A 144179-nucleotide genomic window follows, 5' to 3' on the forward strand; every position below is an offset into this window, starting at 1 on the left:
AGAAACGACGAGCCACATCACTCTCATCTCTCCAAGACATCTCATTAGGGATGAGATGTGTGACCACTCACTGAGATGAATGACATATTTCTACTTAAGCCCGAAAGCCAATTTAGCTTCAGAGCTGCCTATAGCATGAACCGCAGACACAAAGGAGGTTTTCTTTTTTCTCGGCCATGCCGAGCAGGCAGCACACTCTGCTTGTGAAAAATGTGCAGAAGGAGGTGGCGTGACTGTAAGTACACCGACTCTATAGTAGAAGCAGTAAATAATTTAAGGCCTTTACCACAGTGTTGACATTTCCACTAATGGAAGCAGAAAGTCATCCCACCCAGCCGAAGCGACTCACCACTGACGGACTCCCATTGAAAACGCATACAAACACCGACACACTCCCACACTCACTATAAATAGGCCAATCGCAGTTCCTGCCTGTTCCCTCAACCCCAGCTTGCCACGCTGGAGAAATGACAGGCTGTTAGAAAAATCACAGGCTGTTGTACCAATAACGGGACTGAGCCACTTGTGACATGCTGTGTCATTCATTTCATGTCATTTCCCATCATTAGTGAGGTTTCTGTACGGCAGAGAATCGCTGAGTCATTACGTGAACGGGGAAATGTCCGTGAAAATCACAGGAAATGCTCAGTTTGCCTGAGCTGACTGGTTAAATAGGTGACGAGAAGATCATGGGAAGTTATGAGTGAGGCATGTGCTGAATGTGGAATTACCTTGCAGTAGATTAAAAAATATTGGAAGTTATTTACATTTATTTAGGGGGGAATATTTGCTGAAAGCTTTCAGAGAAAAAAATAAATGCATGATATGACATGCTCCCAAGGTGGAACTTTTCCAAAATGCTCCAGGGAAAACACAATAATCTATATATATATTTATAGAGAGAGAGAGAGAGAGAGAGATTTTCTGGAACTTTAAGTGCTGGGAACTATTAGTTTTTTTCCTCCATCCAGAAACCTCCAGATATTGTATTTAGAATTATCAGTGCTCCGATATGGATTTGAAGCATCATGTTACAGCAGTTGGTAAATTAATATTTAACTTTTTTCATTCATTTTCTTCCGCTTATCCGTTTCCGGGTCGCGGGGGTGACAGTCTGAGTACTGTCACCCAGATCACAATGCACCGATTAAGAACCTTCCTGCAGGTGGTGAGCCCACGGGAAGGTGACTATTTAACTTATATAGAACTTTTTCACTGATTGAGCCGTTCCAAAGCGCTTTACATCATTACTCATTTTCTCACACACATTGACACACCTGGTGTGACACTGAGAAATGTCATGGCAATGCACCTAATCCATCCATTAGGAGTTCAGTGTCTTGCTCAAAGACACTTCAACATGTGGATAGAGGGGAATCGAACCTGCAACCTTCCGACTGGGAGACAACCGCTCTAGCAAACGAGCCCCAGCCTCCCTGAAGCACCTTTTCTTGACTAAATAAAGGTTATAGGAACCTGACATTTTCCGCCCACTTGCCGCCTCAGCTGCTGGCATGTGGTGACATTGAGAAATGCCACGGCGAGCCGCGACAACGTTTGAGCCTTTTGACACGAGATGCAAGCTCACGCCGCCGCTGTGCGTGTCAGTGTTTTTCATAGCGGCTCAAGCACTGACAATGCAGGAACATGACAGCCCATACGTTGGCTGCTCTCAACTCTCAAGTCTGAGAAGCGTTTGCATGGAGAACGCCGATGAATTCCTTCCCAGCAGGAGAGATGATGTCGGTGTGTTTGTGACACGAGGTCTCTGAACGCCGAGCGGATCCGGGCCGAGCAAAGAGAAATGGGTTTGTGTTCAAGCCGTCCATCACGGCGGAGAGACAAGACGGAGCTGTGGTGACAAACCGTCAGGGTGTTTGTTTGGGGTCAGCAGAGGCGAGAGGCTCATCTGACAGTGTAATGTGACCACTCAGCTCCACTGACACTGATTTATACCCAAGCTTGATCAGTCTATTGTGAAAATGTATGCGGATTCATCATTTCAATGCTGTTTTGATTTATTCGTATTTTAAAAGAATTTATCATGTAAAACAGGTCAGCAGCGAGCTCACGTTGGACAATAAATTATTTTCACTACTGACACGCCTTGTTAATTTCAGACGATTTCAAAAGGTACAGTCAGAAGTTTGATTTACTTTCATGTGATTACATTAAAATGAACTGCTGCTTCCATGCTTCAGTCTTTACAAGTCAAAATAATTAGTTGAATAATGTGTTTTCTTAATATTTATACTGTATAGCAAAACCAACCACAAAGGATCCTGACAAACTTGTGATATTCCATAACCTTGTGTAGCACTAATCACTACTATAATTAAAAATTTTTTACATTTTACCTAACCCTAACCCAAATTAATTCAAATCAATAATGAGTACAAGTACGAGTACTAACCTTTAGCTGCTTGCCGGTACAAGTACTGACAAGATTACTGCCATAAAGTCAAAATCATACTCCATACATAAACGATACGCAAAGGCTGTAGTATAATACTGCAGTAGTAGCATGAGTTGACTTCAATGAGCCTGCAGCAGACCATGTATAAATCAATATGTATAATTCCAAGACAAAATTAGAAGTTTTCCATTTTATTTACAATATTTAAATTTAGAGGCAAACAGATCAAAAACTACATTCACATGTAGTTCCATCTATGGTACAAGACATAGTAACACAATACTTTAGTCGTATTTGCATAAAAAACAATATTAAAAGCTTAATGTGAGGTCGTGCACAGTGTGTGTGTTCATCATATGCTGAAAGGAAGTATTAATGCAACCCATCAAAGTTCTACATTCAAACAGACATTAATTACTGTTTCAGGTTCATTCGTGGATCAAATTTGATATTTCAATGTTTCATCTCTTTTTTTTACTAAATTAGTCATCAGAGCCTGACTCAAATAACGACTTGAAGCAAGTAAAAATGATCGATATTTTAATTTAAACAGCAGATCATAAACCTCCATCCAGACAAATAGCGATGCCTCTCAGTTCCTGTTTACCCGTCCCACTGGTCAAGACTGGAAATTACAACACTGATAGCTGTGGGCCTCCCTGGACTGAAGATGGGAGGGAGATTGGACTGACAACAACAATAACGCTGAGCACTCCATCTTCCCCCACACTCTCATCCATCTCTCTGCGCTGCTTCCATGTAAAGGTTACACATCTGTCTGTCTCAGTGGAGCTGCAGCTGTCGTTCCAGACCATCAGCTGAGGTCTTTGTCACTGAGGTGAAAAATAACCTTTATAAGCAACTAACAGCACAAAAAAAAGTCATCTGCTGCTAGTGAAGACGACTCAACATGCTTTATTATGCCCACGACAATCTTTTTCACAACAAATGATACAAAAATGGCTTGAAAATCTCTGTAATTAAACAATTATAGAAATGATGCATCTTCCAAACAGGAAATGAAAACATAGCAACAACATGATAACTTTGTTTTCAATACCCACTGTTATTTTTAGTTTTGGTTTGCAAAACAAGTTTAAATTTTTCAAAAAAGTATCAAACCCCTTGGGATATGGGATGAAAAATGAACTCGTCAGGGGTAAGAAGGACATTTAGTCACTTTAGTCTACAGTATGATGACACATAGACATCTCTTCTAATCAGCCATAACTTTATGACCACATGCTTAATGTGTAGATCTCCCATCTGCAGCCAAAACACTGCCTCATTAAAAAGGCATAGACTTCAGAAAAAGTAGCATCTGACACTAAGATATCAACAGTATTCGCTCTCAGTTTTACAAGTGGAAAAATGAAGGCCCCGCGGGATCTCATGCATCGATGAGACTTGGCCGGCCCTGACCCTGTCACTGGTTTTAGTTCCTTGGACGTCATTTGATGGACACTGTCCTCTGCAGACAAGGGAAAGCCCACGACAGCCCACAGTTTGATATTCTGACGCACTCACTGAAATACTTCTGCCTGCCAATTTTCTTTGCATCCAACAACATATTTCAACATGGATAATGTGGTTTAATTAGGTTCTTTGACCCCAAAAAAATGTCTCTCCATACAATCTCCAGCTCATCAGACTTAATTGAGGCCTCATTTACATAACATTTTTAAGTGGAAATGCAAAACTTTCTTTGCGTTTTGGGTGTCAATTTACATGACAATGATGTCCAGAGCCGCTGAAATGTAGATGACTAGATGGACAATAACAACCTCAAACGAATGTCCATGTACTCGCCATTGTTAATGCTTATTGTTGTCTGTACACGTATGTATGGTTTTATTACAAAAACAAACAGCATCACCCACTAGTGGCCGAACATGAAAACGACATTGTTTTTAAAATGTTGCGTAAATGCAAAACTTTTCCCCTAAGAAAACACAAAAAAACGATGGTTTTTCACTTGAATCGTGTAAACAGGATCTAAAATCTGCCGCTGTGACGTTTTCTTGTCGTGTCAAGCACAAACAAACTATTCAAGGCTCCAACTGAGGAATAACCAGCTCTCTCTTACAACAGCGCCCCCAAAAGAGCAGCTGTTGTAATTGCGTGACATTCTCCATGCAGTTTGATCCGGTCTGAAAAGTGAACGTGAACGCCACCCGAACCAAATGAAGGGGTGAAAATTATCGCCCCCGAATTGTGAACCAAGTTCTGTACTATCCGAATGTGAATGGCCCCTTAGTCACACCCTCACCCTCCGGGTTGGAGTGATTTTTTTTTAAATAAAGGAAAAAATTGCAATCAGTCCTGCAGTCAGGGGTGCCAGCTGTATTTCTTCTTAACGGCAGTTGAAGAGCATGTTAAGGCATGCCTCGCCAGTTCCTCAAAATGTGCTTTCTGATGCAATTTGCAGGAGGTCCGGTAGCCTTGGCGATAACAGACAATAGGCTCAGCACTGAGGCAATAGAACTGAGGAGAGATGTTCATGTTTAATCCATCGATAGCTTAGTTTTAGGGGAAGTGACTTAATTTCTTATTACCGCATGTGGTCGGCTCCCCTCGATGGGGAACTTGACAGTTGCTTGGAGACACAAACATTCCCAGCTACACTTAAGCAGCTCTGTAGTTCAAACATGAAAGTGCACTCTTTTGGAAAGGGGAAGGAGGCATTTTGACTCCCCGTCTCTCACTGGGCACACAGCAGGTCACAGACGTTCGCTGAGAGAGTGGCTGCCTGTCTCATCAAAGCAGCAGGCACCCGCAATCTGAACTCCTGCTGTTTGGGAAAAGAGGACATGAATATTTCAGCCGGGGTAAGTCGTGAAGGCAACACCTGAACCAGGAAGTATCTTTATTAATGACGGTGAAATCCAGCTACGAAGAAATGACAACAAAAAAAATACTGCATGTTGATTTTTAGGTTTCAAACTGTCACCGTCCTCCAGTGATAGTCAATGATTACAGTTACTGGTTAGTAAAAATATATTAAAAGGATAAATAGCATTATGATTCACTGCAAATTTAGGATTTATGCAAGGTCAGAATAAACTTTAACTCTTAACACCCATGAAACTGAGGTGACAGCCTTACAAGATTGAATTCAATGAGCTGAAATAACTTATATTATTATTCTTATATTAGCTGATTTGAGTGTTTTTTTTCCTCATCTGGATGAGATTAAGATCCCATTTTCATGACATTTACATGTTTTCAAATCAAAAACAGAAAACTTTTGTTGTGTTTTTTGTGTCCATTTACACAACAACGGTGGGCGGAGCCACTGAAAACACCACCGCTTCAAAACAGCATCAGTAGTTTCAATAATGCTCTGTCTCCGTGCAGACGACAGAAACGCTTCTACTGCTACTGCGCACCACAACAGCTGTAAATAGTTCTTCTGCTCATGCGCAAGCAGATGGACAATAACAAAAATGTTTCCCTCCAGAGTGTCATAACTGTCAGGATATATTCTCCTGGGATTTGGTAGTTTCATAGTTGACAGTCTCCCGTAATAGAAATCCAACTTTGTTGTCTGTCTGTATGAATGTCTGTGTGGTCACATTGTTAATGTTTTTAATGTTTATAACGTATCGTTCTCTTCGATCTGGTATGTTGTTTCCTTACAAAAACAAACAACAGCACCCACTAGTGGCCAGAAATGAAAATTGCATAGTTTTCAGCATTTCCATGTAAACGGACGTCATTTTCAAAAAGCTGGTGTGTAAAGGCAAGACTTTTCTGAAACAAAAACTATATCTTTTCAAACATTACGCAACCGGGTCTGAATGTAGTTGTACAGTATGTGGACAATGAAGAGAAATGAGTTCGAAAGAAAAACATCCCTCATTCATGGCGATGCTGTACAATTACAAGTATAATCGAGCCTGAGGCAAAGAGGACTCGTTCCTCAGGGGTATTATGTCTTTCAATGTCAATGTATGTGACTGTATGTCCTGTCATTTATTCCATATTTGTTAAACTCAACCATCTTCACAACACCTTGAACTGGTCAACTTGGGGTTAATGTCCATGTTACCTCATCTGTTTTCATTTTTGTCTTCCATGTGACCAGAAACTACATTTCATAGACTTTAATACATCTGTTCACAGTAATTGCTTCTTACTATGACATTGATGCCAACTATAACCTTGCTATTCCGAGAAGCTATTCAACCTCCAGGAAGCAATTACAGCAGGTTTTAGAGGTGCAGTCTTCCATTCTGGTTGTGGTTTCATACGACCTCTTCACAAAAAAATCCATTTACACACAATCTCTCAATTTGATCAATCCACCATGAGCCGTTTTTTTTTTTTAAACATGCAAAGGTATTTTAAATTATTTTTCACAGAGGTTAATGTTGGATGTCTACTATCATGGAAACCTACTATCAACATAAAAACACAGCACTTTATCCAATAGTAAAGCGTTCACAATAATGGGTTACAGGGTTGCCAGATCTGAAAGACTGTTTCCAGCCAAAACGCAAGATAAAACTCATGCAACGCAATAAAAACATGCCTAAATCACAAATTCTCAACATATTTGTGATAAAAATACTAAAATTAGCTCTATCAGACATTTCTCTTTTGCACACATTTTAAGACCATTAACCAGAAATGAATTAGCCACATACAGAACAACACATTAATGAAAAAAGGCTTAAATATTTTACGTGTTCCTTTCCTTGTCCTGCACTGAGGAGAGTTGAGCATTAAAACTCAGCTTGGTCGACCGAGTGATAATTTCAATCAACCTGCCCAACTCTATTTTTTTTCTTCTTCTTCTTCTTCCAGCCCAACATCTTCAAAACAATCCCAGTTCGGTGGAAACACATCCAGTCTGGAAACACAAGTTGCAGTCTGCAGAAATAAGACTTTATGAAATCACCTTTCAGTCACCGCAATATAATTTTACTGCAGCAAATATAAAAAATTAATCCATATTTTGACCCCCCAAAAAAATGTTTCAGAGACCTGTGATCGCAGAAATAGGACTTGGAATATGACAAAAACACAAGTCATTTAAATTGTGAATCGCTAGATATAGTTTGTATAGTTTTATATCATACAGTATCACGTTAAACTCATTAGATTGATCAGGGTAAAGTCTTTGTAACATGATTTAATTTTCAATCATATCAGTGATTTTGGGGCTACAATTGAATTGCAACTTCACCCATACATGTCATTTATTCATCCCATTCTTTCCATCCACAAGTCTGTCCGTGATATTTAGAAAACCAAACGCCAAAATGAGAGAATCAGCAAAAGAGCCTTGGAAGAGACTAAAGTGGACCAAAAGACAGCCTTTGTTGGGCCTTGAGGCTGATGGGCATATCTCGTGTTTCACTGTGAAATTCTCCACGCGGTGCATCTCTCAGAGCCGATATTGAGACGACACTTCTAATCCTCCGCAGGCAAATCAATAAATAAATGGGTCCCTGTGGAGCAGCTGTGAACTCGCCACCCTTTTCAAAGTCACCCAGACTCATTTTCCACTGTGAAATCGCACAATCGCAGCGCACGATCATACAGCATTTCCAATTCCTGTGGACATGAAACTCTTCAAGTCTCAGTGAAAAGTGAGTGTGAGAGCCAAAGCGAGGCCCGTGGCATGACTCTTCACCCTACTACAGGATAAAGTCACACTTTACCAAACGGCGCACGCTCGCTTATCTGACACCGTAACAAAGCCCCCGGAGGGGAGCCGTGTGTGCACCGTCCCGAGGCAGCGTGTGATTATATTATCAACCAGCTATTCAACAGCCATTATTTTATTGTCATACAGAATGAGAGGACACAAGATGTTGGGACACAGGAGGGAGGTAATGCTATCTAGAGATCCTGGGGGAGGATCTCACTGACGACTGTAATGAGGGTTGTTCACCTCCACCTTCAGGCGCTGTCACAATGCACGTTGAAACCTACAGACCAGCATCTTCTAAAAGGCCTGGTGGATACACAAAAGCAATAGAAAAACCTCCTTATCAAGAGCATCTGAAGATGGATTTATTCACCCTGCCACAGTTTGCTAAACCACTGAAATACCCTGCTGTTATTTCATTTTGGGTGAAGTCTTAATATGCCTACATTAAGCAACCAATGTGATCACTAGACTTGCAAATTGGAACCATGTGAAATGAATATAATAATATGCAATGGAGTTTCTTTGTGGTTTAAAAGTTTGATAATGAATTTTGAAAAATTAAAGTAAAAAAAAAAAAAGTTTAGTCAGATTTTGGAAAAAATTGTTTCGTCTCAAATAACAATTTAAGCTCTATTCTAAAGAATATATGACCTTAACTTTTTACAAGTTGTATTTTAGTTTAATCTCTATATAATATAGCCTGAAATAATATGCCACGGACTTATCGATGCCAGTCGGGTTTCCCACTTGCCTCAGTCCATTTAGTTTGGCAATACAAGTTTGCACCACAAGGTGGCGTATTGAGTCGCACAAAGAAGCAGAGGTAGGAAAACTTGCCCTTTCGATGGCTGAAACTCGTGGCCACTACACAGTGATCTGAACCGTTCTAACTAATAATGGCTCCCGAGGTGGAACAACAGTCGGTGGGAAACAAAGGAAAGACGCCACTTTTCTGACATGCTGCTACTGCGCGTTTGGACCGCGGCTGGAGTGAATAGTTCTTCTGCACATGTGCATGACAATAACAATAATGTTTGCCGGTCATGACTCCCAGTCCATATTCTCCTGTGACTTGGTAGTTTGATAGTTGACACTAGTCACCGTGATAACGATCCAACTCAGTTGTCTGTCCATCCAGTTGTCATTATAGCGTAGTCTTCTTTGCATGCATGTGTGTGTGTGGTTTCATTACAAAAACAAATCACCAACAAACATTGCCAAATTGTGACCCGGCAAGGTAACTGCATCATTTTCAGTTTTTCCGTGTAAACGGACATTGTTTTCAAAATGTTGCCATGGAAGTCAGTCTCATAATAGTTGAAATTATGAGAAAAGTCCCACCATTGAACACATGGTTAGTATTTTAAGTCGTACTTTGGAAAATAAAGGCCTAATAATCATGATTTCTACACAGAATAAATGGATTTTTCCTTCCCACATACAGTCGTTGTGATCCAATGTTCCATAACTCACCACCAACTAAAGACCAGCCTTCAAAAAGCTATTGATTTTAGTCTAAAGGGACTACTCTGAGTCTCACTGACTCTTCAGTATAAACTGCATGCTCTCACGGTGAGATGCCTCTCAACAAGATGGAAATAGGAGTCATTAGTATAATGGGGTGAAGGTAGTGAACTTACGGCCAGAAGTGACTGCAGTGCAGCCGGGGGATGGATTTACTGTTCTGATTGGGCCTAAACTAATTCAGCTTCACTACTTGGAACAGGAGAGTTGACACACTCGCACCTCAGCATTTTACAGTTGGGGGGGGGGACTAAAGGACAGGGTGTTGTGGTGTAATATAGAAGCATTCAGCTATTATAGTCACAAGACAGATAACTGATTACACTCTACGAGTGTTTGAAAAAGAGTTCACGGTGGGAGCGTGACGAAAAGATTTATTGCCTCGCAAGAGTATGAAAGACAAGGCGGTGAGTTAATCGGCGCAAAATGAGGTGACCTTTAATATTGTGTCGAATCTGCCCCCAAATTCCCCAGAGTCATTCTGATTGTTTTTGTCATGTTTTTGCAGCAGGGTAGCGGAGAGGCCGCCGCCTTCAGGAGAATGAGTTTGATAGTCGATAAAAGAAGCAAGAAGATGAGATCTCGTCCTCGCAGATAAGATCTGCTAAAGCTAAAGGAGGCAATTTGTCAGCGAGTGCAGCAGCATTTATTCATGTTTTGTCTGGTTCCACTGTGTCCTCTAATAAACCGGATTCTGTTTCTCATGAATAATAAGTTATACACTCTGCAAGGACAATTTAGTAAATCTTTGTTTGCTAAGAACTTCTAAAATACAAATCTCTTGAGGTTCAAATTAGTCCCTCCATCCATCCATCTTCTATACCTTTACACCATATCCATCCATATGTTAGGTATTAGTGAAGGTTTTCTTATAACCATATATATTATCCTACTTCCGTGGAGAGGTCAATTTATTTAGTTTGTTATATATATATATATATATATAAAGTAATATTTTAATAATAATAGTAAATTAATCTCTATATCCCCTTGTTTGTTTTCTTGAGGGATTATCTCAGCATTTATTTATTATTTTTGTAGGATTCGTTAAAGCCCGCCTCTCCGCCTATAAATAGGCGGTGTCTAAAGCGTTCGGGGCTGCCCTCTATCGATGAATCCCGTACTGACAGGCAGCCCGGCGGTTTCTCTACTTCGACCTCTCCCATTCGTACCCGCAGTCAGGCGGCTTCCTTCTCCGGCGTTTCCGCCTTCGTTGTATGTTTGGTGTTAGCACAGATCCTTTTTCCCTGGTGGGATCGGTGGTCCTGTTTTCGTTTTTTGTTTGTCCTGCAACAGTAGGTTGGGTTTTTTGTTTGTTAGATTGGGTGTTGGTACCGGCTCCGACGGCCCTGTACAGGGTTGGCCCGGTACCGCACCTGTTTGTTTGTTTGTGCCAGCCCACCAGGTACTTGTTCTTTTGGATATTTTTTGTAGTTTAGGACACGGGGTGGTTTTGGGTTTTGGCGGGGTCTAGTTTGTACATAACCCGCTTGTTTTTCAGGTTCAACGTTTTTTTTAATTAAAAACCCACGAGTGAATTAAAAGAAAATTAAATAAAAATTGTAAAAATCCAACTGTCTCCCAGTGTCCTTCCAGATATGTTCCGTCCCTCCTCGGGGTGTAACACCATACATTCATCCGCAAAGGCAGAGTACAACTCTAAAGTGGGTTGGTGGTCTATCAAACAACTAACATAGAGAGAGACAGATTACATACAGTCACCAATAAGCTTCAAATGCATGGATTTATTTTTTTTACTTTTGAAGGAGTAATTGGACAAAACCATGTGTGGGGAGATGACGCAAAGTCCTCAAGGTGGCTCCAGTTGGGTATCAGACTCACCCCATAAAGTTTGTGCAGCATGAAAAAACAGCCAACATCCAAAAATGTCATCAGGTTAATGAGAAATTCACTTCTGAGTATTTTGTGAAATGTCACACCGCAGAGGTCAGACCGAAGCCAAGTACAGAGTGCGAGGTCGTGATCTCATTTGCACTGATATAAATGGGAAGTTTAGGATCAAACAGTCTGTGAGTGCGTGTGCGTTTCTGCCTTTACCTCAGTTTGTGAGGACCGAAGCCTGAGAGCACACTCCACTGTGAAGTACCTCGTCGGGACCAAAATCCTGAGCCACAGATTCTTTTGCATGTTGATTTAATGTGCAAATATGGTTTCCAGAGCTAAATATACAGTTGGTAGTAAGGTTACTCAGGGTTGGCAGTCAGGTTGACGATTAGTCATTTGATTTCTACAGTGTACGAGAAGAGGTTTATTTACTTATCTATTATAAAAACTGAGAATGGTTGTACAGAGACACAATCCTTACCTCTACCTATTCATATCCATGTATTTTTGGGCATTTTTGTAGAAAATAAAACTTTCACAAACGAGGAGGATATTCTTACCATGCCTCGAAGCTACAAGTAAACATTTGAGGGGGGGTGGGGGGTTTCGGCCATCGTGTGCATTTGCCGTTGCAGCGTTTTTTGTCGTCTGCATGGAGTCGGAGCCTGAACCATTTTGAAAAGTAACGTTTTCCCCCATTTACATCGAGACGGAGTCGCCGTGCTGCGTTTGCAGTGAGTCTGAGCACTGTTGTCATGTAAACGGATTACCAAAACTCTACAAAAATTTTCCATTTTCACTTGAAAATGTCATGTGAACAGGGCCTGAGATGTTCAAGCACACAAAACACGTATGAAAAAACTGCGACACGAGGTAGAATGAGGTGTGAATAAAACAGTCATATCCAGGCACCCATTTCCCTAACCACTTAAAGTTATTAACCCAATCCTCACATTTCTGTAACTCTCACTTGGAGGGGCTCTCCTACCGTCTCTTAAAAGCCTTGAGGCGGCATTCTGAATGTGCTCAGTTTGCAGACTATTCCAGTAGCCTAGCAGAGTAAAAATAATACAGGCATGAACTACTTTCTTCAGATCTGTAACTGCATGAAACCAGTGTGACTTTACCAGCATCTAATTTGTTCCTGTATCCAGCCAGCGTGTCTCATCTGTAAGGACTTGATAACAGGCTGTTCCCGATAATGTTAGACATACAGAATCTATTATATGGAGATGTGGTGGTGCAAGTTGCTGCAAGACCCAAAGCTTACTTTTGATAAGTCACATCGCTTGACACACAATTTAGAATATTGAACACAAAAAAAGGGTGTCAGGATGGTCACAAATCAGAGAGCAACCAACAGTCCCTAGCCTCAAACCCTCTGAGCCTGTTTAGGTTCATTTGAATAATTTTACTGTCCAAACGCACTTCAGGAAACTAGAACGTCCACAATCGGGCGGTTCAGTCAATGCTCAGCAGACTGTGGCTTTATTAGGAAGCATCCCGCTGTGATTTCATTTAGCTGTGACTGCGCTTGATCACATTAGCGATTAAGAAAAAGTGAGCACCCTCAGTTAACTTTCCCTAGAGAGACAAGATAAGACAAAATAAACTTTATTGATCCCTCAGGGTGGGACGTAACGGATGAAGACGTCAGTTCTTGGAGAAAAAAAAGATGTGAAGATTGTGAGGAATGCGAATGAAAAGTCAGGCGAGGATATGAAGACACAATAAAATCGTTAATGTAGTAAAGATCGTCCGGATGTTTAATAACGATCAGGGGATATTTGAGGTGAATGGTATGATGTCATGTTGCACAGCACTCAGTGTGGGTTCATGTGAGGAGAGAGAGAGAGAGAGAGAGAGAGAGAGAGAGAGAGAGAGAGAGAGAGAGAGAGAGAGAGAGACTCGGACTGAAACTCTACACTTGCAGGATTTTCCTTCTCCCCGCAGGATAGCGAGCCAGGCTTTTCTGACACTCGTCAACAGGAACCATCATTTAGCCCTGAGGCCACCTTGTCTTCATTCACGCTGCCTGCCATGGGAGCAAGGTTTTACAGTGAGTTACAGAAATATGTGTAGTGTCCACAGGTCCTAAGCAGGTTGTTTTTCCAAGACGGGCCACCAAAGGATGCTAAATGAGCTGAATAGTATATCGTCTGTCTTCTGAAATAGGTGGTGCGATCGTATTTTTAGATTTAGATGTCACAGCTACAGGGAATCGAGAGTCATTGATTCACTGAACATTCATGTCCAACTCCATATATATATATATATATAGAGAGAGAGAGAGAGAGAGAGAGAGAGAGAGAGAGAGAGAGAGAGAGAGAGAGAGAGAGAGAGAGAGAGAGAGAGAGAGAGAGAGAAGCAGGTTCCACAGTAATGAAGGCTACATGTTAAATGTTGGGCCAGAGGACACAGACATGTGTTTATTGTTAGGATAGTGGCAAAAACAACATTACCATATGCATATGTCAGTAATACTGTAGTAAAACTGTAATGAAAAAGTGCTGCATTAGAATGTTTTGCCCTGAATGTCTTCATCTGTTGCTGGAATCTGAACTGCGTCTGTCTGAGTGGAGGAGCTTCATACCCAAAGGAGAAAAAAGAAACAGACCGTTCAGTTTTTCACTTCGGCAATATATGCTGACAGATGCATCGAGGCATGAAATAACATGCAGTGGCCCAGAAAACAAGTATAAAAGACCTAATGTCTGCATCTAAGTTGTGATTCATAATATATGATTCATATTGACATATAGTGTGAGTCGCAACTGCCTCAGCAAACAGTGGAAATGAGGAGAAAAAACTGAGAATTAAATATTTGATCAGACTGTATACATGAACACAAGAAAGCTTTGCCGTTTAATTTAAACATGTAAGATTCACTATGGAGACGCTTCCATCAGTGATTGAAGACTGTTTGATATCCTCCTGGGACCTCACAGAAACATATTTTTTGGGAGTTTTCTTTGTCTTGGGGGTTCACGATATCAGTTTGACATGTAATACAGGATATATGCTTTTACAATCCAACAGAAAGAAAAGGAGAGCTCATCAACATGCCGACTCCAGAAGACAACAGTCAATGGGCCGGTCATTTTATGGTCGATATAACTTGACAACCCTACACAAAATGTAATTTCAACATTCCCACCCACTTCTGATTAACATATACTGGACTGTGTAATCCAGAGGAATCAAACTGTAGCAACCTGTTTCAGGTCCCGGTTCAAGTGAAAACGCGTCGTTTTAAAATTTTGTTTCAGAAAACCTTTTGCATTTACACAGCAACGTTTTGAAAATGAGGTTTCTTTCCTAGAAAACAGCAGAGACGCTGTAAAAAGATGTAGATTTCATGTTGGGCCTCTAATTGGTTCTTTTTTGTAATGAAATCACACACAGACATTACCAATAGTGAGTACTCGGACATTCGTTTGGACATACGACGAGTTAAATTGCTGTTCCGGGTGACTCTCAATGAAAACACTACCAAGTCCCAGGAGAATTTGGACTGGGAGGTTATTATTCTTATTTTTGTTGTTATTGTCCGTCTACTCGCACAGGTGCATTAAAACTACTCAGGACCACCGTGGTGTACATGTGCAGTGGCAGCGTTTCCTCCGTCTACACAGAGACGAAGCCCCGGCGTTTCTATAAAGTTTGCTTTTTCCCCCGTTGACACAGTTTTTGAAAAGTTCCACCTTGACAGCCGTTTTCAAAAGGTTGTGTTTTCAGTGGTTCCAAGCAGCGTTGTCATGTAAACGGACGCCCAGAACACAATGGAAGTTCTGCATTTTCACTTGAAAACGTTGTCTTTGCATACGAAACAGTTCCTTGATTTCAATAAATATTGGCTTCTTTTACGAAGCAACTTTGACATTTTGCATTTTTGATCTTCTGCAGACGCTGCAAACTGCCCGTTTTAAGGCCATGCCTAAAAGATTTTCTTTAAGATCCAGATTCAACAAATCCTGAAGTCTTAAGAAAAGAACTTGCTCCTTTGGACATTATTTCTGGCATCTTGATTTATTGGATTAACTCCAGTGCCTTATCAGCATTTCAGCATTTGGCTGCGTGGGTTTTTGTGTAGTGTAAGCTTTTTTAACAAAGCCAAACAAAGGTTTAGAAACACTTCTGCTCTCGGATATTGTTCATTCCTTTCATTCTTCTCAGTCACAGAACACAGAGAGTGTTGCATAAAGTCTTCCTTGAGCAGAATAAGTGTGAACATATTTGGTAACGGCTCTTTTCAGAACCAAATCAAGAAAATGGTTCAGGGGATGATTCACAAAGTGCTGCAATGACCAGATTTGAATCCAGGAAATTTTTGCCCATATTCCATATTCCATATTCCTTACTTTTCCTAAAGCAGTAGTTCTCCGAGAATCCACATCCATGCATGTAGTTAAAAGCGAAACGTCCTAATTTCTGTCACGTTATAAGATACTCACAACAATAAGTCTTCTTGTGGTAGTAATCGGTCATTTCCATCACATCTGGCGATTCATCCAGTAATAACAATGCGTCTATAAGGCCTCGTTTACACGACAACGGTGGTCAGAGCCACTCAAAACACAACTTTTTGAGAACGTTTCCTAAGGTGGAACAACGCTCTGACTCCGACTCCATGTACACAACGGAAACGCTGCTGCTGCGGATGCACACCCTGGCTGTGGTGCATAGTTCTTCTGCACGTGCTCAGTAGATGGACAATAATAACAACAACGTTTGCCTCCAGAGTGTCGTGACTCTCAGTCCAGATTCTTCTGGGACTTGGTAGTTTTATAATTGACGGTCACCGTAATAACGATCCAACCCGGTCGTCTGTCTATACTAATGTCTGAGTACTCCCAAAGTGTTAATGTTTATTACGTATTGCTCTCTACAAATATTTGTGTGTAACAACAGCATCCACTAGTGACCCAACATGTGAACTACATCGTTTTAAGCGTTTCTGCTGTTTTCAAGTCAACATTTCTGATTGAAAACGTAAAAACGATTCCTTATTACTTGAAATGTTGCCACGTAAACAGAATCTTATTTGAAAAACGCCTTGTTGTTTTTATTGTTTGTTTATTAGTGACATTTCCAGGATGTACCCTGCCTTCCTCCAGGTATGGGGATGAACTGACTCTTGAAAATGGCTGCACCTTGCAACATTTCCACAGCACTAACTCCCTTATGGATTATTGACTGAACCCTTAACCCGAGTTACATTTTACTTTACTTTACTGCTGTATAGACCTGAACTGCAATGGGGGGGGGGGGGGGGGTGAAAGCAGCCTGAAATTGATGTTTTAATATCTGGTCTATATAGAAATTTCCGGTCAAAGAAAAACATACGGGATGTAAATCTTATAACTTCACTCACTAAAAGAGATAAACCAATTTGCCCCTGAAACTTTTCCCAACGATTATAATGCTTCTCATATCTCGCGCCACCTGATTCACCCCTCAAACTAAACATCAAAAGTGACTCCACCTGCGAGTTTCATTCTATTACCAGCTGGTTCAAGCAGATTCAATACTTAGAGGTAAGGGGCGACTTTAATTAAAACCATACATCAGTAGAACGGTGCACACGTCTGAACCGGGTTTAAACATCAAGAAAACAATTAAGCTGTACTGTAGTGATGCTGTGGTGCAAAGTCGCCTCAACAGTGATCTGTGGCTGCTGCCTGCCTGACGGCGGTGAGACGCCGCCGCCGCCGCGTGATGCACCAGCAGCCTCCATGTTCACTTTCTCCTCACGTCCTGCTGATCAGGCTCTCCTTTGAAGACGGCAGATGCGGAGGGGACAGGCTGACAGATGTTCACACACCACTTCTTCAACCTCACACGCCAGCCCACCTCAGTGTATGTGTGTGTGTGTGTGTGTGTGTGTGCGTGTGTGTGTGTGTGTGTGTGTGTGTGTGTGTGTGTGTGTGTGTGTGTGTGTGTGTGTGTGTGTGTGTGTGTGTGTGTGTGTGTCTGTGTGTGTGTGTGTGCGCTTCAGCTTAGTGGAGATATATGTGTGTTTGTATTCGATAGCAGGTGTTTTTTTTTCCCTGCATCAGTGAGCATTCATCCTGTGTGCAGAGAGACTGTGGTGTTTCATCTGAAAATCAAGTTACGTGTAACAGTGAAAAAAAAAAAACATTATTGAGGAGCATGAACAGATTTTGTATATCATCCATTGTATGGTCATTCAAAATGTTTTTTCTGATTAATTCAACAGCGTTTGATGAATTGTGGGTATTAATGTTTGATAAATTAACTGTATTGTAATTAAATCTCAATGGACAATAGCATCATCAAATCTAAATACAACAGCCTCGTTCTGTTGAGGAAGGACTCACTTTGACTATTAAATAAGTCATCGCTCAGCTTCAAAGACCAATAGCAAATCTTTAAACTGTCAAGAAAACAATTCGGAATTTTAGAAGTCTTACGATTCACTTAAACGCACACTACTCAAGAAAGAAAGAGTTTTTAAAAGATTTATGAACATTTTCTGATCATTAGAAGATTTTGCCTCACATTTTGTACACTACTGACTTTTGAATTGTCTTACGGGCGTGAAAACTACAAATCATTCTATGCTGTTTAATCCTAAAGGCCTATGTTTATTAATTAGGCACGTGAGGACGACCAATAGCTCGTTATTTTTAATAATATTTAAAATTGTATTAATACTGCTGATCATTTTAGAAGCAATCATCCCATTTACATCCTGATTTAGAGTTGTGGAGTCAAGCCCAGCTGACAGTGGGCAAAGCGAGATTACAATACAGTACACAGAAAAGAAAATACACCAACACAAGGTTATTCAGGAAAGGATTTTTAGCACTAATCACCTATTTTCTCCTATGTGTTAAAATACTTACACAAAATGACCAAAAATTTAGATTGGAGTTACGTGTCTCAGAATCAGTCAGAAATCTAAAACGTTATATAGATTTACATCACAAAAACATTGATCAAATCGACATGCTTTCTTCCTGAACTTTTCTCTAAAGCCCACACTATAAATTAGGTAATGAGGATTTGAAAAACTACAGAATGTGTTGCTGTGTTGGCAAGGAACTGTTTCATTTGACTCTTCATGTCCATGAAGCAGACACGTCTCCGTGCAGCTCCTGCACCTCCGGAGACAGTGCGACTTGACAGGATTTATTTTTGGTCGATTCTATATCAGAAAGGATGAATAGAAAATAGAAATCCATCTGGCTTTTATTATCAGGCGGTGACCTTTGCAGGTGAGTTATTCCCTGGCTTTCATGCAATTGTTACATCCAGGTCCATTCCTATAGAGGAGACGGCGTCACAGAAAAAGTATTATATAGAGTGCGAGACAGATGGGGAGAGGCAGTGACATTTCACATTTCTTGTTGAATTTTTTTGTGCTGCCACCCGTCGAAGAACCGACTACTGACTTTCAGTCCGATTCAATATTTGGAAATGAACCATGTGTGCCGCTCCTCTCTTCACGAATGACAGCCGACACAAGGGACCGTTATGGTCCACGGCCCATTAGTTCAGCCGGAAACCAGCGTCACGCTGGGATGTGCTTCTTCGGAGAAGTGGAACGAGCCACGATCAGGAAGGAGTAGAGGAATGAACATTTCTTCAGCTAAATACCTCAACATGACTGTACGTTGTTATACCATCGATGATATTTCTTTAATTACCTCACACCTAAGTTAAGCAAATCGAATGGTGATTGAACGGTTTTTAATCTGAGTTTTGAGGAGCTGAGCTGGGGCTGAGGATTGTTGGTGTCTTCCACACGGAGATCCGAACGGGAAAAGGAGCAACAGCGAAGATGAAACTTGAGCTCAGAGAGAAATTAGCTGATAAGTATCAGGGGTCACAACAAAACTCCCCAGAACCTGAGACGCAGAATACCACATGATGTAAACGGATGACCTGGCAATGAGTGGAGGAAGAGTCGGAGTCTTTATACTGGGGATTGATGAAGATGGATCGCACACATCATGCAGACTCCGCCCACCACACACAGACACACAATGGAGGGAAGACATAGGGGTAAAAGAGAAACCATGAAAGGATAATCCAGTATCAGAAACTTCACGACTGCTAACGTTATGTGGACATTATTATAGCAAAACTATTTGTCAATGCGTATGGAGAGTTGTCTGTCTGTGTTTCAGTCTGTCTGTCCAAAGTCGGAGTTGTCACTGTGTGAATTAATTTGTCAATGTGAACCTAAATCTCGTACTTTGTCTGTCTGTAATTAGATATTTAAATGTGTAAAACATCTGCTCATCTGTATAACAATTTGTACATGTAATAAGACTGACAACTCTGACTTTGGACAGACAGATTAAAATACAGACAGACAATTCTCCATACACATTGACAAATAGTGTTACTACAATAATGCCCCCATATAAAGATACATGCAACCACAAGAAATAATCTAAGAGCTTAATTAAAGTATATTTAAATGTATTATATCTTATGAATGCACAAGCAGTGTGCATAGCTCTCCAGTATACAGGATAGTATGTTGTAGAGGCTCTTATTTTGTGGAGATGGACATTCGGCTAGTTTATAAAATCCAAATTGTTTCATGTCACACAGTAGTAACATCATTAGAGTACTAGAATCACACATTACGTACAGTCTCTAGGTTTCTATACTAAGCCAGACTCTTGTTGCCAACCTACTAACTCCTAAAACAACACTAACAACCACCATGACGCACAATAAACAAGATGAGAGTTAGTGGGGTTTCGTTTAAAGTACGTTTTATTTCCTACATTTGTTCTCGAAATAGAATAAGGAGTACAATTGGCAAGTTCACTGTGGATCCTGAGTCGTTTCGATGAACTTTTTCATCGAAGAATCTAAAACAGTGGAAATTCGTACAAAATATAGAAGAGACAAGTAGTGTTAAAAGACTGTGAACCCAATACAAACTGAACTGAAGTGGGTTTAAGAGGCACAGTGTGTAAAAAATAGTCTTCTGGCGCCGAGACCACATGTGAGACCTGGACTGCCACATGATCTCCTTTCTACATTAGGTCAGCTCAGGTGTATCTATCTTATTAAGTGCACATATGTCTTTGTTTGAGTGTTTTTCTATTACATCCACTGGCTCTGTTCCACTCCAGCAACAGCCGTTAATTAAACCACAACGGATTAATACATTCTATTATTGAATTCTCTGTAGCAGAGAGGATCCTAAATGCGTTTGCAGTTCCCCCGTGCTTCATGCATGTGGTGCTGTGGAGGGACAGTAAAGACAATATGATGGTAATCCGTAGCAAAAGACAGGAAAATTAGACCTGAATGTCCCCCCCCCCCCCCCCTTTCCTCTCGCATTTCCCTGAGCAGAGACATAACCACAAGACGGATTTACCTGTTTTCATGCTTGTGCATGCCAAAAGGAAAGTCGCGAAGAATCAATACATCATTAGGAAAAGTGCGAGGCTCATACAAACGAGCCGGGTTACAAACGAGGTAATTTTCCCACTAAAAACGGGACCGACAATCCTTAGTATCTGCATACGTTGTGCCGCATTACTTATTAGAGAGTTAGTAAGAAAATTACCATGTTAATTGTCTGCAGATAGCCTCCCTTTGTCGTCTATGTTTTGCATAATAACCTTGCTTCAACCTGCTGGATTTTGCCGCTGCTGAGTGGGTTTCTGAGCACAATTAGGTTTTAATTGTGGACCTCAATAGAGCGATCAGATGCTTTTGTGGAGGTGCGCCTCGGAGGATTTTTACAGTTCCATACTGGGAAAGAGCTGAAAGGGTTAAAGTGGGGCGCCGGTGGGGCTCCTGAGACTTTCGAAGGGCAACAGCAAGAAACTACATTTTCAGCAACATGCGGTGCAGACAGGTGTTTAGAAAGACTTTTAATGGCAGAACCTGGTCTTATTAGTGATGACTTAAGAGTACGTACGTAAAGTTGCTTTTTTTAACATTTCTCAAATTCAGGAATGTGTCATCCGTGTGAGATCAAGCGGAAAGAATGAATAAACCTCAAAGAGAATCATGTTTAGATTTGATGCCATAAATAAACTAATGCGTCAGATTACAGGCACTGTAACTTTTTTAAGAACAGAGATGTTTTGGAGTAGCACTTGTCTAAGTCTGCAGCTGCAATTTTTCTCTCATCGCCACAATCAGGCCCCGTTTACACGACAACGAATACGAGTGTATGCGCAAAACTTTCTTCACTTTGGTGAGTCCGGTTACACGACGCCGGTGTGAGGAGCCAATGTATCTGCCAAGTTTTTATACCGGCTCCCAAGGTGGAAAGATTCTTCCTTTCTCCCCACTCCCCTCCTGTTGGAAATAGTTCCTTCTGCTCATCCCCCTGTATACAAACATGGCAGACCCGTAATGGTACGACTCACAGTCCGTATTCTAGTTTTATCGTCCATATCAGTAGTTTAATAGTTGAGACTCTCCCCTGACAGCTCCCGGTTCGTCATCAGTACATACGAATGTCGGGTTCGTTCCATTTTGTTCAGGGTTATAGTGTATTGTTCTCTCAACACATGTCTCTGTGGTTTCATTACAAAAACAAGTGACAGCGCCCTCCCAAGGCCCAGCATACTTACTACATCGTTGTCAGTGTGTCTGCTGCTGCAGTGTAAACGCACCACTTTTTCGTTAATGGATTAAGTGTTGTAACATGAAATGTTGTGTAAACGGGGCCGTAGCCACAAAAAAAAAAAAGACTGCTATATAATGCCTCTGAAAAACTCCAGAGAAATTCTCAAACAAACTGACATAAAAAGACCCCCCAACTTCACACTTACATGAGTGCAGACACTGGAACAAGCACAGATAGGCGAGTAAGTGAAAAAGGGGAAGCTTACCCAACTCAAAAACCATCCACTTGTGTCAGCACTTTGTGGGTGTGTTTTTTTTATTTATTTAATATTTTATTTAAATACAACAAAGCCTCTGAAGCCTTTCAGCTGAGGAGAGGCAGCTGCATTCACCCGGTAAGTGGATAGCCTCTATTTACATTGTCACGGGTGGAGACGTGCCCGGCCACATATCTTTCTTATCCAGGCTGCACAGGGACTAACATACATCAGTTCACATGTGCTGCCTGGCACGCCGCCTTACAGGCACAATCCCATTTCCAGCCCAGTGCTTTATCACCTATATGACCTGCTATTCATCGCACTCCAGTACAAGCGGCGACGCCATGAACAAACCTCCTTTTCTGAGCCTTTGTGTGGGCTTGTGCCCCTCTTCTCCAACTAACTGAATACACTCCTGCAGCTACAGTGTGGCTCCTTATCCCTGTTTTATTGTGTCAAGAAGATTGAAAATATCAATAAAGGTTTCCCTGTGAGACTGTTTTGGCTTTCTAATGCATTCAGAATAATGGGCATGTCAATAGGATCCGAGCAGCACACAGGGGAGGGATACATCAGCATTTACCATCTGGACGATAACACCCTTCTACTACAACCACCACTACCTCTGTCTAATACCTCTGATAAACGCACATACACACACTCACACACACACACACACACACGCACACACTCACAAATACACTCTGTCCACGCACTACCACTCCTGGCTCGAGGGCAGACTGACTGGCAGAGAAATCTGATTTTAGCAAGAAGCTTCTCAGCAGCAAATTAATGAACCCTTGCTCTTTGTGTCCGGCCGCTGGGTCCTCTCAAGGGCAACGCTCTCAAAGAGACATGAAGAAAACCAAACAAGGCAAGGATTCTTTGCTTGGTTGTTTATATTTATTCAGAGTTTTAGTTTAAGATGTTTTTTTGCAAAATGAGAGGTTTTTAAAAAAAAATTTACAATTCACAGCGAAGAGAGGAAACAGACCTGAATTAAGTGTGTTACTTTGTCCCACTTCTCTATATTACTTAAGTATTTCACGGTCTTGCATTTCTTTCTTTCACTTTACAACTAATATCTTTACTTATTACTCTTAAGGCTTTCAAAACAAGCTTATTACCATATTTTCCAGACTAAAAGTTGAAAAAGAAAAAAGTTCACTTGTCAGGCAGATCATGAACAAAGCCCTTTCTGAAGCTCTTAACTAACTAACTGAAAACACGCCTCCAGATACTATTCAAAATCTTAAAATGCTCTTGTGGATTAAGAAGAAGATGCATGCATGGAAATGGAAACATATCCTTAAATTTTTCCACTTAAAGCTGCAAAAATATGATAGAAATTACTTGATGGGTAAAGGTAAGAAGAAAGAAAAAATTACCTTCATCGAGTCCAGCACTGGATACTTGAATCAGACCTAAACCTTCACATGCGTTTCCACTCTGTATTTTCGCTCTCATGTCAGATACTGTGAATATCAAATCGGTGGCACTTCTGCTTCTCAGTCAAAATCCTGGCTTTAGATTTTTGTTGTTTCTGCTGCCTGTCTGTGTGTGTGAGTGTGTCTCATTCAACATGCATGCAAAGACTCCTCTCTCGTCCAGTCATAGAAAAGCCAGTGCATCCGACTCCAGCAGCACACCTGTAATCCCACCTTTAGCTGACAAGACATCGCCAAGATTTTCTATTATCTGTAACTTATCCTCATCTGGTTTCATTCCCATTAAGAGGTAAAGCTACTGAATCTCAGCTGTCACAGGCAGCAGCTTTTCCTGCTTTTCCAATGTCAGCTTGTATGCTTATTTTTAATAATTGGAAAAACCTCTGTATATTTTAATGGACACACCCGCTTTTCACGTGTAATATTTGCAGTTTCTCCAGTGAGAACCCAGTTAGAAAACTCTGAATCCATTATTTAGTGTTGTATTTTGAATAGCACTGAATACTTAATAGTTAGTTACATTCATTGTGAGTCTCTATAAATATATTTAAAGCTGGATATTAGGGCTAATGGTTTAGTTGTACAGTGAAGTGAAGTACAATGGAGAAAATTAGCATGATAACGTTCCCCTGTGGCTTTTAAGAAGCTATGGATTTCCCTGCCACATTATTCTCAGAGTCACTGACACTGTCACTTCCCCGCTGTCAGGATCCGCTGACACAGAATATTTTTTGTCACTCCTCCCCAGACACTAATCCTTATTCCTGCATATCTGGAGCTTCATGTATTTATTTTAAAATTCAACAATGTTCTCCATCGTTGAACCTCTCAGTCACAACCCCTAAAAAAAAAAAAAAAAAATCCATCGCTGTCGGGCTGGGCTGGTAAAATAACAGCATAACAACCTGCAAACTATACATTTCATTGTAAAGCAGTCTATAGTTTAATTCAACTTAAAATGTTACTACTTCACGTGGGATACTGTGATCTCTGCTGTACCACTAAGGCAGGGGTGTCAAACACATTTAAGTTCAGGGGCCACATAAAGGTGGTAAAATAATCCCATAATAACCTTTGAATGTGAAATTTTAAGTTTTTCTTTGTTGTAGCACACAGTATACATGATTTTAAAGAAAGTCTATTTTCACAAAACCAAACTATTATAATTGAAAATGTCTACAATCTCAACATAAAGCCAATTTTAACGACTTTATGGTGCAAATTACAGTGAAACCTCTTTTAAAAAGACTTGTCTTATAGCTGTTGCATGTTTCACCCTGACAGCATGAAGCTAGTTTGATAGCAACAAGGTCGCATCGAGATTTCAACTCGGATCTCGGTGTTGTGTTGTTTCCGCCACTCCAAATAAATTTCTTCACAAAAAAACTTTTCTAAAAATGTATATACATACAAACCAAAAAATACACAAGAACATAAATAGAACCTTCACCCCAATGTTCATTGGCAAAGGTAAAACAATAAATAAACAAATCCCAGCTAGTTTTGGTTTACGGGCCAAACGTGTTACACAAACATTCATCTTAACGATAATCTAAAAGGTCTGGTACATCTAACTCAAACTTCTGTTACTCGTACACCACTTTCTGACATACATTTTCTGTTTGTGTTGCAGGAATAACATCTCTACCACTTAATAGGAAATACTTTATACTATGGGGTTTTGCATTAAAGAACTGTGAGGTGTTGACAGTATTGTAAAAAGAAATAAAGAGCTATCTCCCTATTCAATGTTTTACTATTGTTGCAACGATTTGTTTTTTTACTCTAAATGCACAATACAAGCAGTAAAGCAGTGACCGTGTTGACTCGTACAGGTAGTGAAGTGTATTACATCATACTATGAATCCAGGATGGAGTAAAACACTGAGAAAGTAGGGCAGCTGTCTGATACCACATTCACAATGTTATATAATCTCAAGATCCCGACTGCTGGACGATGATTGTCCGAGTCCTGCACGGATCTGGTGACGCTCCTCGTCCTCTCTGCCCGCCTCGTTCAGCAGCCACGTCGAGCCATTGTTTCATTTAACGATTCATCTCCGAAGCAAGACAGTAATTTTTTTTTAGAATTCTTTTCATTATGACAGCTGTGAGTGTTCACTGTGGCGGAGTGGTGATTTTAAATGGTTTCCATGAGAACACTCCAGATTGTATCTGTGGAATTCATTCCAGAAAAGCAACACACTCGGTGGCGTTTCGCTAAGTAGGTGATTTAAAGGCAGCAAATTGACAACAACATGCCGACGATTTGCTGAACAACTGAGCAGTTTATCTGGTAAATGTCGCAATTTAGTCAATGTGGCTATGTGGGTAGAATCAAAACGGTCAAAGCTGCCCCTCTTATGCCTTTTGTTTAAATCAAACAAGACAATATGAGAGTTACGGAGTAGCTGTTAAGTATTACACTTATTATTGCTTCAGAATTAACATAAAGAACGGTGACGCTTCTTTGTGTTGGTAATGTGTCCTAATTATATTGGGAAATGGGTAAAACTGTAAGAATGGCGCCTCACATTAATTTAGAATTTCCTTTTGTTTTTCACAGAAAGGATGATGTGATTACATTACAGCGCTTTGTGTGGCTGTCACTCTTCCAGCATGGTGGCGTCTACCTCATTGGTAAGCGTTTCCTGCACAGCCTCTGCTTTGTCCTGTCAGAAGACAGCAAAATTATATTAACATCTCTCTCCTGTTTTCATGTTAATATATTCAGAATGACTGTGGCGTTCTCGTATTGTGCGGGAAACGCAGCTCCTCCCCTCCTCGTCTTCGACACTGCCCCTCATCGCTTCCCAATATATATTTCTCCATCATGCAAAAGGCAAAAATGAAACCAAACCGGATGTGTTGTGTACCCGCTGCCAAATTCATTTCCAGTGTGGATGGGGATCACAGTGGGATTATGTCATGATAGCCTGAAACAATCAAAGCCAAGCCTGCAGACTGAAGTGGGGCTGCTCTGTGCATCATCATCATCATAACCTTGAAAGACCTTCACTGGCAGAGTGGAGGGAGTCAAGAGGCCCTCCGATAACTGAGTGTACAGCGACCCCTGGTGATCGTTACAGGAGGAAATCACGTCAAGCAAATGGGGAGACTGATGAAGCGGAAAGGCTCGTGACAATTGCATCATTGTTCCTCTAGTCATAGTGTGTGGGTTCGAATCTGTTTTAGGTTCTCAACAGGTGACAAGAGGAAAACCAGTCGAATGAAGTATCTATCCCATAAAGTATCAAGTCCCACTGATCCTCTGACCTCAGTGAGATCTTATACACATTGTACATCCATGGACAATTACAGCTATTCTGAGGTTGCAATCTATTGTATTTTGCACATTTCAGTTTTTAACTTCTATCTTAAATTCTTGTAGCACTCTTTTTTCTTGCCAAAATTCTCAATTTTCTTCATAATATTCAAGTTTGAAAGGTATAGTTAGTCGATATTCTCTGGGATCTTTTTTGTTTTGTTTTGTTTTTGTTTTTATTTTTAACTTTTTAAAAGCAGATGCAGCTTTTACTTCCTCCTTACTTGTGGAACAAACTTCCTGAACACCTGAGGACTGCCGACGCACTCCCAGGACTCAGGAATTAAAACATTATTTATTCGCTCAGTTTTTCTATTAAACAACATATTTTTACATATTTTATTACCTTTGTCTTAATAATGCTTGTGCTTTATTTAATCTCCATTTTATACCTTTCTTATTTGGTATCTTAATGTTTGATGTATTTAACGTTTTGGCGCATCAATGCTTCATAAATTAACAATATAATTCCCAAATAAAATAGAACGAAATTATATTAAAATACAATCAGACGACAATAAACAATTTTATTTTTGAAAGTCCCCGGCCCCGCCCACACTTCCGGTCTCTTCCTCTCCGTCGCTGACTCGCTGCAGACTCTGAACTTCAGTTGTTTCTGCTGTTTTCCTATAAATAATCATGTCCCTGGAAGTGGAATCCGCAGAGTAAGTCGTCCACATCATGATCATTAAAGCGGTGTCGTTTCTGTTACAAATGTCTCGCGTTTCACTGCAGTTTTTAGGTTTTTCTGCTGTGAGGCCCGTCTCATCCTGCATTAGCTTGCGGCTAAGCTAACTGGCCGACATTGACGTACACTCATGAATATTTACTTTTATTTATCGAGGTGAAATGAAGGTAGATTCACTTTAAATCGTTGTGTGATGCCAAACGTTCAACATCGTTTGATCTTCTTTATTTGTGTTGCTGCTCTGCAGGAATCGTGAAGTTGAGGCTCGCTTAAGAAAGTTAGCATCTCGTGCTACCGAGTTGCACCCCTTTGCTATAGATTCTCCTCAGTAGATGTCAAATATTAAAGTAATTAATAAGAATGATCAGATCACGTAGATTAAACAGCTGATTTTCCTCGGATTATACCTATTTGTGTTTCATTTATTACCTGTGATTGTTGCGTAGTGTCAATTCTCTATATATCACATCTACTTGTGAGAAGTTAGCGTTATTTTAAGTCAATAAGTCTCCTACAACAGTATTGCTATATTCAAAATGTGAATTAAAGTGTATGTCTAGAATCTTGGCCAACCAGACCTACTATTCCATATTAAATTTGGTGTGCAGTTGATCAACCATGAGGATATTATTTAACTACTGTTTCCAATTAAAGATGAATCAAATTGAGGTTCCTCATTCACTACATAGTTCATTCTTTCATAATGATTAACTGAAGATTATTTGGGTATTTTGGCGGATTTCAGTCATTCATGTGCATCTGCACATTGTATTGTGAATAGAGATTCTTAATTTTGGCTGCAGAACCCATCGCCTGCCGGGCATGATGAAGATTTTTGAATTTGAACTGTTTCTGGTTATTAGATAATCTGAAGATGTCTCACTTCTCACAATGTATTTGTCTCTTGCAAAGCATCACTGGTTGATTTAACTTATATGTCTTTTTTTTTTTCACAGCGTGATCCGTCTGATTATGCAGTACTTGAAAGAAAACAACCTGCACCGAACTCTTTCCACGCTGCAGGAAGAGACCACAGTGTCTCTGAACACAGTGGACAGTATAGAGAGCTTCGTGGCAGACATCAACAGTGGCCACTGGGACACTGTGCTGCAAGCCATCCAGTCCCTTAAGCTTCCAGATAAGACCTTGATTGACCTTTATGAGCAGGTGGGGTTTGACTAAGTTGTGGCATACAGCATTATCAACCTTTTCACAAGATATTATGAATCTTATGCCTTCTGTAGTGATGTCTACATTAGTCTCAAGCAGAATGATAAGCCAACTTGTATAAAAACAATTGTGACATATAGTAATCTACAGAAAAGAATGAACATGTATCTCTAAGATTTTGTCTTCCCACTGTCATCATTCATACTAGTAGATTTCTCCCTGGAGGCAGAACAATGATGCAGAGTTGTATGTTTTTTGATTCTCGCTCAGGTTGTGCTGGAGCTGATTGAGTTGAGAGAGCTGGGAGCAGCCCGTTCACTCCTCAGACAGACAGACCCCATGATCATGCTCAAACAGAACCAGCCAGAGAGGTACATCCACCTGGAAAACCTGCTGGCTCGCTCCTATTTCGATCCCAGAGAGGTGAGTCCCAACCCGATGTGTGAAAGTTTATTATGAATCCTCCTCCAGGTCCCTGGTTTTCTATGTTTCAGGCCGACTTTCAGAGGATCCCTAAAGAGGAACTTTGTTATATAATCAGTTTCTTTTCTCTCCCTTTGCTTAATATTTCTGCAAACATTCCCCGGTACTTTGGTGGGACGTTCTTGTTTACCATATGCTGCAGTGGATAGGGGTTTCCTTGCAGCAGGATAAACAGTATTTTGATTGCTTGAAGACAAACCAGCTACAACTGACCGAACTAATGCACTCAGGATGTATGCGTTTGCATTTGAAAGTCACGCTGAGCTTGTTTTCAGGCGTACCCAGACGGCAGCAGCAAGGAGAAGCGTCGAGCCGCCATCGCTCAGGCCCTGGCAGGAGAGGTCAGCGTGGTGCCGCCCTCTCGTCTCATGGCTCTGCTGGGACAGGTGAGGAACCGTAAACAGCTGCTGGTGTCATGAGTAGGTTGTCAGTAAATGTATATAGCTGCATCTTGATGCTTGACATGTTTAAAGTGAAATATTCTTTCAGGCCCTGAAGTGGCAGCAGCATCAGGGTCTCCTCCCTCCTGGTATGACCATCGATTTGTTCCGAGGTAAAGCTGCTGTTAAAGACGTGGAGGAGGAGCGCTTTCCTACCCAGCTCAGCAGACACATCAAGGTACATATGACGTGGACTATTGGCAGCATTGTATACATTACAATATCTTCAGTGTTGAAGCAACTTTATTTATTGTTTTGCCAATACTTTGATGTGACTTGTCTTTCTTCGTCTTTTAGTTTGGACAGAAATCTCACGTGGAGTGTTCCCGGTTCTCCCCTGACGGTCAGTATCTGGTCACTGGTTCTGTGGATGGCTTCATTGAGGTGTGGAACTTCACCACAGGCAAAATCAGAAAGGTAAGACAAGATTGACTGTCTTAATAAATACTGCCCAGCATTTCAATCTTTGGCTTTTAATGTATTGCACATTTGTTTTATCCTCCAGGATCTGAAATACCAGGCTCAGGATAACTTCATGATGATGGACGACGCTGTGTTGTGTATGTGCTTCAGCCGAGACACGGAGATGTTGGCCACGGGAGCCCAGGACGGAAAGATCAAGGTATAGCACGTCATCTTTATTCCATTTTCTTTTTTTGTTCCAATTTTGAAACTGCAACAACAGAGTCTGATCTGGAAGAGACGAGCGCAGGGTGTATTTTTTGCGTGACCTGGCAGTTTTTTTTACTTCAGTCCCAGTAACAACAGCTGGTGTTACATATATGCAAGAACAGTTTTTGATGAGACCAGAGAGGAGAGTTCACGGTTAAATATAACTTTTCAACGTTATAGTTCTGGGCTGTTAATGAAAATATGACTGAAGGGCTCGGAAAAATGTGTTTTCGGTCCGTAATCACTCTTTAAATGAATTGCTCTATGAATTAAAAGTATAACATTTAGAATATTCCAGTTTGAATCCGTTGGTAAACACAGTCCATGTGTGTTTGTGTAGGTGTGGAAGATCCAAAGCGGTCAGTGTCTGAGGAGATTTGAACGTGCCCACAGCAAAGGAGTAACATGTCTGAGTTTCTGTAAAGACAGCAGCCAGCTCCTCAGCGCCTCCTTCGACCAGATCATCAGGTAAAACAAATCCATCGATTATTTTTCTTCTTCACTCACGGGTATTACTATTCTTACATCCTTTTCATGTTTACTGACGTGGGTTTTTTTTTTTCTTCTTCTTTGTTTTGCATTAGAATTCACGGACTGAAGTCGGGTAAAACTCTGAAAGAGTTTCGCGGTCACTCCTCATTCGTTAACGAAGCCACTTTCACTCCAGACGGCCATCACATCATCAGCGCTTCCTCCGACGGTACAGTTAAGGTAAAACAAAACAAAAAAAGAAACAACAGTTTACTTGGTTCATATGTGTCCCAACTTCTCTTAACCCTCGTCCTTCAGGTGTGGAACGTAAAGACCACCGAGTGTTCCAGCACTTTCAAACCTCTGGGCACGTCAGCCGGCACCGACATCACGGTGAACAACGTCATCCTGCTGCCCAAGAACCCCGAGCACTTTGTAGTGTGTAACCGCTCCAACACGGTGGTCATCATGAACATGCAGGGGCAGGTCAGTTCACCTCTGCTGCACTAGAGGAGAGTTTCATCGTCAATGATTTGTCGTTTGGTCTAGAAATTCAAGTAACACTGAAAGAATGAGAAAAGTTTGGACTTTTTATTTTTTATGTATATTAAGCTATATACAGTTTATGGTATTCATGTATGATTGCTGTTGCCCAAGTCATTTATGGTCTTCCGTTCTCTATAGCCTGTCATCTATTTCTACAATCGTCAGTACAAAATAATGTATAAACATTAATCATATTGAGATCACATTCATTTAAATTCTTGTTAAATCTTTTTACAATATCGACCAGTTATTACATTTCGGGTTTTATTTCATATTTTATAACAATTTGAGTCTTGGTTGCATATCAGGCTCCAATGTAGCCGCCAAACCACCAAACAAATTGTAAAGAAACTCAAAGAAAACATATATTTTTATTCGTTTTTTTAGCAAACAACACTGAGACCCAAGCTGGGATATTGCAGGCGCTGTGCCCTTAAAGACAGCTACCTCATTGTTATCAAACTCAGATCGGGGCGTTAAAACTAGTGTTGGCCAAATGAAGCTTCATGAACCACTTTCTTTATTTTCCGACTCCACCAGAGGGCGCTCTTGTTTTGAAGACACGAGTCTGAAAGACTGGAAGGGTGCTTTAAACATTTGTTGAACAGACAGCGCCATCTAGTGGCTTCAGAAAATAAAGACAGTGGTTCATGAAGCTTCATTTGCCGGTCACTAGTTAAAATGCTTACAGAGGACGGAGCCTTTTGCCGTCAGAGCTGCTACCAGGTTACTCGCTGGAATTGGACACGCAGATGTTTTTCCTTCATTTTATAGGTTTATTTGTATTCATTTAAAAAATAAATTGCTGCCTGATTTAGTGTATTTTTTTTTTATTGATCTGTGTTTATGTGCATGTTGCCCGTTACTCTTGTACTTTATAACAACGTTCAAAGTGTTACTTGATTTTCTTTTCTTTTCCCCCCCATGTATTCTCCATGTGTGCTTGATGTGTCTCTGAATCCTCTCTCCATGCAGATCGTGAGGAGCTTCAGCTCCGGTAAGAGGGAAGGTGGAGACTTTGTGTGCTGCACCCTGTCGCCCCGAGGCGAGTGGATCTACTGCGTGGGCGAAGACTTTGTGCTCTACTGCTTCAGCACCGTCACCGGCAAACTGGAGAGAACACTGACGGTACGCCCACCGCACTCCAGCACCGAGCAGAAACCCTCTGCTCTCATCACGGTCGAGTGGGTGGTTTTTTTGATTCCCGGGTTTTACTGAAGTGTGGCTCCGTCTCTCCCACAGGTACACGAGAAGGATGTGATCGGCATCGCCCACCACCCGCACCAGAACCTCATCTCCACGTACAGCGAGGACGGCCTGCTGAAGCTCTGGAAGCCTTGAAGCCTTGTCCAGGAGGCGAACGGACCTTCTCACGCAGCAGCTCTGAACTCTGTTCTGGTCGTTTTTAAAAAACCCTGGAGGATCTGGAGCACATGTGGAATTTCACGTCAAGATATACGAGAACGGCTGCATGCTGTTGTGTGGAAATGGATAAAGTTGTTTTTTTGTATTTGAGCTAAAAGTGAAAGGGTTGACACAACAGAGCCTTATTCATGTTCTTTTTTTTTTTTTTTTTTTTTACTGAGCTTAGTTGTCAATGTTTTCTTTTTTTTCTTGTAAAAGATGTTTTAGGAAATTAAAAACTTGTAAGAGTGGCTGTCGTGTGTGTTAAGGTTTTTTTTACATTTACTGCAGTCATCCCGGTAAACACTGGCATATTTTCATACAAACATGAAAAATACTTCTGAATTTATGACCAGAATAGTAAAAAATGTTATCTTTGCGGTCATTCATGACAGATTTGAAGCTGTAATAAATAAGGCTCTGCTGTTCAACTCCTGAGTTATGATCTCGTTTGGCTGTCTCTGATGAATTTACATCATTTGTCCTTCAGTGTATTTCATACAGTCTGACCAAATACAACGGGAGGAGATCACAGTGAGGATTGTAGATAACAATTAATTCCTGTTTCATTTTTTGTAAATATTTTTTATTACCCCTTTTGTTTAGATTTTCCAAGAAGACCTGGTTAAATAGTGATCTTTTTTTAATTGAGTTGCTAAAATTGGACTTTTATTCACAACCAGCATCCGTCAAGACATCGTTTTAAAAAAGCATTTTTTTCACTTTGCTTCTTCCAGTTTTATATATTTTTTTTGTCAACATGAATTTTCCACAAATCAGAAGGTTCCATAGCTGAACTGTACAGATGGAAGATGTCTTTGAGCCATTAAAGCTATTTAATCAGATCAGTGAAGTGTGTTCTGTGTTCGTCCATACAGAAAGAGAGCTGCCTGAATTAGAGAAACATCATTTTTAAAAATGTTTTAAGCAAGTGAAGACAGTAAATCTAGTGCACATTTGTTTCTGTGTAAATATTCCTGTTATGAGTGTTTGAAAAAGTCCAGTTCTCCAGGTTGTTGGTACAGCAGGTCTGCAGACTAGAGTCACATCGGTCAGGAAAACCTGAGGATTTGCAAACAGCGTTCAAAACGATCGTTACACAGTTTAAAAAAAAAAAAAAACATCGATACACCTCTGATGAAAATTTTTAATTCAATCTGGCACATTATATATGAGGTTTGCAGCTAACTGATGGATTTGATTAAGGATCACCCTGACATCAGTTGTCGTGCATGAATCATGTACATTTATTTGATTTATAATTTCTCACTGACCTCACCCATGCCACTCAGCGATAACTAAAGGGTTTTAACGGACTTACAGGTTGGAAATTATTAAACTCTTCTTCAACACTCAAGTCCCCTTTAGAAACAAACCCCCCCAAAAAAGTCATTGGGTTTTAATCAAAGAATTCAAGTCACTTTTATTTTTATAGCGCCAAACATAACAGTTATTTCAAGACACTTTTACAGAGAAAAAACCCTTTTAATGGGAAACGAACTCCTGCAGAACCAGGATCAGAGGTGGAGAATTTCTGTTGTTCCAGTTGGGGTTAGAGGATAGAAGGAGAGAAAAGAAGGACAGATTGTGGGGATTAAAAGCCTGGTTCGGGTTTGGGCCAAACATAATAATCTCTGTTTTATCTGCATTCAGGTGTAGAATATTACAGCTCATCCAGACTTTACTGTGTTTAACACAAGTTGATCAGCATCATCAGTTTCATCAATTATTAGATTTGTGAATCTTCCACATAACAATGGAAGTTAATAGATTGTTTCTCAGTTCATGAGGCGGCTGCCTCAACTTAGATCCATCCACTCCCAAAAAAAGACAATCCTAAGTTTTATTCTCTTAAATCTGTGTGCAGCAGGAATGTGTATTTCTGTTCCTGGGAGCTTGACGGTGCAGAGAGGAGGGTCAGGGGGTTGAATGTCTGCTCAGTGTCAGACGGGCTCCTGCAGGCAACACTTACTATGGCAGACTTTCTGCACTTCACTCTGCTTCTATGTGTGAACTGGGGCTCTTTGGCTTTTATTCCAACCACGCTTGCTGATAGAACTATAGTCAGACCCACTGTGCGTCCAGATGCAGGTTTTACTAGGAGCGAGGAGCTTTTTTCTGCAGGGAGGACCAATGCCACTGAGGTTCCCACCACAGGATTCACACTCAGTTATAATAAGTCAACAACAGAAACCACCACCACCACTACTACTACTACTACTACTACTACTACTACTACTACAGCAGGGAAAACACTGCCCAGAAAAGGAGCTGAAGAAGAGGAAGGACCAATAGAATTAGGTGAGTGTCACTTATATGTTTCTTTATTTATTATGTGATTTACTTGTGGATGGAGAAAATGGCAGTTCTGGGCAGGTTGTTTGTGTCACATACGAGGTCATTTAGGGACTTTTCTTCTTGTTAGAGGACTTCTCATTTATAAGAAAAAAAAAAAAAAAGTAAAGGCAGAAAACTTTATATGCTCTGTAAATGTACTATTTACTCAAACAAAAAGTTTTCAAACTTGCGGCTGACATCGTGCAGAGAAATGAATTTTCATTGTCCACACTGGAAGTTTGAAGTCCCTCCTCTGCTCTTCATTTTCTTGTAGTTTCTGTTGGAAACTGTTGATCTACACACATATCTGTGGTCAGAGAGTCAGTGTCCGCAGCCTGGGGGGAGGATGTCCCACATTCTCCACTGTGTGCAGAGAGACCTTGTACTCCTGTGTTTTCCACTAATGAAAACCAGATGGGCCGTTTGACTAAAGAAAGGAAAGAAAGAGAGCAAGAGAGTGCAAGAAAGGGAGTGCTTTCACATTAACTCACTCATGTGTAGAGTTAGTAACACTGACATACTGTACATTCCACTGTAAACTGACCTCAATGTAAGTACAAGAGCCTCCTGCCACGTACAAATACCACACGATAGCATTTATATTGACATAATCTCAAATTTAATTTGGGCAGACTGCCTCGGCTCTCCTGTTTAATAGAAGAATTAAAGCGTGTTTCTCTAGTTGAAGGAATATTATCGGGTTCAACCTCGTAATATGTGCTGGAAAATGAAATATTTGTGGTTTCAAGTACATTTGGGCAGATTTTCCAAGTCAGTTCAGGAAGAAAGTACTTAATAAGCCAAAATATGATGAATTTATCCTGAAAAAGTAACCTTGTTGTCTTTTAACAACATGTTGATTCAACATGGTTTTAGTTAAATGTATACTTCTGAAGGTTTGTTGGTTTTAATCGTCTTCTTTGAACGGTTACATCAGAGCATACAGCTTGTCTGGCCAGCTGTGGATTAGCGGTGTGGAAAACAAGCTTGTGACCAAAATGCCACTGTCTGGAAACCCTCTGACACTGATTACCCCCCACTGAGAGTCCCTGAACAACCACTTTAGTTTAGGCGTTCATGGGTAAAATGTCAAATTGTGCTTTGCAGAGATGTTGCCGAGTGTGCCGCTGTTTCTTCCTTTACTATTTCCATATTTTACATTTTTGCTTTTATGTTTATGAGTATATGTTTGAAACTTTTGACTCCGCCAGCCCTGCATGCTTCAGACGTCTCACTGCTCCGGTGAACTTAATTCAAATTAAAAAAGTTGCTTCTCCCTTTTCCTTTTCGAACAAAGAAAAGAGAGAAAAAGAAGAAAGATAATCAAGAAAAACAAGCAAAAGAACTTTATATTATCAAGGTTTCTGCAGCAGCTGATGAAGTCGCTGTCGTTTGTGTGTTTGAGCAGCGTCACGTATAAAGCATGCAGGGATTCCAACCACCTAGACTGGAACAGTTAAACACCGGAGGCTCGCCTGGACATAAACTGGTTTGACTTTTTATAGCAAGCAGGTCCACCAGGAGTGTTGAGGTAGGGAAGAAGCCCAAAGCGGTGCAGAAGAAGCCCAAAGTCATCGTCAAGAAGCCCAAGGTCACAAAGAAAGTGCGACCCAAGGTCAAAAAGAGCAGGAGCCATCCGGTGGCGTCAGAACGAGGCCTACGTATGTATTAGGATGGATACAGTATGCCAGTCAGACAGCGGCCTAATGGCTTTTTCTACTTGAGCCTGTTTGAAACTGGTGGGTTTACAGTCAGAATTCAGCTGGTTATATTAGCTGGTCTTATTTGAAATAAACCCAAATATGAAAGAACCAAACAAGCTCAACTATTTGCTGGATTAACACAATTATAACCCGAATGTCCCACTGATAACACCCAGATTTGTGTTATTAATGAGACATCCCATCTCAGCACAGCTGTTCTGATCATACTGCATATCTGAGCTTTCTCTGAGCGACTACAACTAACTTTTAAAAGATTATAACTGAGCTTTTTGTTATTTTCATTGATTAATCAATTAGATGTTTGGTCTTTTAAATGTCTGAAAACTGCTCAAATATGTCACTGAACCTCTTTTTGCAACCATAAAAGTACAATAGTTGTAATAATCATTTATATGCACTTCAGAAATAGTTTAAAAAAAAACCTGGTTTACATGTTCCGAACTGCCCGTTATCGTTGTTGACTTTCTTCTTCTGCACTTGTTGTAAAGATTTAATTTTTAATACATGCATAAATGTAAAAGAATAAAGTATTAGGGTAAAAAGAGTATTGAAGAGAAATCGACGTGTGTTGATCCAATTTGTCATAATCACGTGATTAAACATATCACATTATGCTGTTTTCATGATCACTTGAGAAATCTGATAACTCTAGAAAATGTTTAATGGCCAGACTTTTTGTCCTAAAAACCATTAAACTGGCCCAGAGAAAGGCGGGGAGGTCGATCCACTTTTCTGCCTTGACCGGTTCCACAGTATTTTATTATATGACACATCACACGGGGGTCAGAGTATGATCAATATTTGCAAGTATGTAAAAAAACAATGCGATTAAAGTGAATTCTAACAGATCAGGCTCAATATATTAATCTTTACAAATCAACTAAATGCTGTTTAGAGTAATGCTTACTAATGTGCCATTAAGAGCTCTTATACTATCCTAAAGGAAACTCTCATCAAACAATAGTTAAACTTATTATTGTTTTCTCCCCCGGGAGACTTCACTCACCTGAATAATCAGCTGAGATGTGGGCTGCTTTAATCGGGTGGAAATTGAATGTCTTGTGTTTGTCACTTCGCCAAATATGGCTTTGGCTTGAGGTCAGTCGTTTCCAGAGAAGTTTTGAGGTCTGGCACTGATCCAGCACCGAGCAGCAACATAAGAGAAGTCACAAGTTAGTCTCTGAGACCCCGCAGGATGACAAGGCAAAAGGGGGAGAACGGCCACCACAGGACATGCCACCTCCATTTAGCATTAATTTATGCTTCTTCTTCTTCTATACCGTGGCCCCGCTGCTTTTGAGCTGCCAGGAAAGCTTCCTAACAGGAAGAGGCCGTTTGAACCGAACTGAACCCCAGAGACAGTGAGAGTCTGTCTGAAGCTTTAATACTGCAGCTGGGAAAAGTTTAAAATAACTATAAAAGAGCACTACTTTCTGTCGTTCCTTGACCTCATTTAGCTTCAGTTTATAATTCTTGTCCTTATAGTAACAGTTGTGACATCTGGATTTGTATGGCTTTTTTAAATCATTCCGATTTTGTCACGTATATAATTTCTGAAACATTATTTTCACTTAAAGGGGACATATCATGCTAAATCCACTTTTTTAGCCCTTAAATGCATTTTGTTGTATATTTAGAGTGTTTAGAAGTACAGAAAAGTTCAAAGTAGTCTCTTCAGGTGCTCCGTTGATATCTTTATATTCTGTTTTGGTCATATTTTGCGATCGGTTTCGATTTTTCTATTCTCTATTACGTTTTTTGAACAATGACGTCACAGTATTCTCAGCGGAACTGCCAAATTAGGACATCGACATTTCGAGCAATCCGCCATTTTTGTTTCTCGCTGCGATTTTGTAGTCCAACCGAAGTTACGAGAGGATAAGTCGAAATGTTCGGTTGTTGGATGTAGTAACCCACAAGCTTCGTTACACCGTCTCCCAGCATCAGAACCTTTTCGAAGTGCCTGGTTGAGTTTTATTTTTCACAGAAATGTACCCACATCTGTGGGTAAGGTCATTTTTGTGTGCGCGAATCACTTTAAGGACGACTGCTTCAGCAACCTCCGCCAGTATAAAGAAGGATTTGCCGAAAGACTTCGTCTGATTGAGCGGTCAGTTCCTTCTATCTATGGAGACGACGAACAGAGCACTTCGGTAAGCTGTATATAACGCTAAAAAGTGTGATGATAAGACGTCCCTGTCATTGTTTTGTTAGCATTAGCAGTTGCACCGTCTTCATATGTTAGCGCTGTGTGCTCGTTTCAGATTATAATGTAACTTCTGTGTTAAATAGTCGTTGTAATACAGGCAGTATTGTAGTAGTGGGCATGGATGGAGAAGTTAGTGTAAATATAGTAACACACCATTGCGTTACATCCATATGAAGACATTGTTCTGTAGGTGCATCATGGTCATTTTCATCTGGCTCCGCCGGGTCCGACTCTGGCTCCAACATGTATGGCTGGATGGACAAATCTTCCGTTGTTGACATTTTGTAAATAATGTGTGAATATAAAGTTTCTGCTCCACTAGATAATTGTATCTGTTCTATCAAACTACAAAGATGGCCGAACAGGGTGACGTTGAACCGAGTGTCACCTCTGCAACCTGGAGAGGAGGCGGGGTATGAAGTGTCTCATTTGCATTTGAAGAGACCGCCCCAAAACGAGTTGCTCTCAGAAGCACATCAGAAAAGGGGTTGAAAAGGGGCCTGTGGAGCTATAATAATGAGGAATTCAGACCCAAGCATTGCAGTTTTGCGTTGTATAGACCACAACTGTATGATTTATATGTAAAAAGGAAGGATTTAAAAGCATGATATGTCTCCTTTAAGAAAATCCAGAAAATTAAAAACCCACATGAACGAGCATAGGCGTCAGTGGAAAAGAAAGAAAACGCCCTTTTTCCTGAAAAAAACTGCTGTTGTGTTTTAACATTGAAAGAGAGAATAAAAAGGGATGGAGACATATATGGGACAGATATGAGAGAGAGAGAGAGAGAGAGAGAGAGAGAGAGAGAGAGAGAGAGAGAGAGAGAGAGAGAGAGAGAGAGAGAGAGAGAGAGACAGAGACAGAGACAGAGAAAGAGAAAGAGAGAGAGAATGTTGCTGATATGTAATAGTAACCACAATCTTTTTAAAGTAAGAAATAAGAGAAAGGTATTGCAGTAAAGAAGGTTTCTCGGCAGGGTAAACTTATAGCAGCTGAACAAGAAAATGGTTCTGGGTCACCTTAATTAGAAGCCTTATCAAGTTGGAAGATTTTAAGTTTGATCTTAAAAGTAAAGTATAAAAAAAAAATACTGAATTCTATTTTCATGAACTCATGTTTAAACCTCCTGCCTTAATGGCGGCACACGCTTACATCAGAGCTTTGCTTGTAGAAACTCAGCTCCTGCTCACTTTTGCCTCCTGGCCATTTAGTGCAATACGATGTGATGACCAGTTGACTTCAAATGCTGAATAAAGCCTTTTTGACTGCGCCAGAATGCCCCCCGCTGGGCCTGGAGTCACTGAGGGTCAAAGACAACCAGCTGAGGGCGTCATCCTTCAAACGGCGAGGCCTGGGTCCGCACCGCGGCCGCCTCAACATCCAGGTAAATGTACAGATACATGGTAAAGAAGGAGAAACACCACTATTGTTACTCATTATTATAAAAGTAGAACTGCTGAGCTGCCGTCTCTCTCTCTTTCTTCTTTTTTTTTATATTCTAATTCCTTTTTTTATTGCTGTCATGATTATAACTGAATTATTATTATTATTATTATTATTATTATTATTATATATTTGAGCTGCTAGCTATCTATCTATCCATCCATCCATCCATCCATCCATCCATCCATCCATCCATCCATCCATCCATCCATCCATCCATCCATCCATCCATCCATCCATCCATCCATCTATCTATCTATCTATCTATACTTAAACCTTTATTCAAGCCCTTAACTAAATCAGTCATTTGACCAAGACACAACTCAGGTAATGCGATAAAAAATTTAATGAAATGAAATTATAAAGCAGTAAAGTCAAGCTAATACTTTTTTAATTAGGTCAATTTAAAGAAGTAGTACAAAAAAAAACGTTGTTCGAATATATTTTGCATGTGACCTCCTGACTGGATTTGCTCCTGTCCTTTGAGCCTGCCGTGTCTGTGTGCAGTCTGGGACCGAGGATGGAGATATCTACGACGGGGCGTGGTGTGCTCAGTACCGGGACAAGAAGCAGTGGCTGGAGGTGGACGCCCGGCGGCTGACCCGCTTCACGGGGGTCCTCCTGCAGGGCCGCAACTCCATTTGGAGGTCCGTGCTGCACAGTAATGCAGTGTCACAGGGATTTCTTGGAAGAGTAGTAATTTTAAAGTGATGATGCAGAGCAACCAATAATTTAATAATGCAAATTACAACCTTAATAGAGAGAGTAGTCCATATTGTTTATCCTCAATGAATCATAATGATGGTTATACCAGCTACTACACCTATTGATTAGAAAGCTGAACAAAATATCTTAAAATATCATTTACTTCTTAGAAACTGAGTCTGTCTATTATTACATTTTTGGCCTCAGTTGTTCAATTTTCTTTTAATAATATAATATGAAATGTTTCCAATAATGTAGTAACTCAAAATGTTATTACTATATTTGCTCAGATATTTAAATTATTTTATTGGCAAGTTGCTTCTTCATTGGCTTCCTTACATTTAAAGTGGCCAAAATCATTATGTTATTACATAATTGGCCATTATTACATGCTTCAGCTGTTTTAATTTTTTTTCCATTATTTTACTTCCGTTAGAAAAGTGTTAAGAGTTTCAAACAGAAGTTTAATGGCAGTGCCGCAGAAAAAAAGGGAAGAATTTTCTTGACTTTTCCATGTTTTACTGTACTGAGGCGGTTAAATTGATGAAATAATGGCATAAATTCAAAGGTTATTTTGTTTGTCACTTGTGACAAAGCATCTGTGTCTTGTTCACTGGCAGCTGGGATGTGGTGCACAGCTACAAAGTGCAGTTCAGTAATGACACGCTGGTCTGGAAGCCGAGCATGAATGGGACGCAAGAGGCCGTGAGTGAACACACGAACCATTCTGATCTTTGTCGGGACAATTTGAGTCTAACTTGATATTTCATCACAGTCACATGATCCCTCACAGAGCCCTCAAAGCATTTAGTGGCTACTTCCCACACTGTAGTGACCGCGATGTGCACGAAAAGACGTCAGTTTGCGATTTCTTTCATTTGATTCTTTTTCATTTTTGAATTAAATGAAGGCGTGATTCCACCGGGTTCATGCAAATCACGAGAAAACTGGTCTGTTGAATCTTCCCTCCAAACTATTAAATGATAAGATTCTATGTGTTGGTTTAATGTAGAAGTTAGTTTAGAGTCTTTGTTCTCAATCAGGATGTGTCATCGAGCTGCAGGTGTTTGAAGGAAACCAGGATGCAGAGACGCCCGTCCTCGCCCTGTTCAACACTTCCACGGTGGCACGTTACATCCGCATCAACCCACAGTCGTGGTATGAGAACGGGACGCAGGGGGACATCTGCCTGAGGGCCGAGGTCTTGGGATGTGCTCTCCCAGGTACCTGAACCCAATGAACGGAACCACTTTTCGTGACACGCGTGTTTTTTTTTTTTTAAACTGCTGTAACTTACATCATTCACGTTCTCCAGATCCTAATAACATCTACGCATGGCAGACAGAACCAGAGGGGTCCAAAGACAAGCTGGACTTCAGACACCACAACTATAAAGAGATGAGAAAGGTAATGACCAGGGTTTCCAGACACCTTTGGTATCATCCCCAAACACATTTTTTTTTTAATCTATCTTTAATTTTTGTCTTTACTTTCCCAATGTTTCGGGCATTTCTTTGCTCAGCTACCGAGTGGAGCCACAACAGTGGCTCATTATATGTCTTTCACATGTGCATAATCGGGCCTTGACTCAGTATGACATGTTCTCAAACATAGTTTTATGAAAATTATACAAACTTATGTATATAACACTAAACATGTCATTTGCATATAAAGAAAGCTCTAGTTTCTGGGGAAACTACAGACCTGATCCCCCGTGGTGTGACGCTTCGTGTCAAACACATACAGCCAAATTTCATTTGGAGTGGGCCAGACTGGTGAAATAGTGCCATCAGTGGCGGCAGTGCATTTCAGACTGAGGCCTTCACTGCTGCCGGTCTGAGTCACTCCAACACTCAATACCTTTTTTTATGGCTACAAAAACCATGTTATCATGCAGAAATGCAGTATAAAAAGCCTTTGCATTACAGATAAGATACTCGTGTAGCCAGAATAAATACCTTTATCACCAGTGGCGGACCTGGCTGGTTATTCGTCCTGGGGCGAAGACTGTTTATGATGAAGACTGTTTATGAAGAAGACGATGAAAAAAAATCCTAGTTCACGTCTCTCCTTAAGTTGCAGCTGCATAAAGAAGCGGCTGCTGTTCCCAAAACGTCTGGGGGTTGAGGAGGATGACAAACGTCAGTTTTTCGTGGTCTTTAAAATATAATGGCAAATACCATAATCCTGAATCCTGCCGAGGAGGTTGTAGTGAGCGCAAGTCAATTGCACAAGGCCTCCGCGCGCTTGGAGTGCTGTGGTGCGTTCAAAGACCTCTTGGAAAAATCCCTCTTGAAATTGATTTGACAATAAATCTGCAACCAAAATGCTTCATCTTCTCCTTTAGCCATTGTAGGTTGACAAAACTGCTAATAAATCAACACAACTATATTTTTGTTCATGCAGCTGCTACAGATGCAGTCAGCTCGCGCTGGAGAGTGAACTATCTGACGATCCAATCAGAGGGCTTGAATATGCTGACGTCACCCGAGGCCTTCTTGAACATAGACATATACGTCCCTGAGTCGCCAATATCAAAATCTGATTGGTTGAAGCAGCAGCGACCGACACTTATTTTATGCTGCAGACGCCTGTAGAATTGAATGTGAAGGCCTCAGGCAGATTTCTTTACCCTGGCAACAGGTGATTACTGAACTGTGATTGGTTTAAAGCTTTAATATGGAAGCAACGCTATGAGAGGAAGTTTTAATGGACAAAATATAATTAACATCAGTCTGTGATTCTGATATTTTTCTTCAGCCTGCAGAGAAGGCCTCGCAGGCCCTGAATGGCCCACCACTGAGTACTATAGTAAACTTTAAATTTAAACTTTAAAGTTGTTTCCTTGTTTTGGCTGAGTATACGTGATGAAAATGTCTATATTTTCATGAAACTAAACAAACGCCATGTAAAATGACAACGATCTCAACATAAAGCCAATTTTAATGGAACACTCTGGTGCAAAATACAGTGAAATGTCAAAAAAAAAAGTTTCCTACAGCTGTTGCATTATGCATGTTTTTACAAACTCCACCAGACAAGTATGATCCTTACTTTATGTTTTATTTCCAAACCAAAAAGCTTTATCAGATCCAATCAGAGAAGAAAAATTTCAGACACGTCCTGTGGCCTTCACAACTAAATTACAGAAGAAGATTTTTTGAACATTGCAATAAGTTTGATTGTGTTTCCAGCTGATGAAGTCTGTGAACGACGCCTGTCCTGACATCACCCGCATCTACAGCATCGGGAAGAGCTACACCGGCCTGAAGCTCTACGTCATGGAGATCTCCGACAACCCCGGGAAACACGAACTCGGTGGGCCAACATGAGTGATGTACACTACGGCGGTCCGCCCCCCCCAAAAAAATCTAACTTGATTCTATTTCTTTTACTATTCAAATGAAAATCCTAAAACACTTTTTCAGTTTAATAATATTACGTTTGAATTTAGAAATTTTACCATATTTTAGTAGATTTTTTGCTCAGTTAAGTGTACAACACTCTATTATGTCTATGAAATCGCGAAACACTATGAATTCTGAGTCATACAGTGTATTTTAAACACATTTTAAAGGTCAAATGTGACTTTATTGGTACCCGTAATGAAGGACAGTAAAAAAAAACAGTAGGGACTCAGTGAGCCTTTGAGTGCCCGTCTATGTCTGACAGGTTAAAAAGTGAATAAATAAATAAATAGATAAATAGAAAGAACCACTAAAAATGCCAATAAATAGATAAACATCAAGTCAAACTTTATTACATAACAAGACCCAAGAGTAAAGTGCATTTAAAACTGATTTAGAAAAGAAATGGCTGCAGAGACAAAGCTGCTCCTGCAGCACCTCGTCTAAAGTTTTGGGGATTTGTTTGTGTGTGTGTTTATAACTGTGACAAAGTGCGTGAATTGTGTGAAAATAGATAGAACTTCATGAGTGATAAGCCATTAATCTGAAGATATTGAGCTGAAATTTCACACACATCATCAGAATGGCAAAGGGATTAAATGTCGGGGGTACCACCATCCTATTTTGGACTGCCCCAGTGTACAGGATACAATAAGGTGACTTTTTCTTATAGACAATGTCATTTTATTTCCAAAAATACATCGCATTACACATTAATACAGGGTCTGTCACAAGCATAAAGAAATCTGAGCATTCGCCAGCGTCTGGATTTTCATTCATGATTGTATAAAGTCAAACTCTTCTGGAAAAGGACAAGGGAAACCAGTCAGTTATTGCCATACATCTTTAAAATTGAGAAACGCTTCCTAAACCTTCGCACTCTCAAACCGGTGATGGTAAAAATGAAAATTCCAAAACTGGAATGGGGCTGAGAGATTTTTGTAAATATAGTATTCATACTGGGATCTGTTAAGAGTATACTTTGTGAAGTACACGGTCAACTCAACTGGGATCAGCTCCAGAAATCTGAGTTGAATGAAGCAGTGTAGAAGACGGGTGATGGACTCGTCATTCCTCCCTACGATCAGCTGATCACAGACTAGATCCACCTAAGCCTGTCTCAAATCTATAACATGTCAAACGCACATACAGTATAGATCAGATTTTTAAAGCTGAAGAAACAATGGGCAGAAACTCTCACTCATTTCACATTTCCTTGCACTTCTGCAGCCATAAGGTCAAAATAAATGAATTTAGTCGCCATAAAAGGGGTTAACTTAGCCACACACTGCCCATGCTGCACTGCCTCTTCATTCACGTGAGGAGCCATTTGACGGAGGAGTAAATCCCTTTGCATTCACACAGTAATCTGAGAGGTCACGGGGTCAGAGCGGACCGGTACACTGATAGTCGGTGTACCTCGACCCTGCTACGGACACAGAGGGCTGCAGTGTGCAAGCCGTGAGCCCGTAGAGACTGCAGCTCCTGTTCGTCTGCTCTGGGACGTACAGATGTTTTCTTTGGCCTCCTCGGCTCAGACCGCATGGCAGAAGATTTTCCCGCCCAAAACACACGGCTGTCGAGAGCGGCACTGACGAGCAGGAGTAGATGAGGTCTTTTAAATCTACACGCATTAATCAGTCCGTATCATATCTTTCAACATGTTTGAATGCTGTTGCAGAAAATATGCTTACAAATACCCACCGTCTAGTCTCTGCAGATGTCTGGCAGCTTTTATTAAGGAAAAAAAAAAAATCACTTTTTCCTTTTCTCTCTGCTGAGTTCATCTCATAATCTTTTTTTTCCCACAGGCCACTGCTAGTTTGGTAAAAATCTTCTGTTCCAGTGTTGGACTAGTTATTATTGCAGCGGTTCCAGTTGGTCAGATCCTCCATATTCATCTTTTCCAAAAAAGTAATAAGAATCTAAAGCTGTTGAAGATGCTTGTATGACTGTGCAGGTCATATAATTATGTAGTTTTGTACATGTACAGAGCTAAAAATGTAAACACTATTAGTGTAAACACTGTTTCTGTGGCACAAATTATTCTTAATATCCAGCACTATATAACACCGTGCATTCATTTAATGACACGTCCATTTATAAAAACTTTTTTTTACACCTATCTGATACGTTTGAGCTCTACTGTGTGTATATAAATACATATTTCATGATCTGCACAAACTTTGGAGAGACTGATTTTTCTTTTTTTTTAAACCATGATAACCTATGATGATCATGCATTTGAGAATAGTGTTTAGTATATAAATGTGACTCCTTAAAGGGTCCAATTCATTACATGTTTAAATGCTGCTTTCAGAAATGGCAGGAAAAGTTTTTAAATGTGGAGATTTACCATTATAGACTCATAATATTTGTATTCATATGCAGTCTGGATCAATAAACTATAAACAGCAAAAATCACTTTTTGATTTTTAGAAAACAATTTTCAGCTTTAGAGATTTCTATATCTTTGCTGTCTAAATAAATTGAATTACCATCTCAGTTACATTTCATTCAGATACACTGTTAAAAAGCGGAAGCAATCCAGAGCTAAAAAGTTGAATAATAATTCAGAATATTATAACACTCATTTATTTGTTTATTTATTGTTTAAGACTAATTTCAGCAAAACTTCAGATGAAGTTAACTTTGCACAGTTTTAACTGTCAAACGAGCCTCAAAGCCAAAACTGTCAGAGTGAGTTTGTAAAAAACTCAAAAAGAAGATTTTTTTGGGGGCATTTCACTGCATTTTGCACCAGAAGGTTTTAGTAAAACTGGATTTATGTTGACATTGTGATCAGCAACTGTGTGGTTTTTGTGAAAATCTGGACATTTTCATCACGTATACTCTGTGACACAACAAAGAAAAACTGTAAAAGTTTAATTTAAAAGTTATTATAGCACTATTTTACTGGTCTGTTCCACTCAAGAGGAAATTTTGCTGGACTAGGGATCCTGTGTTCTGACAGATTTAAATTTTTTAGGACAATTTAAATTTGTTTCCATTGATTATTATTATTTTTTTTTAAAAGTGGATTAAAAGTGACCATTTTCAGGATGTATTCATACGTATAGATTACAATACAATCTTTTAACCTGTGCAACTAATAGAGATTAAATTCCTCTGTTTATCTCCCCGGAACTGAAATGAGCTTTACACCTTATGCATTGTTTGGAGGCGGTTCGCCAACTTCATCTCCTCTTTCTCTTTTCTTCTGCAGGAGAACCGGAGTTCCGATACGTTGCAGGGATGCATGGAAATGAGGTGCTGGGCAGGGAGCTTGTGCTCAACTTGATGCAGTACATGTGCCAAGAGTACAAACGGGGCGATCAGAGAATAGTCCGTCTGGTCCAAGACACTCGCATCCACCTGCTGCCCTCCATGAACCCAGACGGATACGAGCTGGCTTTCAAAAAGGTGCTGGACGCCACCGCCATGACGCGTCATTAACCCAATGACCGTCCGACTCATTCCTCTTTCCTCCACAGGGCTCGGAGCTGTCAGGCTGGGCCCTGGGACGTTACAGCTACGAAGGTATCGACATGAATCACAACTTCGCTGACCTCAACTCGGGGATGTGGACGGCCATCGAGCTGGAGACGGACCAGTCCAAGCTCATCAACCATTATTTCCCCATCCCGGAGCACTACACCTCCGAGGAAGCTTTTGTGAGTGTGGAAATGTTCTTTCCCCGTTATCAATTAATCTTGTTTATGCTGCTGGATGTCTCAGGGCTTTTTTTTTCCCCTCGGAGGCAAAACTTCTTCTTCAGGCTTCCCAGAGGAAACCTGAGCACACGCAGGGAAACATGCATATCACACACAAAGGCCTGGCTCAGATTCATACCAATGACCAACATTAACCACGGGGCTTCAGACGTTTTAGCTTTTCACTGGTCTGATATTAATAAAATGTCTAAAAGTTGAGTCTCCTGTTTGTGTTTCCGTCATCAGGTGGCCCCAGAGACCCGAGCGGTCATCAACTGGATGCAGAACATCCCCTTCGTCCTCAGCGCCAACCTCCACGGCGGAGAGCTGGTGGTCGTCTACCCCTACGACATGACCCGCGACTGGGCCCCCCGCGAACACACTCCCACCGCCGACGAGAGCTTCTTCCGCTGGCTGGCCACCGCATACGCCAGCACCAATCGGGTTAACACTCTCTCTGTGGCCCTCAGTGCTCAAACCGACATCGTCGGGGGTGTGGCGAACTCTGAATGTTTTCTCGTGCGACCAGGTGATGTCCAACCCGGACCGCCGGCCGTGCCACAACAAAGACTTCCTCAGATACAACAACATCATCAATGGAGCCGATTGGCACAACGTGCCAGGAAGTAAGACTTGCTTCTTTTTTTTCTCACTTTCTAGTGTAATAAGAATCCACACATTATGGAGATTTAATTCCAGCCATCTTCAAATAAATCTTTTGTTTGATTTGTGTAAAGATGTAAAGGGGTTGGATCAAAAAAAGTTATACTTCTTCTTCCTGGGCCCTTTTCGAACATGGAACGCACATTTTATAAAACTAGAGTGTGTGTCGAGTGATCTCTGGATCTCTTCAATATTTGGCAGAACTAAAATTCATTTGATAGGATATCTAATAATCAGAGTTGCTGTTGAACAAATAGGATTAACATGCTCAGGTAATACATGTTGGTCGTTTTCAGGGCTGTACCGTTGTGTCGTGGTTTGCACTCTCACCCTACACCCACAGTCGCCCTGGTTTAGGTTAGTTTTGGGAATTTCTGGCCTCCTTGATGTGTTTCCTATTTTCAACTGATCACATATAAAGATGAAGGCAGTTGTAAGTTTTATAAATCTCATTACCAGCTTAAAATATTCATCTTTGATGTTGAATTTATAGAGTTTACTTTAGCACTTTTAATACCTTTAAATAAGAGACTCATATTACAAGTACAGGGGTTATTCTAGGATGTACTATAAGTAATGTGCTTGTTTTCCGTTTACTTTTTGTGTTTGTGCTCATATAGTAAAATGCACTCTTTACACTGGACTGTGTTCCACTTCAAAAATGGAGGTTTTTACAGAATATCTGCATATTTTTTACTTCTTAGGCTTTTTTCTTCTTTTTTTTTTAATCGCAGGGTGAAGTCAAAACTTTGCAGTTTCAGAAGTTTGTTATTGTACCATATTAATCTAATAAGAACTTTGACTTCAGGTTTGAAATTCCAAAATCAAAAGACAACAAAAGAAACCGAAAAAAGAAATAAATTTAAAGCAGGTTCTTTGTGGGTCGTGTTGCAGGTATGAATGACTTCAGCTACCTGCACACAAACTGCTTTGAGGTGACGGTGGAGTTGTCCTGCGATAAGTTTCCTCACGCCGGCGAGCTTCCCACCGAGTGGGAGAACAACAGAGAGTCTCTGCTCACCTACATGGAGCAGGTGGAGGTTTCTCTCCTACGGTCTCTGCATTTGGTTTTCCTCTTGAGCTCATCGCCCCTCACGTTTCTGTTCTTCATGCCGTTCCAGGTCCACCGCGGGATTAAAGGTGTGGTCCGGGACAAAGACACAGAGGCTGGGATCGCAGACGCCGTCATTAAAGTTGAAGACATCGATCATCACATTAGATCAGGTGCAGTTTTGTGGCTCAGTTGAGAGTATTTTTAGTTTGTTACTGTACTTCACTTTTTTTTTTAAACTTTTGAAAATAGAAAATTTAACAGTTGATTTTATGGAAATACATTTAAGTTTTTTTCCCCCACTATATCAACCTTTTACAGGGAGTAAAGTTACTATTGACGTCATTAATATGCGATCATCAAATTTGTTTCAAGGCGTAAAACAAAATAAAAGCACACCTATTTCAGAATTTAGAGTAGAAAACTACTAAAGACCAAAAGTTTATTCTCTTATTTGCAAAAACAGATTGTTTATTAGTGTGTGTGTGTGTGTGTGTGTAAGTGCACATGACAAAAGGGATTGTGTGTCAACGTTCAAATGTCTTATTTACTCGAGTACATTTCATCACCTGAACTTTTTTACTTATAAGTTCAATCAATACTTTTACCAAAGTGTTTTTACACAGATATCTGTACTTTTGCCAACTTTGAGACAAAAGCAAGCAAAACAAAACAAATGACTCAACCATGTCTGGTTAAACAGCTGGAAATTAGCTGACAGATGCGAGTACAACTGTTCACAGTGTCACAGTGTCACAATGAATCTTCAATCATCATCCACTTCATCTAGAAAGGTGTTTTGATCACTGCTATTGTAATCCCCTGTTCTTTCCACCCCCGCAGCCTCTGATGGAGACTACTGGCGTCTGCTGAACCCGGGCGAGTACCGGGTCACCGCCACCGCCGAGGGATACTTCCCTTCTTCCCGCACCTGTCAGGTCATGTACGATTATTACCCCACAACCTGCGACTTCCGCCTCGCTAAGATGCCCCAGCAGAGGCTGAAGGACATCCTGGCGAAGGGAGGGAAGCTTCCCAAGGACCTGCAGCTCAAACTGCGGCAGCTCCGCATGCGGAAGCTCCGCGCCACCACCAAGGCCATCAACCAGAGGCGGGCCGCCGCCGGCAAACAGGCGAGGAGGGCGTGAGGAGGAGGGGAGTTACTGAGAACAAAGCAGGACTTGGTTCAGAGACGCCCGGATTCACGTCTGTTTATCTTTTCAAAATAAAAGACCAAACGGCACCGTGCTGTTTGACGAGCGAGAGCGAGAAGTTTGATTTCCTGCTGTGGAGCAGCAGAGCAACTGTGTGCAGCTGGAGACCATGTTTGGAATTAATGTTGTAATAAATGAGTGATTTTATGTTGTGTAGTTTTACTTAAACTCAAGAGAATGAAGAACAGACGACACTGATTGCATTTTTAATCCTTACATATTTATTACATAATTGACATTTGAAGTTTTAGTTAAAAAAAAAAAAAAGAAACTACACTGATTTATTTGAGAATCGAAAGCTTCCACTTGACACCATTTCTCATCTTTGGTGGTGCTGGGACTTCAACATCTATAAAATTAGAAACAATGACAGAAAGAGGGATTAATGCAAAGAACATTTACTTCTGATAAAAAAAACAACTAAATACTGAGTATAAATTCAGATATGGAATATTTTTATAAAACTTTGGTAAATCCAAACACATCTATTTGATTAGATTGGGAAAAACGGTGGGCAACTACTTTTCCAAAAGGTACAGATGAAACATTTGCACTACTTCTGAGTTCTTTTGTTGAAGTTTTGCTCAATACTTAATTATGTCTTGATAAAAAGCGGATTTAAACAGTTTTTATGAGCGACTGTTGAGTCAAATCACGATTACATACATCTAAATTCCAAATTCAGTAAATAAAAACACCATATACTTTTTTTGTTAAAGATTTGACCGTTTTAGATGTAATAAAGTCAATAATAACTTTCCAATATTGCCTGCATCATAGACAGTAAGTTTCATTTGATTCGGTCAAGCAGAGCTTAAGGTGTGAAGCCCCGGTTCTGCTGTCGTTCGACAAAGTGACACAGAAAACGGATGAAAATAAATTCTCCTAACCTTGTGAAGCTGCAGGCCGCTGCTGCTGCTGGAAAGAAGCCATGATGCTGTTTGCAGTGGAGTTCGGTCCAGTGAGCTGCAGCGAGTAGGATGAACATTAACACAGAGATTCTGAATAATACACACAAATATGCATGTAACTTAAATCCTAAGACGATTATTGAGACTAACACTATGTCCAGAGAAGCGAGAACATTTGTTTTAATGCCTAATTGAAGCTCAATAACTGAAAACAATGATGAGGCTGAGGAGGAAGTATATTGATACCGGTCCCTGGTTGTTGAGCGGGCCTTCGGGCCACACCTCAGGAACCGCCGCCTCCATCATCTGCAGAGCGTTTTCATAGGCCAGCTGCAGCTTCTCTGCCTGCTTGTCAAACTGGAACAGCACCAAGGCCTTCAGCAGGCTGTGGACCTCCTCTGGGAGAGAGGTGAGGGAGAAATAAACCGTCAGCCACATCGCTGCAACACTAGTGATTGATGAGGTTCACGGAGGACGCAACATGATGGAAAACATGGATTTTCCATCATATATCCATGTGATTTCTGATATTATTTCTGCTCATACGATCACAGTTAGGTTGTGTTTTCCCCACCATAGGACCAAATTGAGGAAAACAACACTTAGCACTCTGGTTTGGTCCTATTTGTTTGTCATTTTTAACACTGGATTACAAAATATGAACTAAAAATGCTGATGGAGGTATATTATGTAAGATAATTCCGACAACAATTCAATGGCAAAAAAGTTTTTCTTAAACTACGATAAACTGCAAGAACGAGTGCTTCTTATGTCAGCCACAAATCAAACTTTAATCTAACACCTAAACGCTATTACTTATTGCACCATTATTACATAATGTGGTGCTACAAGGGCCAACGTGCTGGTCGGTGTCTTCCATATCAAGCTCTAACATGAATATTTGAGTATTGTTTTCAGACCGATGTGGAAAAAATACACACAAAAAATATTCTACAACCTTCATTTTGCCCCCCAATCAGGACACGACACACAGAAATAATCCCACTCAGTGTTTGTACCTCTCATCTTGTCCACGGTGGAGATTATCTCACTCAGTGCGTACATCAGCGCTCGGTCCTCCATCGGGCTTCCCTCCTTCAGACTCAGCTTCTTTCGATCTGCTTTCCTTCGGTTCTTCGAGGATCTCCTGCAGGATTAAGTTAAATTAAATTAAACCAGCAAACAATACCGAAGATGGGATTGTTTCAGTAGTTTTGTCTTACGAGGAGATCCGGGAGTTACTGTGGGAGTATTTGGAGCCGGTCATCACACTGCTCGCCTCAGAGTAAAGCTCAGCATCAGCACAGTCTGGGCCGTCTTCATCTGGTAAAGAGCAAAGTTAAAAGTTGAATTAAATGTAGAGATGATGAAAAAAAAAAAAAAGGCGACAGATGTTCTGTAATTTTCAACACAAGATGTTGAATCCCATTAAAATTGTCTTTACATGTGAGAGGACGATGTTGTAAAACATGATTAAAGGGGTCATATTATGCAAAATCCACTTCCTAAAGGTTCTCCAGCAGTACTAATCGTCCCCATATCTGGACTGACGCCCCAGAAGTGAAGACAGTCTGTCCTCTCTCTCCCTGGCTTGTTTCAGGTTTTAAAAAGTGTGTTGCTCCAACCAGCCAATCAGAAATCAAACCCTATATAGTGTCATTGGGGGTTTAGCCAATCCCAATCAAGGTGGGCCTTCCCTTTGACCCCTCCCACAATTAGGCAGCTCTGCTCAGGCACATGGCACCACGAGAGGAAGTACTTCCTCCTCTTCCCAAGATGGGCATGTGTGGTCGGAGCCAGTCCAGCTCACACAGACACAGCAGATTCTGAATGCAGCTCCTATGATCCAATATTCAAATGATGGAAAATCAAGGAGGAGCTATGTAATATGACTTGTTTAAATAAAAAAAAACAAAAAAACTTGAAGGTCAGATTTCAGCATTTTGAACATTTTGAGAGTTACTTACCGAGCATGTCCTGTCGGGCCTTTTCTTTCTGTTCTCGGACCACAGCCAGCCGGTTCCGGTGACGCGTGAACGTGGCCACCTGAGCCTCCAGGAATACAGTGTGAGTACCGACAGCTGTGAAAGACGACCAGAAGAAATGCCGTTTGTAAAATATTTACTAAGTTTAATTTAACTACCTAAAAACTTTTCAGATGTGCTAAGCAGTACTCTAGTGTTTTCCAGTAAAAAACACAAAACCAAATGAACTCGCCTACACAAAATACTTCACACAAGGCGTGTAAAAATATTTGGCCCGTGGGTCAAAACTGCAAGAGGTTCCAATGCAGCCAAAACACAAAGCAAATTGTAGAAATTTCAAAGAAAACATGGGTGAGTTTGTAAAAACACCCATGATGCAACAGCTATAATAGACGTTTCGAGGACATTTCACTGTATTTGACCCCAGAAATTCTCAGTAAATTTAGATTCATGTTGAGATTGTTGATATTTTCCAAAATTATTGTTTTGTTTTTGTGAAAATATAGATATTTCCATCAAGTATCTTCTGCACCACAACAAAGAAAAATTCTGCCGCAGAGGTCAAGCAGAACGAGTGACTTCTCTCTAAACAGGATGGATGGACGAGGTATTTTCCATGATACTGGCATCTCTCTTCGTTTTTAGATTTGCATCAATTAAAACCCTGCGTTGCCAGTACTGTCTGGACAGGACTGGACTCTGTTGATACCTTCTAGCAGCGCAGGCTTCAGGTTGGTCTCGGTGATATCCTGCCTGCTGTGCATGTAAATCTGAAGCAGAGACAGAAAAAAAAAAAACTAAATCACTTTACAAACAAGAATTCTCAGAGGAGCTTGATCATTTTTGTTGCTGACCAGTCGCAGCGCCTCCTCCCAGACGGCCCCGGTGATCAGGGCCAAGATGGCCTCTTCGCAGTCCTGGTTGAAACGAAAGGATTCAAATCTTAATCCCTCGATTAGCAGCGGTGTAAACGGATTCAGTCATTCCGATTTGTGAAATTGCAAAAACAATAAAAAAAAATGTTGTAACTTACTTTAGCGTACTGATCCAGCAGCAGAGCAGCCTCTGAGTATCGCCTCTGTTCAATCAGCTTCTCTGCAGGAGAGCGAAGCAGAAACGTTCGCAGCTGGATGCACAAACGGCGGCATGCGTCGTCTACCTGTTGCCATGGTTACCTGCCAAGTCTCTGGCCAGCAGCGCTAACTGGTCCGGGGGCAGCGGCATCTGCTGCGCCACACAGATGGCGTTCCTCCAACTGGAGCTGGTGGCGAACGCCTGCAGGGCGCTGGCCGTCTCGCCGCATCGCCATAGCAACAAGCCGGCCTGCTCCGCCTGTTGCTGCTCCACCAGGTGCTCGGCGTAGGCACAGCTCAGAGCCTGGAGGGAGGGAGTTCAGAGAGAGTGAGCGTCCGACCCGACGGCGGAGCGGCGGTGTGACTCGGAAACACGGACTGTGTCGACCTTGTACTGAGCGCTCTCGGACGCGTAGAGTCTCAGAGCTTCAGCGTGCAGCTTCTGCTCCTTCGCCAGCTGGAGAGCCTCGGGGAAATACTCTTCTCCTGAACACACAGAACAAATTACACTTCAGTGCTTGTCGAGCAACAGATGTGTCTTTAGCATTCACTGTTGGCGACTTGACACGGTACGTGCGTGTATTTGAAAAAAGCAAATTCTTTGCAAGTTTCAGTTAAAAAAAATGCATAAAATCAAAACGAAAAACACTGCTTCCCTATACAGGGTTAAGCAGTACAGAAGATAACAAGTTTAAACAGCTCGAACGTTCTTGATGTGAAAATATTGAGTGAAGCTCTTTCCTCTTGTGAAACTTTCCTCCCTTTTTCCAGTTAATTGGCCACCGTGTCCTGATATGAAAAATGTATGAGTCTGCAGTGATAACAGGTTTCATAACCCCCGTTTCTTCCCAGGAAAACTTCCTAGAATTCTTGTAGCCAATAATCTTCTATTTACTATGTTGTGTAAGATTATATATATATAGTTTTTACACAATTAGTGCTTTGTTTAATGCAGAACTATTCGTCTACAACCTAATTAAGAGACTTTATTGTATTTTGTACTTTAAATTAAATCAAGCCTACTATTTCCCTTACATATAGTCTATTAAATAAAAGGAAGACTGCTGACAGACTGACCACACTTGCTGAGGTGAACCAAAGCCTTTCTGTAACGTTTCAGGTGTTTGTCGATAGTGTAACGTTGGTAGTTTGGCTCCAGGCTCTTCAGCATGTTTAAGAAGGGAAGATACTCTTTGGGGTCCTGGAGAGAAAGAGAACGAATGAAAACAGTGAACAGGCGGATACATGAGTCATCACGGTGATAACCTCTGTGATGTGTGGAAACTTGCTGACGTCAAAACACCAGAAGGTCAGAAGAGGAGATGGACTGACGGAATGTTACTGGTGTTTTTTTTTTTACCTTCTGAGATTTCTCGGCCACCATCAGGACCAGATCGAAGTCGTACGTTCCCAGAGAGTGTTCGTACAGGTCGTTGACGTTGACGAGGAAGAGGAGGTACTTCAGCGCCTCTTCAGCATTCACAGCGCCTGCCACCTGCGGAGGGTTTTCTGTGCAAGTACACACACACACACACAAAAAAAATAAATAAAAAAAAAGCGACATTATATGAAATATATAAAAAAAAAAATTTCTTCCTGCAAGGACATGTGAGGACTTCTCACCTCTAAGCTCGTGGACTTTCTGCAGAGCGATCTCCAGCTCGGGGACGGTCTTCTTCACATGTGCAGTCAGTACTGACAAACAGAACCTGAGAGGAGACACCGGGATTGTTATCTACTGACACTTCCAGAACCCCCGAGGTCCACAGGAAGTGGTTTTCTAAGTGTTTCAGAGTCAGAAGAAACGAGGAGAAGCAGCTCTTAGATCGATTGCTCCTCAGCTGTGGAACAAACTTCCTGCTGACACACTCACTTCGTTTAAATCAGACATTAAACGCTATCATTTGCTCAGGCTTTCCATTAAATGATAGATTTTTTATCTATTTTATTACCTTTATCTTCATAAAGTTCTTACTTTATTTATTCTCATTTTTTTGCCTTTCCTAATCCCTTTGCTTTAATGTATTTCATAACATTAATCGCTTCAAATTAAGATTCTTAATTGCTTCGCTTTAATGCATTTCCTCTTTAATCATTGTGAATTGCCTTGTGCCCGAAACATTCTTATATTTATCAGCATATATTTACCTCGTCTTAAAGCTAACGTAGTTGAAAATTATTGCACTTTTTTATTTCAATCATATACATTCCACCAAAACTCTCAAGATTCTTTACAGTTAGGCAGAGGTTCATGAAACGGAAAAATACATAGAAGATTATTCTTTAATAGAAAAACAAGTCATGTTTTAAAAGTTCATTTTCACAGCAATTCATTGCAACTTCTATATTTTACTGGTTTCCTCTAATTTAGATTTTTTTTCTTTCTCTCTGGGAACCGATTTGGCTTAGAAAATTGCGAAATTTAGGTATTTCAACATAGAAAAAAATGAAGCACAAACTTGTTGGAATCCATTCCTTCCATCGTGCTCCGTAAAGAATCACAAACCACGTCCACCTTCTTCTGCCCCGGGGCGGGGTGGGACTGGACCGAGACACTCTGAGGACGAGGGTACATGCTGCTGGTGGTGTCTTCCTCTCTGAGGAACCCCATCAATTAAAAAAAAAAATTAAAAAACAACATGTATTCAGAGAGGAGAGGATTTCTACATGTGACAATGCTCTCCTTCAAGCTTACTTGAGCTCTGTGAGGAAAAGGTTGATGTGGCTGATGGAGTCGAGTTGTGTGATGAAGGTCTCGATGTTCTCCAAGAAAACCTGCACAAGGAAAATAACACCAGTGAATGGACAGTGAAACCCGTTATTTACATTGTTAAACATTCAAATGTTCATTATTTCCCAGAATGAGAACCTTTTCTTGTTAATAGGCATTCAAAACACTTTGTTTTCTGTCTGTTTCCATTCATTTATTTAAATATTGACGGTTTCAGTTCATTCATTCATAAAAAGTACACCGAATGTGAAACTCTTAGAGATCTCCTATAGATCCTACAGATCTTTGATAATAAATTTGTTATTTGAATATAATTCTGATAACTTTTTGAGGTGAAACTACGACGGATATAAATGGATTTTTTAATAGTTTGTGGATTCGTCAAAAAGACGACAACAACAAACAAACCCAAAAGTGATATTATATTAACAAAACTAAATAAATCAAAAGAATTAAACATAGATTTCCAACTTCAAGTTAAAACCTGTTGTGTACCTTTGGGTTGTGGTCATAAATCAGGTTCAGGTTGATCCTCAGCTTCCTCATACACTCAAAGGCTTCTTTAAACCTTAAACTACAACAAACAACATGGAATGAGTTCCAGACAGTCAGAAAGCTCAGTTCACATTCAAAACGCTTCACAGGGTGGAAAATGTCAAGGCGTTAAAATCCTCAGGGCCATCAGAGCCACTACAACACAGTGAAAAGTAAAAAAAACAAATTAAATACTGGCTGCTGGACAGAAGGATAACCAGAAAAGTCTTTACAAACTACTATCTGATGGAGCTCGGTGAAAGAAAAGCCTTAATTTCAAGGTTGAAATAGCAGGACCGACGAAAGAGAATCATCTTCAGAGGCAAAAACTGGATGAAAATGCATAAAAATATAACTGACAAAGCTGTGTCAGCCCCGTTAGAGGGGTTGGGGATGAAAGTACAGCTAAATTTGATCAATAAAGTTTTACTTCACAGATCTGAAAGACGGTGGACGGACCTGTCGAGCCACTTCCTGAGCTGAGCCAACACCAGCGCTCTGTGATGTACGGTCTCCAGGTTCCCACGAGGCATCTGCGCGCACACACACACACACACACACACACACACACACACACACACACACACACACACACACACACACACACACACACACACACACACACACACACACACACACACACACACACACACACACACACACACACACACACACACACACAACACTAAATCAAACCTGAAATCTAAATCAGTTCTTTTTAATCCACACTGAATTAACCGACCTGTAGAATGACTCTGGTGTCCTGAGGCACCACAGTGACGAGCCGGGATCCTCTCTCCACGCGCCGGAGAGTCTCATCATTCTGGCCGCCATCGGACGCCAAGGCCGCCTGCAGCCCTGAGAGGTCAGAGGTGACTCAACTAAACTGTGATGTGACATCAAATAAGATCCCTCACAACAGAGAAGAAGTAAAACTGGAGGATGTGCAGTTGTGTTTAATCAGAGACCCATCCAAATGAGAACGATGACATAATTGGAAATTGTATTTATTAACTTTTCAACAGGCATTGTGACGGCCAGCCTGACGTGCTGAGGAAGCTCATGTCAGGGTTGTAAGCAGGGGTGTCAAACACAAGACCCGAGCTGAGATGTCGGTGATATGAAAGGTATCTACCACGTTGCTCTCAAACTAGCCTCAAAGCTGTGCTGTCAGGGGGAGTTTGTAAAAACATAAATAATGCAGCAGCTGTAGGAGGAGGTTTCTCAACATTTCACTGTATTTTGCACCAGAAGGTTTCAACAGAATCGCCTGTAGGTTGAGATCGTTGTAGCTTCCAGTAGTAATTGTTTGGTTTTGTGACCTCACGTACACTCTGCGCCACAAACGTTTAAATTTAAAGATTATTATGACACTATTTTACTGGCAAGCTCACGATGAATTTGGGATGTTTGTGATCCCTGAATTAAAATGCGTTTACACCACTGATTTAGAAGCTGAGCTGTCCTCCTTTGAACGGGGGGGGGGGGGGGTCTCCACAGAAAGTCATCACGCCCTGCAGGACAGACACGGCTTATCATGCAGCCATGATTCAAACAAGACTTGACGCAACACCATCATGAACCTTTAACTACAAATGAATAGAACCTAATGACACCTGCTTCTTTCCTCACTGTGTTGAACATATGCAGATGCACGCTACAATTGTGACCGTGTTTGCCTCCTGCCTACCTTTGAGTGTGAGCGCGCTCAGCTGAAGGCAGCGGCAGGTGTGTGAGTGTGTCGTCACGAGGAGGAAGTCGTTGCAGACGGCGAAGGAACTGATGTTGGAGGCCAGCTGAGGAGGATTAAAGAACTTAACAACGTTTCTTCTTGTCTTTTCAAAATCGGAAGCAGGACGCTGACAACGTACCTCTGTGTCTCCGGCGTAGAGGTGTGATCGGTCTGTCAGGCCAAGCAGACATTCCTGAAGATGGAAGAATCGGGAGACGTTCATGCACTCAGGCCAAACATGCAAACTGAACACAAGAACCTGCTGGCGACTCCTCGTGGGTGAGATGATGTTTGTACCTCCGCGCTGATGCAGCACAGAGCCGTCTGGACGCAGGGGACGGGGAAGTTGATGCTGCAGCCGCTGGAGTCACACCAGTTCTCCACCGAGGGCTCCGGACAGTCTGTGCAAAGAGGGAAAGAAGACCACTGGGAAATAAATGGAAGTAAAACTGCAAAATTGCATATTTACACGCTTGTGTGCTGAGATATTAAAGCAAAAATCGATTTGAAATTGAAAAATAAAAGAGTAAAAGATGAAAGACTTAAAGTTTAAAGTATTATTTCATGATTTATTTCAGTTATTTCCCCTTTCCCTCCACTGACTGATTAAACATTCTCTTGGATCCTTATGAGTTTATGAGCTGCTCCACTGGATGATGTGGCTTATATCACAGTACACTGTGAACAATAAGTCAAATGGCCTTAAATCGAGCCAAAATGTCTTGTGATGAGCAAACAAATCTGTCAATAGGGTGAGCAAATTCATCTGGGCTAGAAATCTTATAAATAATAGAAACATTTACCCATTCAATGACAGTAACACACTTTAAAACTAGACAAACAAATCCAGAATTTAACCAATGCTGTGCTTATTTCAAGCAATAAAAAGTCTGCTTTTAATGTCAGACATACTTAAAATTAGAATGAGGAGACCTTGACCGGGCTTGTTTTAATGAATTAAAGATATAAATTACAATTATAAGATTAGTAATATTCTCTAAAGGAGACAAAAAAAAGGAAGATATAATTTCATCAAGCTGTGTTTATTTCAAGCAATGGTAAAATATCTGATGATGGTACCTTCGACAAAAATGAGCCGCTGTTCTAGAAGCATTTATCTGCACGGAAAAATTTGACATGGAAGCAGAAAATGTGAACATTGTGCAGTTTTCTACTTGCTGCTTTGGCGCAACAAGTAAGTTGTAGCTCTCAGCAGCTGTGATAATGGCTCTTCACTGTATGAACTCAGACTGATAAGTTTCTTTACTGACCCCAGAGCAGTTTTCTGATCTGTCCGTCCTCCAGCTGTAGAGCGATCGTTCCGGTCAGAGGGCAGTGAACCGCACTGACCACGACTCCGTCCACCTCCACCTCGCACCTGAACGCAAACAGTTTCAAACACGCGCAAGATAACAGAAATCAAACCGAAGGAGATGCGTTCGTTTGCCCACCTGATGGCGAGCGTGTCGCCTGCATCCTGAAGTGGGCGGAGCATCAGCAGGGTGGAGGAGGTCGGCAGCAGACCGGGAGAGATTCCCACAAACAGCTCGTCCTGCAGCCACAGCAGCTGCCTCAGGGCCAGAGGGGCGTCCCGAGGCACTGCCAGCCTGAAATAAACATTGAGGAAAGAATTTCGGAAGCCTGAAGGAAGCAGAGTCTGCTGCAGTCTGGTCGTTTCCTTTGTCTTACCTGAAGGTTTTCTGGAGGAGCAGAGGTTGAGATGTAATCCTGAACGCGTCTCCATTTATATCAGCTTGACCTCGTGAATCTAAGGCAAATTCAAAATACAAGATACCACAATACTCATGTTTAAAATCACAAGAAAAAGATGAACGTGAATATCGGTCTTAATTTCTAAACCCTAACGCGAAAACAACCGAATAAAATACATCATGTTTATCACCTTATGAGCTCAATGTGGTTTAATTACCAGCAGGGGGAAACGTGTGCTCAACTGCAAGATTGACTATTATTTTGGGAGAAATCTCAAAATAAAAGTAAAACATAATCATGATATGTTTTTTTATGCGTCTTAGGCAAAAGCAGTTTCTTTTCTCACAGGAGGGATGTGTTTGGCTTGAAGACCAACCTTGGCTGTAAACTGAGATCTCTTCGTTCGCCGTGAACGCTGCGAGCTGATTGGTTCCCTGAGCTCCACAGAGGAAGGCCACCTGGTTGACAGGCGAGTTTAACTGGAGCTGGAATGAAGACATGGGCGGAGGAACGACACACTGCCTGAAGGTCGTCACCAGGATTTTATCTGAAGAGAGACACAGAAAAAGAAGAAAAGATGCAGCTCAGTTTCTAAGTGTCTTTTAAAATATGTTCACGGTTACTCATCTCTTTGTGAATATATGAGCTCAATTTGATCTCTTTAGAAGTCATCATCATCATCTTCTCGTGGTCCTCACCTCCATCGATCACGGCCACGCTGGCGTTGTCGGAGGCATCGACCCCGTAGCTCCGCTCGGTCGTCCATCCCCAGTCGTAGGTGATGCAGGTCCAGCTGCGGGTCACCAGATGAAGCCGTAGGGGGCGCTCAGGGTCCCAACAGACGCAGACCGGAGCCTTCTGAGGGTCTCTGCCGAAGTCCAGGCTCTGCTTCAGGTACCAGTGGTAGTTTCCCACTGACCACAGCTGGACTGCAGCGAGAGGGAGAAGTTCTTCCAACGTTACCCTTCCACTTATTCATTATCGGTCTAATATCCAATCCTTCCAATACTCATCAGTACATTTCTAGATCATAAGCTGGGTTAAGTTTGCTTCTCTCGTTCACACTATGGCATTAAATGAACTCATCATGACTCATTGGAACAGGAGCCACTGAAAACACAACTTTCTGAGTCTCCATGGAAACATGGAAAACACAACTTCTCCTAAACGCTGCTACTGCACACTACAGCCACAGTAAATCCATCGACACAAACACCAGAAGGATTCATTTGTAACAATGAATGTGGTGTGTGTGCTTTACACTCTTAAATTTAACAGCGCTTCTCTGATAAAGTGTACATTTACTTCACCACCTTCTGGAACAAACGTGGAGACACAGTTTATTTCTTACATAATAGATACTGAGTGGACCAAAACAACGGAGACAGACAGACAGTTTAAAGGGGTGATACTATACAGCTTTTCAAAAACGTCATATTGAAAGTTTAGTCCCCAAATCCAGCTTCTCATTGATTTTCCTTCATTTGGATATTAGATCACTGGAGCTGCATTCAGAATCTGCTGTGTCTGTGTGAGCTGGACTGGCTCCGCCCACACATCTTGGGAAGAGGAGGAAGTCCTTCCTCTCGTGGTGCCATGTGCCAGAGCAGAGCTGCCCAATTGTGGAAGGAGTCAAAGGGAGGGTCTACCTTGATTGGGATTGGCTAAACCAACGATGACACTATATAGGGAGCCGTGTAAACAGACATCATTTTTAAAAACGTCTCCGTCTAAACATGAAAATTTTCTGAAACAAAAGTTGAAACCTCGAGAAAACAGGGCCTGAGGAAATGAGAGAAGAACTTACTGTAAGTGTTGAGCTGTCCATCGTCCCCTGCAGTCATATCCTCCAACCAAACAGCCAAAACAGTGGAGTCACTGTTCCACAGCAGCTCTTTAACCTGAATCACAAACAAGGAATGACCTGATTACACCTTCGTGTAGCTGATATTCAAAATGTTATTGACATGCATCTTTTTTTCACTCTGAAAGTGAAAGTATTTGAACTGACCGTGGCTCCGTCTTTACTGAACGGCAAAGTGAAGTCTCCATGCAGCAGTCCGTTCTTCTCCATGAACACCACGCTGTGTTTGTTGGGGTGACGCCGGGTGCTCGCTATCAGGCTGCCTGATGGCCTGAAACAACAGAGCAACGTTTATATCTGAACATATCCTCTTCACTTAAAGACCCACGAAACTAAGAGTACGTTCATCCTGCAAATTCATGGGATATCTGTTCATTTATTTTTCCACCTGTGCTCAATAACTGTCAATAAGAATCAAAGTGACTCCTTTTCTGTTGTGAAACAACTGATTCTATAAGTAGGAGTAACCTTCCATGCCAACATTGGTTTTGGATTAGAATGAAATACATACAACGCAATCAGCCACTCAAAATGTCAAATGTTATGCTTGGCATCTTTACTTTGAAGCACCAATCCATCATCTTTATCGTTTTATCCAACTAAAGCATCCCAGGAAACCGGATCGGGTCTGAAGGAATCCGGTGAACCCGGAGAGTAGCGACTAACGCACAGGGAAGATAAAAGCTAAAGGAGCGCCTACTTCCAGCAGAGCGCCTGCTCCAGGCCGTTGACGAGCTCGCTGGTGGCCTGCAGGACGCCCTCTCGGTTCCACACCCGCACCTTCCTGGCGCCGGTCTGAGGGCAGATGGCGCTGACGGCAAAAAGCTGGCCGTCGCCTCGCCACGTCACCCGAGGCCTGCGGTCATCCCAGGCCACAGCGGGCTGCACCTCCTGTGGGGGGACGTTCCCATTACTCAAAAACATCTGGATGAAGTTTGGACTTGAAAGGCTTCAACCACTGACCAGGATCTTCTTCTGCGCTGCCTGTTTCCCCTCTGACCCATGGAACTGAGTCTCCTTCTTCCCCCAACCTACTGTGATGAACTTTCCTGAAAAACAAACAAGAAAACTGCAGTTTTCCAATCCCAATGGCTCCTGACCATCAGGAGAGAGATGATGAATTAAAACAAAACTCAATTTGAAGCCAGAGTACCTTCACCAAAATCATCCTGGTGGATTCCAAACTCTGTGATGGGCTCAAAGTCTTTGGTCATCATGATGATAGTTTGTTGACCTGTAAACACAAATTATTGGTTGTTTATTACTTCATAAGTGTGTTTAGAGTTGTATTTTATTAATAACACACTGTCATTATTTTTATTTATTTTAAAAGGCAGAATCCAAGTTCAGAAAGGTATTTAAATGAATCCTTTTCTTGAAATTGTACCAGACTAAAATCACTAAATGTTTGTATGTCCATGTAAGGAGGACTGACTTCTGACTTGTTGGTACAACATACTGACCAGTAGTGAGAATGACGAGCTCTTCATCTGGACTCCAGCTCATCGACGTAAGACCACTATCAACACTGCCAACACACTCCAACTGCAGAACAGCGACATTTTCATTTCATTAGGACTCAAAGCGATTTCCTCACACCTAATAACTTAATTATAACGGTGAAAAGAAAGAAACGTTCTGCTCCATCAACCTGGTGGGTGTTGAGGTTGAAGAGAACGACGTCGCCGCCTGCTGTGGCCAAACATGCAGACTCCAGCTCAGCCAGATCCTGCAGTCCGACCACCTTCCCGCTGCCATCCTCTGGAAGGAAACCGTCTGCAGTCACCGAAGCTTCACTGACAACCTACACAGAAAGAAAACCCCAGAAGGAAGCTCATGATCAGTCATCACATGTGACAAAATCTTCTCACAGTTCATTTTCTATTTAGCCCCCCCGGAATATCGGCAAAATATTACCAATATTAACAACCGCAGTACTCCACCTGGCCTGTTCGAGGGTCGTACTCCGTGATCGAGTATTGAGACGCGATCAGCAGCGAGCCGGTGTCAGCCCTCACAGAGAAACACAGCGGGGAGCCCGGACCCTGCAGCTCTGAGCTGTGCAGGCTCTTTAACAGTTTCAGATTCCTCATGTCACCTCAGCAGTTTGGTCCCAAAGGACTGAGGAAGACCTGAAAATACAACGCGTTGATGAGTGTAAGCTGTGAGAGGAGGATGGATCTCGATGTGAGTGCAGTTGGTTTATTTGTACTTAAACAGCAGTAGATGTTACAGTCAAATAGTTTAGCAATAATAACACAACATACAGTGATGGAAGCACAATAAAACGTTATACTAATGTAATTATAATGTTATTAAATATTAAACTTGCTTTTAACAGCTTGAAATGTATTATTATTAAATTATTAAACAATCAACTCATTATTGACATGTATAACTGATAAATCCAAATACGTAACCATCTAAAGGTAGTAAGTACACTTAGAAGACCTTTCAAGTCAGTTTTATAAACTTATTTTGATTGTAATGTCGAGACTCTGAGTGTCTTATTGACCTTTATTGAATGCCAAAAACAAGTTTTCTATCATTCACACGAATAATTTAGTAGTTGTGATCCCAGTCACAATCGTTTGTTTACGGTAATTATAGGTTGTTTTTCCAGGAGAATGCGTCAAAAATTACACATATTTCACACTGACAATAACAGAAACGACTTGAGAGGCAAAATAACGTTTCAAATACATTATTCGATCAAACCTTTGAGAAATAAACAGATTTATTTACCCCTTGTCCGAAAATGGAACTAGTGCTACTAGCTGCTCTTTCAATCACAAAAATCTGTCTCGATTAAACAACAAACGAGAAAGACGAAGCTTTCAAACTTGTAACGAACCACATCGAATAGCTTAAACTCACCGTGAAGATAGAATAACAGGGAATAAAATCTCTAAATCATCCAGGCTCAAGAACACAACAACACGCATGTGGCTCTGTCAGACTTGCATGACCTCTGACCGATGACGTTTAACAGGAGGACGCAGCGCTGTCTCCCCCTGGTGGTGAGGAGGAAGTACAGCGCAGTGCAGTTTTTGATAGTCGTTATTTACCTTTTGGCTTTTTTCAGTCACTTAGCCTGTATTTAATGATTAATTACTGTTTTAAGTCTTATAATTGATGTTTTTTAATCTATGTATTTCATTAAAATTGCACTAATCACTGTTATATAACCACCTACCATTTCCCTTATTTGTTTTATCGTTTCTTTCCCAGTCATTTGTAAAACACTTTGAACAGCACCAAGATGCATGACTATGCATCAAACTTCTGTCTTGCTTTATCCAAATCAGGGCTACGTGCTGCTGCAGCTGATCACAGCTCACACTCACATACACACATTCAGAACAACAGGCAGAATTACAAATGAGCTATCTTTTCAAATTGTGGGGGTAAAATAGCACCCTGAGAAAACCCATTCAAACATGGAAACGCCATACAGTAATGCCACTAAACCCCAACCCAGATCCAAACAGGGGAGACTCTTGTTATGAGTAAAGAGGGCTAACCACTAAACCACCGTGCAACCCTGCACGAAATTCTATACACAGGAATAGTTTGACTGTGTGGTTGAATGGCTGGAATACAAAAATCAAATGATCACAAGACTGAAAAAGTATAAAAGTCAACCACCCTTTGATTTCTTTTGGTCACATTTTACATGACATAGATCTGCAGGAAATTCTAAGGTACATTGTACATTCACTACTTTATACACTCCAAGGTGGTGTTCTAGTACTACTACTACTACTACTACTACTACTACTACTACAACTACAACAGCAATGTTGTACTTCAGCAACAGACTCATACCAGCAAAGTGCAGTACAGAGTCACAGGAGATATTCCCTTCCTGTGGCTGTCAGACTCTACAAGTCTTTCCTGTGAATAGTATTTTGTTTGTCTTGTTCATATTACTATTTACTATTTAATATTTACAAATCAATTTTTCGTTTGATATATTGACATTCTGTTCAAGTTATTCCACTCTGCGTGGAGCAACGCTGGGAAGAGTTTCCCATCTGGGATTCAGAAAGTATTTCAATTCAATTCAGTTCAGTTAAATTCTATTCTATTCTATTCTATTCTTTTCTATTCTATTCTATTGTTTTGTATTGTATTGTATTGTATTGTTTTGTATTGTATTCTAATCTAATCTACCACTTTGACGTCTCAGTGCATCAACATCACATTGCACAAATGTTCTATTAAACACTCTAATTTCATTATTCTAATAACACGCTGATACATGTGTTTTTACTTTGCAGCCACTAACATTCCCTCATCATTATTCTTGATATTTGATCAAAAACTAATTAGAGCATCAAAAATAAAGCAGGTCAAATCTCTCTTCTGGTATTTGTACTTTATTATCATGTAAAAGGGCTGTTCGTACGTCTTTGTGTTTGTCTCTGAGCATTTAGGAAGGAAATACCAGAGCGGAAGTCACATTAAAGACGCTTTTATTTGTGTGGCGCGCGAACCGGAAGCAGCGTGTGTTTGTTGACGGTGTTTGACCGTCCGTGCTGATTGACAACAGGTGAGAGACACGTTTGGCTCGGACGCTTTAACGACAATAAGCGCGCGGCGACCGGAGGATAAGACAAAGGTAAACGTTTTTATTACATTTATTCATCCTCTCTTTCTTTTTTTACCGACAAAGCGACAGACAGACGCGCCTTTTCATTCCATTATCTCACACCAAAGCGAGGTGTTTCACCTTATTTGTGACCTCGATTTGTGGTTTATCGACGAGATTCCGGTTATTTAATGAGAATAATATCGACATCCATTGAGGAAAATGCTAAAATCCCAGATATAATACCGTGTGGTCACCGCCCCTCACGAATAATGAAATCCAGGCTGTCATTAAAATGTTATAATCGAGCATGTTATTGCTGAGATCAGGTGGAATAGCAATTAAAATACTAAGTATAGAGATGGGAGTGTTAAATCTACTGCAAATTATCCCTTTTTAATGAAATATGATGCTCAGTAGAAGAAAATAGCCTTTTCTGGAGGAAAAATACAGTGCAAATGTTGCTGCAAATATGTCCTGCACAAACGCACTGTCTTCTTAAAGTTGATATATTTCTCATCCGTCAGGTGTTTTTGTGCTGAAAGTTGCAGGTAGAAATCATAAAGAGTTATTTTGAGGCAAAGCAAGTGTATTTCTAAAGCAAAATTCACACACAATTAGGAATATCTCACCATATCCAGAAAGATGTTAGTTACAAATTTACAGCGACAGCAGGGAACATACAGGAAGCACAATAGTAGTAATTATAACTGAATAACAAATTTTATTATGGCAGCAGCTTTAAAACAGAGAAGAGAACACAGGTACATTTAAGTTGGATCAAGTTGATTTACAGTAAAATCAAAGATACAGTTGATGGGAGGGGAATCTCAGCACATAAATAATTAATAAACACTTATAAAAAACAGGAAACTCAGACACATTCTTCACACACGTTTGTCATACTTAGTGCATTTTTGCACTTTCATGCATATTCTTGTATTATATATGTAATATTTGTATTTAAGTTTGGGGATATGTGTTATATGTTGTATGATATGACGCCTCACAACAGAAAGCAGGTTCTTGAGTTCAGACGGAGACGAACACAACCATCCGAAAGCTCCGTCATCAGTCTTGAGTGTGTTTATTTCACTTTCCCAGTTGATTAGCTGGCCGAGGTTTTTCCCTCCTCGTCCTTCCTCATCTGCTACTTCTGGACGGGAAGTAAATTAGAGCAGAAACCTGACTGATGAAAATAAAACCAACCGCGGCGTCACTGCAGCATCAAATCCACACAGTGTTCGTCAGTGGAGGCTCCAGGAAGTTCACTTTTTCCAGTTTTTCGTAACGCGAGTTGATTTCCAAGAAATCCCAGAAGAGGCTCCAAATCCAGCCAAACCACCGAGCATGTAAAAACACCCATAATGCAACAGTTATGGAAGTTTTTTCTAAACATTTCTCTGTATTTTGCACCAGGATGTTTCATTAAAATTGGCTTTATCTTAAGATTCTAGTCATTTTCTGTCCTAATCGTTTCTGTCGTTACACCAAAGAGAACCTTTAAAGTTTGAATTATTATGGCACTATTCTACCGGCTCCAGACACCCCCGGCTCACAGGGCGGAATGCTCGACGGGAAGTTCGACATTAAAAATTATCCCTTAAATACTTAAAAACTAAAGAAACACCCACTGGGTGCAGTCTGACCTACAAAAGTCGAGACCAAGTGGAAAAAAAACAAAAAAGAGAGAATAGAATTATCTAATCAGACATTAGCACAAGAAAATCAATAAAAACAGAGACATCGGGTCAAGGCCTCGGGATTTCTCTTCCCACACATAAAGTCAGCATCACCAGCTTCCTCTCTTTCACACAGTCGTTCTGCTTTCAGCCTTCTGCGACAAAAACACCTGCAAATTACAAACCTCCACAATCCAAAGCGGAAAATAATCCTTGAAACTGACTAATAAAGGCGTGTCTGAGCTTTTAATCTGCTTGTTGTCACCCATTTTGACATAACTCCTCCCTCCTCGTGTTGAAAATCTGACCTGCAGCAGGGAGGACCTCGCGCTGGGATTCTACGAGACAATGTTCTGTCAAATCTCCCTCCTCTGGTTTGGCGGCGATGATACTGAACTTTATAACAGAGGTGTGAGTCGATCCTGTGGATTATTAACCTCGAAGCTTGTTTCATTTTCACCACTTTATGTGCTTGATCTATTAAACGTTTATTGAGTCACTCTGTAGTACTACAGTACCTTCATTCACAGTGAACTGGTTTCTGCACTATAATAGAAAAGTACCCCACATTTTAAACATCACAGTATTTTAAACATATTGAAACGTTACAATGACGCAAAAATGAACACACAAAGTACTTTTGATTAGATTTATTTTATCTTTATCTGATCTATTTAGTATTAAATTTGCAGTTTGTATGAAACATTCAGTAGATAATGTTCAAAGGTAAAAAATGAGTTTGTGTATGTCTGGATGGGGAATCTCGAAATGTTGATATTTTGATTAAAAAACAAATAAAGATTGGGAACCTCTGCTGTTATTCTAAATTTAACCTAATTGTAGTGTGAAACCACATCCTATCGATCATATACATGTAAACTGGTGCGTGCGAACACACACACACACAGCAGTCAGGAACAGGCCCGGCCTGCAATTACAGTAAACATTCTTAATTTATCTTTCTTACTAAATCACCGCTCCTCCCTCTGACTCTGCCTCTGAGCAAGTGATGACAGCGTGGGTTTGAGGCTGGGCTGATAACAACAAGGTCGCTATCTCTCATGGCCGCGTCCAACTCTTTAAAAAAAAAAATCAATGTTTTCTTTGAAGTTTTTACACTTTGCTCTTTGATCTTCCTGTCCGGTTTTGTCCCGCAGGTCTCATGTTAGACGCCTCTGATTTAAGCAATTTCGCACGTTTCTCGTTCAACACATTTTTTGAAACCATAATTACTTTTTTTTTTTAGTGGTTGAGCAGGTGTGCAGGTTTTGGATCTCATTAAAATGAATGTTATGTGACGCCTTTGATCAAATAAAATGTAAAATACATTATGTGACGACGTCAACAGTAAAGATTCTACCAGTGTCAGTAAGTTTGTCCAGAGCAAAGCCAGACAGAATGACCTTTTGAAATCAAGTTACTTTTATTATTTAGAAGCAGTTAAAAAAAAAAAAAAAACACGATGTTTCCCCATATTTCATCATGGAGTCATAGAGTGCAGCACACCTTAAGCTTCTGTCCGATCAGCTGATTCACCCGTCCGGCCCTGCAGCATTCCTCCTCCCTGATATACCGATCTGATGAGGCCCATTAGCTGCCGCCTTCATTCCTCCTTCATCCCTCCTTCATTCTGCTCTCATCAAGACCGACTGCCATGAATACCGTCGTTGTCACAGGGTCGGTTCATGCAAACGTCAAATCATTTTCCGATCTCCTCAGTTTGCTTTCACTGGAGAAACGTAAATATCGATTTGTCTCCGTCGGGAGGGGAATGTATTGGACTTCCTCCTCTGACGAGACGATCTGATGACGGTCGACGGAGATAAGTTAGGTGGCGATTGCATCCTGCCGCCTCTTTCAGCACCGGATCTCCACCGCTTCCTCTGCGGGTATTCAGCTTTCTGCACTCCGGCGAACAACAGGTTTGTTGTGCCGAGGGAAGGTTTACTTTAAGTCGAGGTGACGATTTGAAAGGAAACCAGAAGGAAGGAGCATCCGAGAGTTTAAAAGTTGTACCTGCAAAGCTTTTGCTATTTCACCTTTAGGGCTGTATGATTTCTTTTTTTTAAAGATTTGATTTGAAAAGAATAAATTCTCAACGCACTTCAAAATGACTGCAGACATCAGATATATTGTCAAAAGCGCCACTTTATCGCTGTGATTGTCCTCAGAGTTAAAATGCATATAAACAGGCCTATTCAGCATCTACTTGTTCTTTATGACGGAGCGATGAAACGCTCGGGTCGTCTGGTGTTTCTCCTCTCGTGTGGGAAATGAAGTGACGAGTCTTTGCGTTGGTTGAGGAACTACCAAAGTTTGTACACTAATCCACACCTGTGTTGTCCCTCCTGAGCAACATGCAAACTCCAGTATCTTAACTTTGCCACATGGAATGTGGAATTATGTGTTTCAGACATGCAGATTTCTCAGTAACAAACTTTTTCGCTGCCCATCTTCATAACAGCCAGTGAGTCAGGGTTCTGGTCGACGGCTCGCATAAATCTTTTTGTCTAAACTGAAGGAGGAGGCTACAAATCTGTCTTTGTTACAATCCAGCAGCATAATCCCCACAATCCCTTTGCAATTGGAGGAGGATGGGACGTCCCACTGTGTTTTTGTTCCCCGTGAGAGGAAAACTTCAATCACTGCTCGGCTCCGTCTCCACTGGTTCGCTCTGCGTTTCATGAAGCCCCCCCCCTCGACGTGTCTTCTGATTGGTCCGTTAATCCCACTCTGAAGAGCTGAAGGCCAATGAGTGTGTGTCTGGGTGAGTGCCATTTCGTCTTCCCACCGGCTGCTGCAGTCAATCAGCTTATTCAGCAGTGTGTGTGTGTGTGTGTGTGTGTGTGTGTGTGTGTGTGTGTGTGTGTGTGTGTGTGTGTGTGTGTGTGTGCGTGAGAGAGGGAAACAGTGTGGAAGTGTGTGAGGAAAGGGGGGGATGGGTATTTTGTAGAGGAAAGAAAAAGGGGAGGGGGTAGGAAAGGGTGGCCACACACACACAGACACACACACACCCACACACACGCTTGTGAATATTCACCCACAAGCTGCTGCCACATGAGGCCCAGCAGCAGTCTGCTGTATGTGACTCACTGGAGAAAGTTACACCGGCGTGCCTCTGTGTGACAGAGTGTGTGTGTGTGTGTGTGTGTGTGTGTGTGTGTGTGTGTGTGTTTTCCATGCAGCAGCGTCACCTCTGCAGCAGATTTGTTCTCAGCCGGGACTCGGCGCCACACTGGAAGGAAACACAGGCCGATGGTAACGGCAGCTGAAGCAGGCGCTCTGCAGCAGGTAACGATCCTCCTCCTCCTCCAATCTTCCTCCTCCTGCTGTGACACACCAGAGTTCTTGTTAGAACTGCAGAGAGTTTTAAATCTGACTGCAACACAAGTTCAGGCCCAAAGCGGCGACACTCAACCGTCATTGAATGTTTGTTCTGTTTGCAACTTTGGTTCGTCTCTTTCTTTTATGGTTGATTTTAGATCCACGTTGATTTATGTAATTACAGTAAAGGTATTCAATTCAGTATGTAGATAAAATGAGGATATAATACAATAGAAAATACTTCTTTAGATTTAATCATGAGAGTGAACTCAAAGTGAATGACAACAATAACAGGATTTAAATGTCTGTACAGGTGATGGATGTCTGAGGGATGTAATTTGGTTGTATAAATGTGGTTTCATCAACAATCTCATTCGTCTCAATAGTTAAATGTTGAGACACAAATGACGACATGAAATTTGCCTTTAATGCAGAAAATTTTGTTTTTTTTGTCACGTTGAGAGATTTTTTTTCCCCCTGAATTCAACATTTATGATGTACCATCAAAAAAGTATTCAAACAAAATGTGAAGTATAATTCAAATATTTATGTCAAATTCAACTTTCCTGCTTCTTTATCTGCTCAGAATTTTGACTTCAATGAAAAAAGGTGAAAATTTGTTATAGGTCGATAGAAATAGATTTTACTTCCTGTGAAATTGTCGCAGGCTTGTGTCATTTGATGACGTATTGATATAAATAATCATTTGACCAAAAACAAACTCGGTAGCTCTGAACCAGCAGAACAGCTTTAAGTATATTTAATCCTCTGATTGTTGTAGTTTTCTCATCTAACCGTGCTGCTTGTTGTTAAATAATGAAAGAACATAAAATCTCTCCATAATTATCACAAAGTCAAACTAGTGTAGAAAATAACTTCGCCAAAGGCCCAGTGATGAGTAATAACACATACATTATAAATTAACCTCTGAGTCCAACATAAAGTTATTATCATCGAAGGGCAGCTCAGCTGAACCTTGTGATGACTAATTGTTGCTGTGGTTGGAAGCATTCGACGTTCCGTAAGCAGCTTGCCGGCCTCCTGGTGGGCCGACACGTGGCGTCCCCATAACAATGCAACCACCCCCGCCGATGTTTGTGGATTGTAGGACAACCCATTGCTGTCATCCCAGATAGACGATTCACAGTTAGACGACAGTGTCCCCCCCAGATAGACGATTCCCATTTAGACGATTCCCATTTAGACGACTTAATATAATAAGTGAATTACTGGTAACATTTCAGTGACCGAGGATAGAAATAATTCACTTGTTATATTAAGTTGTCTAAATGTTTTTAATCCTATGTCACTGAAACGTTACAAGTAATTCAGTTATTATAATAAGTCGTCTTAATGGGAATCGTCTATCTATGACTCGTCCAACTGGGATGAAACCAACCCGTCCACATATGAGATTTTAGAATTGTTTGGGGGAGAAAATAAATCCTGTACAATGTACTTTTACAATTTGTTATTTTGAATTGATATTTTAGATATTTTTCATATATCTAGTATATGTCCATATATATTTATAGTAGTATCTCATGACTTTGTTTCTCTTTGTTTACCATTCTCTTAATGGTAAACAAATTGAACAAGTGCATGTAAATACATTTTTACGAATTACTTTTGATAGAAAGCTCAGTTGGAAGCTGCATATAAATATCCTGAAGTGAAAATTTGCAAAAAATTATCGGCATAATGTGTAATATCCGATCAGTATTGGATCAAAACTCACTCAACTTATGATATAACTCCCTCATTCTTCCATGTCTGAGTTATGGTGTGGAAATATTGTCGACCTTAATACACGAGCTGTAATGTATAAGGCGCATGATTATAATCCTCCACCTCATATCCAGAAGTTATTCAAACAAAGAAAAGTCGATATAGCCTCAGAGGTACTGTTTTTTTTTTGTGTCAACTCTACTTAATAATCCTTCCAAATGTGTCAAATATACTTTGAAATCCAATACTTCGAATCAATAATACTGAAAAAATTTGTCGTGGACGAGTTGTCCGTGCACCACGTTTGTGCGACGTTGGCAATACATAGAAAAGCGTCTCATCCACAGCTGGTTTATGCCTGCGGGACAATTATTTGTAATTTTTGGATAAGTCTCCGTTGCTGGAGTGTCTCCAACGAAACACGATTTGGTCACCAGATGTTCTACTAAACTTTTTTTTTTTTTTTTTTAACTTTCTCATTATTATCCGAAGATAAAGACGTATTAATACTCTAATTCTAACACTTGCCTGATAAAGTTATACAGAGCACATATCGTAGGCACGTTGAAATCCATCCTTGGCCCTCTTCAGGCGGCACAGCTGTGCAAACACAGGAGGAGGTGCAGACATCTGCCGCCTTCATGGCTGCAGTATCGTGTGTCCTTGCATAGGAAGTGTAAAAGCTGTGGTTTGTCTGAAAGATAAATCCAGCCATCTGACCTAGAATCTGTATAAAATGTTCTGGGTGCCTCTCGAAGCTGCTGCGTCATGATAAGATTGAAGCCTGAATGACGAGATGTGCAGCCCTGTTTGGTTTTCATTTCAGAGATATAATTCAGTTTTATCCTTATTGCGCCAATTACGAAAATTCTCACGTCGTGAACCAGCAGCATGTTGCAACAATCCAACAATACGTGAGCCGGAATAGACGACTGTAGATGATAACAGGAAGAGCCAAGTACAACAATTCCAGCTTGACTGGTTGGAGTTAAGTATTAGTGAAGAGAGGTGACGGTCGACAATAAAATCCAGACTTATGGGACCTGACACCACAGATTTATGGCTCTTTGCTTCAAAGTCAGGAGAGAAGAAAGCCCAGACTATAAGAGGCAGGCAATGGAGGCATTTAAGGCCTCAGTTACACGACAGGGTTTTCAAGTGAAAACGGAAAACTTTTCTTGTGTTTTGGGGGTTTGTTTACACGACCACGGTGCTTTTTTTTTTAAAAGAAATGCACCGTCTCCATGTAACCATGGAAAACACAACTTTCTGCTACTGCACATGCACGGGAAGGATTCGTTCACAACACATAATGTGGTGTATGCTCGCCACTCTCTCTATTACAAATGGAGACACAGTTTATTTCTTACAAACATATGTGATGCTTACAGTGTACTCTTCTCTGCAAGCAGAGTTCGGTGGTTTATTTACGTAAGAACTGCACCCACTAGTGGCCCTACAGGAAAACTACATGGTTTTTTTAGTGTTTCTGCCGAAGACGAAGAATCGTTTTCTGAAAGAGAACCACTGAAACACATTTTCCCTGGAAATGTTGTCGCATAAATGGGGCCTCTAAATATTGGAAGTGAACATGGTGGAAAAACCTACTAACAGTCTAAACTGTTGTTTTAAAGTGCTCTATAAATAAAGCTGAGCAAACTGCGGCAGATCAACTCAGAAAAATCACACAACTCTTTAGGACGTGACGGACTGTGGCCATCTAGATGTTCGTGAGAAGTCAAAACAGGAGAATTATGATCCTGCCTGCTGATTCTGATGAGGCTTTTCATCTGAATTTCAAAAGTAATAAATGAATGAATGAAAATAAAACTGTGTTTCTCGTACAATGAAGGCATCAGTTGAATCTGTTTCCATGTTCATCCTAAATGTTGCTTGGTGTGAGTCAATAACATTTGCGTCCTTGTCATCTGATATTCTTCTTCCTCTGGTCCCCAGTTGGATTCTGAGTATAGGATATCTTCCAGCTGTTATCCACCACCTTCCATGGCTTCCTCGGATAATCAATAATGCTGTCTCGCATGTTTTAGAATTATTATTTTTTTTTCTTCATAACTTTGTCTCTGCAGAAGCCACTAAGATTTTCCACTTGGCAAACCATAATTATGATCCAGGTAAATAATGTTTTCTAAGCGCAGCAATAAACGGTGTTTATGTCTCTTTGACAGTGATCCCGGGTATGGAGGTACCGAGGAGGCTTCAGCCAACGCCGTTCACACTGGCACTGCCCAAACCAGCTTCCAATGTTGTGTCTCCGCTGGGAACGGGAGAGAATCCAGCCAAAGATAAGCTCATGGAGAGGAGGGAGGAAGCTGCGGAGGAGAGGTCCGTCTCGGACGAGGACACGCTCAAGGCAGGTGTGACAATCTTCGTGGAGGCGGATTCTTCCCATGCAGACACCAGCGCTGCGAGAACAATGTCGAGGCTTCCCTCGCAGGATAGCTTCTCGGAGGAGAGCCTGATATCGGAGGAGATGTTGGCAGAGGAGGCCAAAAAGAAGTTGGAAGGGGAGGAAGCGGCAGCTAAAGAGAGGGCCGCCCAGAGGCAGCTGTTTGCCACGGAGGAGCTGGTGCAGACGGAGAGGAATTACCTTCGGATGCTGCAGCTTTGCACCGTTACAGTCAGGAATAACCTCCGGAAACTGCAGGTACGAAGCAGTGTTGTTGAGGGTGAAGCCAATAAATGCCTCTGTGCATAGATAAGTGTGTTTTCTCCACTTTGATTATTGTTATACGACCACCATTCACCCCTACAGCCATGCTGTGGAGACCCGGAGGAAAAAACTTCATTCTAAAAGTTGTGCACACATGCAGAGTCTACAAATACAGGCTCAGAATCAAACCGGGGTTTCTTGCTTTGATGCAAGAATGCAAACCACTATCCCACCGTGCATTCATACGTTTTCATAAAACAAGAATTTACTGTTTTAATGTTTTATCATTATTTAAAGTTCTTCTCTTACTCAAGACGTAGAAGGAGAACATAACTAAATGTAAACAGTATTCATAACTCAATCCTGTCAGATAAACCTATTAAAATGAAGAATTCCTCTGTGATTATTAATTGTTTACCTTATTTGAACACTGCAGCAGTTATTTGCCACTGTGTCCTTGGACTGCAGAAGGTTGTCTGTGCTTTGACACGCTTCTTTCAATGAGTAGTTTTTTTTTTAATCCCAGAATTTTGTGTGTCGGTGCAGAAGTTGACAGAAACATGCAGGACTGTGTCCCGTCAGAAGCAGGAGTCCACGCGTCTTCTTTGGGAGTTTGAACTCAATATGATACCGTGGCAAATTTTTCCATGGGACAAAATCATCCCTCATGAGGCTCCAGTCCGGTCCAGGAAACCACCAAGCAAATTGAAAAAAAAATCGTAACTTTTTGAAGTTTGTCAGCTTGAACCTGCGAAAGGCGACAAACGGTTATTTTTTGCACATTTTACTGAATTTTGCACCAGAAAGTATAACTGAAATCTGCATTATTTTGAGATTTTAGTCATTTTCAGTACTAATCGGTAAACGTTTTACAAAAAAAATTTACTTTATTCCAAACTTCTCCTCAACGCACCAAAGAAAACCTTTAAAGTTAAAATTGAGTGTTTCCTCCTTTCTGATTCAGGAAAACCGTACGATACCTTTAATTAATTTTCCTAACCCGGTGGTTACAAGTTCTCTGTTATGCAGCTTTTCTGTGCCTACAGGAAAACAAATGATGCATAGAGAAACATATTTTGGATTTTGTCTCCGTTTGACCCTGACCTTTGTTGTTTGCTTTTTTTAATGAACACCCACACATAGAGGTGGCACTTGGAGCATCCAGGGTGTACAGTTCATCTGCTGTCTCCAGGCTTATGATGATCTGATCTTCTTTCATTACGCCTGAGCGATTGCTCATTGCAGCCAAATAATCATTTATTATAGCTGTGATAATGAAATGAGGCCTCGTGAAACAGAATGGAATCAGGCTTTTATGTGCCAGAAGGCTGTGGGTGAGCGTGGAAATAACATGCCTGGGGAATAAGAGAATGAAATGGAAATTAAAAGACCATAAGATAGACAGATGACCTGTTAGGAGAATAAGAGTTGGTGAATAACAATGACTGTCGATCAAGTGGATAAAGAAAAGTGTATTTTCACGGTGCCTTTTCAGTGTGAAATCGGAAGACAACACGAGAACTTGTAGACGCATTCTCAAAAAACGAAGGTGAAATGATCACTGAAAATATGGGTTAAATGATATGATGAGGAGGTGAGGAGCAGACAGACGCTGAAAAACAACCTCGTAAGGGAGCGCTGAAGAGGGACAAAATATATTAAATGTGGATAAATGGGCGCATTGTGAGACAGATAAATAGCAGGATTGTTTTTTTTCCTGCAATGTGCACATTGTTCTGTCGTGCACCAGCCCGTGTGCCCACTGCTGCCTCATTAAAATAGAACGTAGAGGGACAAATAGATCCTTATCAGCTGCATTTACACTGTGAATAGAGCAGGGCCGCGTGCACCAGCTCCACCAGTCAAAAGTTTTTATTCAGTTACACTTGGATTACATAATGACTGTGTAATATTCTGTTGTTGCACAAGCACCAGTAATTATATACAATTAAATGTCTCACTGTGTTCCGTTGTTTTGGGTTTTGGGATCACATATGTATTCTAAACGTCACTAGTTCATGAGGACCTTTCATCCAAAAGTTATGGAGTTTGTTTTCTGGAAAAATATTGACATAATTATGCAAAAGCATGCAAGACTTTATAATTTGTGAGGCATAAACAGTCATGAATTCACTTTGATTTGACACTTCATTGCAGCGATGCAAAAAACAAAAAAAACAAAAGGACAATTGTTATTTCTTCTTTTCTCTATGTGCATGCTCACCAAAGCCGCCTCCGCCCAACCTGGACAGCATGTTTCTCTACATAGAAGAAGTCATCGACGTCTCAAGTCGTCTCCTCAGCCTGTTGGACCAGAAGCAGGTTCAGCCAGGAGACCCCGAGTTTCTGGAGACACTCTGTAAGTGTCTCATGCCCTTTTAAATTTCTTTATTTATCATTTCAATCATTATCAAGTCTTTGTTAAGACGCCACAGAAAATGGTGAACATTGTCACTGGATTGAGGGAGATTTTGTGTTACCCGATCACTTTTTTTTCTCAGTCAACTGACTGGAAATCTATTTTCTATTAAAAAGTCAAATCAAATGTAGCTCAACTCACAAATAAACTAGGAGGAAAAATGTGCACACACTCATACATTTAACTCCACGGAGCAACGAAATGCAGAGATCAATGCAACAGTTGAATAAAATACAGATTTCGTTGTAAAATAGTTTGTCTGTGATATTCTCTGCTAAAATATAACATGAATGGGAAGGTAAGTAGGGCTTCCCAATGAGATATATATATATATAAGTGTGTGTGTTTTCTTCCTCGCAGGCAATTCATTTCTCAGCCTTTCTGCCGACATCGAAGCCGCTTATAAAGAGTACTTAGCCAACTACAATAATATTTCCGCCGTGGAGAACGGCTACAAACAGAAAGAGGCCCTCTGGATCGAGATGGTCAAAGTCATCAAGGCCTCAGAGTAAGTTCATTTTCATTTATACCACAAAAACCTCTGAGTTTACCGCGTTTCACTGTGAGTTCATCTGCGTCTCTCCGCAGGCCTGACGTCAACGCCGCCTCTCTGAGTTTCTTCCTGGTGATGCCGATGCAGCGGATCGCACGCTACCCCCTCCTCCTGCAGACCATCCAGAAACACACCGATCCGTCTCACCCGGCCTATGGGCTCCTGGAGCAAACCGCGAACACGTCCATCGCCTTAAACTGCCGCATCAACGAGTACAAGCGCTTTAAAGAAGTCGGTGAGACGGTTTAACCTTTTAAATTGATCTCCAAATACGTGCCGTACCCGACCACCTCCCGGTCTCTAACCCGCCTGACCGTTCTGCGTATAGCCTGAAACGAACCAGGATCAGAAACGTTGAAAAGCTGTTTTACTGCCTCTCGCATTCTGCAGCTGACAAATACAAGAAGACAGAAATCCTCACCATCAAGGACAAAATCTACCGCCTCAACACCCGCAGCATCGCCAAGAAGACGGCCAGGCTCAGCCGACAGCTCAAGCACGAGACTGGGATGGCGGCGAAGGTACAACTCTAAACACTCTTCAAGTGGGGCAGCACAGAGGCCAGCCGGATCCACCAACAGATATATGGGGCAACACATTTTAGTGACGTTTCAGAGTCGTAAAGCTTTTACTGCACCTGTGGGATTAATGATTCCCAGGGATACATCTCTCTCTCCTGCCGTGCAGAGATCACTCTGACACCTTAATGGCCTCAAAGTTTGTCTCAGTCCGTAGAAGTAACTGCGATTGTTCCTCCTCTATCATGTGTTAGGCTACCGGTCTATTTTTACCCTTCAGCGGTCGCCACAGTGGATCATCTCCCCCTATGTGCCCCGGGTTTTATACTTCCTCCACTGCTACACCGACCATCCACGTCCTCCTTCACTACATCCATGAAGCTTTCCTAAGCTCTGTATTTCTCCTCGCGGACAAATAAAGAGGTTGAATTGATGGAAGCTCAGTCTCCAGCTTACTTGGCTTAATCCAGGGGTGTCAAAGTCATTTTAGTTCAGCAGCCACAAACCTTCCAATTTAATCTTGAATCGACCGGACTGGTGAAATAGTGACACATTAACCTTTAAAATGAAACTTTTCTTTGTTGTGGCGCAGAGTCAACGTGATGGAAATGTCTCCATTTTCACAAAACCAAACAATTACTACAGAAAATGAGTTCAATCTCAACATAAAGACACTTTTGATTAAACTAAATTATAGTGAAATGTCCAGAAAATGTGTCCAGCTGTTGTATTATGCATGTTTTTATAAATTCACCCCGATATCATGGCTCTGAGGCTGGTTCGAGAGCAACGAGGTCGCTGCCTTTCGTCACTGACGTCTCAGCTCAGGTCTCAGTGTTAAGAAATGTGTTTCTACAAGAAGTTTGTTAGTTTTGCGGGCATTGGAGCCTCCTGTGTGACACCCCTGGTCTAATATATCCAGTATCTCAACCAGGCTTCGCTGCCTTTACCTCAGATCTTCTCAGCTTAAGATGATGGCAATATGGAATTATATGATGAGTTTATGATTGTACACGTGTAATCTAAAGTTTTTACTTGTGATATTTGACGTTGCCTCTTGGCACGAATGAGTTGAAAGTAATCACAGTACTCCTGGTGCGTGCAGCTGAAGCCACTGTTTGTTGTTGTAGCTGGTGGACGAGGAGTTTGATGCCCTGGAGGGTTTCTTCTACGTTCTTGAAAACGGGATCCTGGAGCTTCTGGAGAATGTGGAGACGTATCTGCACCATCTCCAGGTGAAGACCAGATGCTACAGACTCTATTATGATAATAATAATAATAATAATAATTAAAAAAGCATTTTAGTTAAGTTTAAGTTCCTGATATGGTAAGATTAACCTAAAAACAAATCTTGATTCTCAAATCATTTTCCTGTTCGCTGTCATGAGTTCTTCCCTCTTCACGGGGGCATTGTACGTCCAAACTGAGTGAGTCGAGCTCCCAGCAGCCAACTCTGAATATAGAAAGGCTTTTTATTTACTCTGATTAAAAAACTTGGAATAACTGTGGCACCCTCACTCCCACTGTTTGTTTGTTTTTTCAGGAAAACCTCTTCAATAACTAATAACTGAAACTCTAGAAAAGTGACAAACTTTGGGTAACCTGAATGTGTTTTTTCCCCTTAAATGAGTACATGTGGTCGTGTCTATATACGTTACATTCAGTCGATCTACATTCATTCTGGAAAAGTGCCCAACGGTGGCAGAACATTTATTTCAGTCCTATTTGTCCGCTGTGGGTTTTGCCAGCTGACTCACAGACGCCGTCCGAAGTGGAATATTACTGCATGTGTGTTTGTGCACATGCTGTCATATGTTTATGAGTCACTCTATGTGCACACTCAGGAGCTAAATGCCTGCCTGAGGTCACACGCATGAGTCTCTGTACCTTTCCACCCTAGAATTATCCTTTTTACCCTGTTTTTTTTTTCTTTTTCTTCCACTTTCCAACCAACAAGAAGCAACCGAGTCGGTTCTGTCTGTCTGCACGGATTTCTCAGCATAATCTTTGTTTTTGCTCCGTAGGGGTTCCTGGCCTGCAAGACAGAGGTGTTTGATTTTGATATGGATGGAGAGAAAGAACCTATTTGTTACAAAGAGATCACCACCGCGCTCAGACAGTGGATCCTCCCTACGTTTGTGAGTCATTTTGATGAATGCACATTACGCTCAACTTTGAACCTTCAAACAGCGCAAGCCCACAGGCCCCGCCTTTCGGATTTCTATTGCACTCACGAATATCCATCTCTGTATCCAGGAAAAGCGATTGCGGACCTTGATTCACAAGCCTCTGTGTGCCCTGCGGGACCTCCTGGCGGGCCCCAGGAACCTGATCAGGAAGAGGCTTGACAAGCTGCTGGACTACGAAGTGATAGAAGCCAAGTCCAACCTGAGCTACGAGGAACAAGCTGTGGCCAACACGTACAAGTAAACCGAGAGAAATAGTTGAAAAAACACACTGTGTTGAGTTGTCGAGTCTGGCTACTAAAAGAGAGAGATACTCCGGTTTGGGAACAGTTTTAACAATCGATTGAAGAGTCTTTTGATTTTCATAACAAGCTTGGTTTGAAATGTCGGCGTGATTTACCTTCAACAAATGTGGGAAAAAAAGCACGTATCTAGTTTAAAGATTCTCCAGCATTTGTTTTTCAGTCTCAGTTGGTGCAGAACAAGATAATCAATTACAATCTGAAACCTTCAAAGCAGGAGAAACAGAAAGCAGACAAAAAAAAATAAATATATATATCATTTTAAATGGCAAACATCCATCCTGAAAGCCCGTCTTTTCCTCCCTCCCAGGACAATGAACACGTTACTCCTTAATGAGCTTCCTCAGTTCAACGGCCTGGCTCTGCAGATGATCTGGGGCATGTTGGGGACCTTCAGCTGCCTCCATAAAGATCTGGCCTCAGACATGGAGCAGCTGTTCCAGAGCTTCGCGCAGCAGGTACAGTTCTGCACGCACAAATAAAAACACTAAAGCAAAAAAAACCCCAATATATCTTTTTTTTTTTTTTTTTTCGTACCCTGGGATTTCAAAACAGCTCTGACCTTTCAGAAGCAGTTAGCTGGTTATTTACTTTTCAGGAGGAAACCCATGATACCAAATACCAAACCACACGGTGGCTGTCTCGCAGCGCGCTAATCAGCGGAGCTGCACTCATCAGATGTTTAAAGGTTACATTGAATTTTCATACACTTGTATGTTTTCTTCCTCTTCCTCTCGCTCCATCTGTCTCCGTCCAGCTGCCTCACAGCTCGCTCCACCCCGCGGCATTCTGGGAGTGGGCCGAGTCCACGGTCCTGGAAGGTGCGAGGAGGCTGCAGACTTTATGTCGAAGTGTGGAGGACACGCTCAACGCTCCCGTCGTGCAGGTTGGGGCTGAAATAATGCTTTACGTTGTGAGCTAAAAATGCGATTAAGAACAATAACAAAGGACAGAGTGTAAATAGGCTAAAATAGAACTAATAACACCTCCAAATAACTGTGATTAAACAAGATGCTCTATTTTTGAATATCATATATGGTTCATTTCATATATATATGTATGGCGTGTACGTCCTCCTGTAGTGGAGGTCGGTCACATTCTTTCAAACCCGATAAACACTGGACGAGTGCGCGGTCATGCCCCGTATTGTTTGGGGTCACAATAAGCCGAGAGCAGAAATTGACAGGTGAGATTTCCAACGGGTTCAACACATTGTCCCAGCTGAAGAATGTGCCGACTCATCACAGCAGTCATACGTGTGTTTTTTTACAAATTGCTCGCGCAGGAAAAGGTCCTGAATGCAGTTTTTCTTGTTCTGCCACTTGTTTTAAAGACTGTGCAGCGCGTTGAAATCTTTCTATTGACAGGCGATGTGTGTCTTTCGGTCTCAGTGTAGGTCGGTACACATCAGGTGATCCATTACAACCTGAAACCTTCAAAGAAAGAAAAACAAAAAAACCCCACATTATTCACATTCTTTATTTATTTTTTTTAAATCCATTGAAGATGCAAACAAACTTTTTTTTTTTCTTCATAACAATGTCGTGCTCTGCACCTCTTTAGATGCATTTTATTTTTTTGCATTTGTCTGAGCTGAGTTCATGATTCTACAAATTAATCACACCAACTTGAGTTAACCCAACAAGTGTGATTGGAAAGGACCATATCTGTTTCGCTTTCAGTTTTGTGGAATTCTAAACACTTAAAAGCTGAAAACATTACTTTTTAAACATTGATCTGATGTGTTCTACACAATACGTCAAGCGGGTAATTCTTAAGGCCGTATGTTACTGCTGGTTACTTTTATCTTTACTGACATTTTACTGTTTGTGCTTCTTCCTCGCAGCCTCTGAACCTGTCCTCTCAGCACTGCCTGAAGCAGCTCACGGACAAACACGGTTCCGGTAAAATCTACCAGGTGGCGACCACCGTGGTGGGCAGCCGGGACCTGGACCTGAATCTGAACAAGGGGGAGCTGGTGGCCGTCATCAGCGAGGCGGACACCCGGGGAGACAAACGGAGGTGGCTGGTGGATACAGGAGGTGAAGATGACCATCAACATGCATCCTGTAATAACAACAGGTCGAATGCTGATGTCTTGAGATGCACTGTTGTTATTTTTATGGCCTAAGAACAACCCCTTTATTTATATTCACTCATACTTAGAAAAATATGATTTGATTTGGTGCTGATTAAGATATAAAAGGCAGTTGATACAGAAAGACAACAAACCTGCAATGCTGATGCAGTTGATGGTACGTTGGCGCCATCTGGTGGTCAGTTGCAGCAAACCAACGCGCAAACTGTCTCGAGATAATAAGTGATTGCTTCTACTAAATTAAAACGTCACTTACTTTTAGTGGATTTTAAATTGTAACAGACTTGACTGAAGTGGTAAAAGATATTTAATTAAATTGATTGATCTAAGCACATGATTAAAACTATTGAATGAAAACAGACTAAAAACTAGTGAAGTAAATGATATTATGCAGAATAAAATAAAATACCCATCTTAATAGAATTACTGCTTTTATGGACCACCTCCTCTAAACCGGTTCTGTCTGTAGGCAGAAGAGGCTACGTTCCCGCCTCCAAGCTCCTTCGCTACCACCAACCGACGGACGACCCGCCCCCTTCGCCGCACCTGATGCTGCCCGAAGGCCTGACCGGGGCGAGAAGGCACTCTTACACCCCGGACGGTCAGCCACAGCTGTTTGTCAGACAGCCTTGCTTCCAGGTAATTCACTCCTCCGTCCTGCATACATGCTGCGTGCCAGTCCGGGTCGGCCAGTCACATCTGGACCGGCTGCAGCCATGTTGGTGCGTTTCACTGTGTTATCCCGGTAGAACACACACACACACACACACACACACACACACACACACACACACACACACACACACACACACACACACACACACACACACACACACACACACACCCCTATGGGCAGTTTTACAGCCACTAATTGCGTTACCATGTAGAAAGCGCTCAGGTCTTCTGGCTGTACGGTGGAAGTGTTGACCTCTACATGACTGCGCTTCACACCTGTCAACACGCGAACGATAAGCATGTTAATATACTCGCTATTGGCAACGTAACACATTTGCATAACGTGTTTACGTGTCGTTCTGGAATATGTTGCTCCGCTACAGACAAACATAGTCGTCTCAAAGTATTTATTATGATGAGGGATTATTGGAGGAGGGCCAGTCAGGGTGTTGGTTCATGGTTTCATGTCTGCTGTATTCTGGGCAGTCTAAATTAAACCCTGAGACCTGAACTGACACATCAGTGATGCTGCCATGAAAACTAGCTGTAGCTCATTGCTATCAAACTATCAAAGCCATGCTGTCAAAAACACGCATAATGCAACCGCAAAGGAGAAGTTGTTTTTGACATTTCACTGTATTTTGCATGATTAGAATTAATAATTTTCAGCAGTAATTGTTTGGCTCGGAGAAAATATAGACATTTTCATCTCGTATAGTCTGCGCCACGACATTGAAAACTCAAAAGTTTAAGTCTAAAGGTTATCATTTCACCAGTCCGGCCCACTCAGGGTGATATTGGGCTGCATGTGGCGCCCTGAACTGGAATGTGTTTGACACGCCTGATGTAGAGACTTTGGACCTTGACGTCAGGCTGGACGACGGCACACGACTGAATACAGAAAAGAAACGCGGCAAACTTAACCGATCAATGTCGGGGTGGCGTGTCGTGTCAGTCCATCACATGTATGTTTTGTTTGGGAATATTTTCTTTTCACCTTGCAGACTCTGCAAAGGTTTGTTGTTAACTATCAATGACAAGGCTTTATGTAATAGGAAAGGCCTTGAGAATCAATTAGGTTAATGTAAGTCCTCTCAGAGATGGAGAAACGCGTGTGTGTGTGTGTGTGTGTGTGTGTGCGTGTGTGTGTCTGTGTGTGTTATTAATGGCAAGGTCCATAATTAGCTGTTTAACCTTGTAAGTGGGTTTTGGTGCAAGCGGCAAATACTTGTGTTAATTTATGCATTGCAGGGCTGCAGGCTGAGATAAAGCTTGTTCATGTGTTTGTGCCTGGATGTTGTGGGATTGATTTACAATTATGGTGTGTGTGTGTGTGTGTGTGTGTGTGTGTGTGTGTGTGTGTGTGTGTGTGTGTGTGTGTGTGTGTGGTGGTGGTGGTGGGTGGGGTAGTGGGGAGTGTCGTGGCCTGTAAAGTTGTGATGGTTTATGTGAATGCATGTTAGAGAGAGGTGCAGATTTAGGTGTGTGTGTGACAGATATGCCTTCACATTGCCTCGCCTGTTAAAAATGAGTGATTGCTCCAGTGACCTTATGCTGGCCTTTTTTTTATCCCGTCCTCCCCCCCCCCCCTCCCCCCCCTGTGTACGTCCCCCATGACCCCGAGTCTGCTCCTATAGAAAACATACATCCTCCTTTTTTTTTTTTCCCCACCTGTGCTAAGCTGCTGCTGTTTCTTTGGTGGTGTGTCTGAGGGAAATAGAGATGATATATGTCTGTGCCTGAACTACATGACGGTTCTGCTGCAGCCAATTTACAACCATTTCTGTCATCCGTGGCATTTGGGAGCAAACTGCTCCTGATATTATGTTAACATGCTGAATCTCACAATAAGTCATTCTTTTAGAGACTTCTGCTTCTGTAGCCTATTTTCTTATACAACGCGTCCAAATCCAACGTTGTAATAATAGCCAGTGACATAATAACTGGCAGTAATGTGATAGTTTTCAATGTAATAAACACAGTATTGTACTGCAATCAAATATAATAGTAAAACATTTTTTGCAACCATAATAATATGACGACTCTGCATTCTGCAAGAGTTGTTTCTGATAAGCAAACTGCAAAACGAGAGGTTTTCTTTCTACAGCCCTGTTTATGTGTTACTGCAGTATTCTCGTCACAGTTTATGAAAGGATTTCGTAAATGCTGCATGTAAGAACTTATTGGATAATTTACTAAATGTTATTACGTTAATAGCGCCAATTATCCTAATACGTTATTGGCGGTATTCCATGTAAAATGGCTCAAATCATTAATCACTCCATTATCGGTTCTTGCAACATCGCAGTGGGTTTACCGGGCTTTTCCAAGCTGCAGAGCAAGAACGCCAACAAAACTCAGAACCAAAGGGTTCAAGAGTGTTTCCAGATAAATTAGAGCGTCCCAACCTTTATTGTGGAATCAAGTTTGTAAATAAAACCAAAAGTGATGTACTATTGAATGAATTGTATGAATGAACTATGGAATTTCTTCATTCCAGCTGCTGAAACGTGAAAGGACAATGTTCATCCTAACGCGGAAAAGAGCCTCGCGGTGACCTTATTTTGTAGACGTTGGGTTGATTCATGTATTCACACCTCTGCTCCAGTGACCTGGACGTATTCACGCTGCACTTTGACATGTGGTCAGACAGTGAGCGACTGCAGGCGCATCACCGCCAAGACACATTCCAGTGCTGTGATCGGTGTCGGGGTGTGAATATGAGCTGGAGCGGGTTTTCTCCTACAATCTAACTGTACGTGAGCCGACATGCGCTCCTTTAAAACACGAACATTCTGTTAATATTGTTCTGAGACTTTTGAAAAGGCTGATTCTTAATATTTTCTGTAGTTGGTGTAGTTTGCGTTATCACAATATCAACACAGGAAGCCAGCGGCTGAGAGGGTTTGGCCTCTTTCTGAGATACCCGGCTCTGCTGGCCATCCCACAAATGCATGTCTCTCTGGGATTTGGCAGCGTTTTAATCTGGGAAAGCAACGTGGTTATTAGGTGAGATTAGGTCGGCATCAAATGAGGTGTTGTGTAGATGCAGCTGCATAATATTCCTCTTAACTTTTCTCTTTTCCGTCAGAAACTTGGCTGCAGGCTCGATAACGTGAATCACTCCTCCGATCACTTTTTGTTTTTTAAATTAATTTTTTGTAATATTTAATTTTTTTTAACCTTTTCCTTGTTTCTGCCGGGCAAAATGCTAATTATATGCTAATTGGAGTTGGAGCGTAAGGGCAGAGCCGCTGTTGTAGCTGAGAGGTGGGCGGAGGTGAAGGGTTTGTTAATGACGCCGAGCAGCCGGCTAAACTGGGCTATTAGCGCCGCCGCGGCTCTGTCATCGCCACACAAGGCTCATTAGGAAGCCTTCGCTCTGCCTGCGCGCTGATGAGGTGGGATTTGTCAAGACGTAACTGGTGGGCTTAACCTTTTCACACATTATTACAATGATTTGTGGTGGTGGTGGTGGTATGTGTGTGTGTGTGTGTGTGTGTGTGTGTGTGTGTGTGTGTGTGTGTGTGTTTGCTTGCCCCCGTCGTTCATCCCTCTGAACTTGTCCAACAATAAAGTTTTGCATCGTGCACACATCTGACCAATAGAGACACTGTATAAGTAAGACTTGTTAAAATGAGGATAAGTCCCACTCTTACAGTTTGTGTATTTAGTTTTGTTGTGTACATAAACTACGTCATGTTGTGTTTATGAACTTCCATAACTAAACGTCGTAACACGTTCTTGTCTTTGTACCTGTTTCTGCTGTTATTTATATTTAACGTTTGTTGTTTTTTCTTCATCCGTTTTTACTGCTCGGCCATTTTAGAAGTTTTTTATATTTATTGATTTTAATTTCTTTTTAGACATTTTTTCTCTTTCAGTCATATTTCTAGTGGTTTCACCTATTTCAGTTGTTTTGAGCCATTTATTTAATTTTTTGTCATTTTGTTTGTTTCGCAGGTTCAGTTCTTTTCGCTGGAGTTCAGCTGTTTCTGCAGTTTTTTTAGCGTTTTGCTCTTTTGTGGTTTGGTGACGTTGGAATTCATTTCATTAATTCATTTTCATTTGCCTTTATTTATTCAGGAGAAACACATTGAGATTAATAATCTCTTTGCAAAATGCAATGTACGTTTTAGTTGATGAATTTCTGAATCGGGCTGCGAAGTGGTACAGTGGTTTGCCCTCTCACCTCACAGTGAGAATGTCACGGGTGGAAGTTACTGACAGAAGTGAAGGGTTTTCAAAATAAAACTCAATGCAGACTAATGGAAATTAAAATATGAATTACATATGGGACCCCTGGTATAGAAGATGGATGGATGGAACTTCTGAATCATCATTTATTTTATTGAAGTGTCACATCCGTCGTCCCAAAAATGTGATAGAATGTTGAATTTACACATACATTTACTTTTTTGTAAGCCGCAGGGCACCGCCGGAGAGGAGCTGAACAGCCTCGTGTTTCCGCGAAGCCAGGAGATATGCTGTAGTCGGTTTCCACACAAATAAAACTGAAATGAGATTGATTCAGACAATTGAACGCAAAAGGTGGTGGAACACAGAAAGTACAAGCCGTCAGTTTTGAAATCCACGTTTCTTCCTTTTTTTCCCCAAGGTCGTGGCGGCGTACGACTTCACAGCGAGGGGAAACCATGAAGTCTCCATTCGGGCTGGCGAACTTGTCCGTGTGCTGGAGCCTCACGACAAGCGAGGGAACCGCGAGTGGAGCCTGGTGGAGGCCAAAGGTGGACAACGGGGCTACGTCCCCTCCAACTACCTGAGCGTGGTACCGGTGGGCGGCAGCAGCAGCAGCTCCCAGGCGTTCTGATCCCAGGGAACCAAGAATGAGAAAGAAAGAGAGCAGCGGCATGAGACGTTTCCACATTCTGCTTGACGAACTCTCAAAAGATGAAGCTTCAGCTGCCGCTCTGTGTTGTGAAAGAGATCTTAATCTATTAATATGGAGTAGCCACTATGTGTGCACTAAGATGAGTAAATTTCATTTTTAAATTTACTGCTTCAATCTTTTAAATAATCCGTTTGTGCTCCTTGAGCCGTGCAAACGAGCAGCTTTCAAAATCCATCCAAACACCTAACGCGACACCACGTTTACATTTTATTAGTATGATGCTGTGGCCATTAATCTAATTCCTGCATGTTGCAGCGCTAAGAAAGACGATTTATGGTGTAAAGAGGTTTTAAAAAGCAAACGGGCGTTTTGTTTCATTGGACCTCTCGTTAAAATGTAAACGGCGTGAATGCTTCAGCTGCTTGAAGCGGCAATAGAAACGACGAATGTTTTCGTGTTTCGGTGTGGACAAAGAAAACAGTCAGCAGTGTGAACTGTGGCGAGGCGCAAACACTCGCTGTGGCTTCAAGCTTGAAGGACAATCTGAAGAAACAAATATATATAAATCATCACACGTCTTCTGTTTAATCCAGCCGAGACGATGATGGAAGATTCATGCTGAGAGGAAATGGAGAGACGAGTGCGGCACACCCTTGAATTCCCATGATCCTCAGTGGGTGAGGAGGACGCTTGAATTAAGACGGAGAGACTCATTTGTGTGGGAGAGATTAGGGTCGTGGTTCAGTTGTGATGGTTAAAGTTCAAGTGAAGAGACTTGAGTTACATCAATGGGAAAGGGGCCTCACAAGGATAGTGCTTCAAGTGTGTGTGTGTGTGTGTGTGTGTGTGTGTGTGTGCATGCTGAGCCTTCACCTGGAGGCAGGAGCAGGCAGCACTGCATCGAGACTGACAGCGACACGGCGCCCTCATCATCTCAGACTGTGTAATGTGATGTAAATGCAAAATGTCTCTGGGGCCGAGGAGGAGGAGGAGGTGGAGGAGGAGGAGGAGGAGGGGCGAGAAAGTGATGTGAAAAGCGTGGAAGGATCTCATACTGGGAAAAATAAGTTGGAGTAAAAAAAAAACAACTAAAAGTATAATGCGTAACAGCGAGACAATCGACTGCAGCAGTGTCTCCCTGCTCGTTTGGATCCACCGCTCCACCAACCAGAGTTAATTCCACTTTCCATCCTCTCCGGGACGGAGGAGCTCCGCTTCGCCTTTATACACCGCCGAGGACGCGTGTCGCTGTGGATGCAGCTCAATCGATACGGGTCGTTTCTTCCCGTTGGCCGAACAGCGGCAGCATTTGTCTTCTCATGTCGCGATACGGGAAGTTTTTCCCGCTCCATTACCTGCGCATGCGCCACAGACCTTTCTGGATCTTTAAACTCGTGGCAGCAACTCATTCGCTCACCGTGAGCTTGACGACTCGCCTCCCAAACTTCTCACACGAGTGTCTTTTTCTGCCACTTTAATTTTTCCAAGTCATTTTTCATATTTAACATTTGGATATCCTCCCAAATTCTGCAGGTTAAAGTCTAAAGACGCTCTTTAAACATGTGGCGGTGCTGTTCTGCAGCTCCTGCAGTGAGGAGAGCGTCGCCTTGTTATAGCCCAGACTGACCGTCTCACCAGTTTGTTGGTATTTCAAAAAGAAAAAGAGAAACATGATCTGAACGTGGTGCAACATACAATCAAAGTGCTTAATGTCTGCATGCTATATTATTGATATAGAGTTATTTCCATGTATTTCCTCCTATCTGCATCAGTATCCTGTGAAAATTAATTTGAAGCCAGAAGGTTTTGGACGAGAACGTTGTGTCTTTGCGACCCAGTGATTCTTGGCGTCTTGCTGGTGGGACCTCAGGTTTAGTCTTCGCCCTGATTTTGGGGGACGTGGGTTCGAATCCCAGCCAGGTTCCATTGCAATAATTCTTTAAGAAGCCGAAGAAGAGACTATTAATGTCACACGTAATCTTCCGCCTACCGCGTTTTGGAAATGTATTGCTGAGAAACAATTCCTTATTTTTAGATTGCATCAGCATGAATTTTGATTTTTAATGCTTTTATGTCGGCAGCTCAAACCCAATGATGGACGGATGAATGTTTCTCCTTCAATGATGGTGGAGACTAAAATTGGATTTGGATCCACGGAAGCAAAACTGTAAATGTGACCTGGCCTCGTGTCAGATGAATGTGTGTACCAACAGTAAGCCTTCAAGTTTCACGCAGTTAAAAAAAACTCATAATCAGTTGAATGATCTGAAGTTTGGCCTAAAAAAGAGATTATTTCAGCTTTAACCTTTCACTGTAAGAGAAAATCCCGGCTTTGGCTCCTCAGTCAGCAACTTGACTCCTTGTTCCGCGTCTTGAGCGTTTTCATGTGGGATTGTGCTGCATCAGCTGCTGTGGATGTGAAGCATGGGGGGGGTGGAGGACGGAGGGTGACGGGGGGGATTCAGAGCCGCTCAGCTGGAGCTTAGCTGTTCCCATCAGTCTGAATGTCAGGACGGAGCCGAGCAGCAGGAGGGACACGCAGAAACACAGAGAGTGTGATGAAACTTGAAGGCCACAGTATCAAATGTCCTCAAGGTTGAACGATGAACGTGGAAATCTCTCAGCCTGGAGACGTTTTACCTGCTTCCACCTCTTCAAAGGCCTTTTTTTTGGTTGTTTTGTAAAGAGAAAGGAGCAATTCAGCCGAATACGTTTCTGATTACCTACTAATTCAGATGTATTTTCCAATAAGAACAGACTTGATCAAAAAACAGATAAACTGTATTTCTGGTAAAAGTTTTTTTTTGTTTTGTTACGCTTGTGTGTCATTTATTACCAAAGAGTGTTGTTGTAGTTCATGTCTCCACCACTAGAGGGTGAAGGAGAATTAGTTTGGCCAGGCAGCCTGAGTACACTGGAACTGAAGAAATGTGTGTCAATGTGTTGTCATGCCATCATCACCTTAGTCAGTATTGATCTCGACTTATCTCAAGAACACAGCCAAGCCAGATCATGTACGTTCTGTTAATATTGTTCAGTTTACTTGTGATCTTTTGTTTCTTTTTTTTTTTTTTTAACCTGCACCGCCTGCGTTCCTCTGCCTGTACAGCATAATTTATTGCTTTTGTAATGGTGCGTAATTATATTGTTGGTTTAACTTATTTAATGCTGCGGGACCTGAGGTGGAGGGTGAAGCCCTTTGGAGTGTTGCCAGAAGTTGTGGCGGCGGCGGCGGCGCCGCTCACACATGTCTCGACAGAGCAGATGGGAGTTTGTGCAGCAGCAGCAGCAGCAGCAGCTGTAAACTGACCGGGTGGCTTCAATAAAAACTCAACTCAGGCCTGTTGTGTGTCCTTGTGTCATTTCACACAAACCAGAATAAAAAAAACAACCCAATGAGGCCGTGGATATAGATGCTACGGAGGCACACACATTGTTTCATCATACTTTTATTAAATATATTCTCATTCACCTGCACTTTTTCACATTCTGTCACATAAAGTTACATGTATTTTTATCCTGGGAATAAATTACACACAGGTACTATGTTGACTTCTGAAGGCGAACGCTTGCACGGAATGTTAAAGTGCAGAAGGCTGAATACAAATGCATGTTTTGTTTTTTTTTAATTGTAAAAGAGACGATGGAGTCTTTTCTTTTCATAGTCATAAAGTGTTTTATCTCATACGGTCCTTACAAAATGCGTTTAAGTTTGCAGCTGTAATGCAACAAAAGGGGTATAAAGATTTTTATCAAAGCACTGTAATCTGATTACTTTTTACATTTAGTCCCACATTTGAACAGAAATATCTTTACTTTACCATCCAGGTAATGGTACTAACTGTGGAACATTTTGAGAAAACACAGACATTTTCTAAAACTTCTACTTTCACGTCACAACAGGGAAATAATTAAAAGTTAATATTTAAAGGTTATTATGGTACTATTTTACTAATCCGACTCACTCGGGATGATATTGGGTTTTATGTGGAGCCTGAACTAAATTGAGTTTGACACCCCTAATTTAAACTCTACATTACTTTATCCGTGAACAATATCTCTAATCTTAGGATACAGAAGAGTTCAGGTTCTGCTGCAGGTGAGTGGAGCTCACAGTGAAAAACATGATCTGACGCTGTGTTTAAGGCCGGTTTGCTGGAGTGCGACTCTGCTTATTGTCTCGAAACGACAAGAATTTGTGGTGTCACTAATTCCCTCATCACATAAAAATGACATCAGGTTTGCATTATGACTCCTTTATATATATATATTATCAGTATTGATCACTTATGGTTTGAGTTCACAAGTTTATTTCCTAATCAGACTTACAGCCCTGTAAACTGGGTTCTTAGTGGTGATAAATGTTTTTTGAGCTGTCTGTAATGTTCATTATACTTTAGAACTATATGGTCATTTCAGAAATTTCAAGCTGCACAAAAAAAAAGATTCAGTCAAAGTATTTTTTGTACAGTTTTCATCATCCCATAAATCCATGTTCCTTAAATATAGTCTCCATTTAGAAGTGTAATAATAGGAAAACAGAGTAAATCCTCGACAGGTCATCGTTCCACCACAGAATCACATTTCTTTATTTGTTTTACGAACATTTTAATAATATTTCAACACTGTAAACTTGTTTTATGTACTGCTGCCAGGACGCACTTGTAAAAGAGATTATTAATCTCAATGTGGTTCTCCTGAGTAAATAAAGACAAATCAAATGACAAACTCACATTTATACCTGGGGCAGATTCAAGGTCACTAAGACCCTGTTTACATCCGTTAAAAAAAAAAATAGGAGTGTGTTTACACTGCAGCAGCAGACTGGCTGACAACGATTTAGTTAGTATGCCGGGCCACTGGAGGGCGCTGTTGCTTGATTTTGTAATGAAACTACACAGACGTGTGCAGAGAACAAAACACTATGAACGTGAAGAAAATGGCGGCATCCGTGTGGACTGATGAAGCATCGGAAGCTAGCAGGGGTGAGTCTCAACTATTAAACTACTGATATGGACGATAAAACCAGAATACTGACCGCGATTCATACCACTACAGGTCCGCCATGTTTGTTTACAAGTGGATGAGCGGGGAGGGGGGATGGGGGGGGGGGGGGCATGCGCATTAACAGGCCCCACAGCCTCCGGCAGTCTCTGCAGGAGGGAATAGCTTGAAAGAATCTTTACACCATGGGAGCCGGTATAAAAACTTGTCATGTCGTGTAAATCATCTCAATGAGGGAAGAGAGGACTACTTTTCTAGTTGTAGAAGCGGGATGCATTTTTTCCATGAGGATTCTTGGGCTATCTCCAGGTACTCTGGCTTTTTTCCCCTCCTTTTGTTCCCTCCAATCCTTATTCATCTTCTCCTCACATCATTGTATTGAGAGCTGCAGGGAGCTGAAACATATATCTGATCCCAGCTCACATTTTTAACAAGTTCTAACAACAAAAAAAAAAATCACACAGATGCTGTTTCCATGACATTTCAAGTGAAGATGCATTTCTGCCATTTTGCGTTTCCGAAATGGCAGAAAACTATGTTGTTTTTGGGTTGAGCCACTAGTGGGTGCTGTTGGTGGTTTTTTTAATGAAACCATACACACAGAACAATACCATATAAACATTACCAATGGTGAGTACGCTGACATTTGTACGGACAGACGAGCAAGCGGGATTGCGATTACGGACAACTGTCAACTGTAAAAGGAAGAACTATTTCCTGCGGCCTTGTTGCGCATGCGCAGTAGCAGCGTTTCAGAAATTTCTCCCCGTTTTCACGGAGACGGAGTCAGAGGGTTTTGAAAACGTTCCAACTTGGATGCTATTTTCAAAAAGTTGCGTTCTCAGCCTTGTAAACCGGGCCACATTCTCTCACAACTGAAGCTAAAGCAGAATCACTTCTTCTTCTTCTTGTTTTGTGTTTAACGGCAGCTTGCATCCATAAAGTTCCATTACCGCCATCCGCTGGTTCTACCTATCTGCTTGTTTCCCACCGCTCTCATCCTCCCTGATGCCTGTTTCCCTCTCTCTCTCTTATTCACAGCTTTTTTGTCCCTGATGACTGTTTCCCTTCTTCTTCTTCTTCTTCACTTGGGTTCCATAGCAGTTGGCATCCGTGATGTTGCTCTACCGCCATCTGCTGGTTCCAGCTGGTCCATATCATTCCCACCGCTCAAAGAAAGAAAGAAAGAAAGGGCGGACGAAAGCTTCCCGACAAGTAGAAATATTGATTAAACAAACAGAAAAGCCAAAACTGAGACTTGTTGTAAAAATGGGCCTCTCTCACCGTCGAGCCATTTTCTCCTCCTGGACGCAGTCCAGAGGAAACTGCCCAACCTGCGGGGTTTTGGTTTTAATCTTAGACAGGCCAGAGAGATGTGTGCCTCCGTGCTGATGACCAAGCGTCCTCCGAGTGGCGGCTTTGAAAGAGAAGTCACAGAAACCCCGCGGCTTTAGTGTCGGCTCGCGCCGCGTAGAAACCCGTTCCGGCAGATTCCGACAAACCAAACATGTTTGTGGAGTAAACAGAGCTCCTCGCCGGTTTATGACTTCAGTGAGAACAGCCCACTCTGGTCAGATTGTTTGCACAGCAGCTGTCACTACATCATCCTCGGTGTGTCGCAGAAAGAAGGAGATGTTTACTTGTGTCTCTTCTCTTCTGTTTGTTGGCTTTGTTCACACATTGCCCTCCACTCTGTCTCTCATTCCCGTGACTGACTGAGTGCTCTGAAGCCACGATCGAACCTCTACCTCATCTGATTTCTCACCGCAGCCCGCAGTAATATAACGCTTCTTAAAGTTCCATTTTCCTGGAGTCATTTTTCTTTCTCGGGGCAGCATGTGTGAGTTCTTTTTTTTTTTTTGTTGTTGTTTTTTTTTTATTTACCTTTGTCATCTTCACACACGTCCAGCACAGCAGAGTGTGTAATGAATATATAATAGGAAGCTGCAGAGAGAACACACACACACACACACACACACACACACACACACACACACACACACACACACACACACACACACACACACACACACACACACACACACACACACACACACACACACACATATATTTCTAAGCTGTGTTTATGTTGACGTGAGCTCAGCGTTCACCTGCTGTGCAAATGGAACGCACTTTAACAGCAAATATTTCCCACAGAAACGTTGCGACGGCATTTTTTTGTTCCTTCCCCCTATACACAGTATATCAAAGTACATTTTCCCGGCCGCCTGTTGAAACGGCTCGTTTCTGTTCCTCTCTGCTTGTCTATACTTTTAATTGTTTGGTTCCCCGGGACACGTGTGGCCTAATGGGCTGTTTGCCTGTTATTAGCATCACTTTAGCTGATTTATAAGCCGACGCCGTTCACGTTATTGATGGAGCGGCGAGAAAAAGAAACGCTAAATGGAGAAAGCGAGACAAAGAACTCCCCCTTATTGATTCGCACTGAAAGAGAGAAAAGCTCGGGATGACACACATTAATGACACAAACAAGGAGGCAGAAGAAACGAGACGACTCTCATCTACTATTAACGCAACATGAGCAGAAATCCTAGGTTTTATTCCAGGGGGTGTTGAACTCATTTCAGTTCAGGGGCCACCTGCAGCGCAACTTGATCTATAATGATATTAATAAGTAAATAACTCTGACTGGCCGTCTTTGTTTTAGTGCAACAGAGTGTATAAAGTACTGATATATTGACTGACCTTAACACGGTTCAATCAGGTTAGTGAAGCTGTTTTTCATCTTCAAACTGAAATATCATATGATAATGGGATCTACTCGCAAGGGGATTGATGGGATTCTCACTTCTTGAAGGAACCCAGGAGAGTTTTTATTTTGTGCTTTTATCCTCAAATTGCATGCGTCCAACAAGCACATTTTTAATGAAGGAAGACCTGCATGTCTGCTGCCAGTCTTCGTCTCTCCGTCTTTTTCCTGCGTATTGCTGCTTTTTTCGCTGCTTTACCACCGACGGCTTCCGATCAGTGGCCGTTTGCGTGACCCTGCTTTCACACCAATTGTCGGAGTGTGACTTAGAGACGACGGAGACCATTACTTCACTGCAGAAAATGACTGCCTTGATTTTACGACAGGTTTTTGGAGGAACAGGATGTGCCGGACGAGAAACATTCGATATATTTGCACATCTGACTGAGAAAACGAAAGAAATGTACAATATGATGAGAAATATCTTGAAATTAAAATGCATTTTTGAGAATTGGTGGGGAAAAATTTAGACACGACATTGCACCAGTAAATCAGAAATAGTGAAACACAATAAGGCTTTGTGAGATCAGATATGTTTAGCAGCCAGCAAGCACAGATTTCTAAATCTTCAAAATACACAATATTAGATATAAATAGATACTTCAAGTGTTCATGTTACAGTACTTACTCCTCAGTTGGGTGTTTCTAAAACAAAACACGTGAGATTTAAGTCACTAACATAAAATGCACCAGTATAGATCAGAAAAGCAGGTTTTAATTAGTGAAGACTGGTTGTGACGTGTGAGTCCTGCAGGAACCGTGAGGATGCATAAATACTATACTTGTACATTTTGTTCTTCCTCCCACATGCGGAGCTACTTCATGCACTGAGCAGCCTGTCTGCAGAGACAGTTCCTGTGAAATACACCGTATATGCGGACAAACAAGCACCGGATTTATATAAATATGAAGGAGCAAATTCAAGGTGGTCAGATTGAAGTGTTTTTTAAAAATAAATAAATAAATGAATCTGAGCTATGCACTGAAACAGCCACATATAATACTAAATGCTCCTCTCAGTTATGCAACTCAGGCTGATACACAAAGTAAATGAGAAAGAAAACGACACATTAAACAATAAATTTGGGCTTTAATCATATTCATAATCACATTCATAATAATAGAGCTTAAGACCTTTTTATGTGGACTAGCATTTACTTAAACTGTTCTATATTGTTATTATCTGACTTCCTATATCCCCCTCCTCATTGATGCTGATGTGTAAAACTTAATTATTGACTGTGATCATTTTCTGATTATTATTCTTGTCTAGGTTGTAATTTCTTTTGTTTCAGTCTACTTTTGAAGTCTGTTAATATTGATATTGTTAAATTCTAGTTGAATTTTTTTTTCTTTTTAAATTTTATGTAGAAAAGGTGCTATATGACTCAAATTCTTATTCTTATTGGTAGTAGTAGTACAGGTTCAAGTCTGGCCTTGTGTTTAACACCCCTGGTGCCACATCGGTTGGAAAAAAGCCTTTGTCGGTTGTGCAGGAGAGTATTTGCTGAGAAAAGCACAAATCATCCTTACAGACTCTAAACTTGTTCTGCTCTTGAGTTTACCCACCAAAGGTCTCTCACTTACTATTCATTGAAATAACTTCAAGGGTCAGCTTGTGCCGTGGCTGCGTATAGTTCCCCCAAACATATTTAAATTCAGCTCTGACGCTCATCCCACAAATGCACGTCCCTTTCAAATAGTGGCTCTGCAACAGTGTGAGAGCCACAGCCAAGAAGCAGAAGAAACAATGAGCAGGTTACGGATGTGCTCACTTCCTGTGTGACGTTCATTCACTCTCTTTCATCTGGTTTCCTCGGCAGCCTGAATTCTACACCGTTGTCTTTCTCCCCATTTCATCCTTCCGGGCAATAAAGAAAAGCCACAGCAGGTTCGGTGGGTGAACACTGTTCAGTAATTATCTTGCAGGAGTCTGACAACCAGACGTAAACAAAATGAATGCACAGCACCCTACTGAACTACATCCTATTAATGAGCATTCAAATCTTTTATGGAAATTAATGAATGAGCTTTTGCCTGCAAAAGCGATTGGGAACCCCGTAGCAGCTCATGATGTCATAATTAGCTGATAAGTAATTATAACCATGTAGTAGTGTAATAAGTTATTACATTATTAGGTGCTCATGATGTGATCCCGGCTCACATTGAGAGAAAAGCCTTGGTTTGGGTGCATTATGCCGTTATTCTGTGAACCCCAGTTATATTTAGTTACAAGGTGATCAGTTTGATCGGTGCGGTTACATTAAGGCGTCACGATTTCATTAGATAATCAGTCGACTTTTACATTTTGAACTTTGAAGTTCTTACATGATGAGATGTTATTCGATTAGAAGAGTTTCTGCAGGCCTCCCGTCACTGATGTAGCATGAAATAGAAACACGTCTGCATCCATGGTGTGTGTGTGTGTGTGTGTGTGTGTGTGTGTGTGTGTGTGTGTGTGTGTGTGTGTGTGTGTGTGTGTGTGTGTGTGTGTGTGTGTGTGTGTGTGTGTGTGTGTGTGTGTGTGTGTGTGTGTGTGTGTGTGTGTGTGTGTGTGTGTGTGTGTGTGTGTGTGTGTGTGTGTGTGTGTGTGTGTGTGTGTGTGTGTGTGTGTGTCGTGCGTGCCAAGCGTCTCCACGGGGAGCATTAGCCGCCTTCTCTGGGCATCGGAGTGTGAACTGTGGCGCTGGTTTGGGGGCTCTTAGAGTGGCACTTAGCGCACGAACCGCTGCCTCCGTGTTTGTGTGGCTGTGCATCAAGGCATGAGTGTGATGCACAGGTTTATTTTAAGTTTCTGTGTGAAAATGCCCATGCGCCGAATAGCTAATGGTTCATGAACGCCACACGTTTCCTGTGCGTTTAGTGCGCGCGCACACACACACACACCCACACACACACACACGCGCGTCTACTCAAGCATCTGCATATTGTTTTAATCATGGCATGAACATGTATCGTCTTCTTTATTGCCTGTGTCAGCATCGGTTTGAAGCAAAACCTCTTCAGGCATTTGATAGCCTCCAAATGACTCTGTGTGTGTGTGTGTGTGTGGGGGGGGGGGGGGGGGGGGGGGTAGTGCACATTGCACAAGCCTGTGTAGCTGAAGTTCAGCGGTGAAACAATGCAGAGATCTCAGGCTATAAATATCTTGTCCTCCAGCTGATGTTGGGCTAAAAATAGACCCCCCTCACCACCCCCACCCCCCCACCCCCCGCCGCCAAGCCCGCTCTGCTCTGTTGCCTAGAGGGCCACAGAAGAACTGCAGCATGCCCCGCAAACCCCCAAGCATCACAGTTTGTGTTTGATTTACTGCTGCAGCCATGAATCACAGCTTCAAGCGGCCGTTCAGAGACTCTACTTGGATCTAGAGGTGAATGCAAAAGAGAATTATGGTATTCAAAAAAATGTGAAATGGAACAATCAGGAAAAATGAATCTCCCCTTTGCCCAGCATTGACCTACGTCCAGCACATCTGGTCGAATGAGCTCGTCTTGTTCCACACACGGCACGAAACTTTGGGATAAACGCTGCAATGAAAGCCAATTTCCCAAGTCGAGCCTCACGCAGCCAAATCTGAGAACCAGCGCTGGCTCACGTTTGGTCCTTAAGTGCTGCCACTTAGACACAGATGTCGTTTAGCCACAGATGTTCTGAGAGGCTTCACTGTGTGTGTGCAGTGACCACGTGAGTTAAGCCTGCAAACAAAACAATATTTAGTTGGTCCTCTCAGTTTGTCACGTTGAAATGTGTGTACGTTAATCAGGCATGAGGGCAAACTGAGAGGAGCTCTTATGTTTATTATTTATCTTGCAAAAAACCCACCATTCTCAATTTCTTTAATCGTAAACAATAAAATTGTCCTTTCCACAGGTCACTCCTTAATCTACCGGTTTCATTAAAGCAATACAGTAAGTGTTACCTAAATACATATAGAGAGACATTGATATAGACATATGAGTCCATATTAGACATAAATATGATAAAATTAGTTTCTTTTTTAAATCAAAACTTTTGTCATTTTCAAATTCATCTCTGCCGTCATCTTCTACATAACTTTGTTTTTAGTCTATAGATTAGTAAGGTGCTGGAGCCAGTCTCAGCTGACTACAGGTATATCGCGATGGTCACATGACACAAACAGTCACAGTCACACCTATTATAGGCCCCGTTTACACGACGACGTTTTCAAGTGAAAATGCAATGGGTTTTTTTTTGTTGCAAAAACCAACAACAGCACCAACTAGTTGCCCTACAGTAAAACTACATGGTTTTCAGTATTTCTGTAATTTCCATGTAAATGGACGTCGTTTTCAAAAAGTTGCAGTGTGAATGCGAATTTATTCTGAAACGAAAATGCAAAACGATGCATTTTCACTTGAAACGTCATCATGTAAACAAGGCCTAAGATTAAATATAAATAAATCTCATACAGGCACAAACAACTCCACACCTGACTATAAAAGGGAACCGGAGACAGGCAGAACATTCAAACTACACACATTCCCTCTGAGTATTTTCTATTAAGTGCTTTTTTTTAAATGTGTGTGAGTTTGTATATTGTCTATGCTCTTATCTACCCGGTTACATTTAAAATGAATGCATTGTTCCCCTCAATGCGGCACAATAACACGAAGATGCTACTTTTCTATTGCACTTTTTTATTTGGATCTCTGTAGCTTTGGTTAAAGGTGAATTTGTTACACCGAGTTGCTTTTGGAATCATTTTTGTGAGAAGCCAATAAGGTTTCAATGATTTCTGTTCCAGGTCCAAGAGTGATGGTGTTAGAAGTCTGGAAGACTTGCTGAATCGATGAATTCAAATGATTTATGAGCATTTTGAATTTTATTTTCAAACCATGTTTCCTTATCGTGGCTTGTAAAGTTCCTATTTCTCTCAATACTGCTCTGTTTTTGTTGTTTTCTATTATTATTATTATTGCAGAGGCCACTGAAGACGAACTAGCAGACAATTTATAAATCTTCCCACAGACTGATTAGTTTTGCCTACTGTTTGTATTATGCATAATCTTGGATCCTCTCCTCGTGCGCACTGGTGTGTTTCTGTGTCTTTTATTGTTACAATCTATAGTTAAAAAAAAAAAAGGGATTTCTTTTTGTTCAGTGTGTTTGTGTTTTGTTTTAAAACTGCAATTTGTCGGCTTGATTCAAGCAGCAGGTTGTGTTTTTATCCTGATTAGAACAAAATAACGTGTGTGTGTGTGTGTGTGTGTGTGTGTGTGTGTGTGTGTGTGTGTGTGTGTGTGTGTGTGTGTGTGTGTGTGTGTGTGTGTGTGTGTGTGTGTGTGTGTGTGTGTGTGTGTGTGTGTGTGTGTGTGTGTGTGTGTGTGTGTGTGTGTGTGTGTGTGATCCTGACTGCTTATTGCATGTTACTCGAAAATGAAGTCAACAAAAACATCTGTAAAGGCGATGGAAATGCTACTGTGTGTGTGTGTGTCTGCATGCGTGTTTGTGCATGTGTGTGCTTGCGTGTGTGTGTGTGTGTGTGTGTGTGTGCTTGCATGTGTGTGTGTGTGCATGTGTGTTGTTGATTTGGGATTGGATGCGTGCATGTGTTGGTGTGACAGCTGATGTCTGAAATTAGGAGCAGCCAAAATCAAACCCCCTCGAGGTGATGGAGAGTCGCCGGCTGACACACACACACACACACACACACACACACACACACACACACACACACACACACACACACACACACACACACACACACACACACACACACACACACACACACACACACACAGAACATATTAAAATGTTTTGTTGTTTTTTTTAATTCATATCAATTACAAATTATAAAAACTCCACCAAACAATTTACTGTTATGAAGTGTCACATCCTGATAAACAATGTGACGGCAGACCGCCGCCGACATCTTTCTTGTACCTGCTACACAAACTGTTCACAGACAGCTGCAATGTAATTATTCGTCCCCCATTTAGAGGACAGGCCGTTTGATAGATTTGGACTAATATGGAAATGGCAAGATTTTTTAATTATTTTTTTTTTAATTAATAGCTGTAGTAATAGTTTACACTGTTGGACACAAAAGTACATTTGATTTCTGGACCATCAGTTTATTTTTTTCATCCTCTCATCAGCAGCATGTAGGTTATGAATGCGAATGAAAGCACTCGTTGCCCCATTGGTTAAGTGGACAACACAGCGGCGCTGCACAGTCTGTAGCCTCGAGCAGAACACAGATCAACAGGAGAAGTTAATGCTCCACAAGTGTAAATGTCTGTGAGTTTGGGCAGCAGGAGTTTAGGTAAAGATGTCACTTTCTCGATGAGTGTTTGGACGATGACAACAAACCAAACATGGCCGCCCTCCAACACCTCGCAGGACGGTGATGTCACGAGGAAATGGAGTTAACCCTAACAGCACAGTGGAGCAGTGGTTAGTGTTGGCTCACATCTCTGGTTCGATTCTTAAGGCCCCTGCATTTAGTGATGGCCAAATGAAGCTTCATGAAGCACTTTCCTTATTTTCTGACTCCACCAGATAGAGTCTGAAAGACTGGCAATGAAGTGTGCTTTCAAACATTTGTTGAACAGACAGCGCCATCTTGTGGCTTTAGAAAGTAAAGACTGGTTCATGAAGCTTCATTTGGCCAGCACTACCCTGTATACTCCCATAGGAACCCATAAGAACAAGAAGAAAAGTTTGGCTGTGACGTCAGCCAGTAAGTTGCCAAAAAATATGCTTGTTTGCTGTCGAACTCGCAGACCACGCCCCCTCACAACAGGCCACGCCCCCTCACATCAGGCACACGTCTGTGAAGCTGCGTTTTAACTTTTCAACTGCACAGCTTGTTTCTCGCTTCCAATGTTTTCAGATACATTAACGTTTCAGATGCATTACATTTCTGTTTCAGTAATAAAAGAGAACGTTTCTGTCGAGCCGCCATGTTGGTCTGGTTTTAGCTGCAGGAGCTGAGTGATGCATTCAGGTGCATCACGTAACTCCGCCCTTCGACATGTTAACGAGTTGCCGGGCTCAAACAGTAGCGGGGCTACATGCTAAATATGATTAAAATATGACTGATAGTCATATTTACTTTACTTTATACACTTTAGTTATTTTTAGTTACTTTTAAAATAAAGGAATAGACCTTTCAGCCACATTCTATTCATATCATATATTCATTCGTACATTCTATATCATATAAAACTGAATCAAATCAAACACACTTTTTTTTAAAAACGTGTTTTGTTCATTTCAGTCGTTTAACATCGAGCGCATCGCCTCAAGCAGAGGTTGAATTAAATGCAACAGTCTCTGATTTGAAGGAAATCGTTGAACATTTCAACCTATTTTCTGCACTTTTCCCCATATTCTAATTAAATAAAGCAAGTATTTCTTCTGTTAACTTGTGTTTTATTCATATAGCAGCATACACAATATGTATTCCTCCATTCAAATAGATAAATGAAGGAAATAAATACAGCAGTAAACTAATTGAAACGGTGGGGTCCGGGGGGTTTTCCTACCGAGTTTCACTTTCCTGTGTCGTCTTTCTCACTGCTTGCTCAGATTTAAGGTGGAACTTTTCGCAGTAGATAAAAGTTTTCTCCCCACGCAGAATGCACGGCGGACACTAGTGTTTTTGTCACCTTTTACTGAGTCGAACTCAAAGTAATGTCGGTATTTTCAGGCATTAACCACTTCATCTATAAGTAATAAGGTTTTATCAGTGTGGGTATTGATGCATGTCAGAAGCAGACATAGTGAGTTTATTTTGCTTCACACTCGAGGTCAGGGAGCAGTGCCATGTTAAAAACACTTTCCCTATATGAGATTGGTAGTTCGAATTGACACCACAATCCACTGCAGTATGAATCCTGACACACGCGCAGACGACTAAAAACAGCACCAGACAAAAAAAACCTCCCTCTGCAGGTATATATTCCTGCTTGTCATCGTTGCTGTAAGAAAACCTTCATCTTCTTCTCGCTCACTATTCCTGACATGTGTCACCGGGGTGCCGTCTCATTTTAAACAATGTCTGGGACAAAGCTTTGTTTGAATGTGTTTCCAGTGATCATTGTCATCTGAAACTCACTGGATTCACCCATTCTGTTTCAGTAATTACAGCCTGCTATGACATTATGCAATGCGTTTCTGGCTGAAAATCCAGCAGCACAATTATATGTCACGGCTTGACAGCTGATCCCTTCCTGTTCCGGGAGTAACGTCGTAATGAGGCGAGTTAGCAACATGTCTTCAATGTATTTGCACAATCAATGCATAAGGACGAGGCTGCGATATTCACGTCAGATAGATGAACTTGTCCTGTCTATTGTCTGCCAACACGCCGTAATATTGGAATGACAGAAAGCTCGATATTCATGCATCCTTCTAGTTTGCAGGCCCACAATCGAAGTCAGCTGGAGCTGATCCCAGCTAACATTGATCAAAGGACAAACACTTTTAGCTCATTTAAAGTTTGCGAATGAGCATAGCAAGCATGTTTTTGGATTGTTGTGCGAAGAAGCCAAAGTACCCCCTAAAAAAAACCCACCTACGGCAGGTAGAAAATACACATAAAACAGCCATGATTCCAAGTGAAAAGGTAAAACGTTGGTTGTGATTTGGGTTTTTGTTACGACTTTCACTTTTACTTTGTAACATTAGAAACATCACGTTTGAATTAAGCGGACTGTGCTGCTGCAGGTTTGGCCCGTCACCGTAAATATTGATGCATTCTGGGAAGTGAAGGCGTAGTAACATGTCTGTTTACTTTCGGGAAGTGTGGTTTTTGTTGTACCCTGCGTCACTTTAAATCAGAGACCCGCTCAATTTCGGTGCTGAATCGTATTTCCTGTCGTGTCTAGAAGAAAACGGGGAGTTCAGCTGATCCCAGGCCGATGTAGTGGCTTCTGTCTTAAGGTAGCTGATGTGTATAAACTGTATTATTATTGTACGTATATGATGGTGCCACGGACTGGATCTCTTATAGGCAGCCTGGCTGATTTTCTTTTTCAAATTAAGATGGTCATGCACGTGTGGTGTCAGTGATTGGTTTGCTGATGCGTGTTAAAGTATTACACAAGCAGCATTAGTCTATGAGGTGTCTCTGTACATAGTCTATGCACCTACTCATCATACTTGTGCAGCTTGACAAACCACAGTGGGTTCTTTTTTTTTGTAATCAAGAAAACAACAAGTGTAAAACAAGACAGTAACGTGGCCTTACTGATGCTCGTGGGCACAGTAACCTGAGCAGGTGCTTCTTATTAAACTTCCACGGCAGCATTGGGGTTCGAAATGCCCGCTAAACAGGAATAAATGAGAATATATGTGGTTCCTGTAACACTTAAATTGTTTGCCCAAATTGAATGTAGAGAAGTGGAGTGTTCGTACTCGGGGCACCAGATGATGCTGTTTTCTTAGTCCAGTGCTGCCGTAATGAATAAAGATTAATAAATAATAACACAGCTGCACTCTCAGTCGGCTGACTCGTGTTGCACTTCTTGCCCGGACCCACATTACAGCCCCATGATGTGGGGCTGTTTATATTTAGGCAGAGACCCTCATGCTCTCACACATATCAGGTGCTTGTTGTCATTAGATTTGAAGTGTCCCCGTGACACACACACACACACACACACACACACACACACACACACACACACACACACACACACACACACACACACACACACACACACACACACACACACACACACACACACACACACACACACACACACACACACACACACAAATATAGCCCGTCTCCCCGTCTGAAAGCCACACACACACATTTATCCGTCTCATCTTGCAGCCTGAGCTGTCAGTCTTCATTAGTTGCCTTACCGTGTGTTGCATTACACGGGGCGTGAGCACAGCTGAGTAGCAGCTCAGCTAAAATATGGAGGAGACTAAATATAGCCTGAACTTAAGGCTGTTATGTTACTTGATATTACTGAATGAATATTCAGAATAACCGCGGTGTGTCACTTTGCCTGCACTTTATTTTTACCCGTCGTAGTGTAATGCATCGATTACCTTGACTTCAGCGCCAAAGAAACTAATTGAATTGACCCAATTTCAGCTCTATTTGAAGTGAAAACCTGAACAGGCTGCAAGTAGTTAAAAACTCTTGCTCACACTCTCCTAATGATATGGCTTTGGTGGATGACACATTCTCTCCATTTCGCCTCAACATATGTTGACTTGTTTGTACAGTACAAGCATCCTCCAGTTTTTAGAGCCATCATTAAGTTCTGAATCACAAAAATTACAATAGAGGGATAATATGTTACTTGATCCATCATGCACTGAACAATAATCAAATTTGAAGCTATTTATTTAAAGAATGACTTCATGTCATTGACACATCTGGACATTTTCATATTATTTGAACAAATTCAGTTGAAAAAAATCCATCCATCCATCCATCCATCCATCCATCCATCCATCCATCCATCCATCCATCCATCCATCCATCCATCCAGCGGCCCTGTTTAGTCCAACAAACGTTTGAAAATGGCTCCCAAGGTGGAACTTTTTGAAAATACTCCGACTCTGTCTTTGTGTAAATGGTTAAAGTGCTGCTGCTGCACATACACACTATGGCTGTAGTTAGTAGTTATTTTACACAAACTTGAAGAGACGGACAATAACAACAATGTTTACCTCCAGAGTGTCATGACTCTCAGTCCATATTCACTTGGAACTTGGTAGTTTTATAGTTGACAGTCACTGTAAAAACAATCCAACTTGTCTATAGGATTGTCCATGTACTTGCTATTGATGTTTATTGTTTTCTGTGTGCGTGTGTCGATCTGCGTTTTCACTACAAAAACAAACAACTGCACCCACTAGTGGCCCAACATGAAAACTACATTGTTTTCAGCGTTTTTGCCTATGCCATGTAAACGGACGTTGTTTTCAAAATGCTGTGTGCGAAACTAAACCCAGCCTACAACTTGAAGCGAAACCAGTATGCTTGGCAACCCTACTTCCTCAGATTGTATTAAACATGAATCCTTTTTTCATAATATGCTGATGAAGTAGCTTTAGAGATGCAGACATGTGATACATGCACCATCTTTAATAAAGCACTCCTTTTTTTGATTATGTATTTATCAATTTGAGCACCAATTTGTTTTTTTCATTATATGGAAAGATATCTAAAAAGAACAAATCAGGTAACATAAACTAGAACCTGCCGGTGTTTTCTCAACAAGCCCCTCCAATGATGACACATGGTGGGTGAGGGTGGTTCTCTGTGATTTGCCACCTCTAATCCATGACACATGAAGCTGCAGACAAGACAACAAGGCAATAACTAGAGGTCAAGACCTGGCTTCGCCTCCCCGCCGCCGTGCATCGCTCCTTCACTCGCTCCTTCCACCCGTTTCCTTAGGAAGAGCTAAATCTCCCCCTGACCTTGCTCTGCTCCCCTCACCTCCGAGCTCCCGCCTTTCCCAGCTGTAAAACACTGAAATAAAACCGGATAAGTGGCCATTCATCTTAAACGAAGAGTACGGGGGATGAGTATGTGGAGTGGCCGAAAGGAGGCGTGAGGAAAGAACTGATTTGAAGAAATTTAAAGGGAGACAGACAAATGAATTATGAGCTGGACTGGAAACAAAAGGTGATGGAGAAGGAAGACAATCAGTGAAAGAGAAGGAGGAGTGAGATAAGAAGGGGGGGAGCGGGTGTGAGGAGTTCAAGGACTATACAGTGAAAGAAAAGACAAAAATTATGCAGAAAGAGAAAAAGACAGAAGCAATAGATAAAGACGACCATGGAAGGAGGGGGAAAAAGGAGAAAGAGGAGGTCACATTTATCACTAAACCCTTAAAGACTCGTCGATATAAAGATGAGGGTTAGTGGAGGGCAGGAGAGGAGGAGAGGAGGAGGGGCAATAGGTTGAAAGGCAAGAAGAAGGGGCAGAGGAGCTCAGTAAAGGATTCTAGTATATCAATGTGAACGAGTGGGACAGAGACGGGGCTTAAGTGATTTTGTCAATAAGATATTCCTGGGCCGGCCTTGACTCACAGCTTTCCCTTTAACGGCTGCAGATAAATGACACCTTTCACCAGTGAGGAAGAGGAGGTCAGACCTTTTCACAACATACAGTATAAAAACCAAACCATCTACTTTAATGTCCACATTCCGACCGTACAGAGAAGAACGATTATTTTAAGGGGATTTTCCAGCATAAAAACATGGTGCATTTTCATGAGACGACGTCAGATCATCCTGGAACGATGATCAATTTCATTTTATTTCTTTAGCACCAAAAAAGATTTTTCCCAAGGGATTATTAAAGTATGATAAAAGAAAATAAAAAAATCCTGTAAATCATTTAGTGAAATGAATCTCACTGAAGCATTCCGCCACTGCTCTCAGCAGTCTCGACATTGCATGACATTGTTAACCACGTTCACCCATTCACGTCAATGATGATTGTAATTTAGGGTTCAGTGTCTTGCTCTGGGGCACTTTGACATCTAGACAAGGGGAGATGTGGGACCGAAGTTGCAAAATCACCATTAAAAGACAACCCACTGTACCCACTGAGCCACAGCTGCCTCTAAATCAAAGCATCTGTCTCTTTGTGCTTTCACACCTCCACTGATCCTCATACTGGTTAGGTCTCCAGCTCAGATTAAACACAGGAAAACAGTCACACACTCTCATATTCACACATACAGGCAATGTGCCCGACACTAATTAACCTGAAACACGTCTTTTTAGATTTTGGGAGGAAACTGCAAAGGCCCCAAACTTGGACTCGTAACCAGCTTGTTACATAGGTTTTGTCCTTTTCGTAGCTTCTGAAGTTGAACCTGGTTTTTACCTGGTCCGCTTTAGGGCTGTTGGGTGGTGAAGTGGTTCGCACTGCGGACGCACAGGTTCAAACCTGCTTTATTTGGATCCTCTTTGGGTCTTAATGTGTTTTCTGTAGATGCTCCTGCGTCTTCCTACAACCCAAATACACACTTGGCTTTATGCATGAGTGTTAGATTAGAACCTGTGAATCATACAGAGTCCGCTCTAACAGGTTTCAGCTCCGGGCCAAAATAACTCGGATAAAATGGGTATTAAATCCCCCCAAAAAAGATTAGACATGATGGACAGATGCACTTTGTGGAATAATCTCTGCCAGGTGGGTCGGGCGTAGAACCGTGATGATCGCTTCACTTTTAGGAAGTGGGAAGACACTTTTCCTGAATTCTTACAGTATTTGTTCTTCATTTGGACATCGATTGCGTTGGTTTGAATACTGCTGTAAGCTAAAGAAGCTGCCATCTGCTCTGCCATCTCAATATGTTTCGTTACTGTCACTTCTTCTTTTTTTTTTTTTTTTTAGTCTCTAATTATTTAAAAATGCAAATGCAAGTAGGGTTCAGTATGTCTCAGCAAGTAGAGCACAATAATCTCCTCCACATTCTGTACGACTGCTGCACGTGTTAAGCTCGATTGGAGCGATAACAAAAAAAAAAAATCATATGGGTCGTTGTGTGTGTGTGTGTGTGTGTGTGTGTGTGTGTGTGTGTGTGTGTGTGTGTGTGTGTGTGTGTGTGTGTGTGTGTGTGTGTGTGTGTGTGTGTGTGTGTGTGTGTGTGTGTGTGTGTGTGTGTGTGTGACGGGAGTGGGAGAGAGAAGGTGCCAGTTGTATTTCAGAGATTGCAGCAGAGGGGTACACCGTGCACATTATATCCTCAGAATAGCTGTAGTGGAACTGATTTAGAAAGTATTCACACTCACTCACGTGCACACGCAACAGTATTGTGTGCACGCACTCACACACTGCCAGAAAAAAACCCCACTTGTTTCCTAAAACTGCACTCGTGTGTGTGTGTGTGTGTGTGTGTGTGTGTGTGTGTGTGTTTATATGATTTGTCTCGGTGTCAGCCGAGCAGACAGATGCATGCTGACAGGGCTGCAGTGCGCAGGATTAATACACTTAGTGCTCCACATGTCAAACTGCATCACTGCAATCATGGACGTCCCCCCCTCCCCCACCCCATCCCCTCCCATGATTACTTTCTGCCACTGCAGCCAGCTGTCCAATCATCCCGCAAGCTCAGTCAACCAGTCGCTCACCCGGCAAACTGGTAAACGCCAGACTACTGACGCACCAACCCGCCCACCCGTTTCCTTACGCCGGATACCAACCGACCTGCCAGCCGCCCACACAACAGCCGAGACAACGCCGCAAAAAATCACCACGAGACGTAAACGGCCAGTCAGGGAGCCAGTTCGTCTCCTCGTGGCTGTTTTTGAAGACGGCCAGCAACACAGAGTCAAAGCTGCAGTCGTTAAACCAGATGGTGGTGGTAATCTCTGGATTTGTTCTCTCTGGAGGGTGTGTTTTAAAAAAGAAAAGAAGGAATTACGGTGCAGTCAAAAGCACGCAGGGATGCTACCAGGCTTACGGAATCATTTACCACCATCATCTCACGTCAAAGGAACATGAAATGGTGCCCAGACCTAACTTGAGTTTGTCTCTGGGTTCAGTTGGACTCGGGTTAGATTGTTATTACCGTCATCCTCCGGACCACCTGACTCCCTTCTTGGTAGACAAGCAGGCAGTCGCTCACAGACAGGATGCTAATTCATCAGGTCGCCGTCAATCCCTTTCCCCGCCGGCTCGTCATCAAGGCTTACGTTAAGAGGCAGGAAGCTTATTTGCAGTCGTTTCCACAACGTTAGGATGGAGAGTATACTCACACCCTCCAGCGAAGGTTGCCAAGGTCATGTTCGGCAATGATTTCAAGCCAAAACGCAAAACCTTTGTTGCGTTTTGTTTGTCCGTTTACACGACATCGGTGGTTGGAGCCACTGATGTCGTGACTTTTTCTTAACGGCTCCCAAGGTGGAACTTTTTAAAAACGCTCCATTGTTGTGTAAATGGAGGGGAAGCGCTTGGGCTTTGTCCCATATAGATGGCGGAAGCGCTGCTACCACGCATGCCGGAGTAAATAATTCTTCTACAAATTAAAAAGTAGATGAACAATAACAACAATGTTTGCCTGCAGTGTCAAGACTCCAGGTCCTCATCCTCCTGGGACTTTTTTGTCACCTCCACTATAAATCCAACTTGGTTATTTGAGCTTCATGCTGCCCCGGCAGAAAGTGTCGTGCATTTTAAAGAGAAATTTGTCAACTTTCTAAATTTGGGGCAGAATTGTGAGAGATTGGAGATAAGAAAGCACATTTTAGCTCACAAAGACACAAAAATGGTGAACGCTAAAAACTTTATCTCTCAATACAAAACATTTAATACAGAGTAATTATTACCCCTACTGAAAAAATAACTCTAGCTCTGGCTAAATTGTCTCCCTACATTTGGACACGTTTCCCCCCTCAGCTTTAAGACTAATTTAAATGCCATTTCCAAGCTAAGTGCCTCTGGATTGGGTTCAATCATTAACATCCTCGAGCGCCCACATGCTCGTCTTGAAAAACCTGTTAACAAAATTCTGTCTTGACACACATAACCAAACTTGGCCAAATCAAAATAGAGTGTTTGCATTTGTAGACAAATAAAAACACTATTTTGTATTTTAATAAATGCAATGACGACTCACCCTGGGCTTTGCCGATTACTGTGAGAAGGTGAATTGAATTTCACTGCTTAAACTTGCATTGATCTTTATATTTCTGTTTATTTTGGAGTTTTAGAGTTCCAAAAAAAAAAAAAAAAGAAAATGTATTTGAAAAAGTAAAAACATTTTAATAGCCTCCTGCCAGCTGCATTGTTTTCAACCTCAGCAACCTTACCCGGGGTAAAGCAAGTGTAAACGATGAATAGATTATCTTGCAGGCATAGAGGTCAATGAAGCAGCCAGGATGGAGATCCTACCAGCTGGTTGAAGCCTACAGGTAACAATCACACTGCACACACCTGGCTCATACCGAGCTTCATACGCGGTTCAGCCGCATGCTGAGCTTCTGGCCGTCTCGTGTGGAACTGCAGTTGCGGTGTCAGCAGGAGAACTGATAACCTGTTTATTCAAGGTCAATAAACAGCAAAAGGTTGTGTCCCTGAGACGCCTGGGAGATGGAGAATGCTGCCGACGTGAAAAAGATGTCACGCGTGAAGATCGCAGGGGATCACGCGGCGCCTCGTGCCGGTTCAGTGGCTGGCGTGGGCACAGTCGTGCTTATGTGTGCGTGTCAAAGTGGACGGGAGGTGTTGAGGACGCTGAGGGTCAAGAGGGGGCAAGCAGCATTCACAATAGCTGCATTCACGTGGTTTTAGGATTCCCCTGCTGCTGCTTATAGCTGCCGGCCACCTCCTACCTGGTGTTCCGTTTATTTTGGCTTTGTGCCTCACGTATTGGGCCTCCGGTGAGCTCCTCCCGTTGTTGCTGGGCGGCTCGAAATAACCTGGTGTGCAGTGAAGAATATTGTTCTTGTACGAGGAAGCAACAGCAGGCTCGTGTCTGGGGAAGCGCTTTTACAACGCCTATTTGTGGGGTTAAATCTCAAGGCCAGAGTGACACGCCCCTCCTGCCCCAGCATCTATTGTTGCGCCACCCTGGAACACGTCAGGGAATCCCAGGCGGCTCGGGGCATTGCCATTAAGTGCCCACCGCATCGGCCCGGTGCTCCGGATGATAGTAAAACTTTGTTTTTATGGCACATTCTCACACTGAAAAAGCAGCTCCCTGCGCCTCGGAGAAGGAAGCCACAGAGCGCTGAAGGAAAGGCAGAGGAAAATTATCAAGGGCAATTATTGTCAAGAAATAAAAACCTGCCACATGGCCTTGCTGTAGCATATACAAGTTATTAAAAGCATCTGCAGTGAGATGACTCAAGTCGAAGTAGCAACTGTCTTTCCTCATAAAGCTTCGCAAAATGTATCACGCTATGACTCACGCCGTAAAATTTTATTTGAGACAATATGAAGAAAGGCGCTGCATGGGATCCTTTTGTCCGAACGTTGCTGAGTCATTGTCTACTTCTTTAAATATAACAAATTAGCAGACTGTGGCATCACAGTGCATGCCTCATCATAAAATCTGCATAAAAGCCTTGTTACATCGTGGCCTTCGGTGCATCTTCAGACGTCAAATTAATGTTACCGTTGAAATGCTTGTCAGTGAAATCAGGTCTGTACTATTTCCCGCTGATCCGCCCAAAAATATGTGCCGTTATCTAAATATATTGTGGATTAAATCATGGCGTCATCCTTGTTTCAAATGTAAATATAGGATGTAATAGTAGACTTTATTATTGTTTTCATCCTATTAATATATGATTTTATTGTTCTCGCAGAGAGCAGAAAAGTGCATTTTAATTTTAAAATGTGCATTCTCATATCAAATTTTTAGCTTTTATATAAACTCAACGCGAAAGACAAAAATAGATTCTTTTGTTAATGGAAGTTCTCTGTTTGAAAGAAAAAAACGTAATTTCCGTAAAAACCAAAATAATCCAGCAATTTCATTAGAGTCATCTATCCTTCTTTTGTTGTATTAAAGCTGCATTTACACAACGTTTAAGTGAAGACACGTCGTTTTCACGTGCATCTTCGCTTCGGAAAAGTTTCGCTTTTACACGGCAACGTTTTTATAACTATACCTGTTTACAGGCGGTGATGTTATTTACCGTTCGTCAGATTACTTATAATAGTTTAAAGCCTAGTTTCTGTAGTTATCTATGTTTACATTGTCCATAAATTATGTCCCTAGTTTGGTCGTCTTCAAACTCTTTATAATACAGCGTGTTATCAGATTGATGCGGAAACGGCACGTCAGCACTCCCCTCTCCGTTTACCTGGATTCACCACCATATCCCGCCACACTTTCCCAGACAAAGTGCTACTCAGCAAAGCTAAAAATAAAAACTTTCTCTTGATGTATTTTAGAAGAAAAACAGCATCTCACATCTAGGTCATGTTTTTCATGCGGAGATACTTGCAAAGATTCATTTAAAAACCTCCAGATGAGTGGTTAATCTCTATGCGTTGTGCACCCCCCCCCCCCCCCCCCCCCCCACCCCCCCTCAAAGGAATTTGTTTATTGGCTGCGATGGCGGTGGAGGTGTAAACTCCTCTCAGAGCGTGACTGCAATCCCTGAGCTGGATCTCCAAGTGTTTAAATCTAAGCCTGTTCCTTACAGTGGGCTTTTAGAAATGAGCCTGCACCACATGCTCCCACTGGCTGCCGGCCAGGCTGCACACACACACACACACACACACACACACACACACACACACACACACACACACACACACACACACACACACACACCGACGTCACACAGATATACACAACGGGCAGCTCCACACCGGTGGAAATAGTTGTAAACACCTCAGTGCACACATGAGCACATATTTGAGATACATGAGGTCTTACAAACCATAAACACGTTCTTATTCTGAAGCACTGCACAAAGCTTCTGTCACGACGCGCTTTTAGTTACCTAATTTATGAAGCACATGTTTAATACGCAGTACAGTATTCTACATTTACATGTGCCGACGTAGGGCCACTTGACCCACCGTTTTAAATATTCTATCCTATTCTATTCAAATGTTTTTTATTTTATTTATAGAAATTTCACAGGTAGACTTGTGCAGTTTTACTGGTCAGTTGTAATGGTCTGTGGTATTTTCTTCTTTTTTTAAGATAAGAGAACAAAAACAACAACAGACAAACAAACAAAAACAAAAAACAACCGTAACCCGACAAGATTAGCTACAAAAAGAAGTGAAACAATTAAAGAATAAATAAGTAAAAGAAAAACAAACTATTGTATTGTATTGTATTGTATTGTATTCTATTCTATTCTATTCCATTCTACCACATTGTAGTTTATTGCGTTGTACTGTCTCATAGCACAACGTACACTATCAAAATGTACAATATTATAGCATTTTATAATGAAGCTCACCATACTGTTTTGTATTATATTATAAATCTAATCTGTTCTGTATTCTACCACATTGGGCCCAAAACACTCGTCTGATCAACATGACAATATTTTGAAATCTTGAACTGTACATAAATTAACATTAAAAAAAATATATATATATATGGACGTCAATTGTTCAGTGTTCATTCAGCTTATTTTAGTGCTCTGATCTTGAAGAACATTGCTTGAGGCTCCTGTCACAATATGATTTATATTAATATTTATGGGTGTGATCTTAGGAGGAGTTCAGCTGAGGGAAAAATAATTTGTACCACATCATATTACATCTGAATCCAACGTGTTGTTTTGCCCTATGTAGGTGCGATTGAGGTTATTTACCCTCCCTCAGGTCTACATGCCCTCATTTCTGCTGAATTAATTCAAATAAAACTCTTCCTCTTCAGTAATATTTACTCCAATAATAAAAGAATCTATTTGAAGCAGACTATCATCTGTCCAAAATCCATACGTGTAGTTTGTAAATGTTCACTTTTTATTTGGCATTACGCTCATTTACATTTTTGATTTAATTATTAATAGCTTTAAACTCGATTTGTGGAGATTATTTCTGAGAAATTACACTGATTAAAGCATTTTGGCAAAAGAAAACGGCCCCAGCCTCCCCTCCAGCTATTCTTTTTTGTACATTCCTTATGTACTGTTTTGTATTTTATGAAGACCTACCTCATTATTACAATCTTTTCCAATGAGTGCAGTGCAAAAAAAAGAATCTTTCATTGTAACTTGATCCGGTTTTGACAGACTGTGTGATGTAAAGTTATCAAACATGTCATTCTTCCACACGGACAAACAGACAAACGTCAACTTCCCTGCTCTTCTGAATCAGTTCAATCTGACATGATGAACACACACACACACACACACACACACACACACACACACACACACACACACACACACACACACTGCTGGGAGTCTGTTATAATAGGGCTTACATGTCAACAGACTTACATACTGTTGCTAAACAGTAAAACTGTTTGCAGTGTAAGCAGCCAACATAAAGGATTTCAACCAAAACCCAAACAGTCCGGAGCCGGATAGGGGCGACGGCGATCTGATGGGAAGCTGCAATATTGACTCAACGATTTACTCTGAGGCTTTTGTTTTTTTGTTTTTTTTTTCTTTCAACTCAGCTGAATCCACAGCGAAACATATAAACAACACATGATCACACCTGCCACTCGTCTAACTGACGGTTTGTTTTCCTGGAGAAAATCCTCTCTTGCTGTTGTTTTTCTCCCCCAGAAAAACCTGTGTGTTCAATTAATAAATCAACAAATGTGTTGTATATTCTACGAATCGATGTCACTTTTTTAATCGTCTTGTGAAACTTACTTTATTGTCGCACTGTCGTAAGTCAAACATTTGGTAAATAAACCCTTGGAAAGTCTCTCAGCTGTGCTTTTTTTTTTTTTAAATTTATAATGTCTTCTTGAAATATTAGCCCTGGACCTGCAGCAGAATGGACGGCAGGAGCACACCGTGTTATTATTTCCCTTTGATAATCATTTATTTAATGAAAGCTGTCAGTGGATTGGAGATCCAGCGTGCACACAGCATACCTGCAGTGTGAGTCTCACCACACCTGCGGCCGGCGGATCTTTTATGGGAGCTCCACCTCATAATTAAAGTGTCTGACAAACACTTGGAACAGGAGTCAGGCTGGCTGGTGAGAGCACACCATGTTTTTGTTGTTGAGGTGCTCGTGTTGGACGGCGTTTGAAAGGCGGAGTTTCTCCATCCGGTTGAAGGTGAATAACTTCTACAGCAGTGAAAAAGCCACATGTCACAGTGGATGAGCCGGTTTTATCTCTTTATTCTATATATATGTGTTCATAGTGACACATTTTGCGGCTTAATCGCTAAATTAATGCCAATTATTTTGAGATATTCCCTAAACTAATGCATTTTTCTTCAAATCCACGAAGCTGAATGACCAGCCACTGTTACCTAACGTGTTGTTTTCTGTTTTCAACGGTGGAAAATGCAGTGCAGCAGCAGAAGCTTGAGCACTCCATTAGCAGTGGCGTAGGTCACTTATATTTCTGGATCCACGTTTGTCGTCGTCGTCATGTGAAAAGAAAAACGAGCTTCCAGCCGCAGTTCTGTGCAGATCTCAGAGGTGAAACTGGAGCTGATGAAGATCGATCGTACCTGTTCATAGGGCAGAGCAGAGTGGTTTTATATGTGTCCGGTAACGTTGAGAGGTAAAATACAAATATGAAAGTCATCATCTTTTTTTTTGAGGGCGTGAAGTTTATAGATAGAGCAACATGGATGATTTAAAATGACTGTTCAGGATGAAAACAGACACAGAAGATGGTAGAAAATATATTATATACTATACTATTGGTAAAAAGTAAAGATGTGATCACACTACAACCAAATAAATACACATCATTTATATAAAAAAAGATATTGATATTGACAGTTTCTTGTAACTAACTTTACTTGAACATGGATGCAGTGGATCTATTCTTTTAGCCCATAAAGTTATTTTATTAAGTAGTTTAACACTGACAGAGTTAATAAAGTGTTTAAATATAATTAACAGGTGCGAGAAACAGCTGCACACATTAAGTGAGAATGAAACACAAGCTTCTTTAGCAGTTACATTATGAGAACCTTTGTTCCTCTTCTCTTCTGAATTAGTTTTATAATTACCAAAAACCCACAGAACAATATATTTCCCCTTTTCATGTTTTAGCGCAGGACTTTTCAGATCTTATGCTTATTAATGCTTTTCGCCTTCATTTTACCAGGTAGGTTAATTTTTAAACAAGTTCTGGTTTGTCAATGACGAGCTGGCAAAGAGGCAACATGGAGGCACAAAGAAAAACATCAAAACAAATATAATACATACATGATAATACAGTGTCACATGACGTGAAAAGAAACATTTCGCTCTAAAATTATTTGTTAAAAGTGAATAAATATACTTAAAAAAAAAAAATCTGTTCATGCCGTTATCACATTCAAACATAAGATGAAGCCTATAAGCATTTCTAAACATGTGTGAAGATGGACTATGAACACAATGAAGTCATTTTCATATGGATTCATGCAACTTTGCTCAGGTTTAAGTCTTTGCAGTTGTTATTTACCTCCCTGCTGCAACAAAGAAACAGGATCATCATTTGGTTGCTCATTTGTTTGACATGCTTTTCTGGACAAATCACAGAAATCTATTTATTTCTCTCAATATTTTACTGAAACAACTTATGATAATGTGGCGTGAGCTAATCTGATTACAACCAATTTGTCGAATCCACGAGAGAGCATTACTTTAAGGTTTTGATGGAGTAAATACAGGGTCAATATTCTGCTGACGGCACTGGGTGTGTTCACTCAGTTTGCCGTCATGTCTAAACAGGTCATATGTCTGCTCCCGTCTTCCCTTCGAAGGAATCCTGCATTTATTACACATAACAGGATGTATTAGTACGAAGGTGATTGCGGGTCAAAGCTGTAGCTTCTTTGTGTATCCATCAGGAAAAGTAGTTCCTCTGGAAACATCATACCAGGCATATTTTGGATAGTGTGCTTCTCCTCCTGAGCTTTCTGTCCCCATGTAATGTTGGCAAATACCAGACAGACACCGCTGCAGTCTGTCTTGTGTGTGTGTGTGTGTGTGTGTGTGTGTGTGTGTGTGTGTGTGTGTGTGTGTGTGTGTGTGTGTGTGTGTGTGTGTGTGTGTGTGTGTGTGTGTGTGTGTGTGTGTGTGTGTGTGTGTGTGTGTGTGTGTGTACGTACTGGAGGAGTGGTATTGGAGTTTATTGCTTGTGTGAGTTCAGCATCTCTCTCCTGTCCGCCTGCTGTGTGCTGGTGTCACCACTAGGGGGCTGTGGGGAGTCGTAAATTCCTCTGCTTGTGAGATTGACACATGTCAGTAAATGGTGCTGATGTGAGACTATTAAATTGAATTTGATGTTTCAATCTGGACACACACACACACACACACACACACACACACACACACACACACACACACACACACACACACACACACACACACACAGAGGAGTAGATGAAGTGAGTTTTTGAAAAAGGAGTTTGATTAGTTTAACTTTGTTCACTCCTGTTAAACTCTGCATGCATTCAACTATTCAAGTATATTAAAGTCATCTAATTGGACAGCAAAGGGTCTTAGTGGCTAACTCTGAGCAGACCCAACTCTCTTGGGTGTCCGGTTACATGGAAATGACAGAAACACTGAAAACCATGTAGTTTCACTGTAGGGCCACTAGTTGGCGCTGCTGTTTGATTTCAAACCACACACATGCATGCAGACAGCAGTAACACTATAAACATTAACGATGGGAGTAGACAGACATTTCTATGGACAGATGAGAACATTGGATTGTTATTACAAAGACGGTCAACAATAAAACTATTGAGTCCCAGGAGAATAAGGACGGGAAGTCATGACACTCTGGAGGGAAACGTTGCTCTTGTCCTTCTACTGAGCATGTGCAGAACAACTATTTGCCACGGTGCGTACCATTTCAACATTTCAAAAAAGTTGCGTTTTCACCGTTTCCGTGGTGACAGAGTCAGATCGTTTTCATAAACTTGCGTTTTCAGTGGCTGCGATCACCATTTAAACCGTTTCACTTGTAAACACTATCATGTAAACGAGAGTCACCCCCCTCCCCCCTTTTTTTTTAAGATGAAACTTGTCCAGATTGTCATCTGGACTAAATTTGCACGCCCGCTCTGTGCATGTGCCGGTTTTCTCCAGGTAATAATCTTCCCACAAAATACCTTTTCTTTTTTTTTTTATTCTGTACAAGTAATGTGTTAAATTACTTTACTTTCTATACTAATGGTTGCACCTGAGTGTAAGTCATATTTGTTAAAAAGAAATGTCCAGATGTAAGTGTTCACAGTCTTCATCTAGCAGCTGTTGTTCCAGAAACCATCTGTCAGTTTGTTCCTGGCTTTTTTTTGCTTCTCGTCTAAGATTCTTTGTTTTCTTCATCACGTTAACCGTTTCTCGGCTTGTCTTCAGTATGTGGTTCCTAACGCTATTTCTGATGATCTATTTGTTTTCTACTGTATAGTTTAGAAGTTTTTTGGTTTAATTTCTGCTCCGTGCGAAAAAAAAAAAGAAAAGGTGTGACTTATAGTCTGAACAATACGGTAATAGGAAGGCCGAAGTTGTGGGTCTCAAACTTCCCCATCATTTAACACAGGCGCCTGTCACACACGTTTTAGTTCAGGGGCACATATACAGTGCAAATTCAACTTTAGTGGACTGGACGGGTGAAATGATGCCACAATAACCTTTAAAGGTCCGATATTATGCTAAATTCACTCTCTATTTTTTTTTTTTTAGAAACAGTGATATGTGTCCCCACAGCAACAGTCTGTTCTCAGTAGAGCTCATTAGAGGAAGTTTTAGACTGGATGAAAATCAGGACCACGGCTGGATTTGGGGCAACAAACCTCGAATACAATGTTGTTTGACCTCTGACACCCGCTGTATGTGAGGTTTAATATGGGAACTTTAAATTCAAACTTTCAGGATTTTCTCTATAAGTGATGACCATGTCTGTATTTTCATGGAACCAAACTATTACTACAGAAAATGACTAGAATATTAACATGAAGCCAATTTATCTATATAAAAAAATCAATGTTTTTTCTGACATTCTTTCAGTTTGCTTGGTCGTTCCCTGGCCTGGACTGGAGCCCTTTGCAGGCCGGTTCTGGCCCACAGGCCTGATGTCTGACGCCCCTGATTTAACATGGTGGTAAGTGGTTGTGCTTCAATTTTAGTTCCAGCAAACCTCTCCCTGAAACTCCGTCCCCCCCCCCCCCCCCCCCCGAATACAAATTTTGACATTTTTATGCATGACACACCATCGCAATGGCAAAATGATTTCATTGCTCTTTTTTTTTTCACTTGCGAAGCGTTACACAGGACTGCATTAGGAGCCCTTTTGGGGTTTAGTGAGCTGCTCGATGACACAGCATATTAACTGGGCCAGGTGGAGAATCAAACTCCCAATATTGTGATTGGAAAACGAGCCACTTCAAACAACTGAGCCACAGTGGTGCAAGATGGATTTAAAATGATCGAATCAAGATGTGCTTTAACTGCAGTCTTCCAGCTTTGTTTTGAGTTCGTTTCATCAGTCAGGGAAACGGTGTAAGAATTATAACACATCCTATGTGTACGATATCTATTTTTACAGCCCTAAAGTAATTATTATTTTTGTGATTTCTAGAGATCGACATAGCCTGTCATTGCAACTTTTTCCAGTTTGGTTTTCACACCGGATGGACTTTCTACTTCAATTAGAACTCGAGTCCTCCGCTGTTAATGTCAAGACTCAACCCAACGCACCTCCAGACCGTCTCAGACTGGTGGATTTCTCGTTCTTAAAAACCTTAAAACATGTTATTTGGAAGTGCTTTCTTCACATAAACTTTTTTTAAAAAGTTATCTTAGTTTCTTAACATGAAATCTCATGTTTCCCTTCATTGATCCTCTCGTGCGTTTCTGACATTTACCTCTCCATCCTCTCGTCTTTGCACCACTGCTGATGTTCTGTTTACCTGTGAATCTTTGCTGACTTGCATTTTACCACCTGGTTTCACTGGTCTCTTTCAAAAAGTTGCGTAGTGACTCGGCGACAGACACGTCTGTCTGCAGATGTTTTGAATGATGGCCATCATTTCAATTTGTTATTGTTTTTATAATGTCTTGACTTTTTGTTTTTAACATGTTTTATGTGCCTGTCTTGGCCAGGACACTCTAGAAAAAGAGATTTTTTTAATCTCGAGGTTTTTCTAGTAAAATAAAGCTAACATAAAGAAAAAAATACCTTTGGGAGAGACTGTAAATCCTCACCACCATATTAGAAAGTTTTGATAGAAACCTCCTGGAGCTTTATCAGCTGCTTTATTTCCTGCAGTATTCAAATAAGCAATGTATGCACGTTCATAGGTGTGTGTGTGTGTGTGTGTGATTGTGTGTACGTGTTGACATGCCCACCCGAGTGCCTGCACGTGTGGACGGCCTGTTGATTTATACCAAAGTCAATACCCAGCAATCCCCGATCACATTTTCTTCCGCCGTGTGCGTGCGAGCCTTGGCGCACGCTGACAGCTCTCTCGCCTCTCAGACTGAATTCATGCTGCTCGGCTCTCTTCGGCTCTTAAACTCGGGCGTCAGTATCTGTCTGGCGAGCGTCTGCCAGCTGCAGCCACGCTGCGTTTGGTGATGAGGTGATTCGGAGTTCAGAGGGGTGAGAAATTTATTTTTTTCTTGCATGTTTTATCAAACTCGGCAAGAACAAAGAATATAGACACGTTTTTCTTCCCTGTCGAAAAATGAGAAATCCCACTTTTTTTTGTTGTTGTTTTTTTTCTGATCTTGCGCTGCGTTTACCGTTTATTGTGCAATCATGTGAGTTTTCCATGTAACAAGTCGGTCTGAGTCGGATGCGGCAGATTCTATTAACCGGAGCTCGTCGCCTGGGAATCTCACACACTGGGCAATATTTTAATTATTCGTTTCGAAAACGTTTACGTTAACATACATTTAGAGGAGAATATGTACCGGGAATATGTATCTGGAGGCGATTGCCCATCGACTGCACACGTGCAGAAGAACTGTTTACATGTGTAGTAGCAGGGTTTTCAAGAAGTTGCGTTTTCCTCCGTCTACACAAAGATGGAGTCGGAGCATTTTCCAAAAGTTTCACTTCGGAAGCCGCTTTTACAAGGTTGCATTTCCAGTGGCTCCGAGCTCCTTTGTCGCGTTAACAGAAACAAAAAACACAATCAGAGTTTTCCCTTTTCACTTGTTTAAGTAAACGAGGCCTGAGGCTGAAAAAAAAAAAAAGAAAAGTTAAAGAGTTTAATGAAAACTTAAATCGTGTAACAATTTAATTCTCACTGTTGTGGCCATCGGTCATAAACGTATTGGACCAATAAAAGCCGTAACAATCGGACTAAGTGCTGTTTGGCAAAAAAGTTGATACTATAAAACAGGACCTGAATATGAACCTTGCGGTACACCACAGGTGAAGATTCCTTGCGGATGATTAATAAGCAGTAATAGTGATTGTAAATAGTTATTTATCCTTGTTAAAAAGGAATAGCCAGTGTCTTATCAAGTTGATCCGTATCTCAGCCAGTGGCTCTGCAGCTCAGCTTCAAGCTCCTCAACTGAAATAACTGTGTTTGTGTTGCTAATTTAAATTTTTAGTAATTTATTTACATTAAAGTGTTCCAAAGGTACCTCTCCGATCCGTCGCTGTCCTCACGGTCAGTTCGACCCCGTTCGGTTCATAGACATATTGAATGGATGTGGGTGTGGTTTCCATGCTATGTGATCCATAGGAGACACACACACACACACACACACACACACACACACACGCATGTGTTTTTCCAACGTAAACATCCGGAGACGTGCAGTGATGTCACTCACGTCAGTGTGTGTGGGTGTTCACTCACACACTGACGTGTGGGACTGTGTGTGCTGCCTGTCCTACTTTCAACAACATCAATAGTGAAAATTAGACTTGAGGGCTTTTCCTATTTCACTCCAGCGACGAGCAGTGTGGTGACCTCTGGTTCAGTGTGCTTCTTTCTCTGCATACTGCACCGTTATGTTGCAGTTGGACGTGTCATTGCTCCATTGACTGTTTTTACTATATGATCAAATGAAGGAGCACATGTCTGCTGTGGTGTTTTGTTATCATTGATATGGTTAAAGCTTTTACACATTTCAGCTCCAACTGAGCTGAAATCCAACCCACATGACAATCGAGCTGCTGCGAAGCTCTTATCAGTTATAAGTTAAAAATTCACAGAAAAATCATGATCAAAATAATTCCCTCACTTTCAGAAGGTCATTTCACAGCTATATATATTTTATTCTCTGAGATGTTGTGACACATTAAAAAAAAATGTATCTAATAAACTCCTGTAACACTCTCTCATGAGATTGCTTCGGAATCCTCATATTTTGTTGACTTTAAATATGAAACTGCACCATCAGGATGTCTTAATGTTTCCAAGTGCAAAAATATTGAACCTTGCTCTTGAAATCAATGCAATTAAGTCACATAAAGTAAGGCTGGATCAGATTCATGCATCGTTTTTCCTGTAAAACCAACATGAATCATGTCTATCTACACTTAATATTGATACCGGAGAGCAACATTAACCCATAATGTAAGTGAGGTGGACATTATATAATACATTAAGTAAACATTCATAGAGAATATAAAAGCAAATATATATTTAATACACTGGAGCAAACTTCGAGGAAATAATTCTGAAGGATCAGTTTGAGAGTGTGGCTGACGGAAAACTGTAAAGATGAAAAGGTCACACCTGGGAAGAGGAAATATATTGAAAGCAGAAGGAGGAAAAAAAAGGTGTGAACGCTTGTGTCTTGTTGTGTTACTTGTCGACAATGGGAGCTGATGATTGGTGACACATTTGGGGTCAAAGGTTACGCTGACTGACAGCTCGGGCCGGGCGTGCGGGCGGCCTCGGGTCTGACGGCCGTGACAGACAGGCGAATGGATGTCACCATCAAACACCGACAAACTGGGAGGTACGAGCCCAGATCGGAGGGAAGTGGTTACCCCAGGTTGGGTTAAACCGCTCGGTAACATATACTGCCGTTAATAATTTGATCAAATAAAAACACGAGACGACTTGAGAACATTTTTTTATTGTCTTTTTTGAATCACTTGAGATTGAAAAATGTGTACTTGTATATATTTGTTCTAGTATTTGGTTCATTAAAATGTGGCGTAAACGAATAAGTTTTCTTTGAAATGTTAACAAGAACTTTGACTGCTGTGCTTTCCTCCAAAGGTCATGCAAGCTGCTGTTGTCGTGGTTCTATTAGTACTGGAGCAGCTCTGGTGAAGGTAATGGTCATTACTGCACAAATGATGGTGCTTTTAGGAGTAATTGTAACCCAGGTGTGGTAGTATTTGTGTTGTAGTGCTGGTTGTAATTGTAATAGTAGTAATAGTAGTATTAGCAAAGCGGACAGTCTGTCAGTCAGTTAATCCACCGTGGTCAGATGTTGAACCTTCTGCCCTCTTTAGCCAGATGATGATGTTGTAATCCCATCCCACACACACACACACACACACACACACACACACACACACACACACACACACACACACACACACACACACACACACACGCATTTAAGTATTTGCGAGGGCCGTCATCGCTGTAATGCATCTCCCTGCTGCTTTACTCTATTTTAACAATGGAAACTGACCAGATAACCATTTAGGTCCAAAACTAACTGAAAACCGACCTTCAAACCCTAAAATCCCGTCTTCACCACCCTACAGCCTGTCTGTGAGCGTCTCACTGATGATAAAAGACTGGACCTCACAAAGACAAACTTACAAGTACACGCACACACACACACGCACGCACGCACGCACGCACGCACGCACGCACGCACGCACGCACGCACGCACAGAGCAGCCATAACTCATTCCTTAAATCCAGATAGCCTTTGACACGCAGTTATTATATTCAGTTTTACATGCATATATCGTCTCTCCCTCGCTCTTTGTTGCACTGACTGCACATAGTCACACATTAAGTAAATAAATAAATAAAAACCCCGAGCAAGTATGTTTGTAGATTGAGTCATTAGTGGTTGTGTTTATCTGAGATGATAAATGCACTATACATTTTCCGATATATGTAGAATTTGCACCAATTACAATTACATTTTTTAATTAATTTCGTGGCTCAACACCATCGCTTACATTTTTAAATAAATACATGCAAATCTACAGCCTTTCAAATTGTGAATAAAATGTTTCACCATCAATGTCACTGCAAAGTAACTTACTGTAAGTTAATGTTTTTCACGTCGGCTGACGGTGACGAACATAATAAGGTAATAATTGTTATACAGTAAGTGTTAATGGTTAGACTGCTGTTCTCTCTCTCTCTCTCTCTCTCTCTCTCTCTCTCTCTTTCTCTCTCTCTTTCTCTCTCTCTCTCTCTCTCTCTCTCTCCCCCTCTCTGTCCTCTCGTCTCATTGACCTCTATGACACCCGCTCTCCTGTTCACCCCTCTCATGCCTCCGCTGCTGTGTGCAGCTCGCCCATCCTCCGGCTGATATGCTTACAGCAGCACTCTCTTACCTCAAAGGCAAACCATTAACAACATGGCTTCATGGCATGGCGATCGCCTGATAACTGGGGCTGCACCTCGTTAAAGACCCGACACACACACACACACACACACACACACACACACACACACACCCACACACACACACACACACACACACACACACACACACACACACACACACACACACACACACACACACACACACGCCGCAGAAAGGAACACATTTGTCAAAACATCAAGTGGCTCCCGATAAGGAGCAGCGATCGACCTGAGTGGCCTTTAAACAAGGATCAAAGTCGCAGGCGGGAGGAGGAGGCTGGATCTCTCACCACCGGGTTGCGCTCGATCCTTTTTCATCCATTCACGTTTATTCTCTGCAAAACAAATCAAGCGTCCACTTTTCAGAGAATCAGTCTTTTTTTTCATCTTTGCAGCATTTATTTGTTGTTGTTGCTGTTTTTGTTAACAAGACAAATTCTTTCAAATGTGCATTTGTCAATATTTGTGTAATTAATTAAAGTACGTTTCTATCGTGATATGGAATTCCAAAAATGTCTTATCCGATACTAAGTACCACCAACACAGTATCACAGATACCAATTTGATTAGATCCGAGAGCAATCTGATAAAAGCTTGTATGTGTTAAAAGCTGAAAACTGAAGCTCAACATATCAAAATCACATGACCAATCTTCTATTGGAGGAAAAATGCACTACAGAAATCAATCCTAACAACTTTATGGCCTCAGGTTCCTACAAAGCTTAGACAGTTACAAAACTTTTTTCTCCCATGTTTATACCATTTATTTTAGATTTCGTCTTGCTGTGCAAGATCTAATTCGTACAAACGTGCACCAATATTAGTCAAAATGTTTTGAAACGTCAATACTCATTTCCCGTGAAAATGTAATTCAACATGACTAAGCTTTGTTTTTATTCTTCTTGTTCATGAATAATGTTAATGCTCATTTAAGCGTCATATTAAATATGCATGCGGATACACACAAAGCCTCTTGTCAGTACATGGTGTTTATTTCACCTTAATTTCTGACTCCTGGAGATTAAAGACATTGCAGTACTACCAATAACCACAGGGGGCAGTGTTGCGAGGTCTCCTATAGCTGTTGCATTATGCATGTTTTTACAAACTCACCCACAGGCCTTATGTTTGACACCCCTGATTAATACTAATATGAATGTCAGCTAAAGTCATCATTTGTATTGCTGGTTGAAGGACTGAGTTTGTTCAAGATTAATCAGACGCTCATTCCCCAGTCAACAGGAGTTTAGTGAAACTGTATTGGCACTAAATCTAGCATTGGGCTCAGAGAGGCAGATGGCGGCTGTGCAGCTCTTTATTGGCTTTTATGTCAAACATAAAACATGACGACGTTAAAAGTATTATTGTTATGATGTGTTTTTCACAATAGCAGACTCGACTACTGACTAAGAAAGCTACAGAAAGTCTTGTTGGATTTGAAATTGTGCACTAGGTCACTGTCATGTTGAAAGCACCCTGCCAAATATAGATTAATGTCATTCATTTCAATATTACTACAGAAATAAATGTCAGCAGGTCGACTCTCTACTGTCTGTTGTCCAAACTAATATGGCAGAGGAACCCTCAGAAACATTAATGACACGCTGAAGCCTCGATCCCCGCTGTTACATCGGGGTTTTTTTTTTTTTTTTTTTGGTTAAATCAGTATTTGCGAGCCATGTGACCAGCTTTGTGTGAGTGCTCGGGTTGTGTGTACGTGGAAGTCTAGTGGCGACCAGCCGAGTTATTGATGCTGGTGACCTTCAGGCCCCGAAATGACGGCTGTCTGCTCAATAATAGATTGGACTGCTCTTATGGGAGGAAAAAAAAACCAAACTGTGTGAGGCTGTGCGTTTGCTTATGTGTGCACGAGAGAAATTGAAAGAAAATGGGAGATATATTGCTCTGGATAAGCACGTTTTGAGAGAGTGTGCAAGATGAGAGTGACTTTGAATCTCTGTATGTATGTATGTGTGTGTGTGTGTGTATGTGTGTGTTTACCTGTCCTGTATGTTTTGCAGCATCTGCAGTGTGGGGGGGGGGGGGGGGGGGGGGGGTGCGGGAGGAGGTCGCGGCTCACGTACTCGAGCTGCATATTTTTTCTCTCCGCGGGAGGCGCAGAGAGTCTGAAGAGGCACAGAGATGCATGGGGAGGGGATACAGATGCGAGGGCACAGATGCAGAGGGGATGAGAGGGAGCCGAATGCGTAACAAGGAGGAGGAGTGATCAGGAGCAGCAGGTAAAGCGGAGGAAAGACAAATGACATGGTGTTCTGATCGAAAGTGGCAAAGCCGAGGTCATTTGTTGCAAAAATTGGAACGGCTTCTCGATTTTTTTTGACAAATTGGTAACCAGCTATCCGTCTAACACGTTTATTCTTCTGGAAATATTGCTTGCCTATACAGGGGTTCTATTTTGATTGCTTTATAAATTCTTAATACAGAAAACAGACTTTAATCTGCTCTACAAATTGTTTCTGTCACTGTGGGGAAAAACACTAGTTTTTGGTGCCTGTTTCAACAACAACTCGAAACTGAAAACGCAAAACTTTCCCCGCGTTTCGGAAAAAGGCGCTCGGAGTCACTGAAACCGCACAATTCGTTTTTACTTGAAATGTTGTCATTGTTGACATTGTAATAATTTTCAGTAGTAATTATTTTAGTTTTGCAAAAATACAGCCATTCTCGTCACGGATATTCTGCGCCACAACAACAAAGAAAATCTAAGTTAAAATTGGAATGTTATTTGGGTACTATTTTACCAGTCCGGCCCACTATAGATGAAATAGTGTTGTATGTGGCCCCCGAACTAAAATGCATTTGACACCCCTGCTCTTAGGCCTTCACTCTCTTTTCAACCGACAGGGAAACTTTAACATGTCATCCAATGTTGATATCAAACATACATCCAATTTGCATTTAATCCTACTTCTTTCTGATGAGTGAAATCAAAGCTTCCGAGTTAAGTTTGGAAGATGCTTCAGCAATAGTTCAGATGAGGTAATTCATGCGCTGCCCATCAAGATGCATCTCTGTATATGTGTATTCTGGTCACGTTGAACCGGGAGGACACCCTGAGGCAGACCCAAAATGCTGGAAAGATTACATATCCCAGCTGGCATGAGAATGCTCCCGGACACCCCAGTGGGAGGGAGTGGCAGGGGAATATGTGATTGGAGAAACCAATTTTTGATTTCCATGCCTACATATTATCATCAAGGGTGTATGAAAGTCATTGCGGACATTTGTAACTTTCAGGTGCAACAACCAGTTCAATTTTAGATTATTTCAGTTTGCAAAAAAACAAAAACAAAACAGGCAGCTTGTTTGTTTTTATTGCTTCTTTGTGCTTCTATAGAAGTGAGATACTGAATTTTCTGCATTATGTAAGATGTTTCCAGACACACAGTATACCTTTTTTCTTGAAGGAAAAACCGGCTCAGCAGAGGAAATGAATTGAATTTGGTGCTACTGTTTGCCTGCATTTGTCGCTGTCAGTCTGAATCAGGCGTTGGAGGGGCGGAAAGATAAAAGCAGGTGATGGAAAGAGGTGAAGGAAATAAAGAAGCAATAGGAGGAGGAGGTGGAGAGGAAAAAGGCAGGGCTGCTGTGTATGTTTTAGTCATCTGAGATTTACAGTGAAGTTCTGCTTTAGTGCGTGAGTCACCGCTCCACAGGAGACGAGCGATAGATGAGCTGCACCAGCATCTAAATGTGCTGAGAGTCTCTACAGCGGAAACTCCTGAGTAACGGAGAGACAGATGAGGAGGCAGATAAAATATTTAGTGTATTAAAGTTCAGCCATTATGGTGAAAAGCTCACGGAGGCGAGGATAAAGAAATGCGAAGGGACCGAGCCTCAATACATGAAATGCTGAGTAGCTGTTACACGCAAAAGTAAATACAGTTTATCACAAGCGTAAAGGTCTCTAATGCATCACATACCCTTCGTCACAAACGGAGATCTGGGGAAACATTTGCAAACCCACTGCAATGACGAGTATGTGACTCAATAAAGATGTAACGTGTATACACAGTTTTGTTAATTAATTTTCCAAACAGAGAAAAAGTTAAATTATATTTTGGTTTGTAGCGATATAAAACTGAGAACTGGAAATTTGACAGAAGATTTGACAGAAGAGCACCATCTTCAAATTTGTGGATGATGCAACAGTCGCGGGTCTGTAACAAGGGCTTGCTCTCTTGTCTGTTCCTGACCAGCTTCTGAATGGTTCCCCTGGTGTGTTTGAGGTTTTCTGAGCTACCCTTTCTACAGTCCGATGCCCGGTGTTCTTGGGTCGACACTATTCGCGTGTCTCTTCTGGTGTCCAATGTGCCGGCGATGCTGCCTTGCTCTCTCCTTATGACATTTCTGATCCATCTCCATGGGTTTCGGGCCTGAAGATGCACATGATCCTTCTGAGGTTCATGTGACAGTCAATCATCCTCCAGAATTCTCAGCCACATACAGGAGGGTGGAGAAAACGCCGCTCTGGTACAGGTTTTGCCTGAGCTTGGTGGCGCACTGGGATGACTTCCACCAAAAAAACCTGATCCTCAACTCTTCCAACACCAAGGAAATATGTTTGCCCTGTGATGGACTGGTGACCTGAATTCTTTGTGTACTTAGCATGCAGAGGGTGCAAAAGATGAGTTATTGAAAACTCATTATCCCCAATTCATCGCAAAGAGTCTAATCATTACCTCGGGTGTTTCATGAACCGTCCATATCTGCCATTAAGTCCCAGTTCTGGTTGTACTTCCTGCGTCATCCGTCTGTTCATGCCCCCGTCAGGACTCCTTCCTTCATCTTCTGTTTTGGATCCAACTCTTTGTTTGTATTATTTTGTTTTCTCACACCATCTCATAAAGACAGACTTGAGTTTGAACCTGATCTGCCTTTGAGTCCTCCGCCCATGCTCCCTGAATAATGGATTGAACTTACATAGCACTCTGTTCAATGCTTCAGCCATCATCCATTCACACGCACACGCACACACACACACATCGATGGTAACGTCTGCCATGCAAAGAGCTCAACCTCCATTGAAAGCAATTTTGGGTTTGGTGTCTCGTTCAAGGACATTCAACATATATAAAGGTCAGGACTGGGGATTGAACCCATAACCCTGTGTTCAAAAGCTGCCCCAGTTATAGCTTACTGCTATATAGGTCCTACACTTTATGTACAAGTAAATGCCAGTGTGCAGTAAAGGTCCAGCTTTTCCCAAAACACTAAACAGATAACCAAACAATATGTTTATTTACAGTATCATAAACAATGTCAATGTATTTGCTTCATAAAAGTGTATGATTAATCATTTTTGTAGCATATAAACAGGCATGTACACATACATTTATTTCCTAAATTTCTGCTGTGACTGGCCCAACATTTCAGCATGACTCACTGTCTGTATGGATAACTTGGCAGGTCAGTGTCTTTTCTGTGTGTGATTCACCCCTCAAACTACTCAGGTCGGGGACCTTCATGCCTTTCATGCCTGAAATATGAACTCACTGGAGACCGGAGAGGACGCAGAGCAGCATTGCGCTCTGTTATCTGCCTGTGCACGCAAAGAACACTGCAGTTAAACTCCAGTGAGAATTACTACAACACAAGTTTCCAGTTTCTGTCATTAGGAATTCAAGATTTTCTTTCACACGCTCACACAAAAATAGTTTTTTTTCTTCTTTCTTTTTTATTTGTGGCTCAAAATGCCAAAACATTAAATATTAAAGAGTTTATTTCTGCAGCGGCTCGGGGAGTGATCACACTGAGATGGGTTTTTATAAATCAGGAGCTTCTTTTTTTAGTCACAATGGCTTTTTATTCTTTGAAGGATGGCTTGCTTCTTCTCATTTTGTCCTTAGAATTTATTTGATCTTATTCTTTTGAATTTGATTTTATTAGTACTAAAACATGAAGAAAAATTATTGAGAAATCCAAGTAAGATACATCCATACAAATCTCATTCACGGGGGAACTTGTACACTCTGTCTGAGGCAATATATGTAAAAGCAGAGGTTTTGAGTGCAGGAGGCACCACTCATCCTGGCTGACTGTCACGGGAAACCGCAGAAGTGCACTTCCCTCAGACTGACAGGTGTTTTTGCCGCAGCCAGTCGGAGCCAAGGTTGGATGATGATAGGGGAAGCGGGGTGAGATGTTGGAGTCGGGATACAGTTTGTTCGCTAACTGGGAGGCGCGTGATTGTGTGTGTGTGTGCGGCGAGGTGCTAAGAGTACAGTCACAGCGGCAAAGGCATGTTTCATGTCCCAGCTTCTTTTTAAGAAACCTGGATTGTCTGACCACCTGCCAGCACACACACACACATGCTCGCTCAAAGACGATTTAAAATATCTTTATTGGAGATTCAGATGAGACTGAGGACGACTATTCCAGACATCCGGAGGCCTCCCGCTGCCTCCCTTGTCTGGCCAGACTGTGCGGACAGTCAGTGACAACTGGTCGACGGATCTCAGCACGAGTCGAATGATGTGGAAGGGAAAGGTCAGGGTTTGGTTTCTAATAAGACAATTGTGAGAAAGGAAACGTGGGACCTGTTTCCGGTTGCTTAAATGTAGTTTCAGACATTTATATCCATTTTTTTTAAGGATATGTTTCAATTTTTATGGATTCTGGAGTGAGGCATCACTGTAAAGACGTTAATTTTGGCAGCAACTCGTCAATAACATGAAATTAGTTGGACAATTACTGAAGTTTCAATGAGTTACTCATTATTTCGCCCATACGTAAAAACACAACAGTCTCTATACTGGGGGTGTCAAACGTAAGGCCAGTGGGTCAAAACCGATGTATTTTTTGGTAGTAAATGTGTGGTTTTGTGAAAATATATACATTATCATCATATATACTCTGTAACACAACACCCAAAAAAATGTAAAGTTTAAATTTTGTCACTAGTTTACCAGTCCGGCCCTCTCGAGATGAACTTGGACTGTATTTGGCCCCTGAATTAAAATGTGTTGGACACACCTGTATACTATTAATAGTGATTTATACTCTTGAAAATGTTTTTGCGCTTCTTGATCATTTAAATTGTACATGTTCTATGTGTATTAAAGCGAGGCTAATTTCTTCCAGGATAAAGTGACCCCACTATTCTTACTGGTTTTCTGCACGTTACCGAACACTGCAGTTCACATGGAAGTATTTTTAGAGCTGTAACACATTTCCTCCATCCATCACCTTATTTAGGAAAACCTCTGGCAGTCGGTTGAAAGGGTCAATATATGGGATGCTTTACTCGGCTGCTTTTTTATTCTATACTGTATTTTTGGCAGATTTTAAGTTGGCTGCTTTTTTTCTATGTGTTTAAAAGTGAGCAAGTGTGCATATTTATTTTGAGTTTTTTAAGAACTTCTTACACATGCCTCATTTCAAGTCATGACAATTGATTTGAATATGTAATAATAGGTTTATTCTCACTTTGTGTCTCTGTTTGATGCCCATTTCAACATCATGGGAAGAAATACCTTCAAGTTTGCTGTAAGGTGACAACATGAAGGAATTGAGGTTATGTTGTATTTGCGTATGACCTTTTTGACCCCCTCATTCCAGGTCAACACAGTAAAGACTATATATAGATGCCTGTAGTGATCTCCCTGTAGTTTGCCGCAAACTGTGTTTGAAGCCCAGAATTCCAGCCTTTTCTATTTGAGAGCAGAGAGAGATCTTCCAAATAAGGAGTGCAGGGATTTGTCTTTCAAAAAGTACAACCTGAGGAAACCTCACACACGGAGTTAGCAGTTTTCTGAGGGTTGTCGAATCTCTGGCCACCAATTCATTATTTAGCATGTAGGAAAGGAGATATATGGAATGATGTGTGGTATCCTCCATTGGAAAGGCAGTCAAACTTAGTGATTTGTCACATTCATCTTTGCTTGATTGGTAGATTAAAATCCGGAAACAAAAATCTAGAAACAGAAAAAAAAAATCAAACAGATCAGCTTTCTTACAAGATTTTGGGACTTTTGGGAAGTTGTGTATTCTTGTCATTTCTATGCAGCCTTTTCCAGAAGTTCCACCTTGGGAGCTGTGACATGGGAACTTTTTCAGTGGCGCTGAGCCACATAGTATGTATTAGGCAGCAAGAAACATTTTGCCCCGACCAAGGCCGAGTGATGCCTGTATTCCACTCCCACAAACAGGCACAACTCCTTTTCTTCGTTTGGCAAATATATTTGCCCCGGAGATGGGTATTTTTAAAATTTTTCTCTCCACAGCAGCTGGCGTTACAATCCATGTGTCGTGCTGTCACAGTCAAAAGAAATATATTTACTATTGTTTTTAACTCAGTTTATTAAAGAAACATTAGAACATAAGATATTTACAAATGGAACGAATATATGTCTGCTAATACAAAATAAATAATAACATTTCCTTAATATTTCCAGGTCGCAAAACATGTGAGGAGCAGAAAAGGAGCAAAACCCAAGAGACAAGTCGTTGTGGCTCAGCCTGCAGCAGAAGCTAATGGTGAGTTGTATGAACACACAGAGCAGCACACTTAGGTACATATTGGGCTGCAAAGCTGGCGTCTTGTTTTTCATGCAGAATAAGAAGAACTTAAGGTTCGAACAATCACTTTGGAAGGACTTTGAAAGCAGTGGTAAGGAAGACCAGGTGTCGACCGCCTCGCCTCCCCGTGATTTCCACCCAAGTCTCTTAGGCTCCGCCCACACTGCAGGTCTTGATGCGCAATTCCAATTTTTTTTGCGTGATCATTTCAAACACGATCTGCTATGTGAACGTGATCGGACCGGATGTTTTCAGGCCCCAGAGCAAAGGAAGGCAACGTGAAGTCAGGCTGAGCACGCTATTTACTCCTGGAATGCCGGTCAACACCAGGGTTGCCAGATATGACTCACTGATTCCAGCCCATACAACTTTTAACCAACACACCTCAATAAAAACCAGCCCAAATCTCATCCTGTGTAGGAAGCATGTTAAAACTTTAAAACTATTATATGTGTAATAATGAACACGCCATGAACACATAAATGCACGAAATAAACAAAGTTAAAAGGTGAGAGAGTTTGACTCCCCAATTGGGGGATACCACCATATCTGGCAACGCTGGTCAGATTGTGTGTTGATTCATTTTCAAGTGGTTGTTTAATACGAGCCGACGAAAAGATTTCCACAACCCGATGAAGGAAAGAAGGAGAATGAGGAAAAGAAGAGAGCACAGCTTTTAACATTTTGGCGGAGCTGCTTCCTCTACGTCAGTCACACGTCAATCACGAAACAGTCGCATGTAGAAAAACATCCGATTTGGTTCCACATACGATTGAGGCCTGGGTCTGGTGTGAAAAAATCGGAGTGACGCTTTCACACGACCACAAAACAGGTCGGATATGAGTCACTTGTGAGCAAAAAATCAGAACTGGGTCGCATTTCGCTGAAGTGTGAACGAGGCCTAAGTTGTCGTGATGCATCCAAAATCTGTCTCTGAAAACCCGACAGTTGGCTTCGCTCTTTCTGGGAAACACAATCTGAGTTTTTCCATGATGCAGCTGAAAGGATAAGATGTCTGCTGACAACACCGAGTTCAGCTGCGGGTGGCAGGTTTCCTGCATCGGGGAGACTTAGTGTTAATATGGTTGATAAATGATTCAGGGAGCAGATCTATTCTCGTCTTCCACCTTTGTCCAGCGAGAAGAAACACAAAATGTTCACTGTCATTATCTTTATTCATCTTTTCTATTCTCCAGCTTCTATTATTCTGGGCGTTTTTCCACTTTCTTCTCTTTTTTGTTACTTTTAGTGCTTTATATATATATATATATATATATATATATATATATTCGTTCACTACCACTATCTTCAGCTACCTGTCTGCTCCTGTCGTCTGGCTTTTGCATTATCATTCCCAGTGAGGGAATAATGTGTGTGTGTGTGTGTGCTGTATTACTATCATACCACAGGGAGCAGCCGCCGGTGTCCGCTCTCTTTTGTGGCCCACTGCTATTTGCAGAGTGTATCACATGAGCTCAATGACACACACACAAACACACTGACCTTCACACACATGCATGCACACATAATTCCCATTTTGTACCCTCACACACACACACACACACACACACACACACACACACACACACACACACACACACACACACACACACACACACACACACACACACACACAGGGGCACGGACTCTGAAATTTGCTTACACTTATGCAGACAAACATACGGCGCATACGCAAGCGTTTAAACCAGAAACAAATGCCACCAGCTTAACATGCTCAGTTTTTCAGCTCATACTCAATTTTATTATTTTCCCCTCTGCAGCCAAAACTAATAGTTCCTTAAGATTTAGTTGGGTTGAAGGACGTATTTTAATGGAGCAAGAGCCAGCTGACCTATTAGGTTACGCACACGTCGCAGACTTAAACCTCCGGTGGAAAATGCTTGCTGGCGTTGCATACGTCAGACACCATCACGCGACTGCTGCAGGGATGACGTGTTGGAGTAACCCAGATGTCAGCGTCACACTGCTTCCCTCAGCACACAAGAAAAAACGGGATATTCCATCAGTTTTCTGGAATATTCCAGTGGATAAACCTTGGATTAAATACAATATCATGACGCGTGAATGTTTTTAGCATGATATTCTCAACAGATGAATAGTGCTTTTTTTGTTTTTAACTATTATTATCTTAATAAATAAACTACACTGTGATTATAGTTTGTAAAAGCCTGCCACTTTTAGGTGAAGAATCTATACTGAAAATGTCTTAAACATATTATACTGCACTCATTCAATTGAATAAAACTTCTACTTACTTTGCTTGAGAGTAATAAAAAGTGGAAAACTGCTAACTTATTTCTTAATTTTACTACTTTTGTGTTAATTTGGTCATCACAACCTTTGTGAAATGACTAAATCCAACATCAGAAATTGTTTTCTTTTAGTCCAATAATGTTGGAAAAGTCTAAACGACATGCAAAATACGTAGATATTCACTGTGCAAGCACATTTGGAATTGAATTAAATCTAACATTTGAATACAGGAGTCCTGTAGGTTCGAGTTTTAAAGGCTCTGACATGGCCTGACATGGCAGACGGTGAAACTGGGCCGTAAACGTCTCCATCCCTCTCCATTCCTGATCTCCACTCCAAGAGTTTAATGTGAAATTGTTTCCTCTCTTCAAATGTGTCTCCTCTGTCAATTCTGATGAGTTAGCAGATTTGGTAAGATCGAAATCTTCCTTGTGGTGTGTGTGTGTGTGTGTGTGTGTGTGTGTGTGTGTGTGTGTGTGTGTGTGTGTGTGTGTGTGTGTGTGTGTGTGTGTGTGTGTGTGTGTGTGTGTGTGTGTGTGTGTGTGTGTGTGTGTGTGTGTGTGTGTGTGTGTGTGTGTGTGTGTGTGTGTGTGTGTGTGTGTGTGTGTGTGTGTGTGTGTGCATTAACCTGTTTGCACATTATGGGACAGCACAAATGCACATTAACTATCCACACACTCACGTCCTTTTCCAGGCTCCATCAGGAACCCAAGTTAATGTGTGTGTGTGTGTGTGTGTGTGTGTGTGTGTGTGTGTGTGTGTGTGTGTGTGTGTGTGTGTGTGTGTGTGTGTGTGTGTGTGTGTGTGTGTGTGTGTGTGTGTGTGTGTGTGTGTGTGTGTGTGTGTGTGTGGGGTTACCTGGGAGCTGGCTTCAGGCTGCTCTATGAAGCGACTCCAGCTGGCCCCACCACACTGTGAGGGACATTTAGAGAAAAAGCACAAGGGACTTTTTTTTTTTTTTTTTTTTTTTTTTCTTTTTTCTTTTTTTAAATACTGAACTCAGGAATCAGGGAAACACATTTTCATTTGGAGAACATAATTAAAAAAAGATCAAAAACAGGAAGCTGTAATGATAAATCATAACAGTTTATTCTGGTTACTTCTGTATTTAACATTCACTGTAACACTCGATGAATTTTTTTTTCCAGTTTTAATTAAGTTTTTTAAAAATTTTTTATTGAGGTTCATATTTTTCCACAGGGTCAAAATGATGCCATACCTTTAGTTTCCCCCACATTCTTTAACAATCATGAACATACAGCAGGTATCAGAAAACAAAGAGATGGAGAAGGAAAAAAAAACTATCAAACAGAGAACAGTTTTAATTACTTTTATGTGACTTTGCCAAAGTCATATCTACAGTATATTATTCCCACACATGCACAGGAAAAAAATATCTCCACAACTATATAGAGTTTCAGGAAAATATGTTTTCAGGGTGTGTTTTTCGGAGTTGTGACCTGACCTCCTTACCTCTCATGCCGGTCCCGGTTGCCCCTTGCCTGAGGGGCTCGTGCCTCCTGTGCAGCCTATCGGCCTCCACATCCATACATCCACCCACGGCCCCTCCTCCTGCACCTGCCAGGGGTTAAAGGAAGCGTTAGGACTTTTTGTTTTTCTCCACTTTGGCGGCGGTGTGTGTGCGTGTGTGTGTGTGTGCGTGTGTGTGCGTATGTGTGTGTGTGTGTGTGTGTGTGTGAGTGTGTGTGCACTTTAAACAAGCAGAGCCAGACTTAACCTTTATACCGCGTTGTGAAAACACAAGAGGTGGGGGCTGCTGTGTGTGTGTGTGTGTGTGTGTGTGTGTGTGTGTGTGTGTGTGTGTGTGTGTGTGTGTGTGTGTGTGTGTGTGTGTGTGTGTGTGTGTGTGTGTGTGTGTGTGTGTGTGTGTGTGTGTGTGTGTGTGTGTGTGTGTGTGTGTGTGTGTGTGTGTGTGTGTGTGTGTGTGTGTGTGTGTGTGTGTGTGTGTGAGGTTGGCTGCCCATGGGGAAGACTAGAGGCGTTCTTGTTTTGAATTCCTTCAAGCCAACTGTCATAATAGAGTGGTATGGAAGCGATACACGGCGTCTGAGAGGGGAGCAGGACAAGAGGAAAACTACCGGGACGATGTGGAAACGGTCTGTGTTTACACCGATTGTGCAATATTATTTCAGAACTGTCATTCATAGAATACCTACATACATTCCAATTTCAAAAGGTTTGACGTGTGAAAACTGAATGGTCTATCAGAAATCCTCATTGTGTCTCAGTTGTACATCAGCAATGTCCATTTGTGCAAAATATAAAATGTCACCTTGAATTGTACAGGAGCAACTCGTGTGGGGAAGTTGGGATAGCGGCGGACAAAGTAAACAGTTCCAATAAAGAGACAACGGAAAGAAGAAATGTAAAAAATATTTTCTTTTTTTAATTTTCTTTTTATTGAACTTTATAACAAACATTCTGCAAACAAATTGTATATAATGGATTTTTTTGTTTTGTTCCAAAAGCTTTAAGCAAATCAAACTTAGACAACTCAAAACTTAGACATACAGTATATTAAACCAAGATATCACTTTTTTTTAATTGTTTTTTTTCTCCCATTTAATACTGATGATAAAAGACACACACATATATATATATATATACAGTATATATGCGCACACTAATATATCATGCACACCCCTATTCATACATGTCCAGACGCTCATATTCTCCCCCACTCTCACGTACATATAAGTCGACACACCATACCTGCACTATCATATATCCATCCATACATAAAAAATAATGTTTTCGAGAGTAAGCGTGGGTAGTAGTTAACTAATCTCCATTTATAAATTGAGGAAACAATGTCAGTTTCCTCAGCATAAATTTGATTTAAACTCCTAATCTTTATGCTTTCAGGCAGCACTGCAATAAAAACACATTCAATTAAGTTTTCTATTCAGTTTTATAACGCCAAATGCGACACAGTCATCTCGAGGCACTTTGACGTAGAAAAAACCCATGAGCAAGCAGAGGAGACGGTGGAAAGGGAAAAACTCCATTTAAACAGGAAGGAGCCTGCAGAACCAGAGGACGAGGCTTTCTGCAGTCCCGGTTTGGGGCCGAAAACATTCAAACGTTTATCTCCTAGAATAAAGACTGTCACGTAAAGATAAACATGGCCCTGACACAACTTCACAAAATTCATCACATTCAACATTTGACACGATATTTGCTAATGATATTTCAAGATATACCAAAAAAAACAAATATTAGATGCTTTTATTTAGCAGCTCGTGAGATTTCCATCCCTCAATTTGTTTCCTCTCTCTTGATATAAAAGAGAATTTCTAAATAAATAAATAAAGAATCCCGCTCTTTCCAGACACGTAATCCACAGATGTCCGCAGACGTCCGCTGCCAGCAGTTTGCGAGCGTCTTCTTTCCTCCTTCACGAATTCTTCCGATCGTCACACATCAGAACGAGACGCTGCTTCAGTGAAGACGATGGATTGTTAGAGAGAGATCTTCCTCGCATTTGCGTGACAGCAGACGCGCAGACCAACCAACCACTGACTCTGCGACAAATCACCTGTGACAGGTTTGCACAGCGGCGTCTCGGGTCCCGTTCCCACCACCCGAGCTGAGACGTCGGCGACGACGACGTCACGGACGCTATCAGACTAGCATTCGCCGAAACCTGTCAGGGTGCGTTTGTGAAAACATGCATAATGCAACAGCAATTTATTTTAAAGTATCCCTGTTTGATAAGTTACCGGAGCAGGGCACGACCAGAACATGTGAGTTCAATGAGCAGGGCTATTTTGACATATGTCATATTTGGAATCCAGTTTTGGGAATACTTTCGCCAGTTTTGCAGACTGGATGTAGAACTGGAGAGTGCAGAATTTTGCCCATGATCATTCACTCTTTGCAAAGCAGAGTTCTACATATCTT

The 144179-nt window shown here is 41.5% G+C and overlaps 4 protein-coding genes across 8 annotated transcripts; 3 read left to right on the forward strand and 1 right to left on the reverse strand.

Annotated features, from left to right (window-relative positions):
• The first annotated feature begins 27613 nt into the window (after positions 1–27613).
• On the forward strand, positions 27614–33781 carry smu1a (SMU1 DNA replication regulator and spliceosomal factor a). The gene is made up of 12 exons (XM_080465756.1): positions 27614–27723; positions 28703–28913; positions 29187–29339; positions 29675–29785; positions 29889–30017; positions 30137–30256; positions 30345–30461; positions 30852–30979; positions 31096–31222; positions 31301–31468; positions 32504–32656; positions 32771–33781. Exons 1-12 carry the CDS (start codon positions 27698–27700, stop codon positions 32867–32869), a joined length of 1542 nt encoding a protein of 513 aa, XP_080321882.1. The 5' UTR covers positions 27614–27697; the 3' UTR covers positions 32870–33781.
• A 1055-nt stretch (positions 33782–34836) lies between these two features.
• LOC308111026 (putative carboxypeptidase X1) lies at positions 34837–51545 on the forward strand. Of its 2 annotated transcripts, XM_080465719.1 has the most exons (15): positions 34878–35233; positions 36775–36930; positions 40477–40586; positions 41153–41292; positions 41971–42055; positions 42414–42573; positions 42666–42757; positions 44545–44668; positions 47984–48180; positions 48252–48431; positions 48717–48914; positions 49000–49096; positions 50028–50167; positions 50255–50357; positions 51028–51545. In XM_080465719.1, the coding sequence occupies exons 1-15, from the start codon at positions 34906–34908 to the stop codon at positions 51330–51332; spliced, it is 2415 nt and encodes an 804-aa protein (XP_080321845.1). In that variant the 5' UTR covers positions 34878–34905; the 3' UTR covers positions 51333–51545. The 2 variants fall into 2 exon arrangements, with proteins under 2 accessions (XP_080321846.1, XP_080321845.1); XM_080465720.1 differs by lacking the exon at positions 36775–36930 and having other exon boundaries at positions 34837–35233.
• Positions 51546–51581: 36 nt separating this feature from the next.
• elp1 (elongator acetyltransferase complex subunit 1) lies at positions 51582–66928 on the reverse strand. 3 transcript variants are annotated; one of them, XM_080465717.1, is made up of 36 exons: positions 66819–66928; positions 65885–66073; positions 65593–65745; positions 65405–65486; positions 65095–65175; positions 64905–64990; positions 64642–64832; positions 64089–64212; positions 63885–63978; positions 62776–63006; positions 62454–62624; positions 62054–62132; positions 61816–61971; positions 61636–61742; positions 60662–60765; positions 60504–60557; positions 60323–60428; positions 59375–59490; positions 59092–59165; positions 58594–58672; positions 58063–58142; positions 57827–57964; positions 56991–57076; positions 56728–56876; positions 56445–56568; positions 55756–55853; positions 55470–55671; positions 55328–55389; positions 55149–55211; positions 55004–55064; positions 54277–54390; positions 53533–53632; positions 53329–53456; positions 52556–52707; positions 52289–52364; positions 51582–51747 (listed from the first exon to the last, which is right to left on the reverse strand). In XM_080465717.1, the coding sequence occupies exons 2-36, from the start codon at positions 66032–66034 to the stop codon at positions 51680–51682; spliced, it is 3939 nt and encodes a 1312-aa protein (XP_080321843.1). In that variant the 5' UTR covers positions 66035–66073; positions 66819–66928; the 3' UTR covers positions 51582–51679. The 3 variants fall into 3 exon arrangements, 2 of the variants coding, with proteins under 2 accessions (XP_080321843.1, XP_080321844.1); XM_080465718.1 differs by having other exon boundaries at positions 65859–66073; positions 66819–66911; XR_013935423.1 differs by lacking the exon at positions 51582–51747 and having other exon boundaries at positions 52304–52364; positions 52556–52705.
• A 1556-nt stretch (positions 66929–68484) lies between these two features.
• Positions 68485–92618, forward strand: arhgef37 (Rho guanine nucleotide exchange factor (GEF) 37). Of its 2 annotated transcripts, XM_080466380.1 has the most exons (16): positions 68485–68565; positions 72777–72984; positions 73403–73508; positions 77456–77934; positions 80170–80299; positions 80720–80867; positions 80948–81147; positions 81303–81433; positions 82561–82665; positions 83455–83568; positions 83687–83856; positions 84229–84376; positions 84676–84804; positions 85765–85960; positions 86486–86655; positions 91310–92618. In XM_080466380.1, the coding sequence occupies exons 4-16, from the start codon at positions 77467–77469 to the stop codon at positions 91520–91522; spliced, it is 2322 nt and encodes a 773-aa protein (XP_080322506.1). In that variant the 5' UTR covers positions 68485–68565; positions 72777–72984; positions 73403–73508; positions 77456–77466; the 3' UTR covers positions 91523–92618. The 2 variants fall into 2 exon arrangements, with proteins under 2 accessions (XP_080322506.1, XP_080322507.1); XM_080466381.1 differs by lacking the exons at positions 68485–68565; positions 72777–72984 and having other exon boundaries at positions 73208–73508.
• Positions 92619–144179: the final 51561 nt, after the last annotated feature.

The sequence above is a fragment of the Lipophrys pholis genome (assembly GCF_963383615.2).
Source record: "Lipophrys pholis genome assembly, chromosome: 6".
NCBI classification, from domain to species: Eukaryota; Metazoa; Chordata; class Actinopteri; order Blenniiformes; family Blenniidae; genus Lipophrys; species Lipophrys pholis.

What these genes read in the sequence shown, in the direction of transcription:
- smu1a (XM_080465756.1), top strand. Translation starts at nt 27,698, where the DNA reads ATGTCCCTGGAAGTGGAATCCGCAGA. An exon ending in CCTATTTCGATCCCAGAGAG is followed by an intron (nt 29,340 to 29,674) that starts GTGAGTCCCAAC and finishes GCTTGTTTTCAG; the next exon opens with GCGTACCCAGACGGCAGCAG. An exon ending in AGCTCAGCAGACACATCAAG is followed by an intron (nt 30,018 to 30,136) that starts GTACATATGACG and finishes TTCGTCTTTTAG; the next exon opens with TTTGGACAGAAATCTCACGT.
- LOC308111026 (XM_080465719.1), top strand. Translation starts at nt 34,906, where the DNA reads ATGGCAGACTTTCTGCACTTCACTCTGCTTCTATGTGTGAACTGGGGC. An exon ending in CTTGGGATGTGCTCTCCCAG is followed by an intron (nt 42,574 to 42,665) that starts GTACCTGAACCC and finishes CACGTTCTCCAG; the next exon opens with ATCCTAATAACATCTACGCA. An exon ending in CCCCGGGAAACACGAACTCG is followed by an intron (nt 44,669 to 47,983) that starts GTGGGCCAACAT and finishes TTTCTTCTGCAG; the next exon opens with GAGAACCGGAGTTCCGATAC.
- elp1 (XM_080465717.1), bottom strand. Translation starts at nt 66,034, where the DNA reads ATGAGGAATCTGAAACTGTTAAAGAGCCTGCACAGCTCAGAGCTGCAG. An exon ending in CTCCTCCAGAAAACCTTCAG is followed by an intron (nt 61,972 to 62,053) that starts GTAAGACAAAGG and finishes TGTTTATTTCAG; the next exon opens with GCTGGCAGTGCCTCGGGACG. An exon ending in GAAAGTCCACGAGCTTAGAG is followed by an intron (nt 56,877 to 56,990) that starts GTGAGAAGTCCT and finishes GTACTTGCACAG; the next exon opens with AAAACCCTCCGCAGGTGGCA.
- arhgef37 (XM_080466380.1), top strand. Translation starts at nt 77,467, where the DNA reads ATGGAGGTACCGAGGAGGCTTCAGCCAACGCCGTTCACACTGGCACTG. An exon ending in CAAGCGCTTTAAAGAAGTCG is followed by an intron (nt 81,148 to 81,302) that starts GTGAGACGGTTT and finishes CGCATTCTGCAG; the next exon opens with CTGACAAATACAAGAAGACA. An exon ending in TCAGACAGCCTTGCTTCCAG is followed by an intron (nt 86,656 to 91,309) that starts GTAATTCACTCC and finishes TTTTTCCCCAAG; the next exon opens with GTCGTGGCGGCGTACGACTT.